General features: G+C 49.3%; 2 protein-coding genes and 1 long non-coding RNA gene across 8 annotated transcripts in view; 1 reads left to right on the forward strand and 2 right to left on the reverse strand.

The window, feature by feature from the left end:
* Positions 1–4,443: 4,443 nt before the first annotated feature.
* Positions 4,444–65,067, forward strand: TXNDC11 (thioredoxin domain containing 11). 4 transcript variants are annotated; one of them, XM_045072149.1, is made up of 12 exons: positions 4,445–4,801; positions 10,602–10,818; positions 14,898–14,995; positions 18,954–19,083; positions 28,516–28,609; positions 44,524–44,636; positions 46,932–47,132; positions 52,568–53,360; positions 56,152–56,294; positions 56,619–56,728; positions 60,134–60,214; positions 64,314–65,067. In XM_045072149.1, the coding sequence occupies exons 1-12, from the start codon at positions 4,548–4,550 to the stop codon at positions 64,954–64,956; spliced, it is 2,877 nt and encodes a 958-aa protein (XP_044928084.1). In that variant the 5' UTR covers positions 4,445–4,547; the 3' UTR covers positions 64,957–65,067. The 4 variants fall into 4 exon arrangements, with proteins under 4 accessions (XP_044928085.1, XP_044928084.1, XP_012910593.1 ...); XM_045072150.1 differs by lacking the exon at positions 46,932–47,132 and having other exon boundaries at positions 4,444–4,801; XM_013055139.2 differs by lacking the exons at positions 4,445–4,801; positions 18,954–19,083 and having other exon boundaries at positions 10,681–10,818.
* SNN (stannin) lies at positions 64,998–74,479 on the reverse strand. 3 transcript variants are annotated; one of them, XM_045072153.1, is made up of 2 exons: positions 74,348–74,479; positions 64,998–68,023 (listed from the first exon to the last, which is right to left on the reverse strand). In XM_045072153.1, the coding sequence occupies exon 2, from the start codon at positions 67,934–67,936 to the stop codon at positions 67,673–67,675; it is 264 nt and encodes an 87-aa protein (XP_044928088.1). In that variant the 5' UTR covers positions 67,937–68,023; positions 74,348–74,479; the 3' UTR covers positions 64,998–67,672. The 3 variants fall into 3 exon arrangements, with proteins under 3 accessions (XP_044928088.1, XP_004750422.1, XP_004750421.1); XM_004750365.3 differs by lacking the exon at positions 74,348–74,479 and adding an exon at positions 73,834–74,115; XM_004750364.3 differs by lacking the exon at positions 74,348–74,479 and adding an exon at positions 70,448–71,983.
* Positions 74,480–140,051: 65,572 nt separating this feature from the next.
* The window catches only part of LOC123389734, a 4,244-nt gene continuing 3,015 nt past the window's right edge, over positions 140,052–141,280 (reverse strand). Inside the window, exon 3 of the long non-coding RNA XR_006604391.1 lies at positions 140,052–141,017. This is a non-coding gene — a long non-coding RNA (uncharacterized LOC123389734). The remainder of the gene's footprint in view (positions 141,018–141,280) is intronic.

Raw genomic sequence — 141,280 nt, forward strand, 5'->3', positions numbered from 1 at the left:
GACAGACAGCCAACTAGGACATGGGCCATGGGACGTGGGTTTCTACAGATGACTGGCACAACACTCTTCAGTAGGGCCGTTTTGGTTGTTCAGAGACCACAGATGGCATGGTCAGGATGGCTGGCAGAAACAGAGACCGAGCTAAGATGTCCCCCGGGACCCTGACCTGCTTCAGAGGCTGGGGTGCAGTGAGCTAGGGGGAAGAGTTGTCAGCAGGGTGCGGGGTGGGGGTGGGGGTGGGGGGCTGCTACGTCCACAGGATGTTACCAAGGCTGCGCCCTTGTTGGGGATGGGGGTCGGCGGGGAGTGCTGGATGGATTTGGAAGGCAGGGATCTGCTGGGCTGTGATGTGCCAGGCCTCCACACCCTCACGCAAAGTCACTTCCTCGTGACAACTTTGAATGGGTGGGTTTGGGGGGTAACAAAAAAGGGTCTTTGTTCGCATATATGAGTCCAACAACCGTGGAGAGGAGGCTGTAGCTGCCGGTAGTGAGATGATACAAGGAAAACATTGAGAAGAACCAGAGGCTGCCTGTGACTCCTTGAAGACAAGAGACTGGTTTCTCTCCACGTGTGGGAAGGCAGTCGGGACCAGTCATACTTGGTGGGTGCATTAGGAGTGTGTCTTGTTTGCCAAATAGATAATCTGTTATGGGTGACATTTTCTGTAGAATAGACTGGTAGTGTTATTTTTCTACTAGGTCTGTCTAGTCTAGAAAGATGGCTTTCATTACATTTTTTCTTCTTTGGACTTTCTTCCAAACTCCTTTCTCCAGGGAGAAAAGTAGATGTTAAAAAGTGGTCTTGGGGTGACTGGGTGGCTCAGTCGTTAAGCGTCTGCCTTCAGTTCAGGTCCTGATCCCAAGGTCCTGGGATCGAGCCCCACATCGGGCTCTCTGCTCCGTGGGAAGCCTGCTTCTCCCTCTCCTACTCCCCCTGCTTGTGTTCCCTTTCTTGCTGTGTCTCTATCAAATGAATAAATGATATCTTAAAAAAAAAAAAAGTGGTCTCTGGTGCTCTATCTCAGTTAACAGATGAAAAATTCGCTTAACTTTTGGAATACCTGCTAGAAACTTAGTTTGAGATCCTGTGAGTGGTCAAGGATCACTTTAGTTGGCCTGGAGAGATCAGAATATAGATTTCTCATTATTTGTTGCAGAGGAAGAATACCAATTTCTAGAAGGCCAATTCTGGGCTCCTGATAGAAGGTTTCCAAGAAGCAGAGCCACCATTGTCCAGACAGCCCAGGCTCAGGGCGTAGGCTTCCCTCCTGCGGTACCTGCCAACCTGTACCTTCTCGGGCACATCCTGTTTGCTAAGTAAATGTTTAGAAGCTTTAAAAGTTAATGAGCATTGGGGCGCCTGGGTGGCTCAGTGGGTTAAAGCCTCTGCCTTCGGCTCAGGTCATGATCTCAGCGTCCTGGGATCGAGCCCCACATTGGGCTCTCTGCTCAGCGGGGAGCCTGCTTCCTCCTCTCCCTCTGCCTGCTTCTCTGCCTGCTTGTGATCTCTCTCTGTCAAATAAATAAATAAAATCTTTAAAAAAAAAAAAAGTTAATGAGCATTATTTCTCTGTGGTTCTAAGAAAGGATTTACAGAAGTAACATATGCTCTCTCCGCCCCCTTCTCAAACTCCGGCAACTTGATCATGGCATAAAAAGTGACCATGAAAGCTCAGATATGGGTCCATGTGGACAAGTTATGGCTGACTTGGCCTTGAAGGGCAGTGCAGCCTGACCTGAATGCCTGGTGTATTCAGAAATGAACTTATCAGTTTCAGAAGCACATTCTGGTGTCAGAGCAGCAGCCAGATGTCTAGATAGAAAAGAGGAAATGAACTGCCTTTTAAAATCCAGGGTGATTTCCTGGCCTATGAGGTGTCACCTTGCATTGCCACAAGGTATTCTGGGTCTGAAGAGAGAACCCCTAGGGGGCACAAGTTCTTTGGACCTTATCAAGGCCTGTGCCAGTGACAGGTGTCTTATAGAAGTGTAGGGTGAATTCTGTCCTAGCAACCCACGGACACTGGTGACTTTTTTTTTTTTTTAAGATTTTATTTATTTATTTGACAGAGAGAGATCACAAGTAGATGGAGAGAGAGGCAGGCAGAGAGAGAGAGAGGGAAGCAGGCTCCCTGCCGAGCAGAGAGCCCGATGCGGGACTCGATCCCAGGACCCTGAGATCATGACCTGAGCCGAAGGCAGCGGCTTAACCCACTGAGCCACCCAGGCACCCCACTGGTGACTTTTGACTGAATTTGTTTTCCTTAGTAATACACCGGTGAGCTCAGATGTACGAGGACGAATCCAGAGGGACTAGAAATGGTAAATAGGGTGAATATTATAAAACCTAGAAATACATTTTTTCTCAGTGTCTATAAAAACAAGATTATGTAAAACAGTACGAAAACACTGTATTACCGAGTTTGTAATATAATAGATGAAAAAGTGAAAGCACAGGAACGGGAAGAGGAAACAGAGCTACACTGGAGAAGCTTCTATCTCTTACTGCACTTAAGGAAGTATAGTCTGGGGCGCCTGGGTGGTTCAGGGGGCTGGGCCTCTGCCTTCGGCTTGGGTCGTGATCTCGGGGTCCTGGGATGGAGCCCCGTGTCGGGCTCTCTCCTCAGCGGGGAGCCTGCTTCCCCTTCTCTCTGTGCTTGCCTCTCTGCTTGCTTGTGATGTCTCTCTCTGTCAAATAAATAAATAAAATCTTAAAAAAAAAAACGGTAGTATAATTTGAAGTAGAAAGTCCGGGAAAAAATTTATATAGTGATCCCCAGAGCAAGTGCTAAGGATATAATCAAAGAAAGGTTTAAAAACCGTTAATTAATGGGATACTAGCAAATACCAACAATACAAATGACCAAAGTAAAGAAGGAACAAAAAGGACAGGACGGCTATAAAACAATGAGCAAAAATGGTAGGTGTAAATAAACTGCCTGCGTACTGGGCCTCAGCCTTTGACACAGGGAATGTCCTAGCTCCCTAACAAGATAGGCAAGGATAGCCACACCTTCTATTCCAGGAAGCCAGGCACCAGGCTCAGGCAGCTGCCCTGGGGCACAGGTGAGGTCTTATCTGAGCTGTGCCTTTTTTTTTTTTCTCTTTTTTTTTTTTTTTTTAATTTATTTATTTGACAAGAGAGAGAGATCACAAGTAGGCAGAGGCAGGCAGAGGGGGGCAGAGCAGGCTCCCTGCTGAACAGAGAGCCCAATGCAGGGCTTGATCCCAGGACCCTGAGATCATGACCTGAGGCAGAGGCTTAACCCACTCCACTGATCCACCCAGGTGCCCCAGCCCGTGCTTTTTGTTTTTTTGCGGGCACTCACCCTGCCCTGGTCCCCTCCGAGTTTCATTTGCCTCCTTTCACAGTCACCTGCGGCCCCAGCAGCTGTGTAATCATGGACCTCACTTTGCCCCAGGTACACACGGTCCTCTCTCTTATGGAAGCATCCGTCACTCTCAAACCGCATTTCATCCCTTACTGGCTTGTCCTTTATAATCACAAAACTTCAGGAAGGACTTCACATTTAGAACCATAGAGTCAGCATGAGTCACTGGCGCCCGGGGCAGCCTGCCTTTGAGTCTGAATTTCCCACCTGCAGGCTTTGCAGCCTCAGTCAGGTGACTTTTCCAAGCGTCGGTCTTCTTGCCATCTGTGGGGTGAGTACAGGCAGCACAGACCGTCCCCCGAAGGCCGAGGTAATGGTGGGAGATGAGGCTCTGGGGCACACGCCGCTTAAATAAAGCAGATCGTGGACGCTGGGAGACTACAGTAACAGACTTAGCGAGACCTCACTGTGGGCCCGGCACTTTGCATAAATCACCTCAGTTATCCTCAAAACAACCCTGTGTGAGAGGTATTACCTCCCATTTCACAGACGTGCAAACCGAGGCCCGAGAGACCGCTCCCGCCCGCCCCACTCCTGGGACCCCGGGCACCTCTCGTCTCTGCACGTATTCTCCTTAGGTTAAGCGGGGATAATACAAGGCACCTATGTCCCACGGGCCTGTGCGGACTCGAGGGCACTATAGCCATCATCATCACCATCACAGCATTTAAAAACTCAGCTGGGAAAGAGGTTCCCTACAGCCGCGCTGGGAGGATCCCGTTGTGGACCCGCCGGATGCTCAACCCGCGCCTGCGCAGACTCCGCGGGGGGGGCGGGGCCTATAGGACGACTGCCGGCGGCCGCAGGTGGCGCATGCGGGGAGGCAGTCCGCGCAGGATCCGTGAGCGAGGGGCGTGGCCCTCTGGGGGCGGGGCTGTCAGGCGGGTCGGCGTCCACGCAGACTTCGTGAACGAGAGGCGGGATCGCCGGGGAGGCGGGGCCGCAGGGAGGGGCCAGCGTCCGCGCAGACTCCGTGGGTGGGGGCGGAGTCGCCTGCGCGGGGGCGGGCGCCGCGGCGGCCGTGGGGCTGACGTGGAGGGTCCGGGTTAGCGGGCGCGCGGGGCTGCGGGATTGGGGAGCGGCGGGCCGGGCCGGGCCCTCGGGCCCGAAGCGGCGGCGGCGGCGGTATAAAGCCGGCGACAGGGAGCATGTAATGTCGGAATGCGGAGGCCGCGGCGGCGGCAACAGCAGCAGCAGCAGCGACGACGCCGAGGACGAGGGTGGCGGCGGCGGCGGCCCCGCGGGCTCCGGCTCCCTCAGCCCGGTCCCGGCTGGAGCGTCCTCGGCGGGCCGGCTCCGCCGCGGACTGCGCGGCGCTTCCCTCATGGCGCGCCGGCGGCCCGAGCTGCTCTGCGGGGCCGTGGCGCTCGGCTGCGCGCTGCTCATCGCCCTCAAGTTTACCTGCAGGTGAGGCGGCCCGCAGCCCCGGGGCCCCTGCCGGCGGCGCAGGGCCGGCTCGGGGCCCGCAGGGTCCGGGGCTGGAGAGGCCTTCGCGGGGGCAGTGGGGCCTGGCTTCCCCTGGAGCCACCGACCGGACCCTGCTCTGCCTGCGGCCGTGCCCGCCACTTTCTCCCGGGCCGCCAGCCGGCGGCCAGGCGAGGTTTTCGGGTGCCGCTCGGGACCCTTCCTTCGTCCCCTTTTAGCACCGAAGTTAGTGGGCCAGGTTCTGAGCACCTGTTGGGGCGTAATGGAGGGGCGCACCTGTCACTTGTGCCCAGGCTGCGGGACCCTCATTTTAACACCCATCTTGTTTCCCTTATGCCTCGGGTGTGATGAGATTCACGACTGTAAAAGAGTCCCAGACCCCTTCGAGAATCCGTGCCCGCGTCCATCTAACGATTATTTATCCACACGTGCTATGGTGGGCAACACTCCCCCGGGGGAGCGTTGAAGATAGAAATCCACCCCACCCCCCCCTTTCCAGAGGGTGGGACAGGCTTCAGTAAACAACTTACTGTAATTTTAAAGGACTTCTGTAAATGCTGCCGGGATAGAAGGGTTGAGGGTGGGGCAGAAAGGCCTTGGTGACCAAGCGACAGAGGAAGCTCACCCCAGGAGGAGGAAGGGCCCAGCGCCCGGAAGATCAAGATCGGGGGTAGAGTGTCCAGGGTAGAGGGAGCCAGAAGTGCAAAGGCTGGGGGAGGCGGGTGTTTTCCTGGAAGTGCAAAGAAGACCTGGGTAGGCTGGAGCTTAGTGAACAGGAAAAAAAAAAAATTAAAGTTACTGTGCCTTTTTGGGGGAAGGTACCCACATACAGCATGTTCTTTAAACTTCGGGAGTACTTTTGGTCCCTCAAGTCCTCAGTGTATCTTCTGGGACTCCCCAATTTATAAGTCTCTGTTGCAGCTGACTGGTGTATTAGTATTAGCCAAGAGGAAGATTGCAACTTGGAACATTTTCACCGGGCGTAGTGTGTGGCTTCTGTTGTCAGAGAGGTGTCAGAGGTTTGGGAATTTTAGTGGAAAGAGAAAAGAATTAGGATAACTGTCATTGATCACTTGCCAGGAACCAGCACGGTTGTTCATCCTTGGCACAGTAAGCCCCACTCCAGGGCTTACTGACGTCTGTTTGTTCACCGATAGAAATAATGCTTCGTGTTTGTTCTGAAAGAATATGGCTTTAAAAAGCTAAGAAATTCCTTTGAGATTTGCGGAAGGAGGAGGAGTGTAAATCCAGTTGTTGGAGCAGGCAGAGCAAGATCCCTGCCGGCTTCGGAATAGGAGTGAGCCTGCCTGTCCCTCTTCTTTCTGTGCCCCTGGCAGATATGAACAGTCTTTCAGTAGACTGAGATTGATTTTTTACTCCTACTTGATTGAATGATGTCATGATACTGTTACAGGCTTGAACCTTTCTGGCCCCCTTTTTCTGTTTTACTTTTTTTTTTTTTTTTGAAGATTTTATTTATTTATTTAATTGACAGACAGAGATCACAAGTAGGCAGAGAGGGAGGCAGAGAGAGAGGAGGAAGCAGGCTCCCTGCTGAGCAGAGAGCCCAAAGTGGGGCTCGATCCCAGGGCCCTGGGATCATGACCTGAGCCGAAGGCAGAGACTTTAACCCACTGAACCACCCAGACACCCCTCTGTTTTACTTTTTAAGATTGTTGCATTAGGGGCGCCTGGGTGGCTCAGTGGGTTAAGGCCTCTGCCTTCGGCTCAGGTCATGATCCCAGGGTCCTGGGATCGAGCCCCGAATTGGGCTCTCTGCTTGGCAGGGAGCCTGCTTCCCTTCCTCTCTCTCTCTGCCTGCCTCTCTGCCTACCTGTGATCTCTGTCAAATAAATAAAATCTTAAAAAAAAAAAAAAGATTGTTGCATTAATGAGGACAATAGGATTTTTTCCAAAATGTTATTTTTATTAATAGCTCCGGGCCTAAAATAAGGGACAGCCATCTTCGGTGTTGGTTGCTTAGCTGAGTTCAAACCAGATAATATAAAAGAGGTTAATTTGGAGTAGAGACGCAATAATTGTGCAGTTTGGGACCTTTAATCTTTATTTTACCTGCCTTTCTAGGCATTGAATCTCTTTGATGGCATCCTCCTCCCTTTGCTTTCACCCTGATTTTGGAGGGAAAAAGTTGTGTGTATCTATATATGTATGGCGCATATATTCATTTTGCTTTATTGCATTTTGTGAATTCAGAGCTGCTTCAGAAGGAGGTGTAGGGTATGCATTTCACAGGAAAATTGGGAGTTGTAACCAGCCCTTGCAACCAGTTCTTGAGTTTCTCAAACCTCAGACTGAGCGTTCAAAGCTGCAGAAATCTTTGGTCTAGATTGAGTTTCTCAAAAACTTGTAGCAAGTTGAAGAGTTAAAGGGAAACTTGTGAATGTTTCTGGTGGGGCAGAGGCAGGTGTTTCTTTTCCCTGGTTAATATTTGCTTTTCCATGGGCCACGTATTTTATCTGGCCAGTGTACTTTAGGAACAGCTCTGAACATGCAGAGCAGTAATACTAAGTGCATTGTTATGCTTCCGCTGTCACAGATCTACATTTTCCCTCAGATTGTGTTATTTCACACTCAACATGCAGTTTGATTGGGGGAGAATCATCTCGAAAGGGGGAGTTTTGGAGCTTTTAATAACGTGTCACACACGACTTTCCTCATCTCTCTGCATGGCTGCCTGTCATCTCTCTGCTTTAAAAGATCCCCTGTCACATCACCCTGTTAAATTCTCCACTTAGCGGTGATCCTTTTGTGGGTTTTGGTTTGTTGTGTACGTGTTCGGTTGTTTGCCTGTTTTCTTCCTTGAGAAAGTAACCCCCTGAGAACATTATGGTGTTCTTGCTTGCTGCTGTCACCTTGGTGCCTGCAGGGCAGTTTCTGAAGCGTACTCCCTTTTGCTCAGTGAACATTTTTTGAATTACTGCATAAGTGACTCAGTTTTTCAGGTTCTGGAGATCTTTTGCATAGACAGAGCTCCCTGATTGCAGTGTTAAAATGGTAGTTTGAGTGGATAAGTAGGAGATTGGCTCTTTCGGTACTGCTACTTTATGATATTAATAGTTTTGGGTTAAAATAGGGAAGCAACGTATTTAAGTCTGTCTTAATTCAGGAAGCTAACACCTTCTAGATGCAGAGGAGGGCATGGGATTCTTTCCTTTATGCTAAATGACCCACTCCTCTTAGAGGAGGTTGGGTCTTGGGTGTTTACATTTTCCTTTTTGGTTCTAAATACCTATCTGTCTACTGGATATCTCAGAGCTGGCAGCACTTTCCTTCTTGTTCTTCCTTCCTGCTACCTTGTTGTATTCTGAGAAGCCAGCATGTCAGGTTTGTTTGATCACATATGTGAGCATAGAACATAATGATGTGGCCTTTAGGGTCATCCCTAGTAAAGCAAATGGGCCTCTGACACGTAGATTCTGAGTGTTCTTAATTATGTCTGTCTGTGTGGGTTTATATTAAATCTGCCTTTGCATATGTTCAGGTGAGATAGGAGGGTCAGTTTGTTGGTTTCACAAATTATTGAACTTCAGAGGACCAGGAACCATAAACAATGAGGATCTAACAGTGAAAAAGATAGGGTTCTTGCCCTCAGGGAGTTAATGCTGTGGTAAAGTAAATAGATCATAGGTAAAATAAGTAAGTTGCTAATTGTGGTAAGGGGTAGAAAAACAACCAACAGGGAGCTGAGATTAAAAAATGAGGTCTCATCTTTGGGTAGAGTTGTCAGAGGAGGAGACACACCAGCCAAGATGTTTTCTTATCAGCTTCATGGTGACATATTTTACATTCAGTTAAATTACACATTTTATGTGTGCAGGTTGATGATTTTTGATAAAATTTAACCACCCGTTTCCTTTCAGTGAAGACAGAGAATGTTTTCTTCTCCCCAGAAAGTTTCCTCAGTACCCCTCTGCAGCCAGTCTCCTTGCCCCAGTCCCCACTCTAGACAGGCACTGATGTGATTATTTTGTTATAGATTAGTTTTGTCTGTTTTGGAATTTTACATAGATACATTCATTTTATCTGTATTCTTTATTGTCTGGCTTCTTCAGTGTAGTTATTTTGAAACTCATCCCGTTATAGTATGTATCAGTTCTTTATTCTTGAGAAATATTTAATTATAAGAATATATAGCAGTTTATTTTCTCACTTAATGAGTCACACTAGCTTCCTTATGCATACTATTTAGATAATTTACCTTTTCCCATCCTTATGCTTTAATCCTTTCTATGTCTTTATGTGTAAATTGGGTCTCTTTTAGAAAGCATTTGGTAAGTCTTGCTTCACTATCCAGTCTGGTATTCTCTTCCTCTTAACTGAGTGGTTTAGTCCTTTTATATTTAATGTAATGATTGATATTGTTGGGTGTAATCCTGCCTTCTGGCTATTTGTTTTATTTGTACCTTCCGGTTTTTGTTCCTTCCTTGGTTCTTTTCTGCCTTTTGGATTAATTGAATATTTTCTAGAGTCTCTGTTTTTATTCTATTGGTTTCTTGGCTAAACTACTGCAACAGTTTTATGCCATGTTAGTGCAGATGTGTGAACAGCTCAAGGTGTTCATTAAGCTCATTTCACCTGTTGGGATGCAGTCTCAGCCAAGATGTTTTTGTCTTGATGGGAGACATAGTGGCCACTTTGTGACTTCAGACCACTTATTCATTCTTTTCTATCTTCTCTTGATCTCTCCCTTTTGGGAACTTCAGGTATGCAGGCAGACTGTTTTCCAGGTAAAATGGGCTGCTACTTTGTTAGTCATCTTAATAACCTCTGGATCATGACATTGTTAACCTTAAAAATTAAACAGTTAATTATTTTACCAGAAAAATGGGTTTATTCAGGAATAGCAGAGAATTGCAATCCAGGACATGCAGGCTACGGCAAACCATAGGCAAGTCCCACAGGAAAATGAGAACAACATTCTTTTACAGAGAAGGAGGAAGATGGGAGGGGGTGGTTGTGAGTGAAAGTCCATTGGAGAGATGCAGGAGTTTGGGGGGATGACAGTTTTTCAGTGGCTGATTGTTGAAGTCATCAGTGTTTTTGTAGGAGTTGTTACACATCTTTTCCAGTTGGGGCTTGTAATCCTCCTGTTGAAGATTCTCCCTTATAGTTTGTAATTGATCATTTTTTCATGTAATTGACATGGAGAAGTGTTGGCTCCCCCTTCTGGCCTCCCAACTCCATTTTAGTGGCTTCCCAATATATATCTGGAGAAATCTACCTTATTATTCATTACTTGTGCCTGAATGTCCTGTATAAGTACAGGCCAACTCCAGCTCATAAGCGTAATGTTTTTGCAAAGTTGAGTCGATGGTAAGAATTTCCATAGAAATGTTAGTGGTAGCCGTGAGGGCTCCCTCCCCTTAGTTCTGAGCAAGCTTACTGGTTATTCCGAAGCCCTGGAGACCAGCAGCTCCTGTGGAGAGCCAGGCTGCAGAGAGATGAGGGTGGGGTGTTTTGGGTGTAGGAGGCAAGGACATGGATTCTTCAAAGAATCCTTCTCCTCTGCTGTCTGCTGCCTTCCCGCCCCAACCTGGGGAGACAGTATTAGAGAGTTGTTTTCAACACAGTATTCATGTATTGCATTTTCTCAGCTAAGTACTGCCTGAGCACAGCCTGGTTTTTACTCCAGGGTGATATTTTGGGAACTCCATTTTCTTATTCAAGAGTTATTTCTTTTAAGCTGCATCCTCCCTCCACGTAGAACTGTTGTTAGAAGAAGATAAACTTAGCAATCTTGTTTGTGTTTGCTCTTTTTTAGTCGAGCAAAAGATGTGATAATACCAGCAAAGCCACCTGTCAGCTTTTTCTCCTCGAGGTCGCCGGTTCTTGACCTCTTCCAGGGGCAGCTGGACTATGCAGAGTATGTTCGCCGGGACTCGGAGGTGGCGCTGCTGTTCTTCTACGCCCCGTGGTGTGGCCAGTCCATCGCTGCCAGGTCAGAGATTGAGCAGGCAGCGAACCAGCTTTCCGACCAGGTAATGCTGACCCTCCGCCTGCCCTCGGGTGACTGTTTGCCCTGTATGCCGGGCTGGTTGCTCCCACAGATACCCCTCACCCCGCTGTCTGATTGAGCCAGGCTGAAGGCCAGGAGCCTCACTTTATAAATGGTAAAGCCTTTTGTAAAGAAAAAAGATTTCTGATGGTGAGGGTAATGGTTAGAGACCGGAGAGGGAGCAGATTCTGTGTTTCCTTCAGATGCAGATCAGTTCATCTCAGGGTGCCATGCTTTTTGGTTTCAGTGCTGAAAAGCCTAGTTGAATTTCTGTTTGATATTTGTTGATGACTTCTTTTCTTTTTCTTTTTTTTTAACGTTCATATCATTTATTAGAGAGAGTGCGCGTCTGCATGCACGAACATGGGGTTGGGGTAGGGATAGGGAGGGGCAGAGAGAGAATCCTAAGCAGGCTCCATGCCCAGCATGAAGCCTGATGTAAGGCTGGCTCTCACCACCTGAGGTCATGGCCTGAGCCGAAACCAAGAGTCAGACTAAGCCAGCCAGGCACTCTGTTGTAAGACTCATTTATGTGTCATGACTACAGTGGAACATGTTGCTGTATTAAAAACACACGGACCAGAGCTATATGCATCGAGTACTTAATGAAGCTATACCTTTGTGCTAGGCCAGAGGGATGGGCGATGAGTCATCTGTATGGCAGTGGTTTTCAACCCAGTGGATCCTAGTTGCCTTTTATAAAACACATACATTATGAGGTGACTTTTGCTGTCCTGAAAAGTAATTCATAGATATAAAACTTCTGTACGCATATAATTGCAAAAGAGTCAATCCATTAATTATAAAGGTGGGGGAAATCAAAAGTAGCATGTCATCAGGTCATGTGTGTTTCAGGATGTAAATGCTTAGGCAGAATAGGTCCTAATGCGTTGTGGTAGAGACTCAGGTACTGCAGGGACACTGCTCTCACTGATTTGAGTTTCCTGAATGGTGGACAGCTCTTAGTAAAGACTAGAACCAAAAAAGTATTTTCTGTATTTAGGTTTACGTAAGAGTTGCCTTCCCAAGAAATTCGGTGCATACCAAAAACATGCTTTCGATTCCCATTTAAAATGGAATTAGGGGGGCGCCTGGGTGGCTCAGTGGGTTAAAGCCTCTGCCTTCGGCTCAGGTCATGATCCCAGGGTCCTGGATCGAGCCCCACATCGGGCTCCCTTCTCAGCGGGGAGCCTGCTTCCTCCTCTCTCTGCCTGCCTCTCCGCCTACTTGTGATCTCTGTCAAATAAATAAATAAAATCTTAAAAAAAAAATAAAATGGAATTAGGTCCTGGGTTAGAATAATAACAGACAAGTTTTCCCCAGCCTCATTGTTCGGCAGGACATTTCAGACTGCTCTGGGGGTACTGTGCACAACTCTTTCCTGTGCAGAGCACTTCGAGCATTGTGGGCTGTCTCGCACAGTGCCTGCCCACCCCATGCCCTGTAGCTTCCCAGTCACTGCAACAACCAGAAGAGCATCCCACAGATTTCTAAAATGCTGCTGCTGAAACCACTCATCTGAGGTAACTGATGCAGGCAGCTGAGTTCCAGAAATTTCTTTGGAACTCTGGGTAGGTTTTTCTTAAAAACAATGTTATAAATGCTGGTGAGGCTTTCTGCCCAACCTAGCAAAGCCTTTTGAACCATTATAGATCCTTGAATGTGGTGCAAAGTACTGTTTAAATCTGGCTCTTCATTAGAACTCTTCATTGCCTAGGACATTGGTTCTGAGGGGGTTGATATTTTGTGTTCCAACTTTGGACCCATGGGATCGATCAGTTCCCTGTGCTCCCTTTACTCCCCTCCCCCTTAAAATGGCTAGCAATAGGGGCGTCACGCTGGCTCAGTTTGGGAAAGCCTGTGACCCTCGACCTTAGGGTTGTGGGTACAAGCCTTACGTTGGGCAGTAGAGCTAACTTGAAAAAAAAGAAAAAAAGGGCTAATAATAACCAAACTGGCAGACACTTCGAGGGAGGAAGCAGGAACTCCAGTGGAGCACTGGGAGGCAAACAGTAGGTTAGCATAATAGATGTCACCACTTCATTCCTCAGGCATTCCCCAGGTCTTCTGAATTAAGAGAACATGGGGGAGCAAGCAAGGAGGGAGTCTACTGTGTTTAGGGCAGGAGTCAGTCACTTGTTGCCTTATTGTCAGCTGAAGCGGCCGTGTCCTCATGAGTGTTTACAGGAGCTGTGTTCTGGTGTGCCAGGGCCTGTGCTGTTTCTCATCACAGCTCTGCACGCTGGTGCTGGCATCCCTGTTCTTGGAAGCAGGACCTCAGACCTAGATGGTGGGGCGGTTGGCCAAGGATCACAGGATAAGTGGTGAAGGTTATAGTGCCGTCCACAGCTAACGGGCACTGCTTTTTTCAAATTTTTTTTTTCAGCTTCTTCCAAATTGAGTGCTTATTACTCTGTGTTCTCACTAGGGAAAAGGAGAGGGTTTATTTTTGGAAACAGGCAAAAACCTTTTGAGCCACGTGGCTTTAGTAAAATTAGCAAACATGGTTGATTGTGCCCTATTTTTGAGTAAAAAAATGAGATGTCACCTTAAGTAAAGATATTGTTGTTTTCTATTCTCATAAATGGACTCTAAAAGGAGCTCTGAGTTTTGAGCAATATTGCTGTTTCCAGCGTGGAAGGAAGGCCTCTGAAGGTGACTTCATTTGTAGTCTTCATATTCTTTCAGTAGTATTATGAAAATGTTTCCACATAGCAAAGGTAAAGGAATTTTGTATGTACCTGTGAATTAAATGTGATTGACTTTTTTTTTTTTTAAAGATTTTATTTATTTATTAGACAGAGATCACAAGTAGGCAGAGAGGCAGGCAGAGAGAGAGAGAGGGGGAAGTAGGCTCCCTGCTCTGCAGAGAGCCGGATGTGGGGGCTCGGTCCTGGGACCCTGGGACCATGACCTGAGCCTAAGGCAGAGGCTTAACCCACTGAGCCACCCAGGCGCCCCTGTTACTGACATTTTATTGTCATTTATTCCTCTTACTATTCCTCTAGTCAGTGGTTCTCACCTAGAGGAAGTTTTTTCCCCCAGGGGATTTTTGGCAGTGCTTGGAGCTGTTCTCGGGGATCAGTACTTGAGGTGGGGTAGCTGCTAGCGTGCAGGGGGTACAGGCCAGGAATACTGCTAAAGCCTCCATCCAGTGTGTAGGACGGCCCCTCACAACAAAAACAAATCTATGGAAAGCCCTGTAATAGTGGAAGGCTGAGGTGGCAGTAGTGCCGAAGTGGAAAAGTGCTCCTCTAAGCAATGACCCATCTGGTTTGGGGTACATTTCAGAGTCGATTGGAGACATAGGGACACTTCTCCTTAGGGACACTTCTCCTTAAATACTTCATCATCTACCTGTAAATAGGTGTTTAGTTTGTATTTTTGCTGCTTAATACTACATTTTAGAGCATAGCTTATCTTACTGGTTTTTAGTGTGGTCATTAAAAATGGTCCTTTGAGGGGCACCTGGGTGGCTCAGTGGGTTAAGCCTCTGCCTTCGGCTCAGGTCATGATATCAGGGTCCTGGGATCGAGCCCCACATCAGGCTCTCTGCTCAGTGGGGAGCCTACTTCCTCCTCTCTCTCTCTGCCTGCCTCTCTGCCTCCTTGTGATCTCTGTCTGTCAAATAAATAAGAATCTTAAAAAAAAAATCTAAAAAAAAATGATCTTTGATATTTGTGATGTTTTATTTGCAGCTAACATTTTTTCCTTTTTCCCGTGCTCAGTTTAACTATCAAAAGATAGCTTTCCATTGAGTTTTAGTGTAATCATGCTTAGAAAAAGCTCACTCGTGCTCATTCCCTTTAGAGTTCAAAGCAAATCATTTCCCTCTTGGACTAGACTGTAAAATACTGGACTCCTAGCTAGACACCATAGATAAGAGTCTGTCTTGTTTATTGTGATGGTAGATGATGACCTTCTTTGAATATGGGCGATAATTTTTTTTTTCTTGCTTTCTGTTTCGGAGAACAGTTCCATTTCTGTGATTTTTATCTTTAAAATCTTGGTAGTTTTTCAGTTGTTATTCATAGTCATTTGAAACCTTTTTTGGCTCTGCAGGTGTTGTTTGTGGCAATTAACTGTTGGTGGAACCAGGGGAAATGCAGAAAACAGAAGCACTTCTTTTATTTCCCTGTGATATATCTGTATCATCGGAGGTAAGAATTTGAATTAGTTTTCTAATTCCAGTAAATTTCCAAAGTGAATTTTTTTTCTGTTTTAAAGTATTAAATATTCACTGTAGGAAATGGAGAAAATACAGATAAGCAAAAATAAAAGGATCTGGGTATTTTATCAGCAGTACACAATCGTTATGTATTTTCCGATATATCCTCTTCTGACTATACAGATCTACCCTCTTTTTTAAATAAAAAAAAAATGGGATTGTGTAGTAATAGTATTTCCTAAACTGCTTTTTCTTGCTTGTGTGAACATCTTTTCATACCATTACAATGTATGGCATTGTTTTTGAGAGTGCCCCCTGCCCCTTTGTGTGGCTATACATTTCAGACGTTCTGAAGTATTTTACTGTATGCACAAAGGTCCTTATCCTGTTACCTGGCAACATACCTAGCCGGGAAGGAATTTTAGCACCTTTTCAGCTGGGAAGAAAATTAACTACGAGTCCATGGTCCTTTGCCCATAATCCTGAAATCCAAAGGGTTTGAAAACCTAAAAGGTTTTCATAAATGTTGTTCCCATGTGCACTCACCTAGCCTGAAGTGACAAGAGGCTGCCTTTGGTCTTTATCCCACTTAAGGAGCCAGGTTATTATGCTTCAGAAATATTGGTGTTTGATTTTGGAATCCTGCCCAGACCGTGCTGTGAGTGTTAAGTAATGTCTGAAATCGGACTTGGAGAATTTTGAAGACAGATGAGACTTTGGACTTTGTTCAATGTAATTGGCATGAAGTTTGTTAATGAAGGTAAATGGTTAAAGAATGTTTCATTAGCAAGATCTTTACTCTTTATGCTTAATTTTTTCCCTCCCTCTGAACTTCCTAGGCCTTGATCAATGAGGGTTTGTAAGAAACATCAACCTCTCATTTGTGGGTTATCTGTCACGTTCCATCACGCCTCATGTTTCTAACATAAAATGTTGTGTGGCATGCAGTATTGTTTCTCAAGAGCTGTTAAGTAATATTTGAGCAGAAATGCACTTTGTCACTCCATCTCCACTTTCAACGTCCTTTCTAGATACAAGAGTACTTCTCAGAGTGTGAACTGTTGCACTTGCAGATGCAGAAGCTCTGTGCTCTGTAATGGGATAAATAAGCTTCTTACGAAGGTCCCTGCAGTTCTCTTCTTGGAAATAGACAGTATTTGGAGATAGGAAATAGGGCACGGGTGCCTAGTATAGGCTGCCACTGTAAGTAACCGAGCCACTGCCCAGACGTGGGCCTGATTTGATGTGATATTAAAATCAGGAAAGTTCCCTTGAATCAAGTACAGAATATCTTTTTGGGTTATATGGCTCTGCAGTATATTGTCTTATACTGTTTGTTTTTTAGATTTATGGAAAGATTGAAAGGATGTGCAAGGAACCTTAGAAACATCTAGTCCATTCTTCTCATTTCACAGATGAGAAGTTTGAGGTTGATAGTCTCCTCAAAGTGCTCACCCCTCATCTTTGCCCATTAGGTTTTACTTTTTCAGTTTGTTCAGACCTCTTAATACTCATTTCAGTATCCTCCATTCCCAGTGTACCAAAAACAAGCAAGTGTTAAGGCACAGAGATACCTGAAAGGTAGCTTTTTTATATCCTATTTAAGAATCTCTGTTTTATCCATAACACATATGAATGAGTGCGTTTCTTTAACTAAACTCTTTTAAGACCATTCAGTGGTGTTGAGGTTCTTTTGATTGATTGTGCTTACCAGTGTGACCCCTCAACCTCATCACGGGGCAGACAGACCATTGCTGTCTTTGTGGTTTTTTGTTTTTTTTTTTTTTTTTTTTTAAGATTTTATTTATCTGTTTGACAGAGAGAGATCACAAGTCGGCAGAGAGGCAGGCAGAGAGAGAGAGAGGAGGAAGCAGGCTCCCCGCCGAGCAGAGAGCCCGATGCGGGACTCCATCCCAGGACCTGAGCTGAAGGCAGCGGCTTAACCCACTGAGCCACCCAGGCGCCCTGTGTTTTTTTTTTTTTAAAGCTTTATTTTTTTAAAGATTTTATTTATTTATTCGACAGACAGCAATAAGTAGGCAGAGAGGCAGGCAGAGAGAGAGAGGGGGAAGCAGGCTCCCTGTTGAGCAGAGAGCCCGATGCGGGGCTTGATCTCAGGACCCTGGGATCATGACCCAAGCCGAAGGCAGAGGCTTTCACCCACTGAACCACCCAGGAACCCCCGTCTGTGTGTTTTTGTTGTTGTTGCTGTATTTGTAATGGCTTACTTACTAGTGGCTGCTTAGAGAAATTAATAGACTTCTGTATTGCTTTTAAGTAGATTCCATTTTTTTTTTTTTTTTTGCTCGTATTGATAACCACTCACAGAGAAAGTTTATAAAAGGTTCTGAGGCAGGTAGTGGTTTCTTCTAACACTCTGTTACAAGGCTCAGCAGCCCTGGATCAGCTTGTCCTATGGTCGTGACTGTGGTGTGTTGGTGAAATGTGTCCTACACCTACATTCTAGAGATCTCAACTTCTACCAGTCACTGGGATCCTTCTAATGACACCCCAGGAGGCTGCTTGCCTGAGTAGATGACATTTCCAGATTTGTTGCCTCCTTTTTGCTGAACAAAATAAATTATCAGATGATTTTTTGATTTCTTCCTTTATTTTTTTTTAAGATTTTATTTATTTATTGGACACAGAGCGATCGCAAGTAGGCAGAGAGGCAGGCTCCCCATCGAGCAGGGAACCCGATGTGGGGCTTGATCCCAGAACCCTGGGATCATGACCTGACCAAAGGTAGACGCTTAACCCATTGAGCCACCCAGGTGCTCCTTGATTTCTTCCTTTAAATTAAAAATTGTTGGTGGCTGATGGGGTTGGTGGTGGTGGTAAGTTTTTAAACTTATGTAAGTCTTGAATTGATCTAGTTGTTAACTCTGTCTTCCAGCTGTGCATGTAGAGCGCTATTTTTACTTTTTTCATGCTAATATTCTTTTGTTTGGCATCATATTTTCAGTGCACCCAGAAGAATTGTGTATATCTCATCCCATTATGTGTGTGTGTGTGTGTGTGTGTGTGTGTGTGTTTATGTTAGCATATAGTGTTGGGATCACAGCATTTATGTACTTCTTTACTGTGCTCTGTTTATTGTTGCTATTAACAGGAAGCTTAATGTCCGTTTCTGTTTAGACGAAAGGATGGTAATGGAGTTACTAAATTTCACCTTACTCCGCCACCCTGCCACATTCCATTCAGTTGTATTTGAGCAGCGACTACATTGTGCAAGACTGAAGAAAGCCATGTGAGGATTCTGATTAGCTTACTAGGAGGGTCACTGAAAGTCGGTCTTATTTCTTAGCAATGTAAATCATATTCCTGTGTATCCTTAAGCACACCTGGAAGGGAAATAAGATCATTTTTGCAGGTTCCTAACTTTGTCCCTTCCCATAATCTTTTTTTGTTAAAGTAAAGTTTTGAATGGGTTTCAGGTTATTTAGTGATCCTTTGTGTAAGTGCCTGTGGGAATATTAATAGGTACATGTTAGTAGGCCAGGGGCCAATTGCTCAGCTTGTTTTTTCTTTCAGAATGATGTGCAAAAGAAAGTCTGCCACTCCTTCCCCCACCGCCATCGATTATATAGTTAAGATCCTGGACTCCCTTAGCGTTTGGTCAGTTGCCAGGATCATCTTTCTGTTTGGTTTTGTTTTTTTAAAGAAATATTATTATGAGAATTTTTCTTTTCCCCCCAGAGGCTAGGATGAATGTTCTTTGAAATTCAGTTTGCAGTTGAATTAAGCTCACAGGAGAGTCGTGGCTGCTTGTGCCACCTGGCACCCGAGATCCTATTCTCAGGCTCTCCGTTCACCTCCTGGGACACAGAAGGCTACTCCCCTGTGAAGCAGTCAGGATCGTCTTGTGGTTGATGATTTCAGTTATACGTTACAGGTTTAATGCATGGTGTATTATTTTTATTTTTTTATTTTTATTTTTTTGGTACTAGTTTTGGACCAATCGAATACAAAGGCCCCATGAGTGCTGTTTACATTGAGAAGTTTGTCCGCCGGGTGATGAAACCACTTCTCTACATCCCATCTCAATCAGAGTTACTAGATTTTCTCTCAAACTACGAGGTACCTGTCTTTCATATCTCCTCCCATCCCCAAGGTTTCACTGGGTTGTGTTGGATTGTGTATATTGGAAGGGTTTTTTATACCTCCTGATTTACAGCGATGAAAAGATCACATTAGAGATAAGCCCCAATTAAATGCTTTTTGAGATACTTGATCATAGGGCTGGTTTGGCCAAGTGAGTTTGAAGAGAATAGAACACTTGTAAAACCTTGTGAATTTTTTGTTTGGGAATTTCCAAGACTTTCAGTCTGTCTTATGATGAGCTTAGAGCATGTAAGAGTTAACTTACAGGTTATATGCATCTGCAGATTCCTAAAAATTTTATTTGATGCTTTATGGTACTACGGAATAGTTGGTTCTACTTGTCCACTGTAGTTTAGCTTTAAAAAAAACTGGGAATATGTTCCCTTCTGTTTATTATAAAGTGCATAACCCTTTCCAGGTCTTATTAATGGAAAGATTCCTAACATGGCTTCTCTGCTGCTTTCCCATCACCAGCTTCATCTCCTGATAAGTTATTTTTATAGGATCTTCAGTGTGTGTTCAGGATCACTTATTAAGGAGAGGCCAGTGTAAAGCTTAAAATAATCTAAATAAATTATAAGTACAGTTCCACAGAAAAACTCAATGGTGCGAGAGTAAGTTGTACTTGGGTACAGCATGTAAAAATGATCCTTAGACACAGGATTGTAGGTACCTGAGACATAAACCTTATGATCCCGGACCTCACTGATTTTACCTTTTGCACTAGGGAGAGTTTATGCAGATCGGACATGAATTTCTGTTACTGGGACATCATTTACAGCTTTTCAGCCATGTTAGAAACACTGTGTGTTAACTGTACGTAGGTTCTCTAAGCAGCAGTGTCACTGTCTAGTTATCCTGCTTGTAAGTTCTCAAGTGTGCATTAGAGTGAATGTGTCCTTCCTTTTACGTGGATACAGGATGGATTTCTGTGCCCTTCACAGGCTTGTCTCTCGTTCTACTGGGACAAGCTGGCAGCTGGGAACCACCCTGGGGGCCTGGGCCTGGTCCCTTTGGCAACACTGACTCCTTCTGTGGTGTGGGCCAGATCACTCACCTGCGTGGCATCAGGGGACTGGAACAGGGTATTTAACTCTTAGCTGCAGTAGTTGTGTGGTAAGTGCGTGTTCATGTAGGTTTGCGTAGACGACGGGGTCGCAGAGGCGGTGAGGCAGAATGATGAAGAATCAGGACTTGGACACTGAACTTTGTCACTTGTTAGCTGTGTGGCCTATGGGCTGCTTAACCCTTTAAGCCTCTGTGCCTTTATCTATAGACAGGGATTGAATAAGACATGAAAATGCCTACGGGATATTGTCCCAATACAGGAAAACTTATCCACAGAAATGGCATGACAGGAAAATCCTGGATTTTTAGCGCTATTGAGAGAACTTGACATGTACACAGTGCTTGCTGGAGCTCCCTACTTCTATAAGAAATATTTTGTTTTATAATTAAGATGATAAAAAATGACCTGCAGGGACGAAGAGGTCTTCCTTCAGGTGTGCTCTGTAGGGAGTTCTGTGGGGCACTGTGCCTAGTTTTACTTGAAACCCTCTATTTTTTTCATTACATTTTCACTCAGTTTTTCCTAAAACAAAAATAAAGGGAGAAATGGCAGAGGAGCAATGCCACATCAATAAACACTGTATATTATGTGTTTACCCTTTCAAAGAAACGTATGGGAAAAAATTAAGATCATTTAGCCTTATAATAAGAGCACTGAGGGGCAACTTCAGTTTTCTTTTTAGCCCTGTTGGAGATTTGTATCCAGAGTTCTGAGCCAGGTCTTAGCAGGGTAAGATTCGACTAGGACTTTGGGGGCCTGGATATTAGCCCTGACGTAGTCAAGTCTCTGACTTCTGAGTTTTGCACAGATTTCTCATCTCTGAATGTAGGGAATTGGCTTATGTAATCCCTCCTGACTGTTTTGGCTTCCGTGAGGTTTAGAGGTGGAAAGAGGCAGGAAGAAGAAGGTTCGTCAGTTATTGGTTGGGCAAGTTTTTTTTTTTTTTTTTGAGACAATGCACGTTAACGTCCGTATCAGAGTTCTTTCTGATCTTGTTTTGTTTATGGCCTCCGTAGTGTCTCTGTGGTTGGGCCTGCAGGAGAGAGGCGAGTTCCCCTTTATGACTGAGCAGCAAGGCTGGTTTCCTACCTTCAGCCTCTGCATTTTCTGAATCTTCTTGTCAGCGGTGCTTTCAGAGATGATGCTCCGAGTTTGACACTGAGTTCCCATCTCTCTCACAGTAACTCACATTACTGAAGGTTGTGTTTCGGTGGCCCGCTGAGTTAAAATGATGCGCAGCAATGTTTAGACTGCCTTGAAAATAGGACCAAGAGGGTGCGGCCAAGATGGGACCCTGTATGGCCTGTCAACCTTTAGAAGGTTTCTTCCTGAAGTGGTAGATAGCTTTTATCATGTTAGTATTATTTTTCACGGGGCTGCTTCTCACTGAGATGAAATTGTCTGGTTGACAAGAGACAATATTTGATTAATGGTGAAAGAACTTGGGAGGCAAGCCCAGCGTGGCTCTTATGAAACCCTTCATCTTGTGAAACATACCGACACTGCCTAGATGGTCTCGGTTTCGTGCACACTCTCTGTAAGGTAGCATAATGGCGAAATTTTGGATCCAGAAATGAAGCCACCACCACGGCTTTGAGAGTCGAATAAAGAGGAGAGGTAAAGGAATTTCTGGAGGCCCCACTCTAGAGCACAGTATGCTTCTGGACATTCCTCTGAATTAAGGTTTCCCAACCTCAGCATTACGGATGTTGGGAGTTAGGTAGTTCTTTGGAGGTGGGGGCTGTCCCATACTTTGCAGAATGTTCGGTAACATTCTTGGCCACCACCTACTGGATACCAGTAGCATCCCCACCCCTAGCTGTGACAACCAAAAATAGCCAGGCATTGCCAGATATCCCCTTGGAGGACAAGTAGCCTCATTTGAGAAACTCTTTTGTAAATTACTGTTCTCCCAAATGAGGCCTTAGGAAGATGCTTCACAGGTGTTAGTACAAACACATCTTTTTTGCAGCACACAGAATGCCACAGCCTCATTGTTGCAAGCTTTTCTGCTCATCACAGTGGCAGAGAGAATATGAAAATCAGGCAGTGCCTTGACTGGAAAATCCTGGAGTGTTATCTTTGGGGAACTAGAGACAGGAATGAGTTGTATGGTCATCAATAGAGCTGTCTGTGATGTTCATCCTTATAATCAAATTGTTACTGCCCCTTCCTGCGAAACATGCTTCCTAAATACGTTGAGGATCTTGCTAATTCAAAGAAATCTTACTATAGAAGGTACACCTTTTGATCAAGAGCCTTATCTCCTAATTTATATGTTTTTTAAATAGGGATTTCAATATCAAGTGTATTTAAATTTAAGTTTGCCAGAATTGGGCTAAAGTAATGATTTCATGTTTTTGTGGCACTTTTGAGGTTTGTTAGAATGGCACTGCTTTTTGCTTATGTCTCTAGGTGTGTTTGTGACACCTTGAGGAAATGCATTTGGTAATTGTCCCCTCATTAAAAAAACTATACTGATTAATTGTAAATTAATTTGTCTCTAATCCACTTATTCATGAGCAGTTTGGACCATCATAAAATTGTGCCATTAGTGTTAATTACTTGGGAAGTGATGATATCTGAAAGTAATAACTTTTAACATAAATTTTTATTTTACTATGTGTATCCTGACCATATATGTACATATGCTTATGTTGCTGTTTTAAATAAAAATGCTCTAATTTTATCTTGGTTTGAATTTTTTTTAAGTCCTGCAGATGAATTCTTCCAAAAACTTCTTTTAGATGATTTGTTATTGAATTACCTAAAGCAGTAAAATGTGTAAACCACTGTAAAACATTGTATTTGACTTGCTCTCTCAAACCTGCCCAAACCCATTTGCTCATCATTAACTCTAGTTTTCTATATGTAGAAGATGACACTGACTGAGCCCAGATGCAATTTTTAGGAAAATGATTTTGCCTTTGATTTATGGAGTATCACAGAAATACATTGCAGGGCGAATATTGTAAATATTTGTTTCTGTAAATTCCAGCATACTTTACTCATTATTAGCCAACAAAGAATGTGTAAACCGCACTGCAAAAGTGCCCTCCAGTGTTCACGTGGTTCTGCTTCTGATCTTCCTAATAGCCGTGCAAGGTAGAAATGATGGGTCCTTCTGAACAGAGTAAGAAGGTGGGGGACATCAGGGGTGTAATTAACCCTCAGTGCAGACTGGCCTGTAGCCCAGGGCTTCTGGCTCCCCAAATTCTCGCTTGTATCTGAAGAAATGTTTAAGGTCTTGGAGTTGAAACCTCACTGTAGATCTAGAAGTTAAAACTTTGGGCATTTAACTATTTTATGTCATTTTTCAGCCTTTCTCTTTCAGGATAGAAAAATTTTGAAGGTGTTGGCTTCTTAATTTGACTGTAACTTTTCCCCCTTCATTTTTAGGAACGGTTTTTAAGAATAAATAGTAATCGAGGATAGGGCCAATGGCTGTTGACCTTCTGTTAAAGCAGCAGGGTTTCACCATTTCCTGTTATTGATTGGGTGTTCTATGTGTGATAATCACAGTATCGAGGCAGGGTAAGGTCTAGATTTTTCTTCTCAGAGGTGCACTGAAATCATACCTGCTTTGGGGCACCTGGCCGGCCCAATCAGTAGAGCATATGCCTGTTGATCTCGGGTGTTTTGAGCACCATGGTGGGTGTAGAGATTCTTTAAAAATAAATAATTCTTTAATATAAATTTAAAAATAATAAATAAATAAATAAATAATCATAATAAATAAATAAAATAATAAAATAAAAATCATTAATAAATAAATAAATAAATGAATAAAAATAAATTAATAAAAAATTCTTTAAAAATAAATTTGAGCACCATGGTGGGTGTAGAGATTCTTTAAAAGTAAGTAAGTAGTAAAAAAAAAAAAAGACAAAGAAAGTAAGTAAACAAATAAAATCATACTTGCCTCATAGTGAATGCAGCTAAAAACTAAACTAAACTTGCCAGTGGATACTGCAGAGGGAGAAGAAGAGCTTGAAGTCCTATTTAAGATACAGACAGGAAAGTGTCGTTTATTACTTGTGGACAACACAGACAAACATGCCACGGTCATTGTTATTTTGGTGAATGTCGAGTTGAGTAGGCAGAAAATAGCATTCAGTGATGAAAATGTCACTTGCAAAGCCACGAGTTCTATGACTTGTCATTTTAGTATTTTTTTAGTTATTTGACTTAGATATCAGTAGCTTCTATATCAATAATGTTTTATTTTTATTTTTAAAGCACTTGACAGAATTATCTGATTTGTGCCTTGTAACATACCCACCAAATGCCAACAGTATTATTTAGAACATTTATCTTGTATTTGTAGCTAAAATAGTTTCTAATTCTTACCATGAATTTTCTGTAACTTATCCACATAAGATCCGTGATTCTGCATACATCCATTAATCCTTATTCTTATTCTTAGCGGTTAAAACCACATTGTTTTAAATTAAAGTGGGATGGGGAAGAATCTTGGGAATCTTTTGGAGGGGAAAGCAGGGGCTTAGGAAAATTGCCAAGTGATAGAAAACCTCAGCCATTTGGAGAAAAACCTAGTAGAATGCGGAATGTAGAATGGCACCTGTTGTTATCCTTTTGTTTGTTAGTGAAAGTCTGCTCTGCCTTTGCCAACTCATAGTTTTAGAGCACTGTGAATCAGACCGTTTTGAATTTTCTAGGTGTTTATTAACAGAAACACTTCAAGTGCCGTTGAGTAGAAACACCCCAAGCTCACTGTTCTTCTGGCCACTAGAGGGTGTATATACCATCTGCTAAAATTCAACCCATGCTGCGAATGGTATTCACTTAGCAGAGAAATATTTTATGCTGATGAGGTTTTGCTGGCTTCCTATAAATAGCCCATTTCCAGCCCCCTCATTAGAGCAGGTGCTGAATATACTGTCCCCCACAGAATGGAATTAAAAGCACGCAAACTGGGTCAGGTTGTAAGCCGGTACTCCTCATGTTTTATTTTTGCTAAATTGTAGGAGGAGCTTTGTGTCATTTATCTTTTTGTCTCCATTCTGTCACTTGTTAACAAATGTTTGTTTTGTGCCTGCTCAGTGGCAGGTACTGTCTGAAGCAGCTATGTAGTGAGGAACTAGAGAGACCCTCTGCTTCCTGGAGGTAAACACCGAAATGAAGACCAGACTGCAGCACAGACAAGGTGCAGGGAGTTGAGTTGTGTCCCCCCAAAATTCTTAGCTGCCAGGAACCTCAGAATTGGCCTTATTTGGAAATAGGGTCCTGACAGGTGTCGTTAGTTAAGGATCTCGAGATGAAAGCATCCTAGACTTAGAGTGGGTCCTAAACCCAGTAACTGGTTCTGTAGACGAAGAGAAGAGGACACAGAGACACAGGCCAGAAGGCCATGTGACACTGCGGGCAGACACGGGAGGGATGCAGCCACAAGCTGTCTGGGGCCACCAAAAGCTGGGGAGGAGGCAAGGAAGGGTTCTTCCTCAGAGCCTCCGCAGAGAGCACGGCCCTGCTGCATCTCCTGATTTCAGACTGCTAGCTTCTAGAACTGTGAGAACAGATTTGTTGATCGAGGCCAAGTTCGAGGTAATTTGTTAGGGCAGTTTTAGGAAACTAATGTACAAGATCATTTCAGATCAGCGCCCAAAGGAAAATCAAGGAGGGTGATGTGGTAGGCACAAGGGCAGGGAGGGACGGTAGAACTGTTTTAGAAGAGAGGGAAGCCCTCTCTGAGGAAAGAAACTTCCAGTGAAGCCTGTGTGTGACCCAGCCCTGAGGAAATTTCGAGGAAGGGCTCCAGGAGGAGGGAACAGTAAATTAGAGGTCCAAGGGAAGGACTTGGACTGGTGGAGCAGACGGCAGAGTGGTAGCAGCGGAGGTCACACAGGCGTCCTCTCCTGTCATGGGTCCCGAGTTCACCTGACTGACCAGTTATGCTCGGGCAGTTGCACTCCTGTGAGCGCTCCCCTGAGGGCTACTTAAGCATCCAGGAGTGGACCAGTAGGCCACTGGGGGAGGAAGACCTTCACATGTTGGAGAGCATCCGAGTGAAGAGGCACAGCCTGTGTATGGGCTTCGTACCTGGCAGGCAGGGCTTCGGCCTGCGTGCCCTGCCGGCTCATCTGAGAGCCTCACAGGTGTGCGAGGGCGGGACAGTGTTGTCCGCCTGGCGGTGGGCCCTGGGTTTATTTGCTGCTGAGCAAACTGTGGGCCCGGACCTAGAAAGGTCCTTGTGTGTGAATATGCACTTTCTTGTCTGAAATATTTAAGTTTTGTTCTCAAACCTGCCAGTTTTCAGAAATTAAATACAGACCGTTAATGGTATTATCAATATTTGAAAAATAACACTTGAAATAGACTTTGCGTGCTCCTTGTGTTGTGATTGGCTAGTTTTTTACAATTTCTGTTGCTTTGTACCATCCGCTGAAGTTGCTGATTCTTACGGTCTTCGTTTCTGTGGCAGAGAGAAGTGAACATAACCTTGCAAATGAGATTATTTGCTTTGTATTTTTTATGGGCTTGCTTTGGCCACAGTGCTTGAAAATTGCAATGCCCATTCTCTTGAAGATGAGACTCCTTCATCCCAGTTACGAAGGCGCTTGAGAAACCACAGCTGTGAAGCTGTCAACAAGAGTAAACCCTTACTCTGGGGAGTTGTGCACGGAGGACCCCTGCAGTTGGTCCGCCCGATACTCATTTTGAAACGTTGAGTTTAGGCTTTCCTTGAAGACTCAGAATTCACGTTTCCCTTCCTTCCATTACTGTGTGTACACGTGTGCATATGTATACATGGACGTGCAGCAGTACTGTGCGTGTAGACAGGTGCACACTCCTGGGCCCCGTGCCCCCCTCCTGTTCACATGAGTGGGAAGAGGGCTGACATTGACCTCCTCTAATTTTTAGCCACGAAACATTTCTTAATATGTAGGGTGAATTTATTCTACTTGATTTTGGTTTGGAAGATTGGTCAGAATTTAAAGAAACCGGAATGAGTCTGTTGTCTTTCTGTTGTGTTCATTTCTGTTATCTTTTTTGCCCAATATTAACTGATTGACTAGAATGTCTAAAGATTTCATTTTTTAGATGTTAGGATTAACCATTCTGATTCTGTCGGTTTCTAAAAACCAGTTGATTTATTAGAATTGAATCTTAAAATAAGCAAGTGCTTTAGATTTGAAAGAGTGTGTTCCCCTACAGATCAGAACTTTCCTTTTTTGTTTTTGTTTTTTTGCAATATACTGATGTAAAATTTTACCCAGAGATTAAACTTCTGCTTTACCTTCGGGATATGATTTTGTCCCAGCGATCAAATTAGCTCAGTTACTTATTAAGAGCGTGTTTTAGGGCCAGAAAGGAGTCTTTACATTTGCCTAGTGCCTTATCAAGCTCATTCTTCTCAATAACCCTGTGATGAAATGTCCCCATTTGTCAAAGAAGGAGACTGAGGCTTCCCATTGAAGGGTCCACCCATGCCCATTCAGCATCAGACTCCAGGCCCAGCACTCTTTCCCCAGGGATCTCACGGTTTGGCTTTTCGGACAGATACGATTATCACAGACAGAATTTGTGCCACAAGGCCTTCAAGAAGGAAGCAATTATCCTGACCTGGGAGGCAGAATATGTCTGGTAGGGGACAATTAATTGGTTTGGCAGAACGCAGGAGTGTTCTGTGCTAAAGCTTAGAGAAATGGTATGAGCAGGTGGAAAGAAGCTTGTGGGACTAGAGGAGCAAGAGGGGTAAAAGATGGGCCCTCTGCAGACTGACCTGACCAGAGAGGAGGGTTGCCATTGTACAGGATGGGGGGGGTCCAGATGTGGGGAGATGCCCCTGGAAGGATGACCATGAACACCAGTGGAGCCAATCTCATTTAACCTGATTTCCGTAAGTGTGAAGGCATGTTTGGTGTGAATGGGAGGAAGTGATTGAGGAAGAAATCTGAGAAAGGTTACGAAGAAACCTTTTGTAAAATTGAAATCACTGATTTCATTTACCTGGAGACAATTAGATAAAAGGCGTGAGTACTTGAACTTGACGGTGAGGTTTCTAGTCAGGGACCTAGGAGAACTAGGGTGGAGGTGCTCTGAGGGTGGAGAGACCCACTTAGGGAGAAGGAAGTTTCAGCTCTCAGTGCATCTCTAAATGCTCTGTGTCTCCCTCCATTACCCTGCAGGTTGTCTAGATGGAGGGAAAGCTCAGTCCTGTCCTGCAATTTTGTTCATGTGGTTAGGCTTCTTAAAAAATGAAACACAACGAATTGCAGTTGCCAAATAATAATAATGGCATGTCCCGATTTAAAATATTCCTGTGACACAGTGGCCGCTGGTCCCTCAGTCACCTCATTCTGCTCTTGTTCCCGCAGCCTGGAGTCCTCGGCTACTTTGAGTTCAGTGGCTCGCCCCAGCCTCCTGGTTACCTGACCTTCTTCACTTCAGCTCTGCACTCGCTAAAGAAAGGTAAGCGTGGTTCCTATCCAGACACGAGTACTTGCGGTAGATGTGTGTATATCGTTACCTTCTTCTGTGTGTGTTACCCTTATGATTCCATATTTTAATTGTCCCGATTCTTTTTCTCCGTATGTATATAAAATACACTGTTTTGTGTTGTATTGGCAAACAAAACACTATGCCGTCTCAAATACAATTTTCTAAGATGTTTAGCTTTTTAAACTGTAGCTTGATCATTCTGTGTCTGCAAATATGTATTTTATACCTGAAAATTTAATATGCCATGATCTCTTTTTTGAGTGTATACATACAAGTTGTGGTCAGAGTTTTTAGTGGTTATGTTACCAGTTGGGTATACCATAATTTAGGAATACATTTCCTTTGGGAAGTAGTTTTACAAGTGTAAGAGTCATGTTACATTACAGCATAAGCATATATATATATTATATAGCATATATATATATATATATATATAATTTTTAAAATTTTATTTATTTATACCTAACTGAATCATGAATTATTTGAGGTCCCTACTTTTTAAATGAAACGTTGTGTCCTGCCCATCTTTTCATGTTGTTCCATGTTCTTTGTACCAGTCATGACCTCCTGTCAGTTTTCTGTTGGATACGCTTTCATCTGCTCGCTTGTCTGTGTCTTCTGTTACTGCGCTGCTCCAGGTCCCTTCCCTCGCCCTTGGACTAGACCAGTGGATGCTCAGCTGGTGTCCCCTCTTGCCCCTTCTTCCTCACATTAGGGTCTGTTCTCCCCATCCTCTAGGGTCCAGCTCTCCACCTGTCAGACCCTGATTCATCCTACAGGGTCCAGTCAGATACCACTTCTACAGTTTGCCCTGATCTCAGTTGGGTATCTTATCAGTTCTCATTCATAGCACTTAACATACTTTGTATTTATGTATGAAGTTATGAGATTTGTTTTGATGTCTGTCTTCTTCCTCAGACTGTGCGGTTTCTGAGCGTGGGGCCTGTGTGTCTTCCGTAAAATGCTCTTTCCCCAGCGTCTGGCGCATAGCAGGGTTCAGTCACTCTTTGCCAAGTGAGCGATCAGATTGATGGCTGTGTCATCTTTTCCCCAGTAGATCAACCAAAAATACATAACTGTCCTTCTATTACTGGGTATTAGATTGCTTCCATTATTTTGCGGGGAGGAGGATTAGAGTAGTATATTAGTACAATCAAACAATCATATGACTGGCCGTTTTGAGATAGACCCTGTTTTAGGGTTATATAGATAGAGGATCTACTGCGTTTGTGTTTTTCACCTTGGGGACATCGTGAGAGGAAATCAAGCTGTCACATAAGTATGTGTCTGTCCACCTGAAAGACTCTGAGCTGCCCAGATTCAGGTGACTAAGAAGACTTAAAGTTTGGATTTTGAAAGCAGCATACTGCCAGCATAAAAAAGCTTAAGCAGCTGATACTCAGAAATGTTCTTAGAAATGAAAGCCCCCTCAGAGATTTCAAGTGAACACTGTGCGTGAAAGGCCAGTCCGCAGTCACTCACTCATGGACCTGATGGTAGCATTCAAGTTCTTGAGTTGCAGAGGACACTTCGGGATGGTGGAAGGATGTTTTATCATCCAGTTAGCTTGTATTGTGTGCTAGTGATTCTTCACAAATTACATTTTCATTCAGAAGCTTCCAAAATTTCACTTCTTTTTCGGAAGAACTTTTCCAAGTATAAGATAGTAATCTTTTCTCCCCTGTTTTTTCTTTTCTTTTTTTAAGCAAGGGAAGGTGATAAATGGGTAAAAAGTATTTGAAAGAACAAAGTGAACCTCTCTGGTCAAATCCCTAATACTGACAAATCATCCCCGGCAGTTTCTTGTCAGAATAAATCTAGTCTCTGATTACCTTAACTACACTTCTTCCCTAGCTTGTGACTCTAGTGGGGCCTGGTAAAATCCTTCTGTTTATGAACTTTGCAAGAGCTGAGATTCATTCTGATTCATCATTTTTCACTTCATTTTTGTGGGTAAATTCTCACTTAAATTTAATGAAGCACTTTTAGAGGAAAAAGACAAGTGTAGAATGATGACTTTCCATACATATGTGCACTAAAATCTTGCTTTGAGCATCTGGTCCCCCCCCAACTTTCCTTTCTCATACCCAGAAGTCAGACAGTATTTTACTTGTGAATAGTAGATGTTTGGTAAGAGAAGCGTGTGCACACCTTTTTTTTTTTTTTAATGTTATAGTTTGGAATGCAAATTATAGGTCAGGGTTGTGTTTAGATTTTGTGCAACAAATTGAGGCCTAAGACACATTTGCCTCATTTAACAATGGCTTATCAGAGCTTACCTGGAGAAGTGCTTGGTCTGTTGGAGAAAGCAGATGGCCTGGTTCAGCATGACACATGGCCTGGTTCAGCATGACACAAGTGTTTACAAAATGAGCCTCTTTCCTTTGCCTTAATTTTTTAAAATTGTCTTAGAAATAGCCAGGACAGTCTCTGACATTTGTCTTAAAGCTAGCTGGCCTCAGTGGACAAGTCTTCTGAGAATGTACTGACGTGAATGTACTGACCCATGTCTGGGTGTGGGGAGTGTGCTAAGAGGGTCCATGCCTGCCTCAGAAATGCGTGAGTTCAGTTCTCTGATCTGGTTCCATGGTACTTTGTCCCTCTCAAGACTGTCTCTATAACATTTGATAACTTTTACACATTATCGTATGGAAGATTGGCTTTCTGCCTGAGGACTTAATACTGACTGCTTTCTCTTTTTGTGGTTTTAATTCTTGCCTTTCATCTCAGTTATCTGGGTCCTTTGCCCCTTGATCGCAGTCTTGGTGCTGATTTGTCCGTTGACGGGGGTGATACGGGCGGTGCTGCTTTGTCGTATTTCTGTCCACTGTTTTCCTAACTGTGTTACTGTCACCGTTTGTTATATAGCACTTCTGTATTTTCATGTAGTTTAATCTGTGGTTCTTTTTCTTTTTTTTTTTTTAAAGATTTTATTTATTTATTTGACAGAGAGAGATTACAGGTAGGCAGAGAGAGAGAGAGAGAGAGGAGGAAGCAGGCTCCCTGCTGAGCAGAGAGCCCGATGCGGGACTCGATCCCAGGACCCTGAGATCATGACCTGAGCCGAAGGCAGCGGCTTAACCCACTGAGCCACCCAGGCGCCCTGTGGTTCTTTTTCTTGATTTCTTTTCTTTTCCCCCTAAAAATCTGATCACTAATTAGTTCATTTTTTAATTTTTAAAAATTGTTTAGCACTTCATGCTACCTGGATTTCCTCTGGCTTTTTTCACATACAGAGCACAGTAGTTTTTTCCTCCCCTTCTTATTGGCTAATCAGCACCATTTACAAAATAATGCTTCCATGTTCCCTCATCTTGATGATGCCTGGTTTTATCTCAAAATAGTTTACATGTAAGCGGGATTGTTTCTTTTCTTTTCTTTTTTTTTTTTTTTAAGATTTTATTTATTTATTTGTTAGCGAGAGAGTGAATGAGAGCAAGCACAGGCAGACAGAGTGGAAGGAAGAGTCAGAGGGAGAAGCAGGCTCCCCGCGGAGCAAGGAGCCCGATGTGGGACTCGATCCCAGGACACTGGGATCATGACCTGAGCAGCCGCTTAACCAACTGAGCCACCCAGGCGTCCCTAAGCGGGATTGTTTCTATGTTTTCTTTTGGTCTAGATACCTTTTTTTGTATGAGTAAATATAATTTCATTTCTTGCTTTGTAAGTTATTACCTGGTAAAGTCTGAACTTTGCCTCCCCTAAGTCTTGTGTCCTATGGAATCCTCTTTTATATCACTTGGCTGGTTTTGGTAGCAATTGTATTAAAGGTATATATTGACTTAGAGGTGATGGATGTCTTCCTAACATTTCGCCTCCCTTTCTAGGATTGCAGCAGGATTATTCATTTATTCAGACCTTTTAATTTTTTATAATAGGTCTTACACATTCCTCATTAATGTTTGATCATTTGAAGTGCTGAATGATTAATTGTGGGCCAGCAGTCTGTGTGTGTTTCAGGATTGGGAGGGAAACCAGTCTCTTGGAGTTCTCCCCTCTCCCCAGACTGCAAAGCATCTTTGAACCTTTCCACTTTTGATCTTGGCAGACAGGCTTTCTTTTTTTCCTAAAGAAAATTTGGTAGAGGTGTCAGTGTTTTTAAGTTGCTTACTGGATTTTTTTCCATCTTATGCTTATTTCATTATTTGCTATAAACGTGTTCTGGTAAAATGTTGTTATATTTCGCTGCGATTCAGTGACTTTTTTAAAAAAGATTTTTTGTTTATTAGAGAGAAAGAGTGCCCTCCAGCAGGGGAAGAAGGGAGAGGGAGAAGCAGACTCCCTGCTGAGGAGGGAGCCTGATGCGGGGCTCGATCCCAGGACCTCAGGATCTTGACCTGAGCTGAAGGCAGAGGCTTAACCTTCGGAGCCTCCCAGGGACCCCTGATGTAGTGATTTTTTTTTTTTTTTAAGATTTTATTTATTTATCAGAGAGAGAGAGGGGGAGAGAGCAAGCACAGGCAGACAGAATGGCAGGCAGAGGCAGAGGGAGAAGCAGGCTCCCTGCTGAGCAAGGAGCCTGATGTGGGACTCGATCCCAGGGCGCTGGGATCATGACCTGAGCTGAAGGCAGCTGCTTAACCAACTGAGCCACCCAGGCGTCCCTGTAGTGATTTTTTGAAAAGAGAAAATTTGCAACCAATTTCAGTCTTTTTTTTTCCTTTGGCCTACAGGAAGGACAGAGTGCTGGCTAGTGAGGGAAGCCGTGGTCTGGGAGATGGCATTGCCTAGTGTGCACCCTTTGTGTACCAAGGACAGGAGCTATAAACTTGAAGAAAATATTGAACTCTTCTTTGTGTGAGTTTGTGTAAGATTGAAGGTGATGGAGAGAAGAGTCAGTGATTATTTTATATAGCTACATCCTCTATACGATACTTTGTGAATAAAGTAATAGTCTTCATGTCCGTAGCAGCTCAGTTAGAAAGCCGCTTGGCTGAAAGCACTTTAAGTATCATGTATGTTTCCTTAAAGAATTCTACACTAGGTATTGTATAACCTGACCAACCAGTGGACACAGGCCTTCCTTTGCTTGTACTTTCTGTTCCTGTGGCATGGTGTTCTCACTATGGAAATGACTGTATACCTTTCCCACCAGGATATGAGCTGCTTTGTTCAGATAATATTTTGATTGAGTGCCTTGAGGCCCAGGTTTTATCCTCCTGCTCCTCCAGCTTCAACACCCTGCTTGACCACTGTTGTAGCTAAAAGGTTGAATGAATGACTATAATAAAGGCACTTGACCTTGAAATTGCTCAAGTGAGGGCAATTGGAGCAGTGAGATGTTAAGTCGCCTTGGATTCCTTCCCACCACCACTTCTGTTGCCTGGCCTTGCTGGTTCCTGAGACCAGAGTGTAGGCTTTGCTCACGACAGGAGCAGGCGTGGGCCCCTGCCTAATGCACTCTTCTTTCTCTGCCTTTCTGCTGGCGTTTCACTGTCCCCTGACACTGGAATCCTAATGAGCTGAACTGAAATTTACATGGTACTTAAATGTTAACTTTGAAAATACACTAAACCATTAACTAAGGATGCCATTTCTACTTCTGCCACTGTTAGGAATTCCTAAACTCAGTTGACTATGGATCCTTGTGGCATTAGTTTTCTAAGGAACACCCTTTGGGAACTACAGTTGTAATGAGTTTTTAATTTTATTTAAAAAAATTTTTTAAAAGATTTTATTTCTTTATTTCACACACACACACACACACACACACACACACCACAAGGAGGCAGAGAGGCAGGCAGAGAGAAAGAGGGGGGAAGCAGGCTCCCTGCTGAGCAGAGAACCGGATGTGGGGCTCAATCCCAGGACCCTGAGTCCAAGGCAGAAGCTTAACTCACTGAGCCACCCACGCATCCAATAGTGAATTTTTTAAAAGAGGAATTTATTAGTGGAGGAACCGCTAATTCCAGTCTAGGGTCGCCTACTCTGCTAGGTGGCGTCCGACAGAGCTGTGCTTTCCTGGTAGAATTGAGTCCGGGTGCATACAGAGCACTCTCTTCCATATCCTTATTCATGAATAAAGCTTTTCCTGGAGCGCTTTTCTGTTAGCTTGTGAACTTTTATATAATATCAAGAAGTCCAGAGGGGAGGATTTTCTTATTCTGTAAGTGACAGACATTTTTAAAGGTACTGAGAAAACAGGGGACTGATTTCTTAGTTAAGTAAGGTTCATTCTGATATTTGGTTTTTTTCCTGAGTTCCTGGGTCTAATTCTTGAGAGTTTGGATTAGGCATTGGGTTTAACAGTTCTCCGTTAATGAAGCAGGTTTCAGGATTACTTGTTTTTCTTGGATAATCACATTCATTGTCACTGTACTTGTAGAGGAAAACCTTTTCCTAGCTGTCTCTTTGAGTTCTGAGGCCCTCTGGGGACTAATTAGTACACATTAGAGTAAGTATGTTAGAAATTCCATGCTTTTTGTTCCTGTGCCCAAAACTGACTTCTTTGTGATGTTGCTGTTGTTACAGGAAGGATGTCCCCATGTTTCAGAGGAGATGTTTTTATTCCCCTTATGACTTACCTCTTAAGCCTTGTAAATGCTGCTAGAGAAAAATTAAGGCCAAAGGCACCCCCTCCCACCCCCCACTTCAGGTTAGAGTCAGAAGCATGACTTACTGATTGAACAGACATTTGAAGATCTACTGTGTGCTCCAACTTTGAATAAAACTAGTTCCCCAACATGTAATACCACCAGATAGGATGGCAGACAGGTAAGCTTGCCTACAGGCAAGTCTGGGGACCGGTTTAGGCCAGGTTGTTGGAGTGTGGAAGCGGGTCATTAACATTAGATCACTGAGATCACTGCCGCTCAGAGGAGATGGTGCTGGCCTGGGGAGGGTTTCCCAGGAGAATGAGGTGTTAGCCTTCAGGTAAGTGCAAGGAACTAGAGAGAAGATAAGAAGGGATGGGGAAAGCTAAAGGTATGCAGGAAGCTCAGAATCAAATTTAACCATTTATAGATATTTTGATTCCTTGAACCTGTGAATTTTAAAAATAATGCTATCTTCACTTTCTGTTTTGTGATATTTTCTACCTTTGGAGGATTGTCCTTTTTAGGGTCTGTGTGTGTGTGTGTGTGTCCTCTTTCTTAAGGGTTTTTGGTTTGCGCGTTTGATGTTTTTGAAGCTATAAGACTCTAGGCAAAGAACCAAAAACATTAAAATCTTTAAAAATTCTCAGGGATCACCTTCTATAATAAAGTCACAAGCTTATAGTGAAACAACTCCGCACCAAACCCAGTTCTGGTCTCTACTTGGCCACTTTTTATGTAAAGCTGAGTATGGTAAGCTGATACTAGGCTGAGCCTTTCTGGGAGTCAGGCCCTTTATCTGCATGATCCAGTCTTCCCTCTTCGAAGTAGAACTGTGAGTATGGCCTTGTGACTGTCTCTGGTGAGAAAACAGGCTGTGAGGAGGCTGTTAACTGGCTCGAGGTCACTGGGGTGGCTCCCCAGAGATGCCCGTGTTCTAATCACCAGAACCTATGAATATAGTACATCACATGGTTAGGGACAGTTGAGATTGTGTGACGAATTGCGTTGCTAATCAGCTGACTTTGAGAACGGGAGATCATCCTGGATTATCTGAGTGGTCCCGGTGTCATCGGGCGGATCCTTAAAATTGGAATCAAGAGGCAAAGAACAGTGTCAGAGAGACACAATTTGAGAAGGACTTGTCCAGCCCTTGCTGTCTTTGACGGTGGAGGGGGCCCCAAGCCAGAGAGCGCTGGCTGCCTGTGGAGATGGATTCTCCCCAGAGGCCTCCAGAGGGAACATGCCCTATGGACACCTTGATTTTAGTCCACTGAGGCCCGTTTTGGATTTATGACCTCCAGAACTGAGAGATAAACGTAGCTCTTTTAATCTACTAAATTTGTGGTAATTTGTGACAGCAGAGGTAGCAGACGAATGCAGTCCCATACCAGCAAATGAGGAGCTGGGATAGGAACCCAGGACCAGGTTTCTCCCGTTTACTGCTGTGTTCTCCACGGATGTGGGGCAGGGGACGGCGTGGTCATTCCTGCCTCCTGGCCTTTGCCCATGATATTGCTTTAACTAGATTGCCTTTACCTAGTTAATATCCACTTCCCTAATTTTCCAGTTTATAAATATTGCGCCGCTAATATAATGTCTGGCACATTACGGATGTCAGATGGAGATTTCCATGCCACTGGTCCTTTCCTGGAGCTCCTGCTGCACGAGGTGGCCATGGCCCCACTTAGCAACTAGCATTGTTTTCTTATTTCCCCCTGAACTTCATTAGTATCTTCCTCACAGGAAGTTCCCATAGGCCAGGACTGAGTCCCTTAATAAGTCATTTTAGTAGCTGGTGTCCTGTGTGACCATGGTCCACCCATGACCCTTTCCAGCTGGTCTTCGGGTTCTCTCTCTGGAAGATAAGGGAGCTGTGCTCTGGTCGCCTCTAAAAGACACTTCAGTTTGAAAATGCACTGGTCCTTGGCTTATTTTTATAGGCCTGGGAGCTGAGAATTGCTTTTATATTTGTTAAGGGTTGTTTGCAAGAAAAAAAAAAAAAGAGCGTGTTACCTTTGTGCTAGACCTTAAGAACAGCCTTAAATGGGGATGCAGGAGGGATTTATAAACGGAGGGGTTTCTTTGCTGAAGTCTTTCCTTCCGTGAAGGTGTAAAAACAAAAAAAAATTTTCATCGAAATACACACAAGAGAAGTACTTGATCATTTTCATACTGTGCTTCGGTGAAATGGCGGGGAGTGTGAGGGATTTGCAGTCGTGTGGGTGTAGTGACCGTGCATGGTTAGCTCTGTGGTTTGTGTTCCCCTAAATGATGTATGGAACTACATTTCTCTCCTCCCTGATTCACAAGAAATTAAAAGTCCTAGTGAAGGAATTCCGTGTTTCCTTAGCATTTAGCAGTGTTGTGGCCGGGACCAGAATGTGCATGTTGTCTCTGTGGTGCCCAAATGCCAGAAAAGTCTCTGGATAATTGCTTTGTGCTTTATATTAAGAATTTTGAAAATACACAAACCTCAGAGTCACAGTTCTGGTAACAAAATGCAAGTAATTGCTATAGTTCGTGTGTTGGAAACAGACATTTCTGTGGTCTGTTACGTTTCTTTGAAGGTTTTTTTTTATCTGGGTGAATGTATTTAGTATTGGAAATGTGGGAAGTCATCCACTAAAGAATTACGAATCACTGCGTAATGCTAAGTACCATGGGATGGTTACCCTTTTTGTGGAATCGTGTTGTTTCCCTTTTTCTGCCTTGTCTAAAACTTAGGAAAGAAGAGCGGGAAAGCAGAAGTTCGTAAAAATGGCAGAGTATAGAGTAAAATGAGGATTGTTTTCAGGAGGGTGCCACGATGCAGGTTTGCTTTTTGGAAATGTCACTACTTCCCAGGGTAAAGAAGTGAAAGACGTTTTCCCAGGGCGTCCGGGGCTTCTTAGCCATGCTGATTAGAAGCCACATGACTTAACCCAGTGGTATTTAGTTTTGAAGTATCATGCTTTTTTTTTTAGTATATGTGCTGCCGAAGCAAGCACAAGTATCATGCTTTTTATTAGCAGTTCTCTTCATGAGTATTTTTCTTTTTCTTTTTTTTTTTTTAAAGATTGTATTTATTTGACAAACGGAGATCACAAGCAGGCAGAGGCAGGCAGAGAGAGAGGAGGAAGCAGGCTCCCTGCTGAGCAGAGAGCCCGATGTGGGGCTCCATCTCAGGACTCTGAGATCATGACCTGAGCCGAAGGCAGAGGCTTAACCCACTGAGCCACCCAGGCGCCCCATGAGTATTTTTCTTGACCTGATTTTTATTTTTGTTCCCTGGTTTTTGAGAGATTAGCTCACACGGATGTCTCCTGGCTAGCACATGGCTAGTTCTGTTATAAAAATTTCCACACTGCTCAGCTGCACCATTTCTCATCATTCTTTCAGTATATCCTTGGCCGTCTTACTTTGCAGTATACCGAGTGCTGTTAGCTTCAGGACTCTGAGAGAGAATTAATTTCGGAAGCTCAGCAGTTTATACTTAGAGGCACAAGGTCTAGGGACCCACCTTTTCCTTTCTGAAGGAGAGGAGGCGACACACTTTTTTGTTTTTTATAAGTTTTATTTATTTATTTGACAGAGACAACAGTGAGAGAGGGAACAAGCATGGGGAGTGGGAGAGGGGGAAGCAGGCTCCCCACAGAGCAGAGCACCTGATGTGGGACTCGATCCCAGGACCCTGGGATCAGGACCTGAGCCAAAGGCAGATGCTTAAGGACTGAGCCACCCAGGCGTACCACCCCCCCCTCACATTAACAGTGCTCATTAGCTATATGTTGCTGGTGGCTACCATATAGGCCCGTGCAGCTACTGACATAGGCTTCATTATTCAAGTGTTCCAGGGTAAAGCAATTTTTTCTTGAGCTACTGAGTCTCCTGCACACACATCCCTGAGTTAAATGGTTTCAGATTGTGTTCCTGGTTATATGTTAGGTGGTGAGTGTGAGTTGTGTAATTTTGCTTCAGGCAAATTTATTATTTTTATTATTATCATTATTATTGGGTATTTTGGGGTTTTTTTGTTTTTGAGAGGGGGAGAGCAGGGGAGAGTGTGTGCGCACATGTGCGAGCCAGGTCAGGGGGAGGGGCAGAGGGAGAGACTGATTCTTTTTTTTTTTTTAAAGATTTTATTTATTTATTTGACACACAGAGATCACAAGTAGGCAGAGAGAGGGGGGGAACAGGCAGGCTCTCTGCTGAGCAGAGAACCCGATGCAGGACTCAATCCCACGATGCTGAGGTCATGACCTGAGCCGAAGGCAGAGGCTTAACCCATTGAGCCACCCAGGCGCCTGGAGAGACAGATTTTTAAGCAGACTCCATGCTGAATGTGGAACCCCACTCAGGGCTCCATCTCTTCACCTCATCCTAAATCAAGAGTTACATACTCAGCCGCCCAGGCGCCCTACAGTTGAAAATCTGTTCTCCTTCCTAACCAGAGAAACTATTGTTACTCTTTCTGGAATGTTTGAGAATGTTAACATTTTGCCTCCCAGAGGTAGTTGATATTGCCTTAGTATGTGTGTGTTTTATACCTCAACAGTAAACTGAAGTCTTGATGTTAAAAATTAAGTTTAAGCAAAATAAAATAGTCTGATATTAAAATGTTAAGCAAAAGCCCCAAAAGAAAAATCTTGATGTGAGCCAGAAAGAGAGCCAGATGCATCTGAGTAGAAACCAGATGGAATTTCAGATTCTTCCATCCTGGATGCGCCTTTGGTGGTTGCAATGAGGTGAACAGCGACGGCGCTGTACGGACAGTCAACAGAAGCTCTGGTACCGAGCGGGAGTGTGGGAAGCAGGGGTGGAGCTTTTGGTTAGTGGTGGAGAAGAACCTCACTCTCAAAGACAGCCAGGGGTGAACTATGCATTAGTACAGAAAGTAGATAAGATTAAGATCGGAGCAAGCATCTTTGTTATTTAGAGCACACAAGTAGTGACATTCTGCTGTGATGCCGTGATGCCCTGCGGGCATAGATGGTGGCATAGATGGTGGCCACATATGTGGTGGACTGCCGTGTTGTGGAGGGACCCAGGTCCCAGGGCTCAGCACTTTTTCCAGCAAATGGCCAATACGCCAGTGTTCATGCTGTGCTCAACTCGCCCTCGTTAGTTTCCCGTCTGACCAGCTACAGAAACAGGCTATAACTGCTGCCTTTCCCCTGAGGTTCTCTCCTGGTCTTGGTACCTTAGGCAGCGGTCTTTGTAACTCTTTTCACTGGATGGTGAATAGACACTTGTAACTGGCCAGTTACCTGGCTAACAAGAGTTTATTGAGATTAAAAAAAAAAAAATTTAATTGAACAGGATCACATATGTCTTTGTTGGACCTTACTTTGGTGGGGAAGGGGGGAAAGACATTATTCTAAATTTATTTTAATTTTTATTTAGTTTTTTTTTTTTTTTTAAGATTTTTATTTATCAGAGAGAAGAGAGAGCGAGAGCACAGAGATAGGGGCAGTGGCAGGCAGAGGGAGAAGCAGGCTCCCTGCTGAGCAAGGGGCCCAGTGCGGGACCCAATCCCAGGACTCGGGGATCATGACCGGGCTGAAGGCAGATGTTTAGCTGACTGAGCCACCCAGTCGTCCCCCAAATTTATTTTTAATTCAACAAATTCAAAGTCCTTAATTAAAATGTTGAAGATTTATTACTTTTAGGATTAAATTATTCATTTTAGAAATGGCAGAGGCCCCTACCATAGAAAGCCTTGGAGCCCCGCTTACCAGAGAATGTTCTGGATGTGGAGGTGAGAGGTGTTATTTTTTGTGTCTTTCTTACAGTATAAACTTGCTCTGCTAATTCAAGTACCCCTTGTACACATGACAGTGCAAATTTAAGTGGCTTCTTCTAGCGAGATTTCCGCTACATGCAGGAACTTAAAATAGATGTGTGAATCTCGACCTCTGTATGTGAAAAGTAAAGTTTTAAAATTGTGATGTGTTTGGGCATGTTCGAATCCACTGTGTGCAGCAGGCTGTCCATTCTTAATGTAGTTAAACAGGTTTTTGAACGAGCCCTTTCAACTTTTGGATCAGCCTGTCACTTTTTATTTTCTGCTCTGATAAGTCATGTTGGTGACATTGGCCAACTGTCAAATGCATTTCCTCACTGGCTGCTTTTCCTTCTCCTCCTCTCTTTTTAGCGGTGGCTGTCCACCAAGATTCAGCCTTCTTCTGGAGAGTGGTGCCTTCGAACCCTGTATTATGTCCTGCTATTTTTTCTGACAGCTTTGGGATCTGAACTTACATGTTATACCGTTTTTTAAAATTCAAATTTTTTTTTTTAAAGATTTTATTTATTTATTTGACAGAGATCGCAAGTAGGCAGAGAGGCAGGCAGAGAGAGAGAGAGGAGGAAGCAGGCTCCCTGCTGAGCAGAGCGCCCGATGCGGGGCTCGATCCCAGGACCCTGGGATCATGACCCGAGCCGAAGGCAGCGGCTTAACCACTGAGCCACCCAGGTGCCTCTAAAATTCAAATTTTGAGCTGATTTTATACTTGTAGAAAAGTTGCAGAAATAGGACAGGGATTTCCTCCGTTTTCTTCCTTCACCTCACTTCCCCCAGTGTTAAGATGTTGTGTAACCAACCGTTGGTGACAGTACTTTGGTCAAAACTAAGACATTACCATCCGTACAGTATCATTAACTGAACCACAGGCCTTGTTTGAATTTTGCCAGTGTCTTCACTAATGTGTTTTTTTTCTGTTCCAGTCTGGGATCCCACATCACATATAGTTATTTTTTTTCCTTCCTTAGTCTCCTCCGACTGGTGACAACTCTGTAGTCTTCCCATGTTTTGCGTGATCTTGACATTTTGCAGGAAGGCTGGTCATTGTTCACTTTGTTTCTCAAAGAGCTCCAGCTTTTGCCATTAGGAGCATCTTGGGTTGGCTCCTATATCCTTTGAAGATGCTCCGTCCATTATTGTGACACTGAGGTGTGCCCGTCTCCTTTTGTACTTCCCTTGCCCCACCTCTGGAATCAGCCTCTTCTCCAGGGAGCCCTGGTTTCTTTTATGGAGGAAAGGCATGTAGAAGCCAAGATCAGGGTGCTGGGTGTGCTGGTTGGTGTCAGGTGTTATGACTTGTAGGCCCCTTGAGCAGGTAGAGCCAGGACATGTATGTATTTACACCCACACGTAGACATAGGTGAGTAGCTGTCTTTCTGTTATCGGTGTGTATGTGCGTGAAAAGCCCTAAGTTTATATTAATTTCCTCTGATTCCAGTCTAACACCAGCATGTAGCTTTCCTCTTGTAATGTGTAACTTTTTCCACCCAGCCCTGAGAATCTGGCTCTCATTGTCCTTAGTTTTACTATTCTCAGTCAAGATACTGTTCCAGTTACTCAGCTCTTTCTCTGCACCCCTCCAGCCCTCCTCTGTGGTGCGATTCCACATTAGGCTCCCCCACATCTTGGTTGGTTTAATGATTTTGGTTTGTGAGTTTGTGATGGATGTGAAACATCGCTGAAGCTCTGGGAGCCTCCATAGGAAAAGGTGTCCCCGGAGGAGAGTCAGAGTCAGGCTGCCTCACCCCTGTTCTTCCGGCCCCATTTCCTCTCCTCTCCCGTCTTTGCCCCTGCCCCCATGTGTAACCAGTCTCTGTTGTTTCTAGCTTATCCTTCCTGTGTTTCTTTGGTTTTGTGTCCTATTAAACTAGTTGGATTTGAATGAAAGGTGGTGTCGGGTCGCCACACTGCGCCCTCCCCGCCAGCCGCTCCCCCGAGAGCAAGGTGACACCCCTGCTGCAGAGTGGGGCTCGGAGGACGAAGGTGGGAGCTTGGTGTGTTCTGTACCTTCATAGTTTATATTTGGGCTACTTGGATAGAACTTGTTACATCTAAACTGTAACCGGTATCTTATTTAACATCTAATAAAACAGAATGAAGCTAAGAAAGAAGCTACTGTTTCCTATATCATCTTACCCACTCGCCTCTATTACTAGATATTTAATCAGTTTTTAGCTACACATACTACATCTGCTCCGTGAGGGAAAGACTTAAGGATAAGGTCACTTTTGATCTCTATCCCCCACACAAAACTATTTTTATTATCCTTTCAGGGTCCTTATACTTTTTTTTAAAAATACATGCCTGTAGGAAAAAAAAGTATGTTGTTTTATAAGATGTGAGTTGTTTTTCTTTTTTTTAACATAAAAAGATACACTTTACCTTTCTTTAGTGTGCTTTTCCCCTCACATGTGTCAGTAGTACACGTGTCAGTAGTACACATGTGTCAGTTGTACACATGTGTCAGTAGTCATGTCCCCTCACATGTCAAATAGTAGCCCCACTCTACTGTTTTGAACACCTGCAGAGTGTTTCTTGGTGACTGCCCATACAGGTGACCTTGGGCACACAGGCACGGACTCGCGGTGGGATTTGGGGCCGCAGTCTCGGCCTCCGTCTCACTGTGAGCGTGCAACCCCTTGCTCCCCTGAGTGGCTGTCACTTTACATGTCCCACCAGCATCACGTCAGAGCGTCCTTTCTCTGCTGGTCACCTATAGTTGGTATTTCCCGTGTCTCAAATTGGGGGCAGTTTGAGGTAAAGAGGGGTATTGTTTTAATTTGCTTTCTTCTGAAATAGGGTGGTTGAGTGTATTTTCATGTAATTATTAGCCTTTTACTTTTTGTCTGTGGTTTGCGCATTTTTAACTGCTTTTCTTTTTCTTATTAATTTTTGTGAGTTCTTTGTACATTATAGGTTCATTCATTTAACCAATATTTATTGATCTCTTAGATGCCTGGCCACTGCGATAGGTGCTGGGGTAGTAGCAATAAATAAGGTTTCTAACTTCACAGAAGTTAAGAGGAAGTTGGACCAAAGAAAATTAAAATAAATCAACAAGATTATGTAGATACTAATAAGTGTTGTTAAAAAATAGAGTAAAGGTAGAGAGAGTGCTTGAGCGGAGAGGAAGCCCCAGTTCCCCCTTATGGACTTTGTCCTCGGAGTATTTGCCTTAAGGGTGGGGTGGTCAGGGAAGGCTTCTTGGAGAAGGTGGGGCTGGAGCTGAGGTCTGAATGGTGAGGAGCCAGCGGTGGAAGTGTCCAGACAGAACAACATACCCCTAGGCTCCACGGTGAGGCAAATGAGAGAGGGCCCGGGGTCACAGGAGATGAGGTCAGATCATCGTAGGCAGATACGGTGTTCGGGGCTGTCAGGGTTGTTACTCAGGAGGATATGTGAGGTCTGTTCCCGGAGGAGGGTTCTCCAGCTCCTCCTTTTCTGCCTAGGCTAGGTGAACAAAAGGAGCTTTGCTCTGGGGATTTGTGCATCAAGACTTGACCATTGCATTTTGTGGTTGTTTTAAGGCATAGGCTTTTTCTTTAATAAAGGCAAATTTTCTGTTTCAGATTACCTAGGAACAATACGATTTGGGGTTATCACAAATAAACATCTTGCGAAACTGGTATCCTTAGTACAATCTGGAAGTGTGTATTTACATAGACATTTCAACACATCACTTGTAAGTATTTTGAAATCACATTTATATTAGTGCAGTGGTTCTTAACCTTGTTTAGGTCATGGACTTCTTTGAGAATTGGATAAGATCTATGGGCACTCTCCCTAGGAAAGTGTATGTGATTTTTATATGCAAACTGAGAGTTCCTGCAACCTCACACTAGAGCCTGCGTCCCCGTGTGCAAACCCATGCATCAGAGGGCTCTCAGATGTAACATCCAGCGATTGTTTTTATTCTTCGACTTTGGTGCAGCCTTGTTTGTTTTCCTCCTCGGATGAAATCGCAGGATGATTCTGTTGGAGAATTGTTACTCTGGGCATAATGTTCTCAGAGGTGAAACTTCCATTAGGCGATGTTCTTCGTTCATCTGTACCATTCATCAGGAGTAATCATGTGATATGCTCTTCTCCTTAGCTGATGAAACGGATTTTGAGGTTCTTGTTAAGTCACAGTGTGAAGCTGATGGCTTCTCACCCCAGAGAGCCTTGGTTTTCCATTGTCTTTGCTCCCTGATTTCATTTGCTTTCAGTGAAGCAGCCCCAGCTCAGCTCTTTCTGAGCGCTGACCTGTGCCCCGCGGAGCCCTTTGCCTCTGTTATATTGCTGCTGCTTCAATCCTGTCACTGAGTTTATTTTTTTAAGTATATTCTGTCTCTAATGTCACTGACAGTGTGTGTGACTTATAGGTTTAGTGAAGACCAGTATCTGTGTACCCAGCCCACTGAACCTGGGCTCCCCTTGACTTGACGTGCAAGTTTCATGCCTGTGGGAGGACTGTTAGGCCCTCTCCGGGGCACCACTTTGGTTGCCAGTCCCCCTGGCTTCTGCAAATCCCTAGGAGCCCAGATGCTATGCTGTATTTCACGTCATTTGTACTCCAGCAGTCAGATGTATTTTTGTGTTTTCCAAATAGAAATGTGTTTATGATGTCTGAGTTTGTTTTTTCAAACTCCTGTGGTCCCCACTTTGAGAGTCCCTGCTTTGCTGGTTTCTCTGCCACCCGCCCATCCTCCTCGTGCCCCTGAGCTGCTTCTTACTTCCTCTGCTTTCACTGCTGGTCTTTTTCCTCCATCCTCCTCCTGTAGCATGCTGCACAATCAACATACATCATATGGGTTTAGAGGGGAGGGCACTGAGGAAGGAGCATAAAACAGAGAGAAAGCTGGGGCTGTGGGAAAGGCCCTGGCAGACTCACTGGGCTTACTGCTTCAGGTCTGTAGTTCTGAAGGTTGGTGGTTGATTTAGCAGAATTCCTTTTAATAGTTTTTTTTTTTAAGATTTTATTTATTTGATACAGAGAGAGAGATCACAGATGGACAGAGAGGCAGGCAGAGAGAGGGGAAGGCAGGCTCCCTGTTGAGCAGAGAGCCCGATGTGGGGCTCAATTCCAGACCCTGAGATCATGATCTGAGCCCAAGGTAGAGACTTAACCCACTGAGCCACCCAGGTGCCCCAGAATTCCTTTTATCAAATGAAATACTATTGGGATTCCAGTATTTTAACAAATAAAACCGGTGGACATCCTTGTCACGAGGCAATTTAATTCTCAGTTTTGGAGAGTATAAAAGATCTCATTTTGTGGAACCATCCAATGCACTTTTTTGGGGGAGTTTCATTTGAAACCCAGTGAGCCATATTGGAATTTCCAAACATAATTTTATGTTGACCTACTTTAAACAGAGCACAAAATCTACGTGTCTCTTTGCTTCCTTCCATACACGTAAGGGTGATCTGTGGCTTTGTACAAGTTCTAGGTCATGCGTGGATTCATTCAAGTATTTGTTGAGTTCTGCTGTGTGACAGGTGTTCTTCTAGTCACTGGGGTACAGGTGGCTGGAAGATGCAGATACAAAGCTCTGCCCTAAGGAGTATCTTCTCCCACCATTATGAGCCAAGTTTTGAGGAACCAGTGTAACAATCTAAATTATCCTCAACTTTATAACTTCCATTCCCTTGGGTATTCATTGATCCTTTTACAATAATTCTTTTGTAAGAACCCAGTAAAATGTAATAGTTCCCCTTGGCCAGGGTGGAAGAGGCCACTTTTGCCAGCAGCAGATCTGGAGAGTTCTCCCTTGGTTGAGGCGTCTGCTGAAGGGAGCTGGAGGGCTCTGTGACCTGAGAGTCGCCCCTCTGAGCTGCCCGTGCTCTTTGCAGCCACTTAGGAGGAAACGCTGACTGGAGGAGCCGGGGCAGGTCACGGCCTGGAGTCGTCTTGTGTGCACCTGGGCGGCAGTGGGGTGGTCGGGGCCTCTTGAGCCTGCCCTGCCTTCAGCCCTCCCTGTGTTGTCCTCTGCAGGTCTTTCCCAGGGAGGTGGTCAGCTACACCGCAGAGAACATCCATAAGTGGGCCTTAGAAAATCGAGAGGCGCTCCTCCGATGGCTGCGGCCACACGGCGGCAAGAGCCTCCTGCTGAACAATGAACTGAAGAAGGGGCCTGCGCTTCTTGTGTTTGTACCTTTCAATCCTTTAGCCGAAAGCCACCCTTTAATAGATGAGGTAAGAGTCCTGATGTTAAAAGGTATCTCCTAGGGAGCAGGTAAACCTCATGAACTTGGATGTCTCACTCCACGTTCAGAGTGATTTCTACCAGGATCCAAGAGCCTGCGAGGAGTGGCAGCTGCCTTTCTGTGGCGTTACTCCTTCCTCCCATAAATGGGCAGGAGAAGAGTGTGTGCCGCAGATGGGATCCACTGCCGCCTCGCTGGCCACATTGACTGACAGCTGCTCGGGTCTGGGGGAGTCGGCGCAAACAGGCATGACCATCCTGTGCCTCCCCAGGGTAGGACCAGATGTCTCTTGTCCCGCCATGACCCACTGGGGGAGTAGGATAGAGGGGATGGAGAGCAGCACAGGCAGGGTTCAACGTGGCTTGGAGACGCCGTTGTCGGGTGGGGGGGCCTGACGGCAAGCCCTGGCCGAGCTCAGCCCTCAGCCGGCAGCCAGGGAACAACAGTGGGGATACTGGGCTCCCTTGTTTCTCTAAGCCTTTCCCGTGGTGAAGATAAGCAGAGCAGTTTCCAGAGCCAGAGCTGTCGGGAGTCTGCCCCTCCCTCCTGCTTTTCCGCCCGTGCACTCACTCTCTCCCTCTCTCCGGTGTGAGTTTGTTTTATATGCGGATCATTTGGAGGCACTTAGAGAGAGTAATAACAATTACCAGAGTGTGCCTGGGATTGCTAAATTGGATTTACTGGGGGGGTTTATTTTTTCCTTCCCTCAAGGATCCCTTAATGGGCCCAAACCAATTTCGGACAGCCATTGTAGCACTGGCCCGGCTAACCAGACGCGGCCTCTCCCCGGGCCTCTCTGCCTCAGCCTGGTGGTCTGCCTGGAGGCGACAGGGGCTCGGGGATCTTTTCCAGCCAGGCCCCTGACTTTGATACTCCGGAGCCTCATTGTGAAAGTTGTTATCCCTGCTGCTACCCTGGCTTCAAGGAAGAAAGGAGAGAAATGAAATGGCTTTTGTTTCTTTTCCTCTGATTAGGGAGGACTTGAAGTAATAAGACTTCTTTCCTGAAGAAAATCTTCACTACGCAAATATTTTATGAACTAAGACACTCTCCAAATTTCCTAGGCTTTTACTGCATCTACTCTTAAGCACCTTAAGGCTCTTTATAGGAAAGGTGGGGTTTTCATCCAAGGCACAGCTACAGTTTGGGGTTTTTACTTTGACTTTTAAACTTTCTTTGTGGAGAATTCTGTCTTGTCTAATTTGGGCAAGTCAGGGACCTGGGTGGGGTAGTGTTTTGTGACTGGAGCCCAGTTCCCCTGTTTAGGGGGTTGTTGGATTTGGGCCTCTGGCAGGAGGACACTAGCTTTCCTGCCTTTTTCCCTGGCTTAGCGTCTCTCTTCTCTGCCCTAACCCCTCCATCTCTGGCCAGGCCTCCTCCTTCTTCTTCTTCTTCTTCTTTTGTTAAATCACTTTGTTCCTGTATCTCCTTTCCTCTGAGCTCAGAGTGTCCCTGCAAGATGAGTGGATTCCCCTAACCTCGCTGTGTGGTTGAGATTGTTGAAAACCAGATGGCATCTCAGCAGATTATGAATTACGTAGCCAAGTAAAGTGTTCTGTGCAGTACATTTCCCTCTTCCTTTGAGGTCATTTTAGCAAGTGTTTATGGAGCACTGTGTCAGGGAGCTGTGGGTGAGAAAGATGGAGAAGACGCAGCCTTACTCTCACGGTCTCAGGGGCTTGTTCAGGAGGGCGGCAGTGGCTTGCTTTTAGTTAATGCAAGGTGGAGGAAGGTCAGCCCCGGACCCCACTCAGGAGGAATTGGAGGAGAGAGGGCTGTGTCCCAGAAAGCTAAGGGCAGCCAGGGGCAAGATTAGGAGAGGCTGTGGGCGGGGCAGGTATCGGGGACAGACTTTCAGGGTGGCCAGGATGTGGATGGGTTGAGGGAAACATAAGGGAAGGCATAGCCTGAGCAGAGGCACAGCAGTGGGGAGGTTCCTGCAAGTTTGGGGTTAGGAAGTAGTGTGGGTTGCGTAGCCCCCAGAGGGGCCGCCTGGAGAAGACCCAGATTGGAAGCCTGAACAGGAGAGGCGGTTGAGTGTGACTTTGAAGACTTCAGGGTTAATCGTGGCTAGCACAGTCACACTGACAGAGGAGAGATGTCAGCTGAGCTGTGTGTTCCCATGATTCACGTTTTCCAGGCAGCACTGCTCCAGGAGTGTGGGAAGTAGTAAAGTCTGGAACTTGGGTGCTGGTGGGGATGGGAAGTGGGGTGTGTGAGCAGAGAGGTAAGGAAACCCTCAGGCTTGGGTTGCCTAAACACCGCACCTGGACATTCCCAGGCTGGGTTCTGAACTCATCAGCTCCTCAACCACAGGAGAGTTTATGCTTTAAGCCTTTTTCCCATGCCCACCTGGAGGCCCACTGCGGCAGGCGGTTGAGGAAGCTGACATGGTGGAGAGAGGTCAGCATCACATGAGGTTAGTAGCACTGGAGCTTGCCAGGCAATGGGTTTTGAGGCAGCCATAGTGGGGAGTGTGGCGGGGACCAACCAGAGGACAGCTGTGTGCAGGCTCCACTGTGAGCCCCAGTCTGAGCCCAGCAGCTGCTGACACACGCACGCCCCTCACCCATGGGAGACCACAGTGTCAGGCCACTGAAGCGTGCGTCTCTGCAGAGCTGCTCCCTGCGGCCAGTGAGGAGTCCGTGTGCCTCTCGCAGCGCTGCTCTGAGGCGCTCACGGTGCGCGAGCCTCGTGGGCAAAGTCATGGTTGTCTTGTTCTGACTTATAAATTTGTCTGATGAAAGAAGATGGAAGAAAGCATTTACAGCACATTTAAAATTATGTGCCAGATTTTCCTTATTAGTTCATGGGAGATGAAGTATGGCCTCAGGCGATTCACATGTGAAGATGAAACTGGACTCCCCTTTCCACAACTGCCCAGTGTGTGAAAGAGGCATAAAAGTAAAAACCAGTTCAGTTTATAGGAGAAAAATAATAATTCCTTACATTTTAAGAGCATTACTCTATACAAAATAGTTTCTTCAATTAAAAATATCCTTTATATGGCTTCTTTGCTTATGAGCAATGTTGTGACAAGAGCTGAGAAGACCTTTTAAGGACTCCTGCTGCTGTAAATATACTCCTACTTGGACTTTTTGTAAAAAAAAAAATTGCATAAATACTTTAATTTTTGGGGATTTTGGGGGGGGGGGCAAGGGGCATGGTAATCCATGGTGTCTTCGGGTGTCAGGCAGTGCCCAACTGGGGCCAGAGGGCCGCTGGGCTCCTGTGAATCATACGGGCTTGACCTTGTGAGTGTGGTGTGCTGTCAGAGCCTTAGCCACAAAGGCCTGAGATGTTTTTGTGGCGGGGGGTGGGGGAGAGGAAAGAAGATGAAACACTGGTTTATCTTCTTAAGTGGTCTTTTTTTATGTCTGAGAACTATTCTGTTCATTTTTCTGTACAAAGGCATATGTTTTGAATTAACAATTTCTATGAATACCATATATAGAATTGGGATTTTTTTTAAATTGGAAAAGTACTCATTAAATGGCTTTGCGCGCATGCACGCGTATACACACACACACACACTTTCATGAAACAAAATCCCGAGTGACTTAACACCTTTTAAATAAGTGGCAAGATTTGATCCAAGTTAGCACGTGATTCTGTTTGAGAGAGTAGATGGAGTAAATGCCTTTGGATTATAATGACTTGCTTGTTTTTCTTATGAACCTGGGGAGGGTAGTAAAAGGTGTTCAGTTTGGAAACAGAATGAAATGTGAATCTCATCAGGCTGATACTGACCTGAGGGGAAAGCTGTTACTCTCCCCAGGACGTGGGGATGTGTATGTTACCCCGAGATGCCATTCATTCCCCAGATCTTGGGCATTTGTTCTGTCCCTGGCTCTGGGGAGAACAGGAGAAATCCAGCAGGGTCCCAACCCATGAAGGTCTCTAAGCTTGTTGGGGGGAGGGCCGTCTCAGCAGACACTTGTGAGACTGTGGGAAGGAAGGGCTTTGGGGCCTTGAAGATACAGAGCAGAGCTCCCAGGTGAGGTAGGGTGCAGGGGCATTAGCTCTCCTGAAGCAGCCACCCTGCTGCTCGGCCTGGGGGCAGTACTGAGGTGTGTCGGATGGAGGAGGTCCTGGCCAGGCCTGCTCTAAAGAGGGTGGGACGACACCGGAAAGGCAGATGCAGGCCAGACTGTGTCAAGTTGTATCATCCGGGTAGTAGGGAGCCATCGAATGTCATTCGGCAGAAGAGTGCTGTGCTTAGGGTGGTAATTTTATTTTATTTTTTAAAGGTTTTATTTATTTATTTGACAGGCGGAGATCACAAGTAGGCAGAGAGGCAGGCAAAGGGTGGGGGAAGCAGGCTCCCTGCTGCCCGATGCGGGGCTCTATCTGAGGTCGCTGGGATCATGACCTGAGCCGAAGGCAGAGGCTCAACCCACTAAGCCACCCAGGTGCCCCTAGGGTGGTAATTTTAAAATCAGTAGTGACAGTGTGGAGGCCAAGCAAGCAGGGGAGAGCATGCTGTGGTATTCTGTGACAACTGAAGGCCTGAACTGAGGCCGTGGGGACTCGAAGGAAGGGGCGGGCTTTGTTGCTGAAGTCCAAGGTGGTGGGCTTGAGGGTTAGCCGTTCCCACTCTGTGATGCTGATTTCTACAGCATCTTCACTCGGGTGAAGGAGTTTGCTGCAATTGTTGATGTGAAAGAAGAGTCTCACTATATCTTGGAACCAAAACAAGCCCTTAGGAAGCTCACCCTAGGTACTGTGGGCAGTTTCCTTCCCCAAACATAACGAGTGTTGCTTAACTTAATACCAGTAACTTTTATCGAGGGATCTCAGTACCTTTAGTCTTGGGGGGATGTCAGTTCTGTAGCTCACTTGAAATCTTTAGACTGTATTTGGTGACCATGATGGGGAAAGGCAGGATGGATGAGTGTGGTTTGGAGCAAGTTGAATTTGAAGCCTCCTGTGAGGTGGGTGTTTATTTGGAAACAGGATTGCTTGAAATACTGTGACCTACTCATTAGGTGTTTGGGACGTGTTCAGACTGTTAGTGAAGGTGAAGAAAGAAGACATCATCCCTGTGGGAGAGTTACAAAGCTCTGAAGGCAAATGCACTCACCTGGGAGCTGAGATTTAAAATGTGTCCCTGGCCCCTCAGCCTCGAGGTACGTCACAGGGGGAGCTTGGCTCTTGTCTCGTGGTGGACGGAGACGTCTGCCTCTGAGGCCCCCTCCTGCTCTACACAGTTGGCTCACTGTTAAGAGAGTGACATGTTCTGAAAGATAATCCAAGCCTCTTCCTGAATAGCTCTTGGTGTACTGGTTTCCTCTTGGATGCATGGAGAGGAAGAGCCGGCCAGAGCTTCTTGTGAATCAGACCAGGGGGCTCTCCGGACCCATCGGCCGCGGGTCTCTCCTTCCACCATGGCTGCGCATCTCATGGCTCTGCCCTGTGTTTCAGATCACCGAAGTGGCCTTGGAGTATAACAACTGTCATGGGGACCAGGTGGTGGAGCGGCTCCTTCAGCACCTGCGGCGAGTGGACGGCCCGGTGTTCAGGCCTCTGGCGCCTGAGCCCCCCGCGCAGCTGCCGGAGCCACCGCTGATCACGGCGTCCCCCTGCTGTAACACCGTGGTGCTGCCCCACTGGCACTCCGTCTCCAGGACCCACAACGTCTGTGAGCTGTGTGTCAATCAGACCACGGGGGGCGTCCGGCCCAGCTCGGTGGGCATGCCGCAGTGCAGCTTTTTCGAGATGGCGGCAGCTCTGGATTCTTTCTACCTCAAGGAGCAGACCTTTTATCATGTGGCGTCGGGCAGCATCGAGTGCAGCAATTTTCTGAGTTCCTACAGCCCCTTCAGCTACTACACTGCATGTTGCAGGACTATAAACAGGGCCATGACGGGCTTCATTGATGCTGGACACAGTGTCTTTGAAACCCCGACCATCGCGCTTTCTTCCCTCGAGAAGAAATGTGAGGCTGACCCCCCAGGCTCCGTTCCTCACATTGAGGAGAACAGTTATCTCTTTCCTGGAGTGGACATGAGTAGCACAGACTTCACAGGCCTGAGCTGCAGAACGAACAAGACCCTGAACATCTACCTTTTGGATTCAAATTTATTTTGGTTATATGCAGAGAGGCTGGGGGCTCCGAGCGCCACTCGGGTGAAGGAGTTTGCCGCAATTGTTGATGTGAAAGAAGAGTCTCACTATATCTTGGATCCAAAACAAGCCCTTAGGAAGCTCACCCTAGGTACTGTGGGCAGTTTCCTTCCCCAAACATAACGAGTGTTGCTTAACTTAATACCAGTAACTTTTATCGAGGGATCTCAGTACCTTTAGTCTTGGGGGGATGTCAGTTCTGTAGCTCACTTGAAATCTTTAGACTGTATTTGGTGACCATTTTAAAAGAAGCTAATTTTGTCTATTAAAGGGAACAGAAACTTCCGAACTCCCCATTTGGGATAAGTTTGTCATGTAACCCCTGGGGGGGATAGGAGCCCAACGTTCCAGATGAGCAGTGCCTGTCCCGTTTCTGAGTTGGAGTGAGCTGCGTGGGGTGGGCCCCTGGCTGCAGGAAGGGCAGTGGGGTGGAGAGCTGTTGTGCTGGGAGCGTCCTGGGGAGCTGATGAACGGGACCCCCAGGGCAGCGCCATTCTAAAAGAGCTTAAACAGGAAGTGGTGAAACGTAGAACCACCTGCCCTCCCTTTGGTCTCAGGTCTGGATGTATAAGTATCAAGGCCGTTAGACCCAGTTTGCTCAGTTGCTGTTTTTACCTCCTTGAGAAATGCTGCTCTGACCTTGGGTTCCTAGATTTTAACAGACAAGTGTCAAGTGCAATAAACAAGTGTCTGTTGCAAACCAGCAGAAACCACTGGGGGTGGGGGGCCCATTCTGGGAAAGCATCGCGAACTTGCCCTTGGCGCTTGGCAGCATCAGTAAACTAACCCACACTGTCCTGTTCCCAGGGCTTAGCTGACATCCTTGATGTCCACACAAGGAAGTGAGAATTCAAAAGCCGTGTTAGTTCAGCCTCAGTGGAAACACAGGGAAAGTCAGTGTTTGCCAAATGGAGACAGGAGGAATTCCGTAGGGAGGGAAACCTTTTATTTCCAAGTTTTAGAAGGTATGAAAGCAAGAGTAAACTCAAAGACCCCTAAATAATAGTCCTTTTAGCTGTCTTCTTTTAAGCCCAGGTGAAGCTTGTTTCTGATATTTGACACTTTTGGAGAGGCTTATGTAAATGTTGATTTACATAATGTCAAATTATATATTATAAACGTGATGCTCTTAAGTGTTCAGAGGAACCCTGTGACCAGTCCCTCTCTGAACTGCATTCTGTATCGATACTACAAATTGCTCCTGATTTGTGTTTTCTCTCTCTCTTTTTTTTTTTTTTAAGATTTTATTTATTTATTTGACAGAGATCACAAGTAAGCAGAGAGGCAGGTAAAGAGAGGAGAAAGCAGGCTTCCAGCTAAGCAGACAGCCCGATTTGGGGCTCGATCCCAGGACTCTGGGATCATGACCTGAGCCGAAGGCAGATACTTTAACCCACTGAGCCACCCAGGCGCCCCTTGATTTGTGTTTTCTAAAGTTACATTTTGGTAGACCAAGTTTTCTTTCCGTTCCTTTTTTTTTTTTTTTAAAGGTTTTTTTATTTGCTTGTTAGAGATAGCAAGAGAGAGCACAAGCTGGGGGGTGGGGGTGAGGAGAGGGAGAGCAGGCTCCCCACTGAGCAGGGATCCCGATGCTGGGCTCCATCCCAGGACCCTGAGATCAGGACCCTGAGATCATGACCTGGGCGGAAGGCAGATGCTTAACCTACTGAGCCACCCAGGCACCACCCCTCCCTGAGTTTTGTTAATGTGAAACAAGCCCGTTTTTAGAGGGTTTTTCATTGGACTTCATAATTCCATTCAGTAATACACTTAGCATTCAGTGAGCTCATAATGATGTTCAATTTGAATGTGGGGTCTTCTGAAAGAAGGCTTCTTCAGATTTCTTGTGATCTTCTGTATCTACTCTGCAACATACATCTAGTGCAGTTTTTTTTTTTTTTTTTTGTCCTATAGTTGGTGACATTTGAAGGGTCCTCGTTAAAACATGCCTGTGTGTCGTTGGTTTGCAGAGTTGACTCTTCAGTCAGCTTCTCTGGGCCAGTTTAGGGATTTAGGGTTTGTTCACATGAGGAGAGAATTTTCGGTTTTAAGTTTCAGAAACTTAGCCAAGTAAGTAACTCCAATGCCGACGGTGACCTGTCTTTAGTATGTGTGTGCCACCCTTCACTTCCTCCTCCCTGTGTGGAACACATCAGTGTTGATCAGGACCTCAAGATGGAGAGAGTTAGAAAAAGGAGAAAGAAGGGAGAATGTTGCCGATCAGTCCTTGCTTCAGACAGACAACCAAGCATTCTGAGGACGGTGGAGTTTATGGGGAGGGGAAAGCTGTCAGGTCAAGTTAGGTGTTTGGATTGTGTGTGGGTTTTATTTGTAGGTTTTCCCACTAAATATAATTGAGTTATTTTCCCTAAACGTTCAAGAAGGAAGCCTGAAGAACTCGAATAAACAAAGACCACAGCTCCATAACTCCCTGTCCTTGAATTAATGAGCACGAGAGACACCTGTCCACTAGCGGCAGCTTGCGTAGCAGCTGTCTTTGTAGTGATGTTCAGAGGTCTTGGGATTGTAGGTTGAAATCTCTTAAAGATTGTAGCATGATGATCTTTGCAGTCTCGGGTGTCTTATCTGTGGACTGATCCCATGAGCAAAAAAAAAAAAAGAGAATTCCTAGTCTGTAAATACCAGAGCATCTGACACTGCATAGCGTTTTGTTACCTAAGTAATCACTGTCTGGGGAGTCCTCTCAGAGCTACACCCTGTGCCACGTCGGGCAGCTGTGATCAGGGTTTTACCTGCAGGTGAAGTGTTAAAAATGTAAGCCTGCGAAGCCAGCCCGGTTTTTTAAATGTAGCCTTTAAAGTAGGCCAGCTACTCTCCCCATACTTGGCGAAGAGCTGATCTCATTTTCTCTTTATTTTTAGAGTCTTTTATTCAAAACTTCAGCGTTCTCTACAGTCCCTTGAAAAGGCATCTCATTGGAAGTGACTCTGCCCAGTTCCCTTCTCAGCATCTAATCACTGAAGTGACAACTGATACCTTTTGGGAAGTGGTCCTTCAAAAACAGGTATGGAATCAGGGGAGAGGCAGAAAGCACACCATGGCTCCCTATTGAAATAATCCCCAGAGCCGCCCGGGGTTGTGGGGCGAGCCTTCAGGTTTGATATGCAGGTTAATCACATGGCAGTCTTCTCGCACAACACGCATGAGTTACATGCTGGTTTTCTAACTGCAAAAAGTCCTTAAAGCACATAATTGGAAAGATCTAAAAATGAAATTTTTCATAATTGGTGCATAAGCAGCATTTCTTGAATGCCTGTTGGGTACTGAGCACAGTGAGGATGTGAGCCCATTTCCTAGGGCAAGTAACAGCCATCTTTCCCTCCCCCAGGACGTTTTGCTGCTTTATTACGCTCCGTGGTGCGGCTTCTGTCCATCCCTCAATCATGTCTTTATCCAGCTCGCTCGCCTCCTGCCGACGGATACATTCACTGTGGCGAGGTAAGGGAGCCTGCGGCGCTTCAGGCCTGTGCCCGTCTTCCCTCCTTGCAGCCTAGCCATATGGTTTGCAAGGGTCTGCCCGCTGTTCGCTAACCTTGGGTAAGACTTGCTGCGATTGAATTGTCCGTTTGAAGCCGTGAGCAAAACCTCACTAAGACCGAAGCTTTCCTGATGCGTTCTGAGTGTTCTTTCCATGGTGTCGAGTGTGTTTAGCCCTGATTGAATTCAGGGAGGCTGAGTGTGGGAGCAGCGCTGACCTGGTTGCTAGGACAACCCCCGCATTGGTCGACTCTCCAGAACAGCATGGGAAGGGTGCCCCCCGACTTCCTGCGGCCTTGGCACAGGGGAAGGGGGACCAGTGCCCGATGTGCTGCCAACCGGCCCTGGGACCCGGAGCAAATATCTCCACCAGGTCTGGTTTCCCTCCTCACTCTTGAAATTAGGAGGAAGGATTGGTTGATATCTATGTGTTCTGATTTTTTTATTTGGGGGGTAACTGGATGTGGCCTCTGTACTAAGCAAAACAATTTTTAAATCCTTGTTTTGTAAAAAACAAGCGTCAAAGGAAGAATTTTTGGAAAAGGTACTAAACTGTTTGGGGTGGGGCTTGATTAGACTTCAGCCTTCCAGACAGAATTAAACATAAAAGATTAAATCATAGGACAGAATATCAGAACAAAGAGTACTGGGTTTGCTCGTTGCTTTGAGAGATGGAAACTTTGCAATGTGAAGCAGTTACAAAAAATAATTAAAGACGAACAGATTCCATTAGGAAAGGGCTCAATGAGCGAAATGAAGAAAGTAGGCTTGAAAAAAGAACAGTAGCTATATTTTACAGCATCTGTGTTTCACCCACTGGATCTGCTGTAACTGGTGGTTAGAGCCAGATTTGAGGAGCTACTGTGTGCCGTGAGATTTCTCTGTATACATGTTAACCTGACCTGCTTGCTGGAGCACTCAGTGAAGCAGGTCTTAGGATCTCTTTTTACTGAGGAGGCAACTGAGTCACAGAGAGGGTAGGTAATTTGCCCAGAGTCACACAGCCTGTAAGTGAGGGAACAGGACTCAGAATCAGGTGCTCATACTCCAGACCCTGAGAAGGAACAAAGGTTTAAGGAAGTGCCAAGAGGAGAATGTGATCTTCTGCACAGGGGAATGTTCTTTAGCCTTGAAAAGAGGAACATTCTGACACCTGCTATAGTGTGGATGAACCTTGAGGACTCGGTCCTAAATGAAGTTCAGAGATACAAAAGGGCATGGGCGCTGGGATGGGGTGGGGGGCTTAGTCGGTTCAGCATCTGCCTCTAGCTCAGGTCATGATCTCAGGGTCCTGGAATCAAGCAAGGTTCAGTGCTCCCTGCTCAGTGGGGAGTCTGCTTTGCCCCTGCCCCTGCCTGCCCTGCTTGTGTTCACACAATTTCTCTCTCTCAAATAAAATCTTCAAAAAATAAAATCTTCCAAAAAAAAAAAAAAAAGAAGAAGAAAGAAAGAAAGAAAAAGAAAGACACCTGCTGTGTGATTGCCAGGTTGTGGGGCCCCCAGAGGAGTCAGAGTCACAGAGAGAGAAAGTAGATGGTCGGTGTGGTGGCGAGTGGGGGGCTGTTGAATGGATGGAGAGTCTCTGCTTTGCAGGATGAAGAAATGGTTGCAGAGCTGGGTGATGGGGATGGCTGCGCCCCATTATGAGTGCACTTCCCACTGCTCAGCTCTGGGCTCAGAAGTGGTCAGGCTGGGACATTTTGTGTGTATTTTACCACAGTGAAAAACCATCTGGGGGGCAGGGGGAGTCACAGCTGGGAGGGACTCCTGGGGGAAGAAAAGACTTGGGTAGGTTTCTCCTGGAGGAGGAGAGTATAAATAAACTTAAGTGTGGAGATGACAGTCTAATAAATGTAAATTAGAACAATAACAAAGTATCATTTACACTTACTAACAGTTGCTTTTAAGTGACAGCATCTTGTGTTGATAAAGTGAGGTTGGCAATGTCAGACCTAGGTCTTGAATTGGGCGTAACCTTTTTGGAAAGCATGTTAGCAACATTTGTAGGAAAGTACAGAAATGGTTACACAGTTTTGCCCCAGTTAATTTCACTTTGGGGAATTAAGAAACTAGGACTTGGAGAGGAGCTGAGCCAGTCATTGTAGCAGGAGAGCAACAGTTAAGTACATTGGGGCTTCGAGTGTGATGGAATGTTGACCCATTTATTAGAACAATGCTTTTCACATCATTAATTGAAAGGAGTCGCATATGAAACGTCTGAGCGCTGCTCTTCGCAGTCGTGGAGGTTTGCACACCAAGCCCAAATGCGAATCCCAGAAAGAAGGTCCTGACTAGCCCAGTGGAATTCTGAGTGGATGTTAATGATAATGTTTCTCTTTCAATCTTACTTGCTTTTTTGAAGTAACACTCAGGAGAAGAAAAGTATTTGATGATAACGAAAGCATTCAGTGTCACTTGTTTAAAAAATAGAACTCTGACATTTTACGTGGGCTGTCCCAGGCAGAGGCAGGAGTGCTGTTTTGTTCAGTTGTTTAAAACCATTATAATTTGGCCATCCTTCTGGACAGATGTGTGGCACTGATTCATTCCCACTCCCCCATTATACTTTCTGGAAACTTCTGTCAAGTTAATGATTAAAAAATTTGCCATCTTTTTTATGCATTGTTTGTGATGATGGACATCGGAGCCACCTGGCCAAGTGGCCCTCCACGGTCTGCTCCCTCCTTCTAGGGTGTTTTCTTGTTTTGTTTGTTTGTTTGTTTGTTTCTGCACCGCCTGAGCTGTCCCTGTGGGCTGGGGTGGGGGCTGCTGCTCTTAGCCAAGTGTGGGCTACAGGAGGGACCGCTGCCTCCTTCAATATTAATAAAGCACAGGGTGGGTAATTGAGCAAAGGTATCATTTTCTGTGTTAGAAAATTAATCTAAAATCTTCTAAAAAAAATAAAGGTTTTGTGGCCCCATCCAGACTTACAAAATATAAAATAGTGTGTAGTCTTTATTTTCCAGCTTTCTTATGTCTTCAGAGGCTGTATTTTGCACAGTGATTTCCTTTTTCCAGAGCTGATTCAGGGATTAAAGTACTTGACCAGGCCCTGTCAGGTGGGTGGACTGCTCCTGAGGTGCCAGTGAGGCGTTTTGTTTTGTACTGTTTTTTGGGGAAGCTCATTTTTACTATCAGGACATGTCACTTCCACTCCACAAGTACAGTGGAAAGTGGCATGTTCTGGAAGCATTGGTTCTTCTTGCCTGAGTTGCAACCAGCTTGTGTTGGTCGTGCACCACTACGAGGAGCTGGTCAGTGTGGCCACAGAAAGTGTTCCAGGCTCTTCTATTATTGGGGAAGGTTTTTTCAGGTTGGAGTGTCTTGGGCTGATCCTTTACTTGTTTTCATCTTTCCCTTTGCCAGGATTGATGTGTCTCAGAACGACCTTCCTTGGGAATTTATGGTTGACCGTCTTCCCACTGTCTTATTTTTCCCCTGCAACAGGTAAAGCTGATTTTTTCTATATTTGGGCAGATGGGATTCTTTTGCTGAAAATGAAATGTGTTTAAGGTACTTCACAGAAGTGAAATGCAAATCATTACCTATTACTAAACTGTTTTGAATAAAAAATATTGTTCAAAAAATGTGCCCTTGGGGACCAAGAATAAAAGGGCTTTGGCGTCACAAGCTCAGATGTGGTTTTGGTAAGAACTTTGCCCCTGGAAGAGTGTGTGTTCTCGCGCATATGAATGTGGCCGTCAGAACTTGTTTGCCTTCTTGACCGTAAGAACCCACAGTGGGTGCAAAGCAAAGGCCCACATTCACAGTGGGGGGCAGGACACACGCTCATTGTTGAGCCCCCGGATGTCAGGCCCTGCCTGCCCCAGGCTTTCATATGTGTCATTTTCCGCTGGGTCCTGCTGATGCCGACCTTGTCCGTCGTGCAGGTTGGAAATGGAGACTCTCCTCCCCACCGTACCCCATTCCCGGGATTCAAGGAGCCTTCTCCCCAAGTGTGCAGACTTCTGTGAATATCTGCCCTGGGGCTGTCACTTTGATGTCTTCACATTTGTCTAAGCAGACTCCAACTTGCGCTGATGACAGCAGCTACCTTGAAAGCCCAGCAGACAGGGATGGGACATAAGCAAAGGGGACGGCTTGGCTTGGCGATTAGTAAATGTTGGATGAGGTATTTCGCTAACGGGGAAATTAACTCTTGGCCTTTGAAAGCCTGATAAACCAGAGGTACTTTCCCTGTTTAAAAAGATTCCCTTTTGTTGATAAAAGAATGGGTCTTCGGGGACCAGTCACACGGCTTTGACGGTATCTTTCCAGGGGGAAGCATTTGCAGGATTATTTCAGTGAGGTTCCTGAGTCCCGCATGTGATGTCTCCTGTTCTCATCTCCTGCGCTCGCTTCTTCCGTTCATTGTAGCCACTGCCATGCTTTCTGTGTCTCCAGGCGAGTGCTTCCTTCCTAGAGATTGAATCATTTCCTTGTTTTTTCCTCTTAATGTCAAGGAATTTTTGCTGGAATACTTCCTGGGGTGGTAGGGTCCTGTCACATCACGCACTAAAAACGGAGTGTGACTCATCCTGTTCTGTTAACTGTTGTGATGAACCTCTTTCCTTCTAAGAAGCGTTTAAAGTGCCACCCGTTCAAGGGATCCCGGGCGGTAATCCTAACAGTTTCATCTGTGCGGGGTGGAGGTCAGGCACGAAGTTCAGTGAAGCATGGTTTTGGAATTTCAGACATAGTTTGGGAAGGTGGTAAAGTCATAACACCCAGCATGAGCCTTTGCATGGAGACATTCTCAGCAGCTAGAACTCTGGAGTGCACATTGAAAGAGACACAGAGAATCGTGCGTTTGGGAGACTGAGTTGGGCTGTGTGGGGGACGAAGCTTTTGTCGGAAAGCCGGCGGAGGCGGTCACTGTGGGATGAGCGTGGGTGCTCCCTGCAGCTCTGCACCCCTGAAAAGTCTAGAAGGTACATAACGGATGTGAAGAGAGTGTCCCGCTCTTTGTGAACATGCAGAGCTTGGGAAACGAAAGCCTTCCTGCTCAGGAATGGAATTTTTCTTAATTCCTAAAAATAAAGAGTAGTCAGAAATGAAGTAAGCTCCTTGTCAGCTGGTCCAAGTTGAGTGTTGGCATGCTCAGAGGGCGTAAATGGGCCAAGGGCAGGCTTTGACCGCTCGCAAGAGAAGAAATGGAAAAGGCCTTTTTCACGATGTGTGTGCTTAGGTTATTTTTAGCGAAGAGACTATATGGGTTCCGATGAAATAGAAGTTTGCTCATGCCGCTAGGTTAGAATGTGTGCAGTAAGTAGGGGACGTGTCAAGATGCTGCCAGTTACTTAGGAGGAGAGTTACCGGTGATGGGAGGGATGCTGCTGGTTTGCTCCGCAGCTGGTCTCTGGTGAGCAGGTATTTTATAGTCGTGAACAAGAGAAACCACATGCAAAGGCTTGTCCTCCCCGTGGTGTGCCCCTGGCAGGCCCGGCTCTCCTGTGCAGGAGCATCTCAGAGCCGGTCTTCTCGCTGCGCTCGACATCACGTTGTGGAAGTTGGGTGCTCTGGCCAGGCCTGGCTGAGGACATCCCGAGGGTGCGGTGGCTTCCTGTGGTGTGGGCCTGGGAGGGGAGCAGCCCACCCGCCCCACTCTCCTACCCCCTTCTTTAGAGTAGAGGCCTTACACCCTGTTCTTCATGTTCATATGTAGCGGTTTCGGTGCTAGAGGCGGGAACGCAGTCCGTGAATTTAGAGCGGACTCACACCGCAGGGCCTTTTACAGCTCCACTTCCAACATGATTCCTTTCTGGAAAGCTTGTTCACACCTCGTGTTCTCGCTACTTCTAGAAAGTCGGAAAGCTGGTCAGCACACCCTGTAGGTAGCTTCACGGAGATGGCTCTGGGACAGGACTCCAGAGTAGCATGCTGACAGGGGTTCTCGGCCCTGGAAACGTCTGCACACATTCCAAGGCACCTGAGCAGCTCTCTTCCGGGGAGTTAAGTTCCTCCCTCCTATGAGACCAGGTTTGCGCTGCACGGCTCAGCGGCAGAGCCGGCCTCCGCTCGTCCTTCCCTGCTCGCGCCTCATATGGGCCAGATTTTCAGTTGTCTGTTCAAAGGCTGGGAGGCCCCAACCCGAAGCAAGCTTCTCCAGATGAAAAAACCGGTTTTAAAGGAGGGCGTGGCTATATACTTACTCCAGATGTTTGGCCGTTCCACGTATCCGAAAGTCTCCATAAGTGTATAAAATGGTCCATGTGTGATTTTAATTTCCCTGTGATTTTTATTTCCTTGAGAAAGAGATGTCCATCAATAGAACACCTTTTGTCTTTTCTTAGATATTTGACCACTGGCTTTGTGTGTGGAGCTTTTAATGAGTGGTTTCTTGGTTGGGTTTTTTTTTTTTTTCTAAGATTTTATTTATTTGCTAGAGAGAGACACAGTGAGAGAGGGAACACAAGCAGGGAGAGTGGCAGAGGGAGAAGCAGGCTTCCTGCTGAGCAGGGAGCCTGATGTGGGGCTCGATCCCAGGACCCAGGGATCATGACCTGAGCTGAAGTTAGATGCTTAACAACCGAGCCACCCAGGCGCCCCTCTGGGTTGGTTTTTTAAGGCATCAGGTGATTGTTTCTCGGCTACCACTCCCCGTTCAGATTAATCGGCATCACCCATACAGCCGTCCCGTGGGAGCGACACTGCTCTCACCACCCCTTCTACAGGCGAGGCAGTGCGAGGGCACAGAGGGGCCACCTGTGTGGATGCTCAGGACCGTGAGTAGCAGCCTCGGGAGTCTGCCCAACGGGTGGCTCTGGGGCCCGTATGTGGTAGAAATGTTGGTCATCAGACAGGTAAATGACAACTTCTAGAGAGGAATTTCCTATATCAGGACTTGTGACAGAGCTTTGGGGGAGCCCCGTTCATACGTCGCTTTCCTTCCTTATTCTGTGTTCTCAGGGTGGGGCAGCCTTAATTTCTCGGAGTCCCTTGGTTGGTCTTTTTGTCAGGGGTCAGGCTTTAGTGATACCTCCTCCACTGTGGTAATAAAAATGACTCCAGATGTTGCCAGATGCCCCTAGGGGCTTATCGTTACGCCAGTTAAGAACTCCTGCCTTCGATAATGTGTGATAAATGTTGGCTGAAGAAATCTGGCTGAGTGTGCAGTTTTTCTGATTGCATCACGCGCTGTTGACAGCCACAGAGTGACGCAGGTGATGTCCCACCCCAGGACATCCTTCCTTACACGACATTGGGCCTCTCAGAGCACGTGCTGCCAGTGCCTTCCGTCCCTGGCTCAAGGCTTGGGCATGGGAGCTTCTAGTCTTTCTCCCAAGGTGGTTATCAGAAACTGGGCTCTTTGTCCTTAGGAAGACACATACTTGAGATAAGCCACCTTAATTACAGAACGAGCATATGTGACATCCTCAACTTTGTAGAGAAGTTTTTGCCCAGAAAACATTTTCCGTTATGACTTTCATTAAGTAAAATCCTTGGCATATCTCTTGGTGGGAAGCCCGGCCTTCGGTAGCAGTGTGCTTTGGACTCAGAATGTTGGCGGGACTCTCACCTTTGACCCCTTTCCCTTTGTCTCCAGAAAGGACCGCAGTGTGAAATACCCCGAAGACCTTCCCATCACCCTTCCTAATCTGCTGAGGTTCATTCTGCATCACTCAGATCCCGCTTCCGCCCCCCAGAACTTAGCTAACCCTCCTACCAAAGAGTGTCTTCAGAGCGAGGCAGTCTTCCCGCAGGGGCACATCTCCCACTTGGAGAGAGAGATCTGGAAGCTGAGGGCAGAAATCAGCACCCTCCAGCGGGCGCAGGTGCAGGTGGAGGCCCAGCTGTCCAGCGCGCGCAGGGACGAGCACCGGCTGCTTCGGCAGAAGCAGACCCTGGAGAAGCAGCACAGCCTACTCCAGCGGCACAGCGAGCAGCTGCAGGCCCTGTATGAGCAGAAAACCCTGGAGCTCCAGGAGGTGGCCCGGAAGCTCCAGGAGCTGGCCGACGCCTCGGAGAACCTCCTCACTGAGAACACGTGGCTCAAGATCCTGGTGGCAACCATGGAGCGGAAGCTGGAGGGCAAGGACGGAGCCACAGCCCTCTCGGCCCCCCGAGAGGCCACCTCTGACCACCCTGAGCCTCCGGGGCCCCCCCGGCTACCAGGCAGCAGCCTCCCGCCTTCCAACAGCAGCTCCACGCTGGCGTCCGAAAGGAGCAATGAGAACAGGACAGACTAACTTTTAAAATACATGAAGAAATCAGAGGTGAAAACTGTACATTGGGAATATATTTATGCAAATTTTATTGAAATTTATTGTAAATAAAGATTTTCTCAGTGGTCTAGAAAATCAGCTTGAATGTCATTCAGCGTTTATTGAACAGGGATGACATCCCTTCCACTTATTGCACAAACTTGGTAGCTTTAAGACCGAAACAGTAGCACAGCCCATTTGAACATCTGTCTGAAAGGTTAGTCTGGATTTTCATGGCTCAGTGTCAAAGAGTTCCCTCCCCATTCCCCGACTGTTGCTTCTGTGATGACATGTGGGATGAAGGGCTGATTTCCTGACTGACCCATCAGAAGACCAGAACACAACAGCTGGGCCATTCAGAAAGAATTCAGAGAGGTCATAACTTCACTAAGCCATGTGAGCGTGTGGCTCTGGCGTCAGCGCTAAAAAAAGCAGCCATCAATCAACAGGAACAGTGAGCGCTCTTGTGTGGCTGTTCACTGCCTCTCCAGGCACTCCCACTTGCCTCGCAGAGACCCCCACCAGTGGGTGCTCCCCCCACAGGCGCTGTGCGCTGGGACCCTGACCCGGCAAAGACGTTGCCCCTGGCAACCAGGGTGTAGGCGGGATGAGGGAACTTCCAGGAGCAAGACCTGGGAGCAAGTGAAGGTTCGTCTCGTCAAAAACAGAACTTCACTGGCGCCGGTTAAAACCTCAGGGCAAGTTTGACAGTTAAGAGATCACGTTCAGGGTCAGCCTGGGGCAGGGGCTGCGGGGGGCGGTTCCCCAGGTGAAGGCAGCCTGGGTGCATGCTGCTGGCTGCAGAAAGTCGAGGTAGAAAGCCTGGAAGTTCTGAGATGCGAGTGGAATGGATCAGACATCCCTGCACCTTCCATGTTGGGTCTCAAGGGTCCTTTATCAGAAAACCAGCCTTCTCTCTGATCGTCCCTGGGGCACCTTTGAAAGTGCTGGCCCCCTCTGGCCCACGGGCCCTCTGAGGGTCTCTGGCTAGATTCTTAGGTTCAGCCACCCCCGTTTTAGGGGCCAGGGACATCTCTCCTGTGCCAAAGCCCAGCTGCCTTACTGGGGCTCCTCAGTAGTCCCCTGGGGCAGCTCAGACTGCTACCAGCTACCCTTCTCCCAACTCCCAAGCTAATTCTTCATGTTTGACCCCCAATTTAAGGGTATGCTGCTAAGATGAAGTGTTCCCTCAGCTCCCTCCTTGGGGTTCCAGAAAGATGATTAGTTCAACATGCTTGTTAGAGACTTGGGGGAGCCCAGAGGAGCCACGGTCGGCCTGACCGGTGCTCCGTGATAACCCCACGCTGGCCTCTGGTTTATGACCCAGGGTGCCAACACAGGCCGCGCTTTCATCACAGTAGTGGTGGGACTAAGGAACTCTGCGAGTTCACTGACACGTACACAAGATGCAGGGGTGCGGTGCTGGCCTGGCTGAGAGCCACCATGAAGACCATGAAGACCCTGTCCTTAACCTGAAACTCCCTGCCCCTGCCATGCGCCCTCCCCGGGGATCCGCTAAGGGTGGGCTGTCGGGACGCCGTCCGGGTGCCTCTCCTGGGTGCTCGTTCCCTCGGAGCTCTTCGAGCAGGGTCAGGAAGGAGACTGTCCTAGGTGACCCGCTGGGAAAAGTGAAGTCTAATACCCAGCAGGTGGGTGCTGCTCAGAGAAAAAGGAATGTGTGAAAAGGAGGAGGGGGGACCCTCCAAGCCCCCTCCCCCGCCCCTCCAGTGCAGAAAGTATTAAATACAACAACAAACGAAAAACATGATTTCCTCTTTCCTGGGCCAGCTGGGTTTCCGATAAAGGTAGCAGCCACAGGCGCTGGTGTTTCTAGCAAAGCCTATGCCAAGTGATGCTGGCTGGGGGCGGAGAGCGGACAGCAGTAGGGGGGAGTGCTCTGCGTGCTCTAGAAACTGCTCTGCTACCAGGCCACCTGGCAGCCCTCGGGACGCGGGCCTTGGCCCGTCCTTCACCGGCTTTCAAGCAGTGGCGGTGGCTTCCTTGCAATAACTCACTCTTAACAGGAACTGGTTATTTAGGACCAAAAGAGAGGGGGGCGTGGTTCTTGCATCCATTGCTAACCAAGCAGAAATCTTCCAAGCACCCCAGCTGGTCGGCCACGAGACTTAACACGGACATGTCACGTCCTCTGCCCCCCCCACCCCCGCCCCCCCACGTATATATTAGAGGCCCCTGCCAAGTGCAGTGTGGGCCTTCCATGTCTAAGCCCCCCACCCCCGACCCCACAGCCTTGAGTCAGCTTATCATGACTACAGTCAGTCCCATGTGCTCTACACAGTCTTTTTTTTAAAAATCAGCAAAAAAGGCTTAAGCACATGCTTCCAGGGCCTATTTACAGCTCTGTTTGGGAGTTCGGCGGTACAGTAGTAGCTCCATCAAAAACAGGCTCAGCTAAACATTCAAGTAACAAAAGCGCTACGGGGTCATGAGCCCCGGCAAGGTCAGGCCTGCCCACTGCCTGCAATGGGCAGTCCCACCGGGAGGCCAGGGGGCACCCAGGGCCGCCGCCTCCTGGCTACTGAGGACAGCCAAGACCTCGGGAGTCAGTGCATGCGGTGATGAAGCCCAGCGAGGCCATGCCAGCAGGCGTCACGCCGTCCGCAGCAGCTCATCTGTGGTGTCGCCCCTCCCACGCCTCTCCGCTGGAGGCAGACAGGCCTCAGGGCCTCCGCATCCCAGCTCAGCCGTGGACTTCTGGGCCGCTCGGGGTCAGCTTGGCCTTTCTCTCCACGCACGGTCCCTTGGCGGAGTACTGCACCAGCAGGAAGGGCTCCTTGGTCTCGCCATCGCCCACGATGCTCTCCTCGTCCTCCGACTGGCTGATGCGCTGCAGCCGCAGGTAGCACCAGCAGCCCAGGATCAAGGCCCCCAGGGCAGCGATGGCAATGAGGATGACGATGACCGTGACCACGCCCGTGCTGGGGCTGTGGTCCATAATAGACATGGTCAGCGCCTGGGGAGGCTTCCACGGGAGGAAGCGCGTGCGGCTGTCTGCTCAGCGAGGCTGGAACCCAGGCTGGACACGAGAGCCCTGAAAAACAAAGCAGGGTGAGGTTCCACTGGGGGATCCACGGGGCCCTGACAGCTCCCAAGCTTGGGGGTCCGGGACTGGGGGACCTTGTTAATCAGGTCTTAAGTCTGACCATCCTGCCCTCGTCCTAGCGAAAAACACGCCGGTCGGCTTTCACCGTTCATAGCTCAGGACGTCATGCGCGTTCTCTTAGCTCCCAACAGCCCACTTCCACATCTACCCCTGACAACGTCGGTGCACCTGCCACCAAAGAGGAAGTCACCCTTGCCCAGCCAGGGAGCCAGAGATGCAGGAAAGGGGGCCCATGACCCCTAGGCCCACCGCAGCCCCGCTGGAACCTGGAAGAGGGTCTGTTCGAGGGGATTGTCCTGAAAGCCCAGCCTGCCGAGGTGTTCAGAAACTACCCAGGGACCAAGAGGAGCCAGTGCTCTGCGATGGCCAGACACATGAGACTCGAAAGCAGGGACGTGACCTCAGCCTCTCGCTCTGACAGGCGACATAGGTAACTCAGCCAAGTCTTCTGGAACACCTGGGAGAGGGTGCAGCCGATGACAGCCTCTGTCCACAAGGGAACTGTGACCAGCCAGGGAAGAGCCCTCAGCAGCCCAGTCCTGGAACGCAGATGCACTCGGGGCAGCGTGGGGGAGGGCAGGCGAGAGTGGGGCAGACCGACCCCTTCCCGCACCGAGCTCAGCGTCAGGGGCAGGACCCAGACTGCAAACAGATAGATACATCAACGCCTGTCACTACAAACGCATCGGTGCCGTGTCAGGAACACAGGGGACTGGGCGCCAGGACGCTACATTGGGCGGGGCAGGCGATACCTGGGGAGGTGAGGCCGAGGCTGAGCCAGCAGGAAGAGCCGGCCCCTGGGAGGTGCATTCCTGGCAGGGGAATGGCATCTGCGAAGGCTCAGAGGCAGGAAAGGGCCTGCTGGCCAATGCAGGAGCCGGAGCACCAGAAGCGTGCGCTAGACCACCACCACCTCACGACCGCCCATCTTAGACAAGCCTCTGCACCTCACTGGGTCTCAGATTCCTCCTCTGTGGATGCGGCTGGTGAGTGGCCACGGAGAGCCGGCAGTGGGCAGCTCGGCAGACTGAAAAAACCCAGACTCTAGGTGACTGAGGCAACCAGGCTCCTCTGGGTCCCAAGACCCTGCGCTTTCTAACTTGTCCTCCTCACCACCCAGGAAACAAATAACAGTAACAAGCACCCAAGTGTTTGAGGGTGGGGAAAACCCGGTGCCGCCCTCAGCACTCCGTAAGAGCTGGCTGTTGAATTCACTTCTCTGGGAAGACGGACATCAACCCAGGGAGAGAGCAGTGGAAGGGAAGGCTTTCCGCCCATACAGGATGGAAGCTGGCATCTTTGAGCAGTAACAACCTTAATTAGAAGTGATTCTTAACCCAAACCAAGGAGACTCCCCGCCCACCCAAGGCCAGGCTTGCCTGAAGGTCAAAAGACAGCTAAGTCGACATCCCTGGACTCTGTCCAGGGACCAGCCAACCTCCCCACCCCAGCCCTGAGTACAGCCCTGCCACCTGTGCCCACATCTGCAGAGACGTCCTGGGCAGGAGGGGGCGGGATATCCCTAAAGTCTGCCCCCTTCTTACCACCTGCAGGGTCAGGCTGCTGTTGTCCTTCTCCAGGGGCTCCCTGGCCCACCCCTGTGGGTCCACTGGAGCCAGGGCCCCTGTCACCCAGAGGAAAAGCCTCCAGTCCTACAGGGCCCGAGAGGCCGCATCCCCATCCCCTGCTTCTCCCCGGCCACAATGACCCCCAGGCCTTTAGCCGGACAGGTCTCTCTGCCCCAATGCTCTGCTCCCCCAACCCTTGTTCGGCTGGGGCCACTATGCCCTCCTCCCAGGGGACATCTGGCAATGTCTGGAAACATTATTTTTCTTGTCACAGCTGGCAGTTGGGGGAGGGGGGTTCTAGTGGTATGGAGCGGACAGAGACCAAGGATGTACTAAACATCCTATGGTGCAGGGGACAGCCCCCACTAACAGGGATCCAGCCCCAAATATCAACAGTGCAGAGGGTGACAAACCTGGGCCCAGGAGGGCGTCCTTGTCCTGTGCCCACAGCTGCTCCCCACCACCAACCAAGAAACTTGCTTCAGTGTATAACCCTGGCTTCCCTGGCAGCCATCTGGTTGGCCCCGGCCTCCCCCATCGGGCTGTGCACTCCTGGAGGGGCCCTGCACTCTGCTAGGCTGCCAAGTGCACAGGCTATCCTGGCCTCTTCCGTCCCACCACCCCCTCTGCCTGTCCCCTTAGGCCTCCGGAAAGGACAGGTACTCCCCCACACCCCCGAAAACCTGCCAGTTGTGCCCAGTGAACCTCTCTTCCTGCTACGGACAACACCTGCCTTGTCCCTCCCCCTGGCCCTCTTGTGTCCAGTGCCTGCTAGGGTGCTTACCCGTCTACCAGGCCCCTGGACAGGAAGGCAACGCAGTATCAATTCAGAAGGGGGAAGTATGTGTGTGTTTGGGGGCAGGAAGTAGGAAATCAAACAACAGCGGCAAGACCTGAGGTGGAGGGGAACCCTAGGGGCCAAACCTGCCACAGAACCTAGGAGGCACCTACCAGTCCAGGGGGAAGCCACATGGTCCTAGGACTGACGGGGAAACTGAGGCAGAGGCTGCCCCAGCTCAAAGGGACATTTTGAGCAGACTGATGACCTCAAAACCCTGTTTGCTGCCCTCCCCCTAGGTCAGAAGGACACTCATCCCCAAGTGCACAGAGCCATGGGCACGCCTGGCCTGTGCTCGTTGGCGCCACCCGCCCCCGCCCCCAAGTGCGCTGTTTGTCCCTGAATGTGCTCAGCAAGTATTTCCCAAGATGATGGTTTAAAAAAATCAGCTCACATCATCCACTGCTCAGAACCCGCCCTGGCCTCAGCAGAGGAGCAGAACTCCCTGCCTCCCCCGGCTTCTTCACGCCCTTCCTGCCCTCCCACCTCATGAGGGTGGCCGGCTGGTTCCCCCTGACCCCCTGTGGCCTGGGCTGGAACCTACTACCCACTTGGTTTGCCTCTCCTGATGTCCCTCAGGCCCTTCTGAGCCATGTTTCTCCTGTCTGTAAGTCAGCTGACCCCCTCACCCTGATCCAGGCAAGCGCCCAGGGTGGGACAGGCATGGCCACAGCTCCGGGCTGGGTCGACGCCCAGGATGGCTTGCAAGAAACCGGCACCCGTTGAGAACAATCATCTAAGTCGCTTAACACTCATTCCATACACTCGCTTCATCCTCCCAAGAACCCTGTGGCGAACAATGCTCATTGGTATCGGTCCCACTTTACAGATAAGCAAACTGAGGCACAGAGAGTTTGCATGCATTGCCCGAGAGTGAAAAACCAGAATGCAGCTTGTGACCCCAGAAGTGCAAGCCCAGGAGAGCAAAGGAAGGGGCCTGCAGCTCTGGGCGCTCTGGGGTGGGCAACAGAACATATGCCTCCACCCCCAACCTCTGCAGAAGCTCCTGACTGGCCCCTCAGTTAGGGTGAGGGCTAGCACTGGAGGCCCAAGGCCATCTGGATCCCTAAAACATACAGGACCAATTCTCCACCCTCCCACTCTGTGGACTCTCAGTCCTGCATTCCTGGGCCAAGGGTGGCCTGACCCCGGATCTTACCCGCAGGTCCTGGAGAAGCAAGTTCTATAGCCCAGCCCTGCCAGTCTGCTGAGGCCCCCACCGGGCTCCTCACTCCCCACCCCCTCTGCCCACCAGTGGATTCAAAAGGACAGTCCCCACCTCAGCCACCAGCCAGCTGAGGGTAGACAGATGCCTTCCACTGGCCTGCCGACCCTCAGAGTTCCCAGCTTAGGTCTTCCCTGGTGTAACACTGGGTTCCAGTTACCTCCTCTTTATGAGACCCCAAAACTGAGCCTTAACCCCAGTCCACAGGTGACATTACCCACTCAGGGCCCGTGGGGCCGCAGCTAGCAGGAGAGCAGATTCAACCACCCCCCACTTCCCCAGCCCACCTCCGGCTCCTACAGTGAACAGTGAGTTGTTCTGGGCTGTCCCAGCAAACTGCTCCTCATGGCCTTGGTGTCTTGGTGTGCAAAATATGTGCTCAGTCCCTCACCTCTCCAGCCAGGCTACAGGGAGGATAAGCAGTGAGAAGAAATGTGGAAATGGAATGGGTGGGGGGGGAGGCACTGGGTTTGCATGTCATCAGGTGCCACACCTTCCTGGTGCCACAGGGAGGACAGTGAGCCCTTAGCATCACCTCTGCCTCCCACCACCAAGGATCTGCCTCCCAGGAGGGTAGAGAGCACAGTCCAGGCCCATCACCACAAACAACCTCTTCCTCCAGGCCACCTGCCTTGCCACCTTCTCGCTTAATTGGGCATATCACTAGTGTCACTGTGCCCAGCAAGACACCAGCTCACCACTCCCACCCTCCACCTGGAACTACCCTATTTACAGGGTAGCCAACCCCTCCCCGGGGATCAGAGGAGCAGAGTTTGCAGCAGTGCCTCCAGGGGTTAAGCCATGCCCTTGGGCAACAAAGACATTTGCCAGGTGTGCCAACAAGCCAGGCTCTGCCCCTTCAGGGGACCCCAGTTCACACACCAGAAACATCTCCTGCCTGGTTTCTGATTAGGAACACAGTATGGCAGAGGGTGGACAGGCTACTGCGGAGCACAGTCAGGATGCAGATGGGACGTCTTCTCTGTGCCAGGTCCAAGCAGGCGCTGGGACCCAAGGACGCATGGCAAAAAGGATCCTGCCCTCCAAAAACCAGGACCGAGAACAGCACGGATGCAGATGGGAAAAAGCATCACGGGGCTGAGGCTGTGGACAGCCATGTACATATAGCCAGGGTCCTCTGGGACTCCCATCACCCACCCAATCACACCCCATCCTCCAGAAGAGGAAGCTCGCACCAGAAACCCCGGAGGGTCCCTGAGGGCAGAAGAGGAAGCTGGTGCAGACTGAGCCCAGGGACTGCCCCAAGGTCAGTCTGGGTCTCCTGGGGCCCAGGCCTGCGGCTCATGCCCCCAACCTGTGAATCAGCCACTGGCCATTCTCACAGGGTCAACCCACTTGGCCAAACAACTTTGGTAATAACAGAAGATGCCCAACGAAAGTTGCCAGTGACAGTCTATGTGCCAAACACATAGAAGCTGAGCACGTCACACGGATCCTTTCTCCTTCCACCCTCAAACAACTGTAGGGGTATCATTAAGTCCACTTTGCAGATAAAGAATCTGTGGCTCAGAGAAGTTAAGTCAAATTGCCCAAGGTCACACAGCTCAAAAGTAGCCGCCCAGGGAGTCAAACCCCGGCAGCCTGGATTCCAAATGCCAGATTTCAACCCTGACATAAAAATGTCATATTTTTGATCCCCACCTCCCTACTCCCCTGCTTCAGGCCCAGGAGCCTGGTAAATAAACCCCGGTGCATCCCCCGCCGGGGCAGGCTGAGTGACAAGGGTTCGATGCTGGGGACACAGGGATGACAGGCGCCCCGGCAGCTACCGCGTGCTGAGCGCGGGCGACGTGCAGGCGCGGTGCCAGGCGAGCTCCACGCACCCTCTCATTTAACCCTGCCAGGCGACGCCCTCTCCCCCACTCTACCAAGGAGCTGAGCGAGGCTAGAGAGAGGAAGGGGCTCAGCCCCCTGGGCGACGGCTGGAGGGGGAGCGACAGCTGGAGAAGCAACTCCGGCCGGCCCGACCGGGGCGGGGAGGGGGGCGGGAGGACGGGAGACCACAATACCCAATCATGCCCACGCCGCGCAGTCACCGCCGACGAAACTCGGCACCAAACGCAGCGGCCCGTCCTCAGTTCCCCACCTGCGAAATGGGCTCCAAACGTCGCCAGGACCCGCGCTCCTACCCCTGACCCCCGGAGTCCGCCGGACCACCCTGGGGGATGCTAGGACGCCCGCCTCCTCCGCTAATTTTAAATACCCCGAGGCGTCCCGAGGACCCGTTCCAGCGGCCGGCCTGGGCAGCGGAACTGCGGGCCGCGGTGGCGGGCTGGTCCGGGGGAGGGGGTGCGGGAGACACCCGCTCCCAGCAAAGCGGCCACCGCCCCCCCGTCGCCTCCTTTGTCCCGATCTCGCCGCAGCGCAGCGGACAAAGAACCCCCGCCCGCGGGCGCGGCCCCCCGGAACAGACCCTCCTCCCGAAGCCGCGCCCCCGCCCGGGCTGCCCCTCCCCCGCCGCAGAGACACCCCCCCCCACCCCCTACCACGGCCCACGGGCGAGCCTCCCCGCGCGCGCCCCCAGCCCACCGGGGGCCGCTCTTTCCCCTCCCCCGAGCCCCCGCCCGGCCCGACCACCCAGCCCGCCGGGCTCTGCTCACCATTGCGCCGCCCGCAGCCCGGCCCGATCGCCCCGCAGCAGCCCCGCGGACCCGGCTCCGCCCGCCAGCCAGCCCGGTCCGGCCGCCGTGCACCGTCGGGACGCAGGAGCCCCGCTCTGCGGCGGGCGGGGCATCTCCGGTTCCGCCCCGGCCGGAGGCGTGGCCCGCTCGGAGCGGCCAATGGAGGCCCGCGCTGGGGCGGCGGGGCGGGGCGGGGTCACGTGCGCGCGGGGCCGGGGCGGCCTCGGCGGGGCGGGGGCTGCGTGCAGCTGGCGGCCCTGGGGGCGGGGGGCGGACGCGGCCTGGGCGCGCGCGGATTGGGCGCCGGTGGGTGCGGGGCGCGGGCGGCAGCCCGCCCTCCCCCTCCCGGAGGTTGCCGTGATTCCCGCTCACTCACAGAGAGGGAAACTGAGGCGCGCCGCAGGTAGGAGTGTTGTCTGCAAACGGGGAGCTGCGGAACCCTGGGCGGGGGCAGGGAGAGACGGGACCTTGGAGTTGAACGTCCTAGTTTGGGAACGGAGCAGGTCATTCATTCGTTCGTTCATGCATTCGTTCCACACTCGTGCGTCTGTTCACTCCACTCTGCGGAACACCCACCAGGTGCCGGGTTCGCCGGTGGCCGAGGAACAGCTATGAGCAGGACCAACAAGGACCCTCCCGGCACTCCTTCAGGTGCTGGCTGGGGCTGCGGGCAATTTGCAGCCCCTTGGCCGCTTATAATCATGGCTCTTTAACCTAGTAAGTCCGTGATTAGGTCCCCGCACTGCCACGCGCTGTACTGTGGCTCAACACATTTTTATCCACTCGACCCATTTTACAGATGAGAAAACCGAGGCTCCAGAATGCTGAAGTACACAGCCTCCTCATAATGGAGGCAGAATTCCAGGCCAGGCCTTGTAGCCTGGACACATCAAGGTGCCTGTTAGTGCATCAGTCCCCACCTGTCCTCCCAGGAAGGCAGTCCAGAGAGATGATAGCCCCTTTGTGGCCAGCTGGGGCCTTCAGGAGGGGTGAGAGGGGGTCCTTTGAAGGCCTCTGTGCCCAGGTCCTCCACAGCTAGGAAGGTAGGAGGAATACAGGTAGAGCCATGATCCTGGGAGCTGAGTGTTCATCTGCCGTCAGTGTCTTTCCCAGCCTCAAGCAAAACCTCTAGGAGTTGGAGGGCCCAGACCTTGGCCTGGTTGCCGGGTCCTGCTTACTCTCCCCTCTCCAGCATGGCTGGCCTCTTTCCTTTCTCGCTTGCACCAAGTTGCTCCCTTCCCCTAAGCCCAGCTCCAGGCTGGCTATCCTTGAGGCCAGATCAAGCATCTCAGTACAGTGCCTGCTCCTGGCTCTGCCCAGCCCTGCCTTCAAAGGCTCCCCTCCCGTCAGCCACACCTGGGAGCCCAGAGCAGGGGGAAGCAGGTTCTTCCCACGGAGCCAGTTCCAGAGCTCTCTGCGTTCCCAGCGTTAGGTTGGCAAAGACCTCATTAGTGGTGAGGACGTGGGAGGGCCAGGCTCAGAACCCCAGAGCTGACATAGAGGGGGCTCAGATCTAGCCTCTCCTGCCTGGTAGCTTTGGAAAAGCAGCCAGCCCTTTCTGTCCTTCATTATCATCTGAAGTTGGGGGCGGGAGTAAGGTCACCATCAGGGGGTGGTTGGGAGTCCCATCAAGTGCCTGGTGTAGAGGATGCAATCCACCCTATTCACTGTTAACATTAGTAACAGGGTCAGACAGGTGTGGAGTGAACTTGGGCTTCCCCATGTAGAATTTGGGCAAGTCACTGCACCTTTCTGAGCCCCAGGCTTCTTGTCCCATGAAACCCACCTGTGGGATGCTGAGGTGTGGGGGGCTGGGAGTAGGCAACCTGCGACCAGCCTCCATCTTGCCCAGGGTGAGTTGTTTCAATAACAACAAGAATGCTAAGTGATGATAATAGCAGACAGCAAGCACCACATAGGCACAAACACATTTTAATCCTATTTTATAGATGGGGAAACTGAGGCACAGAAGCCCCCTGGAGGTCTTGTTGAAATGCAGGTTCTGTCTCGGTAGGTCTGGGCCTGAGGTTCTACATTCCTCACAAGCTCCCGGTGATGCTGGTGCTTTGTGAACCACACTTGGAGCCCGGAGGGGCTATGGTACTCACTAGAGGTCACCCAAAGTGGTGAGCTCTGAGCCTGGTTTTATCCCCATATGGTAGGCTGCAGAGTCCTACACTCTGCCTGCCTGCCTGGCCCCACCTTTCTTCCCTACAGAGAAGCAGCAGGAAGCAGAGCTCCCCTCCCCAAGCCCATTTCCTCTCTCAGGGCCCCCTGCCACCTCCCTCAGAGGTGACATCTGGCCCTTAAAACCTCCCAGCCCGAACCTCCCAGGGGTCCTCCCTGTTGATGGCATGGAGCCTCTCACAAGTTCAGTAGCCAGGAAGATAATTAAGGGCGAGGGATGAGTTCACCCTGGCTCCCTGGGGCTTGCTGGGACCCAGCTGGGCCTGCCCCATGCCAGCCCAGCCCTGTGCCTGCTTCCCCTGGGGGGGCTGGAGGGACTGGAGCAAAGGAGGGGCTTGCTGGGGAGGGCTTCCCTGCCTAGCCACAGCTCTCAGCCTGGGCCAGTCTCTGCTCCCCTACACTTTATCTCAATAAGGATTCCAGGCCTCAAAACAAAATGAAAACTGCTTGGCCAGAGGGGAGTCTCCCAGAGGCTGAGAGTCGACCCACTGGTGAGTCCTGGAGGGTGAGGTTAGGGTGGGTGCCAGAGAAGGCCGCACCTAGCTCTGAATCACACAGCGATTCTCCTTAAAGGGGAGAAAGCTTCATTTACTGTTCTGCAGCATTGACATCCCTCCAGGCGCTGGCTCAGCCCCTGCCAGCCAAGGGGGAGCGGGCCTTGGGCTCCGAATCTTGCTCTGTCTACACTCTGGATCTAGAATTTCACAACCTGTTGTTTTTCTGCCTGTTTATGTTTACAGTCACCTTCTACTTGTGGCACAGGTATCGCTTTTCCATTTATGGTGGGGACACAGCCATTCCTTTTTAAAATCAATCATTTGGGGGGGGAGTGAGTTACCTCGAAGCCGCGTATGATGGGTGTAGAGGGTGTATGGGGACATGGAGGCACTGGGGCCCGTGGCAGACAGGTGGATGAGGTGGAGAGCCTCTTGGAGCTGTACCGCTCACAGCTCAGGCACCCTACCATCCCCAGACTGCACAGCCCCAGCTGGGAGACTGAGATAGCCCCCGACTCCTGTTTCCACAAGAAAACTCTCTTTGGTTGGTCATGGGTTGCGTAGGGCCTGGGTCACCTCTATTCTTCGTTCCTGGGGTCTGTGGTGTCACTATGATGAGGACCAGACCAAGGGAGGGGGATCAGCTCACCCCTATACCCCTCCCTGGGCTGCCTGATGTTTCCATCTGTGGAATTCACCCTGCCCCCCATACACTTGACTGCTGGAACCCGTTAATCACTCATTCACTGAATCATCCATTCACCCAGTCATTGTTGGGCACCTACTATGTGCGGAGCCCTGTGCTGGCAGCTGGGGAGACAGCATGAGCTGGACAGGTACAAGTTAGGTCATGAACTTAAGGTACATAGAATTACGGGTACACTGTAATACAAATCACAGTGTATTCTCTTTGGTCTATGCATGACCTGCTCTTTAAAAAAAAAAAAAGTTCATAATTAAAAGAACTATAATCATGTAATAGATACCCCGTAGCCCATCGATCAAAAGCTACGACCCTCACAATGGCCAACATCTAATCCCGAGGTACCCCCATCCCACCCCTGCCTCGAATCCTGTCTTCATCACTCCCCACTTTCCTGTGGGGGCAGTTTTCTCATACGAACCCCCTAAAAGTATTCAGGCACATCTTGGAGATAGGGTCCGTTTTGTTCCACACGGGTGCAGTAAAGCAAATAACCCAATAAAGCGAGTCGGATAAATTTTTTTTTGTTTCCCAGTGCATGTCAGAGTTATGTCTGCACGATACTGAAGTCTGTGAAGTGTGCAGTAACATTGTGTCTATAAAACAGTGCGCATGCCTTCATTAAAAGGAAATATTGCTAAAAAAAAAAAAAAAAACGCTAGCCATCATCTGAGCCTTCAGTGAATTGTAATCCTTTTGCTGGTGGAGGGTCTTGCCTCGATGTTGACTGTGGCTGACTCATCTGGGCGGCGGCTGCCCAAGGCAGGTTCTTTTTTTTTTTTTTTTTTTAATTTTATTTATTTATTTGACAGAGAGAAATCACAAGTGGGCAGAGAGGCAGGCAGAGAGAGAGAGAGAGAGAGGAGGAAGCAGGCCCCCTGCTGAGCAGAGAGCCCGATGCGGGACTCGATCCCAGGACCCCGAGATCATGACCTGAGCCGAAGGCAGCGGCTTAACCCACTGAGCCACCCAGGCGCCCCCAAGGCAGGTTCTTAAAACAGCAAGGACGTCTGCCACATGGACGGATTTTTCTTTTTATGAACAACTTCTCCGTTGCCTGTGATGCTCCTTGATCCCATTTCCGTCAGCCTAGAGCTTCCTTCCAAACGGGGGTCACTCCTCCAAACCCCGCTGCTGCTTCATCGCCTACGTTTATGTCCTATTCTCAGTCGTTTGTTGTCCTTTCAACAGTCCGCTCGGCACCTCCCCCGGAAGTAGTTTCCATCTCCGGGAACCACTTCCTTTGCTCGTCCTCGTGCAACTCTTCATCCCTCCAGGTCGGATCAGGAGGTTACCAGGAGGTTATTCAAATAGAATAATGAGGAAAAATAATGAGAAGTTTTTAAAAAATAATGAAAAAGTTTGAAAGACTGCGAGAAAGACCACCATGGGACACAGAGACTCCGCGCGAGCAGATGCTGTTGGGAAAATGGCGCCCGCAGATGCTGTTGGGAAAATGGCGCCCGCAGGCTTGCTTGGCCACGCGATTGCCTCAGACCTCCTTCCGTTCGCGAGAAACGCAGAGTCCGTGAAGCAGGGGAAGCAAAGCGCAGACAAGTTACCCCTGTGTTTTTAATTTTAGTTTCTCCCCCCTAACTTCATCAGAAGGGGATCTTCCATTTGCTGGGGCTGCTGGGACAAATGGCCACCAACTGGACAGAAGTGTCCTCTCTTCCAGCCCTGGAGGCCAGAGGTCCGCTTTCAAGGGGTCGGCAGAGCCGTGTTCCCTCCAAAGACTCCGGGGAAGGATCTGTTCCCTGCCTCTCCCGGCTGCGGGTGGCTCGCAGCCATGCTTGGCAGTCCTTGGCTTGTGGATGCATCACTCCGGTCTCTGCCACTGCTGTCACGTGAGTTCTCCTCGTGCCCCCCCCCCAGCATTATTGAGGAATAGTTGACAAATATAACTATATATATTTATAGTGTACAGTGTAATGATGTGATACGCATTGTGCAGTGATTACACAGTTCAAGATAAAGAATCCATCCCCTCACGTGCTTCCCTGTGTGTGTGTGTGTCCTTGTGTATGATAAGAATGCCTAAGGTCTCCCCTCGGCGATTTGCACCTATACAGTACTGAGTTAGAAACTGTCGTCATGGTATGCATGAGATCCTCAGGATTTCTTGACCTTCTAACTGAAAGATGGTACCCTTTGACCTACGTCTCCCCATCTGCCCCTCCCCCCAGCTTCTGCCAACCACCGTTCTGTTCTCTGTTTCTATGCAACTCACTCTTTCGTCTTAATTCCTCATATCAGTGATACTGCGCAGTGTTTGTCTTTTTCTCTCTGGTTTCTTCCACTTAGCATAATGCCCTCTGACTTCATCCATGTTGCAGATGGCTGGATTTCCTTCTTTTGTATGGCTGAATAATATTCCAGCGTGTGTGTGTGTGTGTGTGTGTGTGTGTGCACCACATTGTCTTTATCCATGCATCCCCTGAAGGACCTTTAGGTTGTCTCCATGTCTCGGCTATTATAAGTAATCCTGCAATGACACAGAGATGCAGTCATTTCATTTTCTTCAGATCTATACCCAGAAGTGGGATTGCGGGATCCTATGGTAGTTCTTTTTCTTATATTTTAAGGAAGCTTCTCACTGTTTTCCATACTGGCTGCACCAATCTACATTCCTACCAATGGTGCACCCAAAGGGTCTTTTCTCTACATCCTTACTGACCCTTGTTATGTCTTGTCTTTGATGACAGCTGTCCTGACAGATGGGAGGTGGTATCACATTGTGGTTTTGATTTCCATTTCCCTGGTGATGAGTGATGTTGGGCACCGTTTCATCTCCCTGTTGGCCACTTATGTATCTTCTTTGGAAAAATGTCTGTTCAGATCCTTAGCCTTTTTCTTAATTGGATTGTTTGGGTATTTTTTGCTCTTGGATTGTATGAGTCCTTTAAATATTTAGGATTCCCTACTATAGATTCTCTTTTCATTTTACTGATTGTTTTCTTTGCTCTGTGTAAGCCCTTGGGTTTGATGTGGCCCCCCTTGTTTATTTTAGCTTATGTTGCCTGCGCTTTTGGTATCTCATACAAGAAATCATTGCCAAGACTCATGTCAAGGAGATTTTCTGCCATATTTTCTTCTACAAGTTCTGTGGTTTTAGATCTTGTATTTAAGTTTTTTATCCATTTTGAGTTGATTTTTTTTTTTTGAGTGGTATCAGACAGGGGTCTGTTGTCGTTCTTTGGCATGCAGATATCCAGTTTTCCGAATACCGTTTATTTATTTATTTAAGATCGATCGATTGATTGATTTTAGAGAGAGAAAGAGAGAGAGAGATAGCACAAGTGAGGAGGGGCAAGGGGAGAGAAGCAGGCTCCCAGCTGAACCCGGAGCCCACCAATGCAGGGCTCGTGATATGGGGCTTTATCCTAGGACACTGAGATAATGACCTGAGCTGAAATCAAGTCGGATGCTCAACCATCTGACACGCCCAGTCAACCCCCAATACCATTTATTAAAGAGACTTTTTTTCACCACTGGGTATTCTTGTCAACCTTGTCAAAAAAACTAGTCAACCATATATGGGTTAGTTCCATTCTAACCCAATAAGACTTGATCTAAACTTAATTACATCTGCAAAGACTCTACTTCCAAATAACATCAGATTTATAGGTTCCAAGAATTAGGACTTTAGTATATTTGGAGGGGAGGGACACGAGTCCATCCATGACAAGGGCATCCAGACAACCAAAAAAAAAAAAAAGTATCATGTTGTATGAACCTTCTGGGGCTTAATTTCTTCATGTAGTAGTACATAACTAAGATCGACCCATACCAGTTCACTTGTTTTAACTGTCCCGTCGTATTCCCCCAGATCAGTGTACTGCTGCTCTCCTGTGGACGGCCTTTTGGGTGGTGTTCAGGCGCCTGCTACTTGAAAGTGCTGTTTGGATGTTCTTTTGAATGGCTCTGGCTACATGCACAAGGGAGTTCCTCTGGGGTGTTTACCTAGAAACAGAATCACCAGGACTGAGAATACGTGAACACTCAACTTTAGGAAACAATAGCAAATAGCTTGTTAAAGTCATCATACTGTTTACACTCCCACCAGCAAGGCATAGGATCCATGTTCTCTCTGGCACTTGGTATTATTAGTTTCAAAAATGTTTGCCAGTTGAGTATACAACTGTTTCCAGTTGAGACCTTGATCTGCATTTCTGTGATCACTCATGATGCTGAACGTCTTTCTCAACCTAAGGTCTAAAACAGATTCACCTGTACTTTCTCCTAAGGTTCTGAAGCATCATTCTAGACATTGGTGTTCATAATCTATCATCTTTCCCAACATTAAGTTCTAAAAGATATTTATTTGTAATTTCTACAAAAGATCTTTAAGTGGTTTTTGTTTTTGGCCTTTAAGTCTTCAATCCAGAGTCGATTTTTGTATATATGGTGTGAGGTAGGGATTGGTTTATAACCTTAGGAGCTTTTGTAGGGTGACAGGTGTATTTGGGGGGTGGTGGGCCAGGATGCTCGACTGGGACTCTTGACTATACTAGAAATTGCTCACTGGGTTTTGAGTTCAAATTCTGCTTCTCTCATGGATTGCCCATGAGATTTTACCTGTCATACCTGTGAGCCTCAGTTTCCTCATCTGTAAAATAGGAGTCCTAGTGGTTAATGCCCTTGGCTGGTTTGGAGATTGCATGAGTTAAAGTATACAGAATGTTCCCCACATTGCTTGGTATGTAGCATAAGAACACTGACTAGCATTTATTGAGCACCCTGCTTTGTGCCAGGTAAGTTGGCAAGGACTTTATTTGTGTTATTAACTCATTGAAGCCCCTGGCAACTCCATTAAATAGATGTCTTCCCCACCCTTTACAGATGAGGAAACTGAGTCTCAGTAGGAGTGAGAAAATCCTCCAAGGACATACAGCTAGCATGGGACAGAGGACTTGAATGCTCCCATCACCATCACACATCAAAGCCATCTCTTTACCTTGCCTCCAGCCCTGGGGAAGGGGAATGGCTCTCTCTCTAGGAGGAAGTTTCTAAAGGTTGAAATGGAGGAGGGGCAGGCAGTGCATTTGACCCTCCCACTCCCCCAATTCCCCTGTGGCCCCTGCCTTTGATCCTGAAGCTGGCAAGAGGCTGGTAGCAACATCTATCCATCCTCTCCCTCAAGTGCAGTTGGAGGCCACAGAGATGAGTCACTGGCCCTAATGTTCCCCACGCCCCCCATCCATTATTCACAGCTGCCCTCCTGGGCCCAGGTGGGGTTGCTTGGGGGTCAGACGGGAATTATTCCCAAGGCCTGGCTCTTAGGGGCTTTTATCTACAGCTGAGCCCAAATGCACACAGCCCTCTTCTCCAGATCTGACGGCTGGGATCTTCCCAGTACACTCCAGCATGCGCTCCAAGCCTGTGGTCTGCCACAGTGGACGAAGGGCTTTGAGCTGCCTTGAGCCCAGTGTTGTCACCTCCCAGTCACCTTTACAGAGCCATAGGTTCGTTATTTGTAAAGTGGGAGTACTCACTCTTGCTTGCTGAAAGGTGGGCAGATAATCCTCATGGGAGGCCTGAGTAGCCCACAACCAACTTGCTCACTAGAGTTACTGTTATTACATTCCTGCCTCTGGGAGTTTGTGTCGTAGCCCTGCTGAGGGTGTCAAGGTGGTGTGTCTCCTACAGGAGACAGACCCCCAGTGTGCTGTCTGCAAAAAGGGCTTCTAATCAGCCAACACGTCCCCCCGTAGAAGCTGGCTGAAGGTGATGAATCATGGGGTAGCTGTTTACTGAACACCTACTATGTGCCCACAAGCTTCAGTGGTGACCAACAATCATGTCCTCGTGTCCACGCCACTTACAGTTCTGTGCCCCAGGAAACGCAGCGTCCTGCCAGGAGCAGACCTCCTGGGGTTCAGGGTGGGGGTCAGTCTACAGCCAGGCTGGGACACGGACTGGGGCCAGAGGACTCCCAGGTCTTCCCCTGGCTGGGGTGAGGACTCATGCACACCTATGCCTGAAACTGCACAGAGCTCCCGTCCCCCACACCTGCCCCTTGGAAGGCCCTCCCTGAGGGCCACTGGGGTCATGCAGACCCATTTTTGTCTTACGGCATGTTTAAGTTTATTGCTGCATCACAAACTACCCCAACCTTCAGCAGATAACATTTTTCCTCACAGCCTCTGTGGGCCCGGACTTCAGGAGCAGCTCCGCTGGTTGGTTCTGGCTCAGAGGCTCTCATGAGGTCGCAGACAAGAGGCCGACTGGGACTGTGGTCCCAGGAAGGGCTGACAGGCTGGACGGCCCGTTTCCACGTGGCTCAGTCATCGGGCTTTGGGCAGGAGGCCTCTGTTCTTGAGCGTCCTTACAACATGGCTAAGTGGTTCCAGATGAGGACCAAGAAGGACGCCTCATATGAGCTCGTCACACGCCACACGCCACCCTCCCTCATCCCCACCGTATTCTGTGCGCTGGAGACGCGCCACTGAGGCCAAAGCCCACACTCACAGGAAGGCTCTACTTTTTGAAGGAAGGGATGTCAAGGAATTTGTGGGTCTGTTTAAAAATCCCCAGATGGGCTGACCTTGGGCAAGTCCCTTCTGTGTTAGCCTCAGTCTTCTTATCTGTGGGATGGGGATATTGAGTCCTAGACCCTACTTCGTGGGGCCTTTGGGAAGTTGAAAGAAGAAGATACAAGTGCAGAGCCATGTTGTGAATGACACCCCCATCAGGGGGTGATACGGCTGTGGGTATTTGCATTTTTTTTTTCTTTTTAGGATTTTATTTATTTATTTGACAGACAGAGATCACAAGTAGGCAGAGAGGCAGGGAGAGAGAGAGGGGGAAGCAGGCTCCCCACTGAGCAGAGAGCCCGATGCGGGGCTCGATCCCAGGACTCCAGGATCATGAATTGAGCCGAAGGCAGAGGCTTTAACCCACTGAGCCACCCAGGCGCCCCGGCTGTGGGTATTTAAAGGGATTTTTCTAGGGTCATTGCCTTGTTCTCCTAGCTCAGTGGCTCTCAACCCTAGCTTCACCAGAGGGATCTCACACAGAACTTTAAAAACATACCTCCAGGGAAGCTTGGGTGACTCAGTTGGTTAAGTGTCTTCCTTCAGTTCAGGTCATGATCCCAGGGTCCTGGGATTGAACCCCGAGTCGGACTCCCTGCTCAGCGGAGAGCCTGCTTCTCCCTCTCCCTCTGCTCCTGCCCCCCAAATCGTGCTTTCTCTTTCTCTCTCTTGCTCTTTCACATGCATGCCTCTGTCTCTCAAATAAATAAAATCATTTTAAAAACCCCCCTAGAATGCCCTACCCTGTTTTCTGATTCAGTAAGTCTGGAATGGGTCCTTTAAGTGTATTTTTTTTAAGCTTTCCAAATAATTCTTATTCACAGCCAGGTTTGAAATCAGGGTCCTCACCTGGGAAATGTTAAATGTCCCATCAACAGATAAAATGTCATGAGGAAATTAAAGATGAAGGGGAAGAGGCCCCTATAATTCAGTAGTTCTCAGAGTGTGGTCCTCAGCGTCACTTGGGAACCTGTTAGAAATGTGCATTCTCAGGACCCACCCAGGCCTACTGAATCAGGAGCTCCAGGGATGGAGCCCATCAGACTGCGTTTCAGCAGTTCCTCCAGCTGAATCTGGTGCACACATGCGTGGCTCCCTGGCTCCTTCTCTCCCCTTTGCTCGCTCTAATGAAACAAGTTGCCATGTCGTGAGCTGCCGTATTGGAGGGACCCACACCACACGGAACTGAGGGCCGCCAACATCTACTGAGTGAGTTCCCAAGCAGACTCTTCCCCAGCCAAGCTCATGGATGAGACCACAGCCCCGCCAGACACCCAGGGGGGCAGCCCATGTGACCCTGAGCTGGAGGAAGCCACACCCAGTCACGCAACAACTGTGGGATGGCCTTTGTTGTTTTAAACCACTAAGCTCTGGGGCCATTTGTTACGCAGCAGATACATAACCAATAGGATGGGGTGTGGACAGGAAGGGAGGAGTGGGAGGAGAGAAGGAACTGCTGGAGTAGTCCGGAATCTTCGTTAGAAAGAGATTTGAGAAGTATGGAAACCCAGTTCGATGTGTAGAGCTTGTTTGGATCCTGATTTGAACATATTAACTTGAACAGCATACTAATTGGTCTTTATTTATTTTTGCGTGTGTGGATATTCTGGGAAATGTGAACGCTGCAGGGATCCTGGAGTTATTTAGGCTACGATTTGTTTGGTGTGATGATACCATAATGGTACTGTGGTTCTATTTTGAAAAAAAGGCTGTGTCTTTTAGAGAAACATATTGAACTATCGACAGTTGAAGTGATATGCCGTTGGGGATACGCTTTAAAATAATCAGGTGGGGGTGTGTGGGTGCTTCAGTCAGCTAAGCATCTGACTCTTGATTTCTCCTGAGGGTCGTGAGGTCGAGCCCTGCCTCGGGTTCCTCATGGAGTGGGGCATCTGCTTGAGATTCTTTCTCCCTCTGCACCCCCCATTCATGCTCTCTCTGTCTCCAAAATAAATAAATGAACTCTTTAAAAACAAATAAATAAAATAATCAGGTGGAGGGGGGGTTTATGTTAAAATGATTGGCTGTGAGTTGATGGTTGTATGGAGGGGAAGGATGGTGTGTGGAGGCTCCCTTTATTATCATCCGTGGCTTTGTATGCGTTTGAAGTTTCCCATAATAAGTTTTTTTTTAATGCTGTGAGCCCAATGTGCCCATTTTACAGGTGGACAAACCCCAGAAGCAAGCAGGAGGGTTGGAGTATGAGTAGAGGTACGTAGGGCTGGACCGGGGCCCCACTTGTGTTTTGTTCATCCTAGGGAAGGGGATTGTGCGTGAACTCTGGGGCCTGCTTCCGTGCCTAAGCCTGGATGTGGGCAGGGATCTCCCCTGCCATCTGAGTCACAGATCTCCAGCAATCCATCCATCTGAGAGCAGCTGGTGGCTATTATGTCCTTACCTCTAAGAGGCATATATTTTTTAAGATTTTTTTTAAGATTTTTTTTTATTTTTTAAAGATTTTATTTATTTATTTGACAGAGAGAAATCACAAGTAGACAGAGAGGCAGGCAGAGAGAGAGAGGGAAGCAGGCTCCCCGCTGAGCAGAGAGCCCGATGCGGGACTCAATCCCAGGACCCTGAGATCATGACCTGAGCCGAAGGCAGCGGCTTAACCCACTGAGCCACCCAGGTGCCCTTTAAGATTTTATTTTATTTTATTTTGAGAGCGATCGAGTTCAGGGGGAGGGGCAGAGGAAAAGAAAGAGAGAGAATCTTTAAGCAGACTCACAATGAGTGCGGAACCTCATGTGGGGCTCGATCTCACAACCCTGAGATCATGACTTGAGCTGAAATCAACGCCAGACACCTGCCACCTGAGCCATCCAGGCACCCCTAGAGGCATCTTTGAAGTGTATAAATGTTAGTGTTGTTTTGTCTTAATATATGAAGACAAGAGGTATATTTTATTTTATTTATTTTTATTTTTTTTAAGATTTTATTTATTTATTTGACAGGCAGAGATGACAAGTAGGCAGAGAGGCAAGCAGAGAGAGAGGAGGAAGCAAGCTCTCCATGGAGAGAGAGCCCGATGTGGGGCTCGATCCCAGGACCCTGGGATCATGACCCGAGCCGAAGGCAGAGGCTTTAACCCACTGAGCCACCCAGGTGCCCTTATATTTTATTTTAGATCTTTTTTTTTTTTTTTTTTAAAGAAGATACTTGTTCATGGTAAAATCAGAGGGACAAGCCAGGCTCCCTTCTGTTCTCCAGTCACTCCCCAAACACAACTATTTAACTCATTTATTCAACAGGTGTTTGCTGAACACCTCCTATGTGCCAGACACCATGCTGGGCTGTGATGCCCACGAGAAATAGGATACAAGCCTCAAATGAGAGCCGCACATGAAATTTGAGATTTTCAAGGAGCTACATTGGAGAAACGTAGAAAGAAACCAGTGAAATTCATTTTAATAATGTATTTTCTGTAGCTTCATATATCCAAACTCAGGATATGGAACCAATCTAAAAATTATTAATGAGATTCCTTACATGGCTTTTTCATACTGAAGTAGTCTGTTCAGGCCGCTGTAGCAAAATCCCACAGGCTAGGGGCTCAGACAACAGAAATGTCCATTCTCATGGCTCTGGAGATGGGAAGTCTGAACTCGAGGTGCTGTTGAAAACCGGGGTGGGTCTCTCGCTACTTCCTAATCTCTCCCTAGAAGGACACCCGGCAGAGTCACGCCCATCTTAACTGCCTCAGTTTACCTTAACCATCTCTTTAAAGACCTTGTCTCCGATTACAGGCTTATTCTGAGGAACTGAGCGTGAGGTCTGAGGGCTTCATCCTGGGAACTAAGTCTTCAAAACCCAGTGTGTATTTGACTCGCATCACGTCTCCATTCCGACCAGCTGGTCACCCCATTTTTCTGTCTTTTTTTTTTTTTTTTTTTTTTTTAAGGATTTACTTACTGGGATGCCTGGGTGGCTTAGTTGGTTAGGCATCTGCCTTTGACTCAGGTCATGATCCCAGGGTCCTGGGATTGAGTCTCACACAGGACTCCCTGCTCTGTGGGAAGCCTGCTTCTCCCTCTCCCTCTGCCTGCCACTCCCCTGCTAGTGCTCTCTCCCTCTCTCTTTCTCTTTCTGACCCCCCCCCCCACAAAAAAAGGATTCATTTACTTATTTGAGAAAGGGAGAGAGAGAGAGAGAGCACGAGCCTGGGGGAGGGGCAGAGGAAGGGAGAGAATCTCGAGCAGACTTCCCACAGCGACAGACCCTGATGTGGGGCTCAGTCCCATGACCCCAAGATCCTGACCCAAAGCCAAACCAGGAGTCAGAAGTGCAACTGACTAAGCCGCCTATCTGCCCCTTGGTCTTTTTTTTTTCTTTTTTTTTGAGACATAATTGACATAGAACATTTCTTTTAAGATTTTATTTTTACATTGTCTCCACACCCAGCATGGGCTTGAACCCACAACCCTGAGATCAAGAGTTGTGGCCTCTCCTGACTGAGCCAGCCAGGTGCCCCAACATACAACATACTAATTTCAGGTATACAGCATAATACTTTGATATTTGCATGTGTTGCAAAATGATCACCGCCGTAAGATTCCTTAACATCAGTCACCACACACATTTATGGATTTGCTTTTCTTGTGATGAGAGCTTTTAAGATCTCTTCTCTTAGTAACTTTCAAATAGACGATACAGTATTATCAACTATAGTCACCGTGCCGTGCATGACATCCCCAGGACTTCCTGATCTTATAACTGTAAATTTGTACCTGCGGACCACCTTCACCCATCTCACCCCCTGCCCTCCCCAGCTTCTGGTGACCCCCAATCTGTTCTTTTTCTCTATGCTTCAACGTGTTTAGATTCCACATGTAAGTGAGATCATACAGCATTTATCTTTCTTGGTCTGGCTTATTTCACTTAGCATAATGCCCTCAAAGTTCCATCCCTGTGGTTGCAAATGGCCGATTTCTCTCTTTGCTTTATGGCTGAATAGCATTCCTGGGCACAAGTATACACTGTATCTTCATCCATTGATAGTCACTTCGGTTGTTTCCATGTCTTGGCTGTTGGAAACAACGCTGCAGTGAATCCATATCTTTCCAAGATCCTGATTTCATTTCCTTTGGATCTACACCCAGAAGTGGGATTGCTGGCTCATATGGTAGTTCTATTTTAACTTTTTTGAGAAACCTCCGTACTGTTTCCCACAGTGTCTGAACCAATTTACATTCCCACCAACAGTGCAAGGGGGCTCCTTTTTCTCCACATCCTTGCCAGCGCACGTGTCCTGTCTCTTTTGTCATAGCCATTCTGCAGGTGTGAGGTCATCCCTCATCATGGTTTTGATTTCCATGCCCTTGGTGATCCGTGACATTGAGTGCCTTTTCATGTCCCTTGTACTTGTATGCATACTTGGCATGTACTTTCACGTACTCGGCCATCTGTACGTCTTCTTTGGAAAGATGTCTATTCAGATCCTCGGCCCGTTTTTAAATCACATTTTTTTTTTTTTTTTTTTGCTCTTGAGTTGTATGAATGAGATAGCCCCATTTTTAAGAGTACAGATGGTAATATTCCATACATGCCATTCTTTGCTTTTGTCACTTGAAAATAGATCTCCAAACTTGCTTCCCAACATCTCGCACAGATATGCCTTATTCTTTTTGATTTCTTGATTTTTTAAAAAGATTTTATTTATTTATTTGACAAAGATCACAAGTAGGGAGAGAGGCAGACAGAGAGAGTTGGGGGGAGGCAGGCTCCCCACTGAGCAGAGAGCCCAACGTGGGGCTCGATTCCAGAACCCTGAGATCATGACTTGAGCTGAAGACAGAGGATTAACCCACTGAGCCACCCAGGTGCCTCTGATTTCTTGATTTTTAAAGTTTGATTTGAAACATGTCAAAGCGTGATGTGGCTCAGTTAGAGTCACAGAACCCGGCATTTGTGGGGTGCTGACTGCCCCAAGGGTGGGTCACCTCCTCCCATTGACCCCACAACCCCGCAAGGTGGGTGCTTTTCCCAAAAAACAATGCAGGTTCGTGAACTGCTCTTATAAACAGGTGAAAAATAAAAACCACTAACTTTCAGGGAAATGTCAAGTCCTAGATCTTAGAACTCCCAGATGGTAGGGTCTGTAAGACCTCCCCTGTTGAGGTTAACAGAACAATAAAATACTAATGAACAGTATTATCATATTTCAGTAATACAGAGTAATGTTATAATATAGTAATAAATGAGCAATAATATCCTATCATCAGGAGAAACTGAGAAGTTACCCCACAGGGACTGAGACCAGGACCAACAGAGCCAGAGCTGGTTCTGGGGCTCAACTGTGGACACGGTACCCGAGCCCAAGGGTCCAGGCAGAACTCTGCCTTTCTCAGATCTCACTCCAGGAAGGAAGAAGCTTCCAGAAGGGGAAGTGGTGCTAGGAATCAACCTGGAACTGGCCTACCGGCCCTCACGTGTGAGATGAGAGTGGGGTAGAGGGCACATTCCTACACCACAGCCTACCTTTCAAGCCCCAGAACCTTCTGGGCCCTGGCAGCTGCTCCTTCCTGTTTGGGGGGATCCTGAGCCAGCAGGGTCTGTCGGGACATCCTCAGGGCCTCTGCCAGTGCCGGGGCCCCAGGCAGTGTGCTTGCCATGTCAGAGGAAGGCGCTGAGAGGAGGACCACAGTGCCTGCCTCCTAGGTACGGTGAGGGTGCAGCTTAGCTGGGTAGCTGATGTCTTGTGAGCCTTGTGAGCCCTAACGGGCCCCGTGTGCCTCAGGGAGGGCCTTTGCCCAGAACCACACTGCCCCCGTGGAACGGGCTCTTCGGGGAATGCTGTTCTGGGCTCTACGCCACGCAGGCTCTGGGTTCAGGCCTGATGGTGATTCGTCCCAACTCTGACGCCCTCACCTTTCTGTGCCGCAGTTTCCCCATCTGTAGGTAGCATGGGCTTGGTCCAGGGGCCGCCTGAGCCCTTGGGAAGAGCTCTGGCCCACGGGGATGTGCAAGAAACTGAGAATCATTTCTGAGCAGAGCTGGTGGCCGCGCTGGGCTCCCTGATTCCTGACGCGCCAAAGAAAACCCGTTTTCCCCACCCTGCCCTGGGCCCCTTCCGGGCCCTGTCCCTGCTGCTGTAGCTCCTGAGGGAAGATGTGGGAGCTGGCAAGCCTGTCTCCAGCGGGTCCTGAACTGCCGGGCTGGGAGGCCAGAGGGAAGTGAGTGGCTGAGGCAGAAAGGCGGCTCTAGGCTCTGAGTTTCTGCTCAGAGTCTCCTGGGGCTTCTGCCTTTCCACCTGTCCTTGTTCCCTCTGTCCCTTTCTTCCCTCCTGCATTGCAGTACACATAGCCACAGCCGCTCCTGTCCTTTCCCATCGGCAAGTCTTTGCACGCAGGCAGCTCCCACAGCCTCCGGTCCCTCCCTGGCCTTTCAGACATCCCCCCCCCCCCAAACCGCCTCTGTCTAAGACTCTGCCCAGGAGTCCGCCCTGAGCTCCTGCTCTGCAGGCCCCAGAGGGCTGGGATCAGATCTGTGTCAGCTGTGCAGCCCAGAGACAGTGGGTTCTTCCCGACCCCCAAACGTTGAGATACAAGGTGCGGTCCTGGGAGAAGCAGGGAACAGAGGCTGCCCACGCCCGGGGCACTCGAGGTCTGAGAAGAGGCAGATGTTAAACGAATAGTTATATAACTACCCCATACAGTCCCCGAAGGCAAATGCTGTGCCACGAGAGTGTGTAACAGGGTATGTGACCCGGCCAGGGCTCTGAGAAGATATCTGGAAGAAGTGACATTAAAGCCTAATCTGAAAGCTGAGGAAGAACAACCAACCAGGCCAAAGGAAGCACAGGTGCAAAGGCCCCGTGGTCATGGAAGATGCAGAGGGGACTATGGGAGAAACGCCACAGGCACACAGAGATCGGGGTGAGAGGCTGTGGGCAGAGGTAAGAGGGCGGCGGACTTGTATCCTCAGAGAAATTCAAGGCCATGAAAGGATTTGGCATCCCTGGGGAGATGGGACCCCAGTCAAATGTTAAAAGCTAACTATGTTGGTCTGTCCTCATGGAAAACAGATCTGAGGGGCTGGGCCAACAGGGGCTCCCACAGCCCCTGAGTCCCTTGCACTGAGGCAGGGATGAAGAGACAAGGAGTTTGGAAGAGTTTTAGCCCGGTACAGAGAGAGGAGTGGGAGGACTCGGGGTGAGGCCTGGGACAAGGGCCGACAAGCCTGCTGTGCCCCAGCCGCCCACCAGTCACCAGCCAGACAGCAGTCTGGGGACCAGAGCCATGGGCCTGGGGGACACAACGGGTGCTGACCCTGTCCCCCAGGGAAAACACATCCCAGGAGCCAACACCCATCTCCCTCCCAGAAACAGGCCCTCTTGGGAGGAGACTTTTGAGCCCTGCCCTTCCCGGAGCGCTGCTGGGTGACCCTGGGGAGGGGGGAATCTTGCCTGCCTTCTGGGCTGAGAGCCGACCCACAGCTGTCCCCAGGCTTCCCTGGGGACCTGGGACTCCTTCTCAGGAAGCCTCTGCCCTGCTCGGCCCCGCCCCGCCCTCGAATGTCCCTCCAGCCTTTCAGGAGGCCCTTGCCAAGTCCTGGGGACAGGTCGCCAACAGGAAGAGCTGATGTTCCGAGGAGGAGGCAGGGAACATGGAAGTGAATGAAGTAATTGCATGATACATTTCAGAGAAGCATCATTGTCGTAAGGAGTGATGGGGAATAAAGGGGAGCGTGGGCTGGGGGCTATGTCGGAGAAGGGTCGGGGTGTGCCCCTCCCACCCCAGGACACAGAGCTGAAGCCTGAAGGCTGATGAGGAGAGCACTCCAGGCAGGGGATCTACCACGGCCAAGTCTGGAGGTGGGAACAAAGAAGCCAGAGGACGGAGGCTTCTCCAACCACGAGTGGAGGCTGTGGTGACTGTGACCCTGGAGCAGGAGGGAGAGGTTCACTCCCTTAAGCCACCTGAATCTCCCTTCCCCTCTACCCTGGAAACCCCCTCACCCGTAGGGCCCCGTTGTAGCCCTATGCGGGGTGTTTCCAGAGACTGCCTCCCCTCCCCCGGTTATAGGTCCTCCCTAGGGTGGGATTTCCCCGAGACCTGACCCAGAGAGGGGAACTCTTGTTCACGGTGAAGTCCCCATGGGCGGACCTCCCACAGCGCACCAGGCCTGAGGCCCACAAACCCTCCCAGCTGGGGCATTTTACAGATCAGGAGACCCAGGAAGACGTAGGATTCACTCAAGGCCCCATGGTGCAGAAGGCAGGAGGCAAGAGGCAGGATTTGAACCGAGCTCAGAGCCATCCCGAAGGTTCGCCCAGTCCCATCAGAGCCTTGGGACAGTTTTGTAATGGGAGGAGCTGGAGATTCCCATGTCCCGTTCCTCCTTTCATGGCCCCCGTTAGGATAAATGTCTCCAGCAGCTCCCCAGTGTCTGATCCAGACACCCCAGAGCCATTCTGAATCCTCTGTCACTGTTCCCTCTCTTCCCAGGGCTGGTCATTCCATGCCCCTTGATGGGCTTTGTGGCAGCTTTAACACCCACCCCGTAGGTAGTGGTTCTCTCTCCCTCTGTCTTGAGGAAAAGGGAGGAAATTAAATTGTACCAAGTTATCATTGATCTAGAGAAAGCCACACTGAGGTCTGTGGGCACTTTCTCTGAAGATAGACCTCACGTGATTGCTGTATGTGCCATGCATTGACAAGCCTGGTGTCCCCAATGAACCCCACAGGTCCTGCCGGTCAGCAGGTGTCCTGTGTCCTCCCCCATCCTGGGGGGGGTGGGTTCGGAATCCAGATCTGCTCAGACAAATGAGCAGTAAAGAATGCCACAGGCACTAGTTCCTAACAGCAGTAACCAAAGCTAACGTTTCTTTTTGACTGGTGACATGCTGGGCTCTGTTCTGAGTGTCAGGTCGTGTGGTTCACAACACCCCCCCCCCCCATCAGACCGACGTTATCATCCTCTATTTAACAGATGGGGAAACTGAGGCACACAGTGCAGGCGTGAGTGGCCAAGGTTCAGAAATGTTAGAGGCGGGGTTTGAACCACCCCACAAAGTCCAAACCCTCATCCCCACCCCTCCCCCGAGACACACAAAAGGAAAGAAGACAATAATAGTATAATAATCAGCAGGTGTCACCACTGTTCAGTGGTCCAACGGGCAGGTCCCGCCACGTTCCCCTGGGCACCAGTCAACCGCCAGCATGGCTCTGTTCCAGACATGGCGCGTTTTCTGCCATCCTGTGAAGCGTGTCTTTGGGGAAAGATACAACTTCCTCTATGTTTCTTTTCTTTTTCTTTTTCTCTTTTCCTTTTAGGGGCGGCTTCCTATAGATGACCTTGATTCACTGCCATCCCGTGCCCCCTTCCCCCCCACCCCGCCTTCCAGCCCCGCTGGATTATCCTGCCATAAATCACATCCTTAGGTCATTTCATCCATAAATTCTTCCAAATGTATCTCTGAGTGATAAGAACTCACCCTTAAATATCCACATTTTCATTTAATTGTCATTCTCGCACCTACACAAAGTTAATGATTGTATAATATCCTCTAATATGGCATCTTCCCACCATTGTCTCCTAAATGTGTTTTTTTAATGGGTGGCTGGTTCACATCGGTGGGCCGAGTCCATACACCGCATCTGGCTGATGGAGCTCTTAAATCCCTTTTAAGCTATAATGATTCTCCCCTCTTTATTTCCTCGTGTTTTGATCATTACAGACCTGGTGGAGCTCTTGCTTGTGATCATTGATTTCCTGCCTCTTTAACGGCCTCGAGCAGAAGTTGTGGGGGTCGAGGGTAGAGGGTGGGGGGATTGGAGGAGTACTGGTCCAGCCTCCTGGCCTTGTGGAGAGCCCGGGATTTCCATCTTAACTGGTTGTCTGAAAAGAAAGAAAATGAGGTCTGGGTAGAAAACAGAGGCACATTGAAGCTAGCTGTAGCTAAATATATCCATTTGTGTATTTCGTCACAGTGCTGTCAGTCCCACCTTCAAAGCATATCTGCCCACCTCTTAGAGCTGATGGTGGCCTGCCAGGGTGGTGGCTTTGGGGAAGAGGGAACAGCACCCACGTAGACTTGATTGGGTGCTGTGTGGATGTGGAGGAGGACAGGAGTCGTCCAGGGGGCTCCTTTCTTGCTGGGAAAAACAACCTTCTTGCCTCCAGCTCATGTGCCCAGACCCCTCTCCTCAGCTCAAAGCAGCAGCTGGGGAGGTGACACACACACAAACACAAAATGAGGGTGACTCACTCCTCAGCATGGGCCACCGGCACCCACGCTCAGCCTTCCAACGGCGATTAGCCAACAAGAGGAAAGAGGGGTGAGCAAGGAGGTCGATGCCAGAAACAGCCGCTTCCCAGCTTCCTGACCTTAGTCAGCGCAGTACCTCTCTGAGCCTCAGTTTCCCCATCTGGGCAGTGAGAATGCCCCTTGGCTGGGCGTCACAAAGAATTATGTGGTGATCCCTGCTCTTCATTGGTGGTCTTGGAAAGAGCCAGCGTGGCCCCAAGCAGGCCAGGGGGATGTGAGGAGTGGCCAGGAGGGAGGCTGGGCGTGATGGCAGCTTGGGTGGCAGCTAACCAAGATATGGGTCTAAGCACTTCCCAGCTGGTCCTTGATCCAAGCCCCAGCACACTGGGTTTAGGCATATCTGAATTGACGAGGTCACAAACAGATTGGGGGTGCTGTCCGTGGTACTGAGCCCCTAGCCCCACCCCACGACTGGGCTCTTCCAAGCTTCTGGCTGGTTTTGTTTTGTTTTAATTTTCCTATTTTTTTTTAAAGATTTTATTTATTTATTTGACAGATAGAGACCACAAGCAGGCAGAGGCAGGCAGAGAGAGAGGAGGAAGCAGGCTCCCTGCCAAGCAGAGAGCCCGATGTGGGGCTTGATCCCAAGACCCTGGGATCATGACCTGAGCTGAAAGCAGAGGCTTTAACCCACTGAGCCACCCAGGTGCCCCAAATTTTCCTATTTTTTTTAAAAAAATATTTATTTATAGGGACACCTGGGTGGTTCAGTGGGTTAAGCCTCTGCCATTGGCTTAGGTCATGATCTCAGGGTTTTGGGATCAAGCCCTGCGTTGGGCTCTCTGCTCAGTGGGGAGCCTGCTTCCTCCTCTCTGTGCCTGCTGCTCTGCCTACTTACGATCTCTCTGTCAAATAAATAAATAAATAAAATCTTCTTAAAAATATTTATTTATTTAAGAGAGAGAAAGAGTGAGCAGGGGGAAGGACAAAGGGAGAGGAAGAGAAGCAGGCTCAGTGGGGACTGAGCATAAAGCCTGATGTGGGGCTCAATGCCAGGACCCTGAGATCATGACCTGAGCCAAAACCAAGGGTGGGATGTTTGACCAACGGAGCCACCCAGGCTGCCCCTTTATTTTCCTTTTCTGCTTTGATGCTGAACATCTAACATTAATGAAGAGGCAGCTGAGAGGATGGCTAAAGGCATGGACTGCAGAGCCAGATGGTCAGGGTTCGGATCCTTACTCAGCCACCTACCCACTGCATGGCCTTGGGCAGGTCACTTAATCTCCCTCATCTGTAAAATGAGCATAGTTGTACAGTCCTCTTATAAGGCATGTTGTAAGGACTAAAAATGAGGTGACTTTTCCTAGAACCATGCCGAGCACAACTAAATGGGAGCCCCTTAGCTCCCTGTCCTGCATTCTTTTGACCTCACCTCCATAGCCTTTGACAGTTTCTTTGATTTTTGCGTGACAGCATGGCCCAGGATCATCTTACATGCTTTCTACCTGCAATCAGCTGTTTCTCACGGGAGTCCTGTTCATTCTGGTGATCAGTGGAAATTAGGGACCACAATCTAGACATTCAGGGTTCTCACTGCTGTCAGGTTATCGTTGAATCTAGGCTTCAAGTTGGAGAAACTGAGAACTCCTTCACATTTAAGACTATGAAGTCTTCATTGAACTTCTTTGATTTTGTTTGGCATCTCTTTTTTCTTACACAGAAAATCTTGGTTTCTAACACATTAATGTGATTTCTTATCTTCTTTATCTTATAAAGCTAATAGTTTCCAAGAAACGATACTAATTTAGTTAGTACCTATTACAGAATGATGGAGGGCAATTGAAGATTGCCTTGTGGTTCTGTGGTCCTTAGGATAAAGCCCATTAGGGATGTACAAAGGGCTGTTTGAAAGATACTTCCAATGATCTTTCTTAGTGTGGTTGCCAAGTTGACCTTTTAGCCAGGTTTATTCATTCCTGTTGGGTTTTTAAAAAAATTTTTATTTAAAGAGATTTTTCCTCCTTGTCTTTGCTTTTACACTTTTGTAAACAGTTTACATTTATAAAATAAGAACTCTAAAACAAGATACCCTCAGGAAAGTCTAAGTTCTACTCTTGTTCCCTTTACTTGTTATCTCCTTCCTTCATAGGTAGCTAGTTTTGTTAGTTTATGCTTTCTGCCTCCGTTGTTTATTTTTGAAAAAAGAAGCAAATGTGTATATACCCCAGACATAATGAGAAGACAGCAAACCCTGCATACGCATTTCTGCTCTGTGGATTTTGTTTTTATTTTTTCACATGAGTCACATACCCTGGAGATCACTCTAGTGCAGTATCTGGAGAGTGTCCCCGCTCCTTTGTACAGCTGCGTGGTGCTCTCCTACGCGGCAGTCCACAGTTGAGTCAACTGATTTCCTCTTGGTGGATGTTTAGATTGTCTCCTTTCCTGTGCATACATGATTTCATGTTTTGGTTAGGGTATTTTTTTTAAAAGAGAGAAAGCACCCCTACATAGTCGGGGGAGGGGCAGAGAGAGAGGAAGAGAGAGAATCTCAAGCAGGCTCCACACTCAACGCCGGGCTTGATCCCATGACCCCAATATCGTGACCTGTGCCGGAATCTAAGAGTTGGGTGCTTAACTGATTGAGCCACACAGGTGCCCCAATCTCACGGAATTTTCTGGTTAACTTTTCCTTAAACTCTTTTTCTATAACAGTTTTAGGTTCTCAGCAAAATTGAGAGGACCTCATGGGATTTTTAATTTTAACTGTAGTATGTATCACATAGTAGCTTGTGGTGCTATGGGGGTACAGAAAAGGGACTCTCATGTAGTCAGAGCAGTCACTGAGAGCTTCTTGGAATAAGTTGTGGTCCTGCCAAGATCTGAAGGATAAGTGGGAGATGGTTAGATGACGAGAGGAGGAAAAATTGTTCCAGGTAGTGGCATGTGTTAAGGTCCTGTGGCAGGAGTGAGCATGATACATTCAAGTAATTGACATAAGGCCCATGAGGCTGGAACTCTGAAAGTGAGGAGAGGGATGGGGTCATGCCTTTGTCTGGAGTGAAGTTGGTGGAGATTTGAAAGAAGTAGATAAACATGGGTAATAATTAGGAGGTAAAATGCACAGAACCTGGTGATTCTATTAGTTGGAATACAGATCCCAAGCTTCCACTTCAGAGACACAAAGTACTGGTTTAAACAGAGGGAAAGAACTCTCTTCTCTCTCTCTTGCCTGCAGTCTTGGTTCATGTGTTCTGGTTCTGGTTTGGTTGCTCCAAGGCATCAAGGACCCAGGCTCCTTCTACCTTGTTGCTCTGCTATTATTCCTGTGCTATTGTCCTTGTTCCTGTGGTCTAAATAGAACACACTGTGTCCTGCACTACCACTAGTGGAGAGGGAAAGGAGAAGGGAAGGGAGTGGAGGAGGAGGACATACCCTTTCCTGGAAGGGCAGGACTGGGAATTTGTACACATCGCTTTTGCTCACATCGTATTTGCCAGTTTTTTTGTTTTTGTTTTGTTTTGTTTTGTTTGTGAGATAGAGAGAGCATGAGAGAGAGAGGAAAGGCAGAGGGAGAGAGAGAGAGAGAATCCCAGGGAGGCTCCACACCCAGCACAGACCCCCAATGTGGGTCCCACAAGACTGAGATCATGAATCAGATGCTGGGAGTGCCTGGGTTAATCGCCTGCCTTCAGCTCAGGTCATGATCCCAGGGTCCTGGAATTGAGTCCTGCATTGGGCTCCCTGCTCAACAGGAAGTCTGCTTCTCCCTCTGTCCCTCCCTCCCCAGCTTGTGCTTGCTTGCTCTCTCTGTCGCAAAAATAAATAATAAAATCTTAAAAAAAAAAAAAAAAGAAAGAAAGAAAATCAGATGTTTAACCAACTGAGCAACCCAGCCGCCCCCCAGTTGCCAGAATTTAATCGCTTGGCCACATCTAGCAAAAAGGGAGGCTGGGAGATGTAGTCTTAATTTGGAGTGGCCTTGCCTAGCTAGACAGTGGAGGGTCTATCGCTGTGGGAGAAGGGCAGGTGGAGGTTGGGGCACAGCCGCAGTCTGCCACTGTGAGGGTTTGGATACAGTGGGGGAGGGGAGCAGAGGGAGGCGGTAAGGAAGCCTCCTCGCGCTCTGGCTTGTGCACACATGTGGGTGGAGGTACCGCTTGCTGAGACAGGAAGCACCAGGGGGGCGGCTCTTTCTAACCTTGTACCGCAGAGTTTAGCCCATGAGCTAATCTTGTGGAGGGAGCAAGGTCACGGTGCTGGGGGGACAGAGGCTGAGTGTGGAGGGGCACCCCTCCAGCAGCAGTGCTCCGGGAAGTCATGGTGACCCCACATTGTTCTTGGAGAAGGGGCAGCAGTGGGTCTGGCCTGCCTGGCATGCCCACTGCCGGCTTCCCATGAAAGGACTGCCTAGGGACGCCTGGGGGGCTCAGTCGGTTAAGCATCCAGCTCTTTATTTCAGCTCAGGTCATGATCTCAAGGTCCTGAGATTGAGCCCCATGGTGGGCTCCGTGCTGGGCCTAGAGCCTGATGAGGACTCTCTCTCCCCATCTCCCTTGGCCCCTCCTGTAGGAGTAGTGCGGCGGGGGGTAGTCGGGGGAAGGACTGCCTATATCCCAGGCAGGAAACAGGTAGAGACCAGGGGACTCATGTCCCCCCCCTGCTGACTGCTTACAGTCCCCTCTGGGCTCTGGCTGGGATAAGAGTGATCCTGTGGGGGTTGGGAATGCAGCCTGAATCTGTCCTAGGACTAGGAGTCCCTCTGACCTGAGTTCTCATTCCAGCTCTGCCCTGTGACCATCCCTAAGTTACTTAACCTCTCTGAGCCTCAGTCCTCTCCCTTGTCCGGGGGGGATGAGGCAGGACGTGCTTCCCGGGAGTGAGGACGATGGTCCTGGATGGGGCTGGCGATGGCAGTGAATTCTCGGGGACCGATCGTGTTCCATGTTCGCCGTGCCAGTGCTGGGGCTTGGCTCTCCAGAGCCCTGATTCCCACCTTCTCTGGGGAGCAAGTGGGATGTGTTGGCCCATACTGTGGGACCGAGTCTGAGGGGATGTCGGGCTGGAAAGGAGGAGGCGGTCCCCTGCCGGCACCCCAGTGCGCCCCTCACTCGCACTCATAATGGTCACAGGTGCCCAGGTCCCAGAGGTTGACAGAAAATCACCCGGAGCACCCAGGATCCTTCACAACCAGACTGCCTTCTGCCTGAGTTAGGTCGGGGAGGGAGGTCCCCACCTCCCCCGTTACTTGTAGGCAGTGGAGGAAACCACACGTGCAGCACGTGCAGGAGTCAGGTTGCTGAGCTTCAAAGGCCGACCTTGCCACTTCCTGCCGAGCTGACGTTCTCACCCTCTCTGAGCCTCAGTCTCCCCATCTGCCAGGTGGGGGCAAGGAGAACACCTCCCTCCCAGGAGCGGTGGATGTCACAAGCTCAGACACTTAAACGGCTCAGTCCAGAGCTGGGCAGGTGGAAAGCCCTGACCAATGTCTCATGAGCCCCTGTCAGCCTGGGCATCCCTGCCCGAGGGGGCTGTCGTGTGCGGTCAGAGGCGGCGACGGGCAGGAGGGCAGGGGACTTGCAGCCCAGTGACAGAGGTTTATAAACTCATGAATCTCATGCAAACATAGAATCCTTGAGATTCTGTCTAACTCACCCGTTAATGGGGGAACTAATAAGCTGTAGCAGCCAACTTAAAGGAGCATTAAAAATCACACACGTGTGTCCTCAATCAGGAGTGCCGGCGTGAATGTACAAGCAGGTGCAAAGCTGGTCGATAGCCACAGGGCGATAAGCAAGTGTATCTGTGCCGGATACAATTTATTTGTGTTTCTGTGGCTGAGGATAATTTGCATTACAATCCGTTCGCTACAACTTAGTGGAGTTGTCGCACAGCTTGAAGATGAGGCCAAGATAACCAAGCACTAAGCAAGGCCCCCAGCCATCTGTCTCGCCTGTTTCAAAATATCTCATCATTTTTTCCTGACAGCATGCACACACAGACACACACACACACATGTGTGCACACACAGTCACGCTAACCCGTGCATGGATCCCACGGACAGGTCTCACACTGTGTGTGTGTATCTGGGTTCCTTTCAGTCCCTCCGATGCTTTCTGTGAGAGCAAGACATTGACTCCCACCTCCACGCCTTTGCTCCCGCTGCCTCCCCGCTCAGCACACTCCCTCTGACATCATGAGCATCTCTCAGAGCTGGAATCCCTCCAAGCCTCAGGTCTTATTCCTCTCCCTCCCTCCACGCACCCCACCTACTCCCATGTCAGGTGGACGGGGCGTGGGCTCCAGTGTGGGTTTGAATCCTGGCTCTGACATTTCCTAGTGGGAGGCAAGTCACAGCATCTCCCGGACCCTCAGTCTTCCCACCTCGAAGGTGGGAGAACAGAACCAACCTCATGGGGATTTTGTTTTGTTTTGTTTTGTTTTCAGATTAAATCAGGGAAGGCAGGGGGGCTGACACATAGTAAGGGCTCAGTAGATGTCAGCTGTCATTGCTATGAAAACAGGGCTCAGAGTTCCCATTTCCCAGGTGGCTGGGAGGCCCCTCGAAGCCATGCCTGCAAAAGGACTCTGTCAGCGTGTCTGTGGCGGGTGGGGGGTAGGGGTTGCTGCCTAGGAACATTGGGCTGTGTGGGGGTCTCCTTGGCTCCTTGGGCCCGCCCCGCCCAGCTGCTGTCAGGGGGCTCCGGGTTCAGAGCTGGGATGAAGTGGAGAGGCTGATGGTACCACCCAGGAGTGGGTGCCAGGGCCCCCATGGCTGCAGCTGAGCTCAGTCCTAGGGCTGCTGTCATGGGTGTGGGGCTGGCTGGTGGAGGAAGCGGCTCTCCCCACCAACAGCGGGCTGACACTGGGGTAGGACAGGGAAGCAGGGATGCAGGAGGGGCTGGGGAGTCCAAGGGCCTGTGGCAGGCGAAAGCCCAGGACAAAGTTCCCTGGTGCTGGTCTAGAGGAGCAGCCTGGTGCCTGCGGGGGTGGCCGGGATTGGAGACGGAGAGCACGAGCCTCCCAGCTGTCTGACCCTGGGCATGGCATGTCCCAGACACTCCTTCCTCATATCCCATCATGGGGGCGACTTTATTTATTTATTTATTTTTAAGATTTTTATTTATTTATTTATATATTTATTTACTTGAGAAATCACAAGTAGATGGAGAGCCAGGCAGAGAGAGAGAGAGGGAAGCAGGCTCCCTGCTGAGCAGAGAGCCCGATGCAGGACTCGATCCCAGGACCCTGAGATCATGACCTGAGCCGAAGGCAGCGGCTTAACCCACTGAGCCACCCAGGCGCCCCATGGGGGCGACTTTAAACAGCCCATGAGCTCCAACATCAGGCAGTTGGGGGCCAGGCTGTGAGACCTTGGCAGGTAGAACCAACAATAATGTGACCCCCTCAATCCTCGCAACCAACTGAGAAACGGATCACTGTCATCCCAAGCTTGCATATGGAGAAACCAAGGCTTGGACTGCAGGAAAGAAGCCAAGCTGTGTGTCAGAGCAAAGCCCTTTGCACATCCCATAAGGCCAAGAGCCCCCTGGAAATGGCACTCGGCACTCCTTCCTGTGCCGGTCAGCTCCGGCTCGCTTAGCCATACTGATTCATCCATTCCTTCCTTCATTTGTTCACTCATTCATCTGTCCATCCACTAACTCCCAACTGGCTTTCTTCCTCTCTGTCGGGCCCTGGCTGGGTAGGGGGAGACACTTGGGTCCTCAGACACAGTCCCTGACCTCCCAGAGCTCACAGCCCCCAAAAGCAGACAGACCAAAAGCAACCCAGTATATCCTAGCCCAGCATGCCAAGTGCAGAGACTGAAGGAAGGACTCTGAGGGTGTAGGGGTAGTCAGGAATGGCTTCCTGGAGGAGGTGGAGCCTGGGCAAAGACTTGAAGGACAAGTTGAAGGAGGAACCCACTCTTCTCTGGGCAGCACAGGGAGTGGGAAGGAGAGATCTTTTCAGCAGTGGGGACATTTGAGCTATGTCCCGAAAGGCACATAGTGGGTGGAGGTAAAGGTGAGGTCTTCCAGGAAGCAGAGGCAGGATGTGCAAAGGCCCAGACACAAGCATCACACAGGGTGAGAGGATAGGTCTATGACATAATGATTGATAAAGACATAGATTGTAAAATGATCACTACAGGGAATCTAGTTAATGTCTACTACCACCCACCTAGTTACCATTTCTTTTTCTTGCCATGAGAGCTCTTTGTCATTGTCGTCATCATCTTCTTCTTCTATTTTGAGAGTCAGAGAGAGAATCCACATTCAGCATGTACCAGAGCGGGGCTCGATCCCATGACCCTGAGCTGAAATCAAGAGTCAGACTCTTCCCCGCCTGAGCCATCTGGGCGCCCTGAGATTAGAACTCTCGAGATCTACTCTCTGAGCAGCTTCAAAATATACAGCACCACATTGTTAACTAGCGTCACCGCACAGTACATCACATCCCTGGGACTGACTTGTCTTAGAACTGGAAGCTTGTTCCTGTTGACCACCTTCACCCACCGTACTCCCTACCCCCACCACACTCCCTACCCCCGCCCTGGCTTCTGGCCACCACCAGCCTGTCCTCCGTATCTATCTATGGGCTCAGCGTTTTTAGATTCCACATATAAGCAAGATCACACAGTGTTTGTCTTGCTCTGTCTGACTTATCTCCCTGAAGGCCATGCCCTCGAGGTCCCTCCATGTGGTCACAAATGGCAGGGTCTCTTTCTTTCTTTATAGTGGGATGGTATTATGTCTGTATATATAGCTCACATTTCTTTATGCATTCCTCTGCTGATGGACACTTAGGTTGCTTCCACGTCTCGGCTGTTGGAATAATGCTGCAGTGGACACGGGGCTGCAGATATCTTTTCCAGGCAGTGATTTTATTTCCTTCGGATAAATACCCAGAAGTGGGATGGCTGGATCATGGGGTAGTTCTATTTTTAATTTTTTGAGAAACTTCCATAGTATTGTCCTTAACAGTGGCTGCACCAGCTTGCATTCCCACCAGCAGTGCACGAGGGCCCCTTTTCTCCACCTCCTCGCCGCCGCTTGTGATCTCTGCCCCCCCCCCACTTTGTAGAATAGCCATTCAACAGATGCAAGACTATTTTGAATGCTGGGGAGGGTGTGACTTGATCCTGAAGGTGCTAGGGAGCCATGGAGTGTTACAAGCGGGGGAGTGTCTCATGAGATCTGTGCTCTAGAAACAGAACCCTGGCTGCAGTTTGGGGGGTAGACTGGAGAGGAGACGTGGGCCATGTGGAGGACAAAGCACTAATTCGAGAGAGCGGCTTCCCCGGGGAGGGATCCAGGGGGTGGGTGGGAGGAAATGACCGTATAGAGGATGTACAATGGACAAGCCTCAGGGGCAGTAATTCCTGGGCAGATGTGAGCACAGAGAGGCCCAGATGTCCTGGTCACCGGTCATTTAGCTGGTCATTCTGCCACACTCAGCACAGACTACAAGTACAGCCGCGAGGAAAGGACACTGCCACTGACCGGGAGTGGGGAGTGTGGAAGAGGAACGGAGCCCAGAGCCACACATAGGGTGCCTTCCTACATGACCCGTGGTTGGCAGTGCACATTACATCACAGCCAAGAGGAAGGCATTAATATTTATATACATGGGGTTCGGTGTTGGAATTTGGACTGGGGGCTACACTTGGGAAGGACACAGAAGGGAACAGTGATTGGGGATGAGAACAGTGGGATTTTCTGGGATGCCAGCATTGTTTCAGTTTTCATCCCGCATAGCTCACGAGTGTGTTTTCTTTGTGCAGGCTCGTTGAGCTGTGACTTAAGATGTAGGCCTTTGCTTTTTTCTGTAAGGGTTTTATAACTCAACCACAAATAAAAATATTAAAAAATGTTATATTGCATTTTACAAAGGACAGAGCATTGGGTTAATTTTTTATAGGGTCATGGGCATACTTACGGTACCATTAGTAGGTGGAAGAGCTCAGATCCAAACCCAGGAGTGCCCAAATCTGGAAACTTGGTTCTGGTCTCCCGCTTGCTGACTTTCAACCCAAGCTGCCCTTCCCGGAATGACCTGCAGGGGGAGGCAGAGAGCAAGGGATGAATCACGGGGGTGCTTCAGAGGCACCTGGCCAGAAGGGGGCGCTGCTGTCACAGGTGGCGGGCGCAGGGAGGGGAGGCAGGCAAGACTGCACGTCCTGGGGAGTCAGTTCTTACCCCATTTTACAAGGGAGACCTGGAGGGCGTGGGAGCAGGCGGGGGGTGGGGTGGGAGGGAGGGATGATGGAGATAAGGCTCAGGGCATGATCCAGGGAGGGAGCCCAGCCTCCCTGAACGAATGGTCCAGGATTCTCCCCATGGGTGGGCACCCAGTGTACCCCGTATAAAGGATGGCAGGAAGGACAATACCAGGTGGCGCCTAAAGGGTGAGGTGTCCTGCAGCTCATTTCTTGAGGTTTTTTGTTTGTTTTAAGATTATATTTATTTATTTGACACAGAGAGAGAGAGCACAAGCAGGGGGAGAAGCAGGCTTCCCGACGAGCAGGGAGTCCGAAGCTGGACTTGATCCTGGGACCCTGGGATCATGACCTGAGCCGAACGCAGACCTTTATCAACTGAGCCTCCCAGGAGTCCCATCTCTTGACCTTTTTAGTTTCCTAACTCAAGTGCAGGAGTGGCAGGGGGAAGGCTCTGAAGCTAGACACCCATGGGGTTCCAGCCCCCCACTCATGGTCCCCCATGGGGAGGTGACAGAGGATCCGGGCTGGTATAATTGCCTCCTTTTCCGAGGCGTGGGTTTCTTTCTGCTCGCCAGCCTTTAGCTTTAGCAAGCACACCCTGGGGGAGGCCGGTGGGAAGCCAGTGAGTTCAGACCCTACAGCAGCCTCCCACACCCTGTGACCCCGGGGCTCTGTAGTCGCTTCTCTGAGTCTTGCTTGTAAGCTGGGGAGGCTGAGCCGCATTTTGCCAGAAGGTAGCCTCTTGTGAGAAATGAAAATGCCCCACACAGTCCTGGCTCACAGAGGGGGCTCTCTCCTCTGGGGGACCCCGTTTGTCCCGCTGGAGTCTGCAATGATAAGAGCCAGAATTTAGGGCTTCAGAAAAGGTTTCAGAAAAGGAAGGACATTTGCACCAGCAGGATGGCCTCCTGTCTCCCGAGAAAGGATGAATCGACAAGGGGAGAGTCCAGGTTAGAGAAGAATTTGGGTTTTTACTTTTCTCGTCTTGCTGAGATGGTGGGGCTTGGCGTCAACCCTGGAGGATGTGGGCAGAAGGAGAGATGGTGAGAGATGATGGCTGAGAACAACAGCCGCCTGACAGAGGAAGGGGCGAGTTTCTGTAGGGCAGGGTGTGGGGGCAGGTAGAGCTGGGTGACAGGGACGGCAGGTGACGTGGCTTCATAGACAGCAGGGTGTCCGACTCTCCCGGTATGTCTGAGATGGAGGGGATTTCCTGGGCACGAGGTCTTCGGTTTATAACTGGGACAGTGCTAAAAGAATAAAAGAAAATTTTGGAAACCGGGATGATCTTGGGTGAGCCGCATTGATTAGTCCCATCTAACCAGGTGGGCTGAGGAGTAGGAGAGAACACAGTTTTGTCCTAACGGGATGGCATCAGCCTTCAGCAGCTGTCCCCAGCCTCCTAGAAGGGCAAAGGCAGTGTGTCTCTGTGGCCGGGTCTTGTGATTCCTATTATTTGTTTGTTTATTTTTTCAAAAGAAGCTAGAAAGTTTTTTGTGGCTTTTTTTGTTGTTGTTGTTTGTTTGTTTTTTTAGCTCTGATTTGCATCCTTGAGCCTCAGTTTCCCTGACTGTGAGATGGGAACCGTTTTGCCTCCTCTAGCACTGTGGGATCTGTCTGTAAGGCAAGTGCTCAGGCTGGCACATGGGAAGCTGGCAATCAACAGGAATTAACAAGAAAACACCCAAATGGCAACCGCAGGAGTGTCCATCACCGGATGAATGAATACAGTGTGGTCTAGGCACACAATGGAGTATTAGTCTCTCAGAGGAATGAAGCGCTTATAGCTCTAACACAGGTGAATTTTGAGATTATGGTGCTAAGTGGGAGAGAATCTGGTCCCATGAGCCTGGGTGGCTCAGTCTGTTAAGCATCTGCCTTCGGCTCGGGTTGTGATCCCAGGGTCCTGGGATCAAGTCCCGCATCGGGCTCCCTGCTTAGCAGAGAGCCTGCTTCTCCTTCTGCCTACCTCTTTCTCTCTCCTTGACAAGTTAAAAAAAAAAAAAAGTCTTTAAAGAAGCTAGTCCTTAGGGCACCTGGGTGGCTCAGTGGGTTAAGCCGCTGCCTTCGGCTCAGGTCATGATCTCAGGGTCCTGGGATCGAGTCCCGCATCAGGCTCTCTGCTCAGCAGGGAGCCTGCTTCCCTCTCTCTCTCTGCCTGCCTCTCCGTTTACTTGTGATTTCTCTCTGTCAAATAAATAAATAAAATCTTAAAAAAAAAAAAAAAGAAGCTAGTCCTTAAAGATCATGGCTTGTACAATTCCGTTTATAGGAAATGTTCAGAATAGGCAAATCCATCCAGGCAGAAATGAGCCATTGGTTGCAGGGGGTAGGGAAGTTGGGGGAAAACCGGAATGGGGGGGCAGTTGCTAATGAGTATGGATTTTGGGAGAAGGGCTATGAAAACGTTGTAGTGTGGATGGTGGTGACAATTATATAACTCAGCAGAAAGCCACTGAATTGTACATCGTCAATGGGCGAATCATCTGGTATGTGAATGATATTACAATTAAGCTGTTAAGGAAGAGCAAACAAGCCACAGACACAGCTCGTCCTCCTCCCTGTGCAGCCTGGAGCAAAGTGCTCCCCCTCTCTGGGCCTCAGTTTCCCACCTGGAGAACTCAGGTGTTGAATCAGGTATGTCCTGAGCGCGCCTCCAGCTCTGGTTGCCGCTTTTATCACAACAGATGGTCCCGAATTCACCAGGGCCGCCTTCCCACCGAGACCTGGGATAGTGTGGGCGGTGGGTGGCCCACCGGCTCGGAAGCACGTCACCCCACCCTTGTCTGATAGGCTGCAGAGACAGGAAGGAGCCAACAGGATCCCAGCAGAGACACGCAGATGTTTGCTGTTGACAGTAGACTTGTCGACAGATGTGACCGAAGAATTTGCCAGCCTTTGTTGCCTGTTTACCAATACTCCCGCCATGAAGTTCACCTTCAGCTCCCAGAAGGGGGATACAGGGGTGCGGGAGAGGCGCTGCTTGGCTTGGAGTCAGGGACGTCTGGCTCTGATGTTTGCCTTCCTGCTGTGTGGCCTGGGGCAAGTTGCTTGACCTCTCTGAGCTTCCAATGTTGCAAGTCTGAAAGGGAGGTGGTAATACCTACCTCCCAGGGTGGTGGCCAGGATCCAGGATGATGTGTAAAGAGCCGTTGGTGCGGCATCCGCACCACATAGGGACCCCAACGAGGGGAGCCCTTCTGAACCCTTAACCTCTCTAGGACTCTGTTTTCCCATCTCTAGTCTGACAGGGACTCAACCGATTTCACCCCCACCCCCGGAGACATTTTTGGTTGTCACAGCTGGTGCAGGTTAGGGGGGAATGCTGCTGACACCAAGCGGGCAGAGAGCAGGTGCCCAGGCCAGCCCCCACTGCAGGGAATGATCCAGCCCCAGACGTCCATATGGCTGATGCTAGGAGACCCTGGACCAAGATCCCCTCTGAATTTCCCTTTAGCTCTAGAAGATATTGGGGTTTGATCTGCATTGATCTGGAGCATGCAGTCTGCAGGCCCCCACTTGGGCCCGGAATGGCCCTTCTCCTCTCGTGTGGGCTGGCTTTCCCTGTCTTGGACTCAGTGTGGGTGGGCAGCCCATGGCCCCCGGCCAACCCCACTGTGACATCTGTCTGCCGCAGGGAGGGGACAGGGCCCTTCGTTCCATTACACAAGAAAGGGGTGTGTGCAGGCCTCTGGCCATCCAGGGGCTGTCAGGAGGGCCCCCCAGGCCAGAGCCGCTGAAACTGGGTTGTTGTTCTGTCTCCCGCATGACTGTGTTGCTTTTTCCTTGGTGACTTCAAGACCACCGTGCTGTGGGCAGTGTTGGAACCCTCCCCTGACATCTGACAAGAGATGGGACCCAATTACCAGCTTGGTTTTCTTGGCCCCTGAAAGTTTCCAGAAAGTGGCCATCTGATGATTCTTCATTTTCCCAGAGCACAGAGCTTCCCTGTCACTTTCCTCCCCTGCCCCCCACGGGGGTGTGGGCTGCTCAGGCGACCCCGGGGGTAGCAGTTGCGACAGTAACATTTGTGTGACCTCTGCCATGTGCTGCGCCTCGTGCTTAGTGTTTTATATGCGTCTTCTTGCCGGATCTTCACAAGCACTCAGGGCAAGGTTTGATGATTATCCCACTTCACAGATGAGAAGACCGAGAGACGGTTTCTTGTCCAAATCATACCACAACTAGGTACTCCCGCTGGGATGGGGATGGCCTTTTAGCTCACCCACCCGTGCCCAGGGAAGCTGGTGCACACAGGCCAGTGCCACAGAGGTCCCATTTTCTGATTATCTCAGAAGGTTAGAATCTGGTGACAGGCTTGGGATTCTGGGCTCTTCTACCCTCCTGGCCTGGACAGCATCTTGAGGTGGGAGGGGGGACTCCTACAGCCCCAGGACATCTGAGCCAGCAGGCAGGGCCCTGGGGTGGGCGTTACCCTGTCTTACCTGCCCAGGTGCCCCGACTGCTCCATGACCAGAACCCGAATTGCACGACTCCCTTTATACAAACAGAGTCCCCAGTAAGTAGATGCATAGAGATGGAGATTCAGAGTAGTGGTGCTGAGACTGCGGTGAGCTGGGGTAAGGGATAGGCTGGTGACGACTACAGGGTTTCTTTTGAGGGTACGGAAGATGTTCTAACATTGACGGTGGTAGCCCAACTCTGTAAACAGACTAAAAACCACTGCGGTGTGCGTTTAAGGGGTGAGTTGCTTCGCATGTGAATTGTACTCAGTTTATCTGAGAGAGAAAAAAGATTTGGAGGCTCCTGAAGGCTGAGCCAGGCCTGTTTTCCTGGTCTTTCTTTAAACGCAACATACTTGGCCTCCAGGGAGCCGTGTTTGGCAGGTGGAAAATCAGAGCATTTTTATTCCTGTTCTGCTCTCTGTAGGTACATAAATTCCTGTATGTGCCCTGTTCCCCGAGGGCACCTGCATCCCACCTGTGTGCTGCCTGCTTGCCTAGCTGTCGGGGTGCCCTGGCTGGGTCCCCCCCTCTGCGTCCAAGACTGTCTCTCCGTCTCTCAGCATCAGTGCCTCTTTTAAAAGGGGCTCCCAAGGGGTTTGGGAGTCAGGTGGGGCCACTGCAGGAGAATAGAGGGGTCAGGTATCCTCCTCCCACCCCCCGTGCTGTCCTGATCCTGATCCCGATCCCGGAAAACAGTCTGGGACAGGAGGGACAAGAGGAGGAGGAGGAGGGGCTCCGACCCACAGGGAGAGTGGGAGAAACACCCCAGCTTCTAGCACGGGGTCTGGGAGAAGAGGCAGGCTCAGTGGGCTGATGGAGCGTCCCGAGAGCCCGGCTTGACCAGGTGGCCTCTAAAGGCCGTGGTGTGTTCTGGTCTAAGCCCTTGGCATGCAGCTGGGGTGGTTTATCAGCAGTCAGAGCACTGTGGGTGAGACTCTGGAAGTCCAGCCCCGAAGGAATCCTGGCCAGCCGTGTGACTGCGGGCAAAGCCCTCAACCTCTCTGAACCCTGTTTCCACCCCTGTAAAGTGATGGTAACAGTCCTGTGCACATCGCAGGGGTGCCGATGAGGAATTAAGAGGCACCCAGCAGAGTGTAGGCACCTGGTACGCCCAGTGATTCTTGGAATCATGATGTGGTCCTGCTGCCCAGCCCCCGCTCCTGGGATGAACCTTGGTCCAGACCACAACGCACCACAAACCAGTCCTCTCCTCTCTCCGTCTTTCTTGCTTGCTTCCTCCCTCTCCAGCAGTATCTCTCCCCTGAGCAGCCTTGCCTTTAGCTGAGCGAGGCGGGGGACGGAGCTGTCTTTGGAACGCCTGTCCTGGTGCGGTGGTTGGAAATGAGGTATTTTGCCCCCTAATTGTGACTCAGCAGCTGGGGTGCTGCTTCCTGTCCTATGGGGCCTGAGGGCAAGTCAAAGAGGAAGCCCTCTAGAGCCATGTCTGCTTGGTGTGTGTGTCCCTTTGTCCTCACAGAACATTTTTATAATAACCTCAGCCATGCAGATGACTCTGGCTTTGTCACCTACTAGGCCTGTGATCTGTGAAGTCACCTCAGATCTGCTTCGGTTTCCCAGTCTGCAGAACAAGCATCGTGACCAGACCCCCCTTTGTTTCTTGGTTCATTCACTGGCTCATGCATTTGCAGGGTTGTCCCCCGACATTCATTGAGCACCTACCGGGGGTACCTGCCAGGTGCTGGGCTAAGCTGGCAGGATCCAGCTGGGAACATCTGGGAGGAGAGCCATGTGCTGGGTCCCGTGAGGGGTTGCCTGTGGGCTGAAACATACAGCATGGGAAGGAGCCGGCTGTCCAGGGTATTAGAGGAAGAACATTCCGGGCTGCCGAGCAGCATGTGCAAAGACCCTGGGGCAGGATGGGGTTTGTGGTGTCAGCCCTCAGTGGAGGGAGCTCCATGGGCAGATGGAGGGAGTGGGGCCCCCAACGCAGCCTGCTTCATCCCTGGACTCCTGAGAAAGCCATCCCCGAACCCTGTGCTGGGGAGGGGCTCAGCTGGATCTGTAACATTTGCTGTGGGGCCTCTGGTGTCCTGCCCACTGCGCTGGGCTTCAGATACAGATGATAAGTAAGTAAGGGAGTTAAATAGTGCTGAACACGTACTCTGTGCCAAGGACCACAGTAAGCCTTGATCTTAATATATGTGTAGGTATGCGTGTATTTTAATTTAAAAAACCCACTTCAACCGCGTAATGACTCTGACACAAGCCGGTCATTATCCCCATTCTAAAGGTGGGGAAACTGAGGCACAGCGAAATCAAGTGGCTCGGTAGTGAGGGGGGAGGGGTTAGAAAAAGGGGCCGGGTGTTGTCAGGATTAGGGAGGCTGGGGGCACCTCCTGGGAGTCTGGCTGGGTGACTGGTGGGTGGCGATGCCCGCAGTGGCATGGGGTTCTTCTTGAGTCTGTGTATTAGGGTGGAGGTGGGTTTGTTTGCTGTACCAGGGTTTCTGGCCTTTCTCCCAAGAGGCAGCATGGAGTGGTTGTCAAGGCCTGGAGCTGTGTGACCTTGGGCCGGTCACATAACCTCTCTGTGCTTCGGTTTCTTTATGAGTAAAATGGGGAATGGGATGACAACTCCTCCCTGGAGGGTCTGTAGGGATTAAATGAGGTCATGTCTGTCTGGCGCCAGCTCTTGGAACCTGCTCAAAGTGTGTTAATAAGAAAGAAAAAGGCTCAACTCTGAAAAGAGGGGCAGCAAAAGGGCCCCATTCTGGGAAATGCCTCCTGATGAGTTGCTGACAGTAGTGACAACTGCCCCAGCCTGGGCCCCACTTCCCAGAGCCCAGGTATCCCCACCGCCCAGGCTCCCTTTGGGGGTAAATATCAGGGTGCAGGGCCTGACTTAGCTCCAGCGCCAAGGGGGGCCTCTGTCACATTGGCCGGATTCCTCCCACGGTTTCCTTAATCTGAAGCTGGGACCAGAAGTGCCAATCCTCATTCCTGCCCCTGTTGGGGCTCTGCCACTGCCCACACAGAAGGGTCAGGAGACCGTCACATGGTACCTCATGTGGGCATGGTGACCGCCTTTGGGTGGCACAGCCATCTGGTCAGAAATGCTCAGAAACCACAGGGCCCTCAAGGGGAAGGAGGGCAGAGAACCCAACTGGGATGTGTCCCCAAATCCCGGGGACCCGCTCTGCAGCCTCGTGAAACCCCCAGACCACATGTAAAGATTTTACTTTGTTTCCAAATATCTTGGGCTCTAGCTGGACAGTGTATCTCCCAGAGGTACCATCCATGGGAAAAATGAAAAAACAAACCAAACAAACCCAAAACCCAAAACCCCACATAGCTCGAAGGTAAGCAGAGGGCAGCACTGATGCCCTTCCCAGGGCGCCCCCATCTGGCTGGCCTGCGAAAGAACAACTCCGCAAGCACAGGAGAAATGTGCAGTGTCTTTGTCCATTTAGGATTTCCATGGTGGGCACTTCCTACAGACCCCTGTTACCCAGTGGAAATGTAACTGATGCAGGCCACGTGTACCATTTTAATCTTCTCGTACCTGCCTTTAGGAAAGTGAAAAGGAAGCAGAGGAAATTAATTGTAACAGTATATTTGATTGAGTCCAATATATCCAAAATAGTAATGTGTCAACACATAATCCATATTTTAAAAACATCCCTGAGGTGTTTTCCGTCCTTTTTTGTTTTCATGTTTGTAGCAAGTCTTCAAAACCGGGTGTGTGTCTTATAGCACGTGTCAGTTCCGACCTGCCGTGTTTCAGCGGCTTGGTGTCCCCAAGTCACCAGAAGCCACCATGTTGACAGCTCTAGACATTGAAATTTCCTTATAGGAAAATTTGGGTTTTTTTTTCTCCCCCTTCATTTTACAGTTACTCAGAACCTGCACTATGAGTCTGGTTCTTGCCCTTCTTTTGTTCTTTTCCTTCTCTGTGTAATCTGATCTTGATGAGAACTTGATAAAGCTGATCTTTACGGTGAATCTTCTATCTTTGCCCAGATCTTGGATGTTCTTCTCTTTCTCAGTGTTATCCTTTCCTCTCATTTAAAAATATTTTCCTCCGATATTTTATGGTGTAAATGTTCAAACATATAGAAGAGTTGAAAGAATTGTCCAGTGACCAGCCGTGTATGTCTCACCTTCGTTATATTTTGTTATATTTGTTTTATCTCTTGCCCATGCATCCATCCTTTGGCCTCTCCATCCCCCCAGGTCTCTACCCCTCCATCTCCCATCTTTCCATTCATCATCATCCACCCATCCATTCGTCTCTCCGTCCGTCCGTCCGTCCGTCCATCCATCCACCCTCAATCCCTCTGTCTCTCCATGCAGTCATCCATCCATCCATCCATCCATCCATCCATCCTTTGGTCTCTCCATTTCTCCATCCCTCCATCCATCTACCCATCATCCATCTATTCACCTACCTCCCCCCTTCCATCCATCCATCCAAGTATCCGTCCGTCCATCCATCATCCATCCATCATCCATCCCTCCATCTTGCCATCTCTCCATTCATCTCGCCTTCCTATCTTTGATGCATTCCAAATTGCTAACATCCCTCCCCTTCCCTTGAACACTTGGGCACTTTGGTCTTTGTTTTGGGCATGCATTTCAGTAACTAGAGTTGAGTATTCAGGATCTTTTGAGGAGCCCCATAGCTCCAAAATAAAATACACAGCTTACAAAAGAAGCTAGCTAAGTATAACGACAGTGACAGTCATTAGTTATAAAAATCCTGTGATTCCTGTTGGTGACAGAGTCACAAGGCTCGTGGGTGTTGCTACATTAGGAATTGAAGTTCTAAACTAAATTTCACTTGTAGGCTAGCGAAATGTAATATTTTACCCCTCTCCAAATCCACAGATCCTCTGAATTTGAGGGCCCCCTACTCAGTTCTATCTCACGAAACCCAAATAAATCCCGCCATTACCATGTTAAGGCAAATGCTACCAAGAAACACTGAGTATTATCATGTGCTCTATCTTATTTAATCCCTGAGGATAAAAGAAAGGCGTTTCTCTACTCACAACACGTCTGACAATAAATATGTGGGGATTTCCCCAGCCACTTCTTCCGCTTTCCACACACCAACCAGGTACCCCCTAATTTAATAAAGTTCCGACCCTGACTATGTGCAGTTAACCCAACAGCTTAAGGACTCGGTCCCACAAGAGGACCCCACTTGAGACACCAGTCACAAATATCAGGTCCCCAGAGTGTCCCCACTTCTGTCTGACTTGGCTGCCACCGAGACTTCTCATACCCTACCCTGCTCAGGTTGGAGAATTTGCTGGCATGGCTCAGGGAACATCCCTGTTGACCAGTGTACCCTCAAGGATATGATAAAGGAAACCTATGGCTTATGGACAACCAGATGAAGGGTTACAATGGGGTGAAGTCTGGGAGGGTCCCCAGCACAGCAGCTGGCGACCCGGTGCAGCTGGGTGCCCCACGCTCCCCACACAGCGATGTGTTCACCTTGGAAGCTGGCCAAAGCCTGTGGTTGAGGGATTTTTACAGAAGCTTCATCCTGTAGGCATAATGGGTCGTGAACTCAGTCTCTGGCCCCTCTCCCCTCCCTGTGGGCCAAGGCTGGGGCTGAAAATTCCTTCTAATCATCACTTGATCTTTTGGGAGAGGATCCCCGATCTGGGGGCCCACCGAGAGCCCCCTCATGAGAACAAAAGACACTCTTACCTTCCAGGAAATTCCCAGAGGGGGCTGGGAGCTCTGTAGACTGTGGTCTAGACTGACCCGAGGGACGCTGGCCAGCTGGGGCACACCTCCCCGCTCTGCACCCTTGGGCAAGTCGCTCAACCTCTCTGTGCCCCGTCTCCTCCTCTGAAGATCGAGATCATAGGGCCCATCTCAGAGGGTTGTCGAGAGGGTTAACTGAGTTAATGTACGTAAGCGCTGGGAACCCTGGTAGACAGGAAGTGCCATGTCAGAGTTTGGTCTAGAAAGTGCGTTTATGCCAGGAGCCTTTGAGGTGAAGTTGCGGTCCCAGGGCTGCAGGTCTGGCTTCCGAAGGTGGGTGTTCCTGTCCCCGTTCCTGCCCTCTCTGTCTGGCACCTGTGGACCTGATACCCCAGCTTGGGTCCCATGCCTGTGTCCTAGCTGCCAGGAACCTGGAGTCTTCGCAGCAGGACGCAAGGCTCGGGCCCACAGGAGACCCATAAAGGGGGAGTTTCTCCAAGTGTGGGAAGGGCAAGGTCTGGGCCACCCGATGGTGTGCTTCTTGCCCCGGATGCAGATGAGCAGAATGCGGCTCAGGGAGGAGAGGGAGCCCGGCCTGCAAGGCTCCACCGTCTGGCTCTCTTCTCCCCTCTCTCCCACATAAACACCCGAGGCTTTCTGCTGCCCAGAACCCCGCTTTTGCCCCACGGTGGACATGCCCTAGGCCAGCCCACAATGCAGGCCTTGAAGGAACGAAAACCCTGAGTCCTGCATCAGAAACGCTCTTTGTTGTCCCACACACAAAAGCTTTCAGTCCAGAGGGTCAGGGGTGGGACTCCGAGGGCCAAACGGGGTCCAGCTGGGGATGCTGATCCCTGATCCAAGGAGGGAAGCACGAGGAGCTGCTGTAGTTTGGGTTTGTGTTCTCTTTTCCGGCTCAGCCTCATTTCTTACTTTGGGGCCCAGTGTCAGGCCCCAGGCTATGCCCCAGGGAGGAGGAAGGACAGTGCAGGGGGGTGGTGGGGTGTCTGAGGTCAGACAGACAGCAACCACCACGCATGGGACGGCGTGTTGCAACTGGAGAGATGACACAGGCGCACCAGGACGGGGAAGGCACCCGGATGCGTCCTGGACCCAGCCGGCCAGGGGGGGCGGGGGAAGGGGAAGGGAAGCCCCGAAAAGGGAGTGACCCAGATGGGGGGCTGGCTGGAGGGACTGTGTGCACGCCTGTGGCATCTGGGCACGCATTGTCCTATTCTGAACGCATCTGTGTGTATGAGTGTGCGTGTGTGTGTGCGTGTGTCTGTGTGTGTGTTTGCATGAAGTCTTTGTTTGGGATTACGTGTATCCCCTTTGCGTGTCTCTGTGCACTCATAGGTAGCCTCACACTTACCTGTGGCTTATGCTAATCACCGTAGCATTTACACGGCACCTACTGTGTACCAGGCTTCCCAGTGCTTACGTGTACTTACTCAATTGCCCCTCTCCACAGCCCTTTGGGGTGGGTACTACTATCTCAGTTTTCAGAAGAGGGAACTGAGGCCGAGAGGTTGAGTGACTCCTCTGAGATTCCAGACGTGGGATCTGAACCCAGGCTCCCCCTTGGGGAATGTGTCCACCCGTGTTCCATCCCAGCAAGATGTACACACAGGGTCATGGGTACACCTGTGTGCGTGGTCAGACCTGCATGTGGGTGGCTCTGTGGCTCACGTGTGTGTGGGCTGGGGCACAGAGGCCTCCCTCCCTCCCTCTCCAGGCCCTCAGTGGGGGCTCCAAGTGGGGCTGGACAGGCCACCCTTTTTCTGTAAGAGCAAGTCTTAGGGAAAGGCAGCCCCAGGACATCTCCCCGCCCCCCACTCCCAGGCCCTCCCACACCCCACACCCCCCTCCCCAGGCCCCTGGCTGGCTTTTGTTTCCTCTGCTGTGGGAATCTTGTGGAATTCTAAGCATGTGCTTTTTGAGGGTGAGGGGGGGTGAAGGGCACAGCCTGGTCACTTGAGGGGGCGCGGACCCTGTCCTCGGAGGGATCCAGGCTGGTGATATCTACAGAACCCAAAGCAGGGTCTGGGTGACATCTCCCCTGGGCCTGCCCACAGCCACATCCATCTGACTCTGTGGGGGCCTCCTCCAGGACAGGCCAGCCAAGGGACCCACGTGCCCGGACTCCGGGCCCTCGGGCCCTCGGGCCACAAGGGGAGGTGGCGTAAGATGCTCTGGGTCATAGAGTGAGACACAGTTGTCTGGCCGGAGCTTGGGCCTTCGGGAGCCTCACGGCCTCCCTGGGTTGCTTCCTCCTCTGTAGACGGCTTTCTAGCAGGGAGTGCAGCCTGGTGACCCTCTGTCCCCGCGCAGCTCCGGTGCCTCCCCCATGCCGCCCGCCATCCTCCGCGCCTTTCTCAGCTTCCCCTTGCTTTCTCACTGCACCTGCCTTTGGTTGATAGTGACCCCTCCCCCCACAAAGATTTGACCCCCGGGGCCTGTGAATGTGACCTTATCTAGAAGCAGGGTCTCTGCAGAGGTCATCAAGTTTAGGCTCTGGAAGTGAGATCAGTCTGGATTTAGGGTGGTCCCTAGACCCAGGGACCAGTGTCTGTAAGAGGTGGAAGGGAGTATTTGCAACAGAGGCAGAGATACTCCTGAAGACTGGCTGGATGGAGGGGTGCGGCCCCCAGCCAAGGAGCCCCTGGACACTGGGAGAGGCAGGTCCCCAGAGGGAGCACGACCCTGCTGACACCTTGATTTCAAACTTCTGGCCTCCAGCACGGTGAAAGGGGAAGTCTCTGTTGTTTCGGGGCACCCATTGTGGCACTTTGTTGCGGCAGCCCTGAGAATCCACTCAGCCACCCCCACTGTCTGCTCTGCGACGCACTTAGCCTGGAGCCCCTGATACTGGGGCTGTGGGGCACTGTCTTTGTCAACAGGTGGAGAGAGCCCACCTGAGAATGAAGACAACACACAGGAGAGCAGGGCCAAGAGGTGGAGACAGATCCCCCAAAGCACTGCCAGAGTGCCTGGATTCAGCCATTCCTGAAGCTGTTCCACCCCCAACTTCCTTGTCATTCTGCAGTTCTACTCCTCCTCTCTATTCTACCACCCTCTACAGGCAGGTGACTTTCACCATGTTAAGCCTCAGTTTCCACCCATGTAAAACAGGGACAATCATCACAAAACTTCTGTAGACATTGCTTAACTGCGCCAGGTCCATAGGGAAGAGTAGGGGTTGCTGACCTCACAGTGACAGTTACCCTCGCATGGCACCTGACATCCATCCATCAAGGGTAATGGGAAACTTTAATTTGATGGGGAGAGTGTAAGTGATAAATAAACGTATCTTGCCGTGTGTGGCCGTCACAAACCATGGTCCACATCAGCTTGGAGGACAGTGTCGCTGGCTTAGCTTGGTAATTGGCACAATCATGGTACACTTAGTGGTGGTGTCTGATTAGCTGCTGGCGGAGGGGCTGCCCACCCCACTCACCGGCTTTCGTTCATTTATGCCACACCTGTTTCCTGAGCATCTGCATTGCTCTGGCACTGCTGACAGGAAGGCAGTCGAGCTGGGGGGCTATCCTCAGGGTGCTCCGTCTTGTTGGGGAGGTGAGTGAGCAAGTAGAGTGACAAGCACAAGACAGGGAGGTGGGTGGGGAACAGGAAGGAGGCCCCAGGGTCAGGAAAGGCTTCCTGGAATCTGGGGTAGCCTGAAACCAGAGCAGAGGACAAGTAGGCCAGGAGTAGGTAGGGAAAGGCATCCCAGGCAGCAAAACCAGCAGGTGCAAAGGCCCAGGGGCAGGAGTATGTGGAACAATAGGGACTCATCAGTATTCTGAGCAAGCAGGGCATAGGACAGGGGTCATGGTGAGCCATGGGGCCCAAGAGATCTTCCCCAAGGGCCTGGACTTTGAGGGGTTGGGCTTATCCTCAGGGCCTTAAGGATCATTGAAGTAACTCTCACATCTCTTACTGAGTTCCTTCTGTTAGTACCCCCCGGTTTATGGTCCAGACCTGATTCTCATGTCCACGCTTTTCCATCTGGAGGGACCATGAGTGGGAAGGGGAATGAGGAACCAGGACCCCCAACACAGACACGTTTAGATGCCCTTAAAACTGGGCTCTGGTAAAACCTGGCATAAGGAAGGTCAGTCAGTGTCTTCAGGAGCTGGGGAGGGCCCAGGAAGACCCCCCCCCACCACACACGGTGACACTGATTCCAAAACTTGCACCCCAGCACCCCAGGCCTGGGACACCGAGAGATGTGTGCAAAGGTGAGACTTTTGGGGCACCTGCCGCACACTGGGCTCTGGGCAGAGGAGCATCTAACACCTGATTGTGTTTTATCTACATGGCCTCCTGCGATCCACACAACACTGTGGCCCCAGAGTCAGGATTCAAACCCTGGGTGCTCAACCACAGTGTTCCACTGTCCATGGTGAATCCCTCCCAACCCAGCAGCAGTCCCCCAGGGGGTCCCTTCCCTGGAAGCAGGTATGTGGCCCCGCCAAGGAAGGAAGGAACTGCCCAGATCCTGTTTACTAGACTGCTGTGTGCTAGCTGCTCTGAGCAGAGGGGGCCAACAGCTCAGCTGCCTCCCCCACCCCCTGCAGCCCCAAGGGAATGACATTCCCCTCCTCCTGAGAACCTCCCCCTCAAAAAGCCACATGCAGGGCGCCTGGGTGGCTCCGTGGGTTAAGCCGCTGCCTTCTGCTCAGGTCATGATCTCAGGGTCCTGGGATTGAGTCCCACGTCTGGCTCTCTGCTCAGCAGGGAGCCTGCTCCCCCCACCCCCTTCTCTCTCTGCCTGCCTCTCTGCCTACTTGTGATCTCTCTCTGTCAAATAAATAAATAAAATCTTAAAAAAAAAAACAAAAGCCACATGCATGCAAATCCCCAATTCAGGCTCCGTTTCTAGGGCACCTAATCTAACTAAGATGAGGTCATGTCTGATTTCTCCAGCCTAGAATCTTCCTGTATGGTCTCCGTCCTTCCAGAAAGAGTCTCACTTTTTGGCTCACTCAGCCTTTGAAGCCATTCCTCGTCTGCCCCCTGCTGACCTCCCCCCAACCCACTTTGCTTCTAAGGTCCTGTGCTAGCCCACCACTCAGAAGAAGGGGAAAGACCGACTTCTTTGGACTTCCTAGTGTGATGTGATGTGGATTTCCCTCCATTCCCAGATGCCCCCTGGTGCATTGCAAGCTTTGTTGGGTGTTGATTTGGCTGGACATTCCGTAAAGTGTTTTCCTGGAGCTATAGAAAATCCAGTTAGTTCCCAGGATTCTGAGCTGGAGGAGAAAGGAGCAATGGCATAGATTTTTTTTTTTTTTTCCCAGGAACGTGGAAAATCTGGGGTGGCTCTGAGCGTAGCAGGTTCTCTGGGGCCACACCAACCTCAGGGCTGGTTGGGGCTAGGATGAGTAATAGTTGTTAGGCAAAATAACCTGCTTGAGAAATGAACCAGGTCTTAGTTTGGCTGTTGATTCATCACCAAAGAATGAGAGGTATTTCCCCCTCCCTCCAGTCTCCTTCAAAGAGCAACTATGTTTTTGTGTTCTGCATTTGCCTTGGGCCAGTAGAGAAATCAACAAGCCTTGATTTATTAGTACAAAGCCTCCTACCTTAGTCAGGATTCATCCAGCGGCAAAGAACAGAATCCCACTGAGATTGGCTTCTGCCAAAACAGAATCCATTGTTTCTTGTCCTTGGAAAGTTGGGGGTGGGACAGCTTCAGGAATGGCTCAATCCAGGCACTTGGGCAGTGTTGTCAGGGATCTGTCTCCACCTTGTGGCCCTGGTTTCCTCTGTGTTGCCTGCATTCTCAGATGGGCTCTTTCCACCTGCTGGCAAAGATGGTGCCCTCAGCCCCAGGCTTTTATCTCACTGGCCCAACAGAGATTTCCTCTTTAAAACTTCTAGGCACAGTCTTGGGGGTTGAGTCTCATTGGCTCAGCTTGGGTCCTGTGCCCATTACTGAAGCTATCACTGTGGGCAGCCTTGGTTATGTGCACAGTTCAGCCCTGAGCACCTGGGGTGCGGCTGGGAAGAAGGGGAGTTCGCTACACTCAGAGTGGGTGTCTACATTGTAGGGGGTGGAGACTGGGCTGTCTGGCAGAGGCTTGTGGTGCCAGTGGCGGGGTGTCTCTAGGGAGGCAGGCTTCTGAGTGGCAAAGGCCTGCCCCGCCTGGCAAGGAGGATCAGATCCCAGTTTCATCAGACTTAGAAAAGCAAAGTAATGAGATCATTCTCCCAAGTATTATGGAAAAATTCATACCATTTACTGGGAGCAAGTCCTAAATTCTGGGACTTTCCTCAGCTCAGTCTCCAGAACTTTTAAGGAAGTGGCTAAGGACATAGGATCTGGAGTTTATCTCTGGGTAGGAATCCTGGCTCTGCCATTGACTAGCTGGGTGGCCTGGGGGCAGTCACTCAACCTCTCTGTTGCCTCCATTCTCTCATCTGAAAAATGGAACCATGACATTTCCTGCTCATGGGACCTCTGTGAGGATTAAATGAAGCTCTGAGATGTTGAATGGCTTGCCCACATCTCTGGGTGAGGATTAGCACCAGCTCGGGTGACCCCACATTCTAGGCTCTTTCTGTCCCCAGCACTGATAAAAGCAAGAGCTCGCTGACTATTGGATGAATGAAGGAAAGGTTTCTCTCCTTCTGCTCTGGGCTCCGTCACTGGGCTCCCTGTGCGCTCAGTCCAGGGGAGCTCAGGGTCTCCCGAGAAGCCTGTCTTAGACTCCGATCCCCCAAAAAGCAGACTCATAAACAGATATGGGGGGAGGTCATCCCAGGGAACACCGTCATGTCATCGGACCATGCCGACCTTCACAGAGTCTCATGCACTGCTTTGTTTCCACCCTCTGAACCTCATGCATGTTCCTCTTCTGGCAAATTCTAACCGAGAACCGCATGGGGAGAATGTTCTGGAAACTGGTTTCCAACTTAACTGGATGGATGCAGCACACTTTTCTCCCCTCCTCAGGTCCTCTAGTCTGGAGCCCGACAGTTGGGTACATCGACTCTCCCTCCCATGACCCGCTTCTCCTCCTAGAGGCTGCTGATTTCCTTACACACTAGTCTCAGGCAGAATTCCAAGAGGGGGAAGGTGGAAACCCAGCTTCCTAAGGCCTAACCTCAAAACTTGCAGGATCACTTCTGCTGCATTCTATGAGTCAAAACAGGTCACAAGACCTGCCCAGATTGGAGGGCCAAGGAAACAGATTCTGTCCCTTGATGATAAGAATTGCAAATTACTGTGGCCTTTTTTTTCGATTATAACACACCTAGCCACCACGTTGGAAGTTTGTTATGAGAAATGTATTTATGTACGATGACAGAGAATGTCAATGGAGCCTCCTCAAGATGTGCAGTGCGCAACCTGTGCAACTGTTCACATGGCCCTGCTCATGCCACGGGCTTCGCCGTTCTCACACACTCACTGTGGTAGGCATCTGTTACTTTTATTTATTTTTTTATTTTTTTAAGATTTTTATTTATTTATCAGAGAGAGAGAGAGAGGGGGAGAGAGCAAGCACAGGCAGACAGAATGGCAGGCAGAGGCAGAGGGAGAAGCAGGCTCCCTGCCGAGCAAGGAGCCCCATGTGGGACTCGATCCCAGGACGCTGGGATCATGACCTGAGCCGAAGGCAGCTGCTTAACCAACTGAGCCACCCAGGCGTCCCAGCATCTGTTACTTTTAAATGCCCAGGGTCCAGCACTCCTTATGGGGTTAGTCACTATCCACCCATCACCTGTATTTTAGCAGGGCCGACCCTCTCGAAGTCCAGGTGTGGACATGTGCTCGGGAATTCTATCACCCTAACCATAGGAATCGGGTCAAATGATCCACACCAGACCAGTGAGATTCAGTCATGGGCCTTTTGCTGAAACTGTTGGAAAAAGGTGTTCTCTTTCCACCTTTTTGGGTTGGTTGGCTGGTCAGAAGCCTGGAACTGCTGGAGATCATCTTTATAACCAGAAAAGAAGGGACTCCCTGAGAATGAAATAGTCGCAGAGGAGAGCAGAGCTGAGAGAGAGAGAGAAAAAGAGAGGGAAGGAAAGAAAGCGAGAGAGGTTCCTGATGACAGCATTTGAGCTCCTGGATCCAACCATGCCTGAAGTCCTTACCATGGACTTTCCATTTATGTAAGCCCATACGTTCCCTTTGATGTAAGTTTCTAGCCCTTGCAACCAAAAGACATTTTAATGATACAGTGCTGTACAGCTACTTGGGTCGTAATGAGGATTCAATGAGCTAACAATATATATGGAGTACACAGATTATAGGGAGCCCTCTTCTCCTCCCCACACCACCAGTGGATATAGTTACAACTTAAAATCTACTGAACATACTAAACCGTTTGGAACAAGCGCAGTTGGGTTTGGCTGGTTGTAGAACACTAAACACGCAAAACCAAAATTTTACATTACCGCCTGGACTCTGGACACCCTCTCTTCTTCATTTAAATTCCAAAAAGGCGGCAGAAAAGCCACGGCTTTAAATAACCATGTGAAATGATGCAAGAACAATCTCAAGAGACACCCTTTGTGTTTTCTCTGCAAGAGGACAGACGTGGGGCCGTGTGGAGAGATGGAAATCTGCAAAGACCGTCTCCTCCATCTGCACAGAATTAAAAAGAAGTTCACGAGTGTGGGGTCTAGAAGGGGCGCTCTCATGACTGCCTCCTCCCTGGGCGCTCGGGCCGCCCTGAATTTGTTTTTTCTGGGCCTGAGCTTAGATGTTGGGCCTGGGTGGAGGGGGTCCTGGGATTTCTCCCCACCCAGCGAGTCGGGGGAGACCGCAGGCGGCTCGGGGTCTGTGTGTTTGGAAAAGCATTCCAGCTGATTGTTTACCCTGTGTCTACTGCAGGCCCACGGAGGTGGCCACACGGGGCCTTCCAGATGCTTCCAGCTGGGACCCCATAAACAGGTCGTGCTGCTTAGCCCATCACAGGGCCTCGTCCGCCTTCCCCACTCATGCTGCTGGAGTGGGTTGCCAAAAACCCAACTCTCCCCCACCCCAAATGAGTGCGTCTGTTCCCCCCCCCCCCCGGCCCTCCACCCACTGCTTTGAACTGGCAGGTCAAGGACCAGAGCAAACCCACAGATGCCTTTTGTTTTGGTCTGTTTTATTTTGTGTCATATTGTTTAATCTGAGCTGGCAATTCAAGCTCATGGGGTTTCATAGGGGCCTCTGGATTCTGGTTTGGCTTTTAAAAATGGGAAGGTCTTGCAGTCCCGGGCCAGCCCCCCCGCCCCCCTGGCCCCAGTCAGCAAAAACTGGCCACAGATGTAAGGAGTCCTTGGATCCAGCCCCGAGTTTCAGTGGCCTCCCCAAGCAGGCTCTGACACCGGGACCTGGGTGCACAGCAGTTTGTAAGGGAGAGGGTCCCGGGAAGCACGGAGGGGGCCTGGGAAGGGAAGCTGGTGTGAGTGGGCGGTCCCTGCTTTGGGCCTGCAGGGCAGGCCTGGGACACTGCTTAGAACCCGCCTTGGAGTCCTGCTGCCTGAGGGGCCAGAGAACTGGCCTGGTACCCCACAGCTCCTGTCTGTCACTGGTGGGGGGGCTGTGTCTGGGATATTTCTGCTCAAGAGGAAAACCTCAGGTAGAAAGTCACAGATGGAGAGTCACCCCCGTCCATGCTGTCGACGTGTCCTGGCCGGGCACCCTTTATGTGGGGCCTTGTTCTCTGTTTGACACAGTCCCCACCCCTCCCTATCGCCTGTCCTCCTGGTAGGAGGCCGCGTGGGATTCCTTCCTCGTGCGGTCATACTCAGTGTGGCTGATTTTCCTACAGAGGAGAAACACTGCAACCCCTGCAAACGTGCAGAAGAGAACTGTTAGCTCAGGATGCCCGTGGTTAGAGGCATACTCGGCTCACTTCTTTTTCTGCAGCTGGCTTGGTCCCGGCAGGGGGCCGAGCCGGTGGTCTCTCACACGCCATGGGCAGTGCCCATGGACCTCACATGGCAGCTAGGGCCCCCTTTTAGGGGCACAGGCTTCCACCCGAGATCCCACGCAGAGCTGTGCCGAGCTCTCAGCTCACGTCTCCGCCCATCCCCACGACAGGCCCCAGCAACCCCCTCGAAACGCTCCATCTTCCAGCAAGCAGGGACATTACGGGGGTCCCTTGCTGGGAAGAAAGCCATCTGGTGCTTAGCCCACCACACACAACAAAAGCCCAGACAAACCCATCTGACGTGCTCACTAGCTGTTCCATTCCGACAGTATCCAGAGTAGCGGCAGACCCCCCAGGTTAAGGGCTCCAACCCCCGCAGCCCCTACTTGAGATGCCAGCCTCCCCACCCTTCTCCCCAGCTGACTACAAACTTGGGGTTCCCCATGACTCCCCCCGCCCCAGCTTCAGGTTCCGTGATTTGCTAGAAGGACTCACAGAACTCAGGAAAGGACTCTCTTGTTCTTATAGTTTTTTAGAAAGGAATTTTTTTTCCTCTACAGGAGAATTTTTATTACAGAGGAATAGCCAGATAAAGGGGGACATGAGGTCTGAAAGACCCCTGAGCACAGGGTTCTCAGTCCCCGTGGACCTGGGCTACGTGGGTGTGTTCACCCGCCTGGAAGTCCCTCGAGCCCCATCACGTAGGGGTTTTTATTGAGGTTTCATTATTACGGAGGCGTGACCAGGCCACTAGGGAATGAACTCAGTCCTCAGAGTCCCGATCTTCCCCCTGCCTGGAGTCATCTCATTAGCATGTGGAAGACCCTCTATCAGGCAGGATGTTTTAGGGGCTCTGGTCAGGAACCCCCGGCCAAACCCAAACACCTATATTTTAAGATGGCCTTCCTTCTTCTGTGTTTCTCAACTCCTTCAGCTCGAAGATGTCTTCTCCTTGCTGGAGCTGGTCCCCTCGGCACCTGCAACATCTTTCTGACACCCCCCTGAGCCTCAACTTCCCAGTCTGTACATGGGGATGACCCGTTCCTTGCATGTGTTGTGGGCATGAACGAGATGTACGGGTGCATGCGAGTGTGCACCAGTCCCCAGGACTGGCAGGGAGACAAGGGGCCCCGCAGTGAAACGCGTCCCCATCATTCCCATCTTCGAGATGAAACCAAGCTTCGGTGAGTGAAAAGTGGCTTTGCCCAGAGGCACCTGGCAGCAGCATGGGGCAGGGTAGAGGCTGGCTCTCTTGAGTCCAAACTCCGGTTTCCAGGATGTTCCTTGTGTGCAGCCCTTTCTGTAACTACCACCGTGTTCCTAGTTCTGCAGGCCTGAACTGCCAATGGTTACCTGCCTGCCCAGCCTGCACCTGCGCCACACCTTGGATCCCATTATCTCCCTGCACCTGTGCCACACCTTGGATCCCATTATCTCCCTATAACAATGCCCTCCTCTCTCCTCTGTCAACGAACCCTGGCTTGCCTGGAGCTGCTTCCTCCTGGAAGCCTTCCCTGACTGCCTTCTCCCTCTGGGGGCTCTCCAGGCAGCACAGTCTGAATCAGCCTGGGCTTTGCCCTCCAGGAGTTGGCAGTACGTGAATCACGGGTGCCTCTGCTGTGGGGCAGGTCTAAGCAGGCAGACAAACCCAGCTGTGAAGGAGGTCCCCAGATAATTAGGAGAAAGCAGCCCCAGGGACCTGGCATCTGGCTGCATGGCTGTCCCCCCTCCCCCACCCCTGCTGGGGTGGTACAGGAGATCTGGTCTTTCTGCCCAAGTGAGTGTCTTTCCCTCTCTCCCACCACAGGGATTGGAAGTGGAAACCTAACCCAGAATCAAGAACCCGACCAGCTAGTCCTCTCCGGGAAGAGGGCACCTCCTGGTTATGCCCCCCACAGGACAGCTTTTGCAGGGACCACGTGTCCCTGAGCCTCTCCAGGGAATAGGGATCTGGAGTGATGGGGAGGGGACCCACCCCCGTCAGAAAATAATGGGAAGCTCTGATGGCACCCAGTCACCTCTGGTCTAGCAAGGTGGACTTGCTCCCACAGAGGGCTGACTCACCCCTACCACGTCATTTCAGCCCCTCCTCGCCTCCCCGCCCTTCCTGGGGGGTCAGACAGACAGAGAGGTGGGGAGCAGGGGTGAGGAAGTTGGTGGCCAATTGTGAGCTGGGGCAGGGAAGTGGGGACCCCCTCTTGCTCTCTGACAGGGCTCTTTAGGAGCTCTGGCCTTGGGTATCTTTCTCTGCAGGTTCCCAGGACACGTAAGTGTCCTGCCGGCTTGGTGGGGGGGACTTCTAATGCCCACAAGCCATGTGCAGTGTGCTCTGGCCACAGGTGGCCCTGTGAGAGGCCAGCCAGCCGTTCCCATGGAAACCACGGAATAGACTAAGGCCCCTCCTTCCTCATTCTCTACCTGCCTTCCACTGGTTTGGGCCTGAGCATCTCCCCACCCAGACTGTCCCACCCCACCCCCAATGCTGCAGCCTAAGTCCATCGCGCTCCCCAAAGCCACAGTGTCCCAGGCCTGGGAAACCACCTGGTCTGACTTACTGCAGAGGTCCAGTGGTAAATCTGGACCCAGCTAGCCTTGTTTGCGCAAGATTCCCTCCTCCGGTTTCGGTGGCGTGGGCGGCGCCCTGAGATCCTCAGGCTCTAAGGCTGAGTTTCCATCCTCCCCAGGGGCACTCGGCCGCGCTGGGCACCTACGGTCCGATATAGCTCTTTGCCAGGCCAGGTGGTGATCTCAGAGCCTCCAGGGGAGAAGGGAGGGCACCGCATGTCACTTGTGTGTTTGCGCAGGGGTGCAGGGGGAGGCCGCTCACCTTCCTCTACCCTGCCTACAGCACTGCAGCCAAAAGGCTTGGGGGGGGACATGCTCTAATTAGCTGCTGCTTTAATAGCTATTTCCAGGTAGTGGTGGGTGTTAAAGAGTTTTTATAGGCATGTCCTTTGGAGGTAGGGTTGCTAGATTTAGCAAATAAAAACAGAATGTCCAGCTAAATTTAAATGTCAGACAAACAGATAATTTTTAGTGAAAATATATTCCCATGAAATATTTGGGACGTACCTATGCTAAAATTTTTTTTTAGTCATTGTTTATTCAGCAGATTTCACTGACAACTCTGTTTTTTTTTTCTTTCTGGTAACCCTATCTGGGAAGTAAGAGAGCCCACAAACTTTGAGGTTCTTACCCCTTTGGCTTTTCCTTCCTCCCTCTCCCCCTGAGATTTAGTTATTTGTGTGTACTGGGCGGGGAGGGTGTCAAAGTATTTGACATTTGTGATGAGGTCTTGGTCTGTCCCCCACATACAAACTGGCCTCCCAACTCTACCCATGTGAGTCCCTGGCCACATGAGCTAGCTGGTTCATCATGGGCCATCTTGAATGGTTGTGCAGATTGTACACAGTGCAACTCCATATTTGAAAATACAACCCTTTGCAGTTGTGCAGTGCGCAACCTGCACAACCCTATACAGCAACCCTGTTCCCATGTCTAGACTTTAACCACCAGGAGCTTTCTGTCTCTCATTTGCTCCTTAAATTGGTCTGGCCAAGGACACCATCCCCTTGCCCCCAACTCCCTACATCTAAGGAAAACTTGGGCAATCTGGGAAGGCACTGGAGCCGTGTTTAAAGACAGTTGAGTGCCCAGGCTGTGCACAGAAGGGCTTTTGATTCTCAGGGCCGACCTGACATCTGCTGGAGGGGCACTCCCTTCCCGCTGCCCGGCGTGTGCAAAGAGCCGGATTAAAGATTTCCTGCCCGCCTGCCCGCCCACCACATCCTTTCCCGCTCCTCGGCTTGGACAACCCCCCAATCTAGGCATAATTTTAGAAACTTAATAAGATGCTGTGCCTCACATTCTTGGCCTGGAGCCTGTGGGGGCAGGTCCTAAAAGAATACAGACATTTCTTTCTTAGGCCATGCCAATAGAGATCCTCTGTTTTCCCTGGGGACAGGTTTCTGAGGGGCCATTGTACATAGACGGCTCCTTGCACACTCGCTCCTTTGTGGGGTCCCTCCACCACCCCATCCCACCCGTGCTAGATTATTTTGCAGGGTCAATGCCAGCTTCTCTTTGCCTTCCCTGCGGTCCCCAAAGCTACCAGGAGCAGTGGGGATGGGGGTAGGGGGCCTGGATCCATGGCCCCCGGTGGCGGTGGCTGTAAGGATCTCTTTGCCCATTGCTGAGGTCATTTGCTATCTTGAAGCTAGAAATGTTGGACAAGGGCCTCTGGGTCCAGGGAAAGAAGGCTGGCATGATTTTAGGATCAAGAGCTTGGACAGCAGGGAAGGCTTTTGTCCCTTTCCCAAGCCAGAAAAGCCTCCGTGGCCTTTTCAGATTTCAAGGAATTGCCTCATTCCTGGAATGGGTGTTCTCGAGGCTTCTGGAGTTCAGGGGAAAAGTTGGTAGGAAGAGGCACATCCAGAGTCTAATGGCTAGTGACTCAAGTCTATGAAGCACTTGTCTGGCAGGCTTTTGCTACAAGCATCTCCCTCATCTTCCCTTCCTTGAAACATCGCAGATGAGCAGCCATTGATGTGCCCATTTTACAGATAAGGAAGCCAAGGCTCTGGAAGATGAGGGGCCCAGGGTCACGCAGCAAGGCCGGGTCATAGCCGACCCTCGCCTTGAGAGTTACCCCCCACCCTATCTTTGGTGGTGGTTTTAAAAACAGCTTTTTTGAGATCTCATCACGGAACATCATGTGTTCAGATGTGAGGATGATCTGGCTGGGACATCCGTCACCGCATGGATCTCGGGGGTTGATCTGGCTGCTCTGGTTGGCTGGGCAGGGACCCCCTTCCTCCCTCGCTGCTGCACATGTGTCCCTCCCTAAGCTTTCCCCAATCAAGACGGGAGGACCGGCCTGCTGTCAAGGGTATCCGAGGAACTGTGCGTTCTCAAGGCTTATCCACATCAGAATGTGTGTCAGACATGACTTCTTTTATGACCAGATAAGATTCCTGGATGTGGACGGATCTCGTAGTTACGCGTTTGTCTGTTGATGGACGTTTGAGTTGTTTCCGCCTGTTGGTTATTGTAAATGGGGCTGCTGTGAACATTCTTTTTTTTTTTTTTTAATATTTTATTTATTTATTTGACAGAGATCACAAGAAGGCAGAGAGACAGACAGGCAGAGTGAGAGGGGGAAGCAAGCTCCCTGCTGAGCAGAGAGCCCGATGCTGGGCTCCATCCCAGGACTCTGGGATCATGATGTAAGCCGAGGTAGAGGCTTCAACCCACTGAGCCACCCAGGCACCCCATGCTGTGAACATTCTTGGGCTGGTTTTCCATTCTTTCATGATTCTCCCCTCCCCTGTCAGAAGAAAGCTGTTCTTGAGCCTACCTGTGGGCCTTTCTTGTGCTAGGATATCCCTGCCTGGGGACCCCTGCCCAGTCCGATCTGACTGATGCCTCGGGCTCCAGCTGACCTCCCTGCCCTTGCAGGGGTCACTCTCTATTCTTCCTGGCTTCTGCACCCCTTTGCCCTGCCATCCTCTTGCTGTGTGATGCTGGGCCACTTGCTCAGCCTCTCTGGACCCCAGTGTCTTTCTCTGTGAAATGAGGACCTCATTCTGACCACATGGGGCTGACATGGGCAAGAGCTCTGCGTGCTGGCAGCCCAGAGACAGGCGATATGACATTGGGGCGAGCCTCTCTTCGTCTCTGCAGGTGGGGGACCAGGGAGGGGCGGAATTCTCACCCTGCCAAGCCCCATCCCCGCCCCAAGCTCTGGGTACTGTCCTTAAACACCCTCAGACCGTCTTGGAGGAGCTCGGGCTAAAGCATATGTTCTTCCCCACATGCAAGTTCACCACTCGAGGACATTTGGCCACAGACCTCTTCAACTGTCCCACGGGGATGAGGGTACTGTTGGCCTCTGGTGGGCGGAAGCCAGGGCTACTGCTGAGCATCGTCCGGGGAACAGGACAGCCCCCAGCAACGAGTCCTCCAGGCCCCAATACCGAGAGCACCAAGATTGAGAAACCCTGATCTAATAGGTAGTACTGTTGCTCATTTCTCGTCTGTGTATTAACTCACCTGTTAACATGGTTTGATACTGAAGTATAATTGACATAGAATGTTATGTTAGTTTCAGGTTACAATGTATCAGTTCTGTGTTTGTGTATGTGGTGAAATGGTTACCACAAGAAATCTAATTACTGTCACTATACAGTTACGAAACCCTTTTTTTTTTTTCCTTTGGATGACAGCTTTCACAGTCTACTCTCTTAGCAACTTCCAAATACGCACCGTGATGGGACAGACTGTAGTTACCGTGCCGGACATCGCATTCTCATAACTTGTTTCTTTTCTAACCAGAAGGTGGTACCTCTTGATCCCGTTCATCTGTTTTGCCCTCCATACCCCCACCCCCACCCCGCCAGCAGCCACCAATCAGTTCTCCATATCTATGAGCTTTGCTTGGTTTTGATTTCTTTGTCCTGTTTTTTTTTTTTTTTTTTTAAAGATAACAATATAAGTGAAGTCATTCAGTAGTTCTCTTTCTCTGTCTGACTTATCTCACTTAGCGTCAGACCCTCCAGGTCCATCCATGTTGTTGCAAATGGCAGGATTTTATTCTTTATTATGGCTGAATAGTATTCCCTGGTAAATCTGTACCACAGCTTTTTATCCATTCATCTGTTGATGGACACTTCGGTTGTTTCCATGTCTTGGCTCTTGTGAATAATGCTGCAGTGAACATGGGGCACAGAACATCTTTCCAAATTGGTGTTTTTGTTTTCTTTGGATAAATACCCAGAGTTGGAATTACTGGGTCAGATGGTAGGTCTAGTTAAAAACTCTCTCTCTCTTTTTTTTTTTAATGATTGTATTTATTTGTTTGAGAGAGAGACAGAGAGAATGGGAGAAGGGGCAGAGGGAGAGAGGGAGAACCAGGCTCCCCCCTGAGCAGGGAGCCCGATGCGGGACGTGATCTCAGGACCCTGAGATCATGACCTGAGCTGAAGGTGGACACTTAACCTACTGAACTACCCAGGTACCCTGAGTTTTAACTTTTTGAGGAGTTTCAGTACTGTTTTCCAAAGTGGCTGTATCAGTTTGCATTCCCACCAATGGTGCATGAGGGTTCCCCCTCTCCACATTCTGTTTTTTCTTGTCTTTTTCACACTGGCCAGTCCGGCAGGTGTGACGTGATAGCTCATTGTGGTTTTGGTTTGCATTTCCTTGACGATGAGTGACCTTGAGCATCTTTTCATGTGTCTGCTGGCCATCTGGATGTCTTTGGGAAAAGATGTCTATCCTGATCCTCTGCCCATTTTAAAATTAGATTGTTTGTTTTTTTGTTATTGAGTTGTAGTTCTTTCTTTTCAGATATTAACCTTTGGTTGGGTTTATGGTTAGCAAATACCTTTTCCCATTTGGTAGGCTGCCTTTTCATTTTCTTTCTTTCTTTCTTTTTTTGTGCAGAAGACTTTTAGTTTGATGTGGTCCCATTTGTTTAGTTCTGCTTTTGTTTCCCTTGCTTTTGGAGTCGGCTCCAGAAAAACCATCACCCAGAGTGATGTCAGGGTGCCCACCACCTGTGTTTTCTTCTGGGAGTTTTATGGTTTCAGGTCTCACAGGGAAGTCATTAATACACTTTGAGTTAGGTTTTGTGCATAGTGTAAGACAGTGGTCTGGTTTCATGCTTTCACTTGTTGCTGTCCAGTTTTCTCAACACCATATATTGAAGAAAGTTTCCTTTACCTACTGAATATTCTTGCCTCCTTTGTCATAGATTAATTGACCATATATGTGTGGGTCTATTTCTGGTTCTTTTCTGCTCCACTGATGCATGTCTCTGTCTTTTTGCCAGTACCGCATTCTTGATTACTGTACTATTGTAGCATAGTTGGAAATCACAGAGCATGATGCCTCCAGCTTTGTTCTTCTCAAGATTGCTTTGACTCCTTGGGACCTTTTGTGATTCTGTACAAGCTTTAGGATCGCTTGTTCTATTTCTGTGAAAAATGCCAGTGGAATTTTGATAGGGATTGCATTGACTCTGTAGATCGCCTTGGGTAGTGTGAACATTTTGACAACATTAATTCTTCCAATCTAGAAGCATGGGATAGCATTCTGTTTATTTGTATTTTCCATTTCTTTTTTTTTTAAGATTTTATTTATTTTTTTGATAGACAGAGATCACAAGTAGGCAGAGAGGCAGGCAGAGAGAGAGGAGGAAGCGGGCTCCCTGCGGAGCAGAGAGCAGGGATGTGGGGCTTGATCCCAGGACCCTGGGACCATGACCTGAGCTGAAGGCAGAGAGGCTTTAACCCACTGAGCCACCCAGGTGCCCCGTATTTTCCATTTCTTTTATCAGCATCTTACAGTTTCCAGTGTACAGGTCTTTCATCTCTTTGGTTATATTTACTCCTAGGTATTTTATTCTTTTTAATGCAATTATAAATGGGATTATTTTCTTAATTTCTCTTTCTGATAGGTTGTCGTTAGTATATAAAAATACAACCGATTTTTGTTTGTTGACTTTGTACTGAATTATTTATAACTTTTCTGAATTTATTAGTTTGAACAGGTTTTTTTTCCTGTGGTCCTTAGGGTTTTCTATGTATAAAATCATGTCTACAGCTAGTGACAGTTTTCCTTCTTCCTTTCCTAGTGGGATCTCTTTTATTTCTTTTGCACACCTAATTGCTAGGGCTAGCATTTCCAGTACTATGTTGAATAAACATGGTGAGAATGAACATCCTTGTCTTATTCCTGATCTTAATGGAAAAGCTTTTTGCTTTTCACTGTTGAGTATGATGTTAGCTGTGGGCTTGGCATACACGGCCTTTAGTATGTTGACATATGTTCTGTTCATACCTACTTTGTTGAGAATGTTTTTAAAAATCGTTAAGTGGATATTGAATTTTGTCAAATGCTTTTTCTGCATCAGTTGAGATGATCATATGATTTTTATCTTTCATTTTGTGTTGTGGAATATCATGTTGATTGATTTGTGGATGTTGAACCATCCTTTTATCTCTGGAATAAATCCCTGTATATATTTATTTATAACCTACCCCTTGCCAAAATGGATTGGAAGTGACTAACAAAGATTGCAACAAAGCAATAAGATTTTTTAAAAGGAGGAAATGATCATTAAAAAAATAATAATAGGGGCGCCTGGGTGGCTCAGTGGATTAAAGCCTCTGCCTTCAGCTCAGGTCATGATCCCGGGGTCCTGGGATCAAGCCCCACATCCGGCTCTCTGCTCGGCAGGGAGCCTGCTTCCTCCTCTCTCTCTGCCCGCCTCTCTGTCTACTTGTGATCTCTGTCTGTCAAATAAATAAATAAAATCTTTAAAAAATAATAATAATAAAATAGGAGGAAAGGAAAATAAAACAACACCCACGTTAAAGCACAATACTGCTTCCAGAGCTGGGAGGTACATTTGATCTGAGGTTCCTAGTGGCCAGAGCAAAAAGGGAAATAATCACAGGGGTCACCATTCCATCGTGGAAAACAAATTAAGAGCTCACAGGAAGCCCGGCTCCCTGGGTCTGAAGAACCCCAGGCTTTTCTCTTATCTGCCCTTTATACAGGGCCCACAGCAATATGCCAGAGCTGACAACACCGTCCTCAACGACAACCCTACGCAACAGCAAATATCGCATTCTTCAGCGCCGGCCTGTGACGTAAGGCTGAGGCCAGCCCTGCAGATGCAGCCCTTTTGCAAGCACCTGACCTGAGTACGGTGGTTGACTTTCCCAACCTGCTGGGAGAAAGCAGGGTCTGTGCTTTGTTCAGAGCAATGATGAGCACAGGTGCTCTGGATCGAGTTGGCCTGGGAACAGGACCCAGATTTTCTCTAGAGTAGCTGTGTGATCCTAGGCCTTTCTCTAACCCACCTTTCTTTCTTTCTTTTAATATTTAGAAAATTCTTTACTTTTAAAAAAAATTAACATATAATGTATTATTTGCTTCAGGGGTACGGGTCTGTGAATCGTCAGTCTTACACAATTCACAGCACTCACCATAGTGCATACCCTCTACAGTGTCCAACACCCGGCCACCCCATTCCTCTCCCTAATTCCCCCCTGCCCAGCAACCCTCCGTTTGTTTCCTGAGATTAAGAGTCTCTTAAGCTTTGTCTCCCTCCTGGGTCCCATCTTGTTTCATTTTTTTTTTCTGTCCATTCCCCCCATGACCCCCTGCCCTGCCTCTTGAATTCCTCATATCAGAGAGATCAAATGATAATTGTCTTTCTCCGATTGACTTATTTTACTCAGCATAATACCCTCTAGTTCCACATCATTGCAAATGGCAAGATTTCATTTCTTTTGATGGCTGCATAGTATTCCATTGTAGGTATATACCATTCATCCATTCATCTGTTGATGGACATCTAGGCTCTTTCTGTAGTTTGACTGTTGTGGACATTGCTGCTATAAATATTGGGATGCAGGTACCCCATCAGATCACAACATTTGTATCTTCCAAACCTTTCTGAATTCAGTTTCCTTACTGATAATAAGGGGCAGAAATACAACTTACCTCACAGGGCTGCTAGAAGAATGAAATGAAACAATATATACCCAAGACCCGCAGCGCTGGCAGAAATAAATCCTTCATCCCTCTCCGCTCTGGTTTCTGTGCCATGGAGGGTGCTTGGTAAATATTTTTGGAACACTTGCATTTATTCCCTGCAAGGAAAGTTTCAGCCTTCGCAGTGGGACATATGCATTTGGGATAGCAGTGAAAAGATGAAGGTTCTGCCTGGGGGACATCCTGCAGGTGGACCGGTCAGCCCTGATCCTGCTGGACACCTGCTGGAAACCCTCTCTGATTCCACATCACAGACAGGCAGCCTCCAAATGCTTTATTCTAGACTCTGGGGGCTCATCCCCGACTTGCCACCAACCTTTCTGGTCTACACCTGCCTGCATCCTCTGCCCCAGTGAACTGCAGACAATAGTCAAGTCACTAGGCTTGGCCCAGGGAGTGTCCTCTTTCTGGAATGTTCTCTACCCCCCCCCACTCTCTGTCTCGCTCATACAATAGCAGTAGCTTGAAGCATGGCCCCTTTAAAAAGTCTTTGTTGGGGCGCCTGGGTGGCTCGTAGTTAAGCCGCTGCCTTTGGCTCAGGTCATGATCTCAGGGTCCTGGGATCGAGTCCCGCATCGGGCTCTCTGCTCAGCAGGGAGCCTGCTTCCTCCTCTCTCTCTGCCTGCCTCTCTGCCTACTTGTGATTTCTCTCTGTCAAATAAATAAATAAAATCTTAAAAAAAAAAAAAAGTCTTTATTGAACTTCCTATCCCAGTAGGATCTGCCCAGTCTCCTCCCCAGCTGCTTCTCTAAGACTGTGCCCAGAATGCGCATTCACTCACTCATTGATTCAATCTGTCCAACGACCCGTGTGGTCCTACTGTGTGCTCACCCTTGTTCTAGACCCTGGGGTGAGAGCAGTGAGCAGAATGGACAGAAATCCCCACCCTTGGGCTCCGTCAAACCCAGAAAGCTCTCAATCAACTGCCCCAACAGAAAGTTCTCCCAACTTCCTCCTCCTCCTCCTTGTCCCCATGCCCTGGGTCCCAGGGACAGTGCAACGGAGTCCCCCAAATATGTCCCACGGGCCCCAACCTTCTTGTCCTTGCTGTTTCTCCTGCCTCAAGTGCCCCCCAAGATCAACCTCATTGCCATCCCCTTTTTCCAGGGCAGAGGCAGCAGCTCAGAGAGGCTGCAGAACCTGCCTTGGGTCACACAGCTTGTATGGCCCGGAGCCATAGTAGAACTCAGATCCTTGCATGCTGTTGCTGGCGGTGGCTCTGAAATCACCTTGTGATGGACATAGGGTCTCTGCTGGAGAAGGGAGGCAACTTCACAGGGTTCCGTGAGGCTCTAGGCCTGGGTTCAGCGGGCAATCCCTCCGGCATCCCATGATCCAGCCATTCTGGGTTCCAATCCCAGCTTCGCCACCCACTGTGTTCTGCGACTAGGCTAAATCACTTCACCTCGCTGAGCACCAGCTTTCTCTTCTATAAAATGTGGTTTGCAATGGTCTCTACTCATTGGGTTATTGTAGAGATTAAAGGAGATGCCGTATGTAAACAAACACACAAAACCACATAATCCAGTAATTGTTGGCATTGAGATTCTTGTTCGTAATTATCATCCCTGGGAGTAAGTTGTTAATCGGAACCGTTCAGAATAAATACTGAGAGAACCCAGACTCTAGCTTTAGGAGTTTCTGTTCCTCAGTCTTGGCCTCACCTCCTCCAGGAAGCCCTCTCTGACTACTCTATCCTGATGCACCTAGAACCTCTACAACCTTCCTCTGTGCCCTTTTCCCATTGGCCATTATAAATGCATTTGGTGGTCTCATTTAAGTCCTGCCTCCCCATGGGACTCAAACATGGCCTTGGCCATTTCTTTTCTCCAGGGCCTGCCGTGATGGCTGGCGTCTCGTAACTGTCTCTGTGTATCTGTTGCGCGACCAGATGGCAATGGGGCAGCTTCAGATTCCTTTGGTCCTCCTTCCGGAGCCCGAAGGAGGACATTCCTGGAGTCCTCGGGGAGGAGAGAAAGCAGGTCAGGCACTCCTCGGCAGGGTGCTGATGAACGTAAAAATGCCCCCATGGGCGTCTGTGGCGACAGGCATTAACTCCTGGCCTTAGAAACTGTCACACGCCCATCTGTCTCCATGCTTGTGGGGTGGATGCAGTTAGGATTGGGTGATGCTGGCCCAGCACAGCCTCCCCTGCAGACGGAGGGCTGTTGCCAGGAAACGTGGGCTAGTTTCCCATGCCCTCTTTACCTGTTCATCCAGGTACCACCTTCTTGTTGTGTGGCCTTGGGCAGATCCTTTCGTCTCTCTGTGCCTCAGTCTTGTCCTCTGTAAAATGGGACAACAAAAGGCATTACCTTTCAGCATGGCTGTCAGGATGCGGTACGAACATCCTGCACAGCTTGAGAACGACTCTGAAGACACGAGCATCTTCTGAAAATCCTTTAGCCTTATTTGTTCACCCGGCAAGGATTTAGGGAGCACCTACTATGTGCCAGACAGGCTGAGGGCCAGGGCCTGGAGACAGACTCCACAGGATCCCATTTCAAATAAACCAGATTCTTTTAAAAAATGTTTATGAGATAGCTGTGGTGTGGTGGGGGGGGGGGGATGTAAACCCAGACTGGATGACATTGGATACAATTCAGAAATGTGTTCTTTTTTTTTTTTTTCCCCAGCACGTTGTCATTTTGCGGTTATATTTTAAAAAAGAGTCTTCATCTTTTAGAGACTGACACAGATGTGTTTACAGATGAAGTGAGATGATGTCAGAGATTTGCTTCAACATAGTGCAGTCGGTAAAACTAAAATGATTCCCCAAAACAAGTTTATTTTAAAAAAGCAATCCATGGTGCCTGGGTGACTCCATCGGTGAAGCGTCTGCCTTCGGCTCGGGTCATGATCCCAGGGTCCTGGGATCGAGCCCTGCATCGGGCTCCTTGCTCAGCAGAGAGCCTGCTTCTCCCTCTCCCTCGGTGCTCTCTCTGGCATTCGTGCTCACAAATAAATCAATAAGATCTTAAAAAAAAAAAAAAAATCCAGTGGTGAAGGGAATGTGAGGGGACGCGGATGAGATCAGTAGATGATGTAATGATGCTTCGTGAGTTTAGCAAAAATGCAATCCCTTAACTTAGTGGATAATTACACACCCTGTGTGAACAAGGCCCTAAGGAGAAAATGGGGAGCCAGAAGTGGGGGTCCGAGTCAAAGGTCACTGTAGGAGTTTGGTGATGATTCTAACCAGGCGGTGGTGCCAGGTCCACGCACCGGAGAGGGGGCAAGGGGTGCCAAGAAAGTGCCTGCTGACCTCCTTTCCTTCTTCCTGGCCCTTCTCCTGTAGGAGCCTGCCTGCAGGCTCGAGCCCCGAGAGCCCCAGACCTTCTGGAGGTCCCTGGGGGCAAAGCCAGCACTGAGCTGTGCGTCCATCTGCCCCATCTCAACACCTGCCTGCCCCCTCCTCTCTGTGCAGCATAGAGTCAGTGCTGTGGACCGAATGTTTGTGTCCCCCAAATTCACACCTTGAAACCTAACTCCCCACGTGATAGTGTTAGGAGGTTGGGCTTTGGGGAGGTGATGAGATCATGAGGGCGATCCATTATGAATGGGATCAGTGCCCTTGGTAAAAGAGATCAGGAGCTCCCTGCCGGCTGATGCCATGTGAGGACAGAGAGAAGGTGGTTGCCTCCCAGCCCCTGGAACTGTGAGAAATAAATCTGCATTGTTTCCAACCACCCCCAACCCTCCCCCCCCCATCTACGGCATTCTGTCCCAGCAGCCCAAACAGATGGAGGCACCCAGCATAACACACTCTGCGCCATAACCTACTGATGAGGTCCACAGTGCATGAGGCCGCCCACCGAGAAAAGATGCCCGCCCTCCCAGCCCTGGCTTCGGGAGCCCGAGAGCTGGGGTTCCAGGCTTCCAGGGTGGGAGGCCAGGAAAGAGACGCCCTCCCTGCCCTCCAGAGTCCTCGGGGCCCTGCTCAGAGAGGAGGATGTTGGCTCCGTGATACGGGCAGCTGGGTCCCTGATGACTCATGTCAGGGGACAACGGTGGGGATGACCTGACCACCCCAGCATCAGTTCCTTGAAAAGCTGTGAGTCCCAGCTCTTTGGGAAAACAGTTCGGCAGAGCATTTCAGTGCCCCAGAAAGGTCTATGTCTTCCTCTCCAGTGATCACACTTCTGGGAATTTGCCCAAAGGAACGAAACCTAAAAAAAAAAAAAAAAAAGAAAGAAAGAAAGAAAAAGAAAGGCCACGTGCCCAGTGATATCTACTGCCATGACATTGATCATAGGAAATCATCGGGTGCGCCCCACGTTTTGTAACCCTTGGTGGATTCGTAAGTTGGCATTATAAAAAAAGGAGTCAGGAGGGGTCTTTATCCTCATGGAAAATACCGATGATTTAATACTAAGCAGAAAACACAATGGCCTTTGGGGAGGAGAAGTTGGGGGGGGTCCCAGTCTGGGTCCCCAGCTGACAGCTGCAGCCCCTGGGGTGCCCATTCCATTTTCGAAAATGAAGCCTGGCATCTTAAGGCGGGTTTCCTTTTTGGAGGATCCTGGGGCTTTCTGGAAGGGATGAGAAGGATGAGTGGAAAAACCCAGGGAGGCTGTTAAATTCCTCCTGGGGAGGCAGCACCCCTCCGGACCGGAATTTGGTCTTTTTCACACTTGTTGGCATTTCAGACAGCCCGCCTCTTTCTTGGAGACTGAGGTGGGCACATTTGCTTCTTCCTAAAAGGTTTTAAAAGCTCTTTATTTTATTGCAAAAGCAATCCATGTTCATTGTTAAAAAAAAAAAAAAGTATAGAACTGTCCCACATGAAGGTACCCCCCATCCCCTGCTTTAGAGAGAGTCACCTTTGGCTATTGGGGTCCTTTCTTTCTTCCTTTTCTATTTTTTTTCTTTTCCATGTCAAGGGTTTTGAGACTGGTTTTTGTGTTTTGTTTTGTTTTGTTTTTTTTAGCTCCAGGCCACAGTGAAAAAATAGATTTTG

This window comes from Mustela putorius, unplaced genomic scaffold (genome assembly GCF_011764305.1).
Source record: "Mustela putorius furo isolate JIRA1106 unplaced genomic scaffold, ASM1176430v1.1 tig00004007_pilon_pilon_pilon, whole genome shotgun sequence".
In the NCBI taxonomy this organism is placed as follows: Eukaryota; Metazoa; Chordata; class Mammalia; order Carnivora; family Mustelidae; genus Mustela; species Mustela putorius.

Coding starts and splice junctions, on each gene's coding strand:
- TXNDC11 (XM_045072149.1), top strand. CDS start 4,548: ATGTCGGAATGCGGAGGCCGCGGCGGCGGCAACAGCAGCAGCAGCAGC. Junction 28,610..44,523: donor TCTGCACTCGCTAAAGAAAG/GTAAGCGTGGTT, acceptor TTTCTGTTTCAG/ATTACCTAGGAACAATACGA. Junction 53,361..56,151: donor CCTTAGGAAGCTCACCCTAG/GTACTGTGGGCA, acceptor CTTTATTTTTAG/AGTCTTTTATTCAAAACTTC.
- SNN (XM_045072153.1), bottom strand. CDS start 67,936: ATGTCTATTATGGACCACAGCCCCAGCACGGGCGTGGTCACGGTCATC.